The 116376-nt window shown below is 46.3% G+C and overlaps 2 protein-coding genes and 1 long non-coding RNA gene across 5 annotated transcripts; 2 read left to right on the top strand and 1 right to left on the bottom strand.

The window, feature by feature from the left end:
* Positions 1 to 825: 825 nt before the first annotated feature.
* LOC149470500 (uncharacterized) lies at positions 826 to 35180 on the bottom strand. Its single transcript, XR_016308596.1, has 2 exons — positions 35043 to 35180; positions 826 to 1090 (listed from the first exon to the last, which is right to left on the bottom strand). It is a non-coding gene; the product is annotated as an uncharacterized LOC149470500 (long non-coding RNA).
* Positions 35181 to 36921: 1741 nt separating this feature from the next.
* LOC149470498 (uncharacterized) lies at positions 36922 to 100143 on the top strand. Of its 3 annotated transcripts, XM_089663210.1 has the most exons (7): positions 91869 to 93316; positions 95595 to 95684; positions 96061 to 96136; positions 96549 to 96707; positions 97056 to 97147; positions 97960 to 98012; positions 99719 to 100143. In XM_089663210.1, exons 4-7 carry the CDS (start codon positions 96681 to 96683, stop codon positions 99802 to 99804), a joined length of 258 nt encoding a protein of 85 aa, XP_089519336.1. In that variant the 5' UTR covers positions 91869 to 93316; positions 95595 to 95684; positions 96061 to 96136; positions 96549 to 96680; the 3' UTR covers positions 99805 to 100143. The 3 variants fall into 3 exon arrangements, with proteins under 3 accessions (XP_089519328.1, XP_089519336.1, XP_089519319.1); XM_089663193.1 differs by lacking the exon at positions 99719 to 100143 and having other exon boundaries at positions 93060 to 93316; positions 97960 to 99110; XM_089663202.1 differs by lacking the exons at positions 91869 to 93316; positions 95595 to 95684; positions 99719 to 100143 and adding an exon at positions 36922 to 37037 and having other exon boundaries at positions 97960 to 99110.
* LOC149470499 (uncharacterized) lies at positions 67769 to 69136 on the top strand. The gene has a single exon (XM_089663184.1). It carries the CDS (start codon positions 68073 to 68075, stop codon positions 68709 to 68711), a length of 639 nt encoding a protein of 212 aa, XP_089519310.1. The 5' UTR covers positions 67769 to 68072; the 3' UTR covers positions 68712 to 69136.
* Positions 100144 to 116376: the final 16233 nt, after the last annotated feature.

Here is a 116376-nt window from a genome sequence, read left to right as displayed (position 1 = left end):
CCAAATGGCGACGCTGCATATGCTGACGCAACGCTGTAGTCCCAACATGGGCCCCCTGGCCACGCTTGACTTTCTGGCCACATAGTCGACATACGGCTACGTTTACTTCCTCGGGCGGCTTGAGGAAAAATTGCCACACCGCCGAGTAGGAAACTTTGCCCCCGCTACTCCTCACTGGCTGACTGCTACTTCCTCCGTGCGCACCGGCACCACTACTGGCCATGGTGGTAGGCTGCAGTGGAGCTGGTGCTCTACTCCGTGGCCGTTTGGCTCCACTGACACTGCTGTGACCCTGCTGCCTCCTGGGCAACCCACCGACTGTTTTGCTCGCTGGCAAGCTGGCACCCTCTTCTCCTGATGATGCGGAAGCAATAGCCTGATGACGACGAGGCTGCCAAGTGCGATCAGCCTCATCATCATCAATTAGGGTCTCCGCATCACTACTAGCCCCCTCGGCTGCGTGTGGGTCAGGAGACAGACCTGTCTCTAGACCGGCTACCGAGCCACTCTCCTCGCCAGTACTTCTTCGCCTGGCTGCTGAAGAGGCGGATGTCTCCCCCCATTCCTGACCGCCCTCTGTTAGCTCTTCCTCACTGTACAGTGGGGCTGACTTATCTGTAAAAGCTTTATCACATTCAGAACTCTGATATGGCATCTCTCCAGTGTGAATCCTCTGGTGTGGGATAATATGTGATTTATCTGTAAAAGCTTTATCACATTCATAACAATGATATGGCTTCTCTCCATTGTGAACCTTCTGGTGTGTGATATATTTTCTCTCCATTGTAAAATCTCCAAATAAGAAGTAGTTTGAAATGACTCCTCTTATGTATATTTGGGTTGGACTTTATTGTAAAGCCATTGTCACTTCCAGAACACTGAAATTACTTTTCTCCTGCTGGATCAATGTGGAAGAGGATCCAAACCATGACTTTTAGAACACAGATAGGACTTGTATCCCGTGTGAATCCTCCAGTGAACTGCAATAAAGACTTTCAGTCAATTAAGACATCCATATGTCTTGTTTTCCATGTGACTCAGCTATATTCTTGAAAACCAACATGACCGAATACTTGGTTCATCAATCCACCTGTACAAAAAAAATAATAATAATTTTATATAAAGGGCTACATAAAGTCGCTTTCTATTTTTAATGTTCATTACTAAATATATCTTATAAATAGAAAGAATATGTACAGCATTATCTACAGTATTTTTTTTAATCAAATAGATTGTATTAAGAATGTTTCTAAGTGCGCACAGTATTCCCAACATTCAGCCCAGACAATGGAGTCATACATTCTCACGTATAGGCAGTTGTGGCACTGTTACAGATCATACAGAACAATAACTTGCTTTGTCTATGGTGTCACTTTTACCTTTTATAAACAAATGAACAGAGAAAAGAAGAAACAACCTAGAACAATTCAGCTGTACACGGCAAGTAACTCCCCCCAGTACATACAGTTGTGTTCAAAATAATAGCAGTGTGTTGAAAAAAGTGAATAAAGCTGAAAATCCTTCTAATAGCTTTTACTTCCATCCACACAAATGCATTGGGAACACGACACATTCTATTCCAAATCACAACATGAAGAAAATACATCAAATTTGTGTTGTTCCTCTAAAAAAATGGAAGAAAAGTGAATATTAGACGGTTCAAAAAAAAATGGCCGTGTTTGTATTTCTTTACAAACTCAAACATTCACTATATAAACTGAGAAATGTTTGAAGATTTTGCTTTCCTTTGAATTCCATGAATATTTGGTTGTAGTCGCACTGTTTCTGAGAACTGCTGGACATCTGTGTTGCATGGAGTCACCCAACTTCTGGCCCCTGTGATCAGGTATTCCAGCCCAGGATGATTGGACCACATTCCACAGTTCTTCTCTATTTCTTGGTTTGGCCTCAGAAACTGCATTTTTGATGTCACCCCACAAGTTTTCTATTGGATTAAGATCCGGGGATTGGGCTGGCCACTCCATAACGTCCATCTTGTTGGTCTGGAACCAAGATGTTGCACGTTTACTGGTGTGTTTGGGGTCGTTGTCTTGTTGGAACACCCATTTCAAGGGCATTTCCTCTTCAGCATAAGGCAGCATGACCTCTTCAAGTATTCTGATGGATTCAAACTGATCCATGATCCCTGGTATGCGATGAATAGGCCCAACACCGTAGTATGAGCAACATCCCCATATCATGATGCTTGCACCACCATGCTTCACGGTCTTCACAGTGTACTGTGGCTTGAATTCAGTGTTTGGGGGTCGTCTGACAAACTGTCTCCAGCCACTAGACCCAAAAAGAACAATCTTACTTTCATCAGTCCACAAAATGTTGCGCCATTTCTCTTTAGGCCAGTCAATGTGCTCTTTGGCAGATTGTAACCTCTTCAGCACACATCTTTTTCCCAACAGTGGGACTTTGCGGGGACTTCTTGCAGATAGCTTGGCATCACATAGGCGTCTTCTAATTGTAACAGTCCTCACAGGGAACGTCACACCTTCTTTCATCTTCCTGGAGCTGATTGTTGGCTGAGTCCGCCCCATTTTGGCTATTCTTCTATCCATTCCAATGGTAGTTTTTCGCTTTCTTCCGCGTCTTTCAGGTTTTGGTTGCCATTTTAAAGCATTTGCAATCATTTTAGTTGAGCAGCCGATCATTTTCTGCACTTCTTTATATGTTTTCCCTTCTCCAATCAACTTTTTAATTAAGGTACGCCGTTCTTCTGAACAATGTCTGGAACGACCCATTTTCCTCAGAATTTCAGAGAAAAATGCACTGTAACCAGCATGTCCAACATTTGCTGCCTTCCTTCCTTAAATAAGGGCAATCATTGCCACCTGTTTATCAAAGAATGAATGACCTCACTAATAGAACTCCACACTGCTATTATTTTGAACACGCCCCTTTCAATGAGTGATTCAATGACACAGAATCAGCAGCATGCATGTCATGACTGTTGGGTCTGTTGGATTTCTATGACTCTACTACACCTGCTAGGAAATTATTTGCAATGTAGAAATATAATTTCTACCAAAAACAGTGATTGATCCGGTTAGTGATGTCTGACTGCTATTATTTTGAACACAACTGTACATAGATAGCTGACACCGATCAATGAGGCCTGTGTCTACAGGATCATACCCCAAGTATGGGTCTCCAATGTAGTTACCATTCAGTAGGATACAACTGGCCATTCTCCTTCTATGGGGCTAAAAGAGCTAAGATTTTAAAAGCCTATGAAGAACTAACTGAGAGAGAGCAAGGAGTATCCAGCCAGTTCTGCTAGAGAGACATACATTTCTTGGGGGAATAACAATGTTGATACGTTCGTTTTTTCACATGTTAATGTGGAGATCACCTGCTCAATCCACTGTTGTCTGCTGGGAGTTTGAGATGATAGCCAAGATCGGGATATTTTTTATGGTCAAGCAGCCTCACTATTGCTATATGACTTGTAATAGGAGGAGGTGTAAATAATTCCTCCTCTATTGAGACCAAGAGGCACACCCGAGGAATATTGAACACCAACATTACAATACTGGTCATATCGTTCCACTTTTTTAATAATTTTGGACATCTCCAAAACGTGTATCAAATCCTCGACATCACCACATTTGGGGTCATAAGGGGAAATCCCTCCTATCCTAGCTGAACAACTGAGCTGGGGTCCTGAAAGCTCTATGCAAAAGAAATGACTGAGTTTCTGTGAAGAGGACAGAGAGATGAGAGGTATGGAGGTCACAATCACCTCCCACCACTCTCTCTTTTTTTCTCTGTTTCCCATTTCTTTCTATAATTCTTCAGTAAGAGTCAAAAGACTGGAATAAATATATGAGATATCATGCCTTTCCCACTGGTGCCATCTGAAGTCCATTAACAAGTGTGAGAGTGATGTGAGATCTGTATCTGATGGAAGTAGCAATCGATGGATGGGATCTAATGTGTCTACTAAGTCCCACCTGGTAAGATGTTGAAGTTGGGCAGCTATAATATAAAGTCTAACATTTGGTATTGCTAGGCCTCCTTGGTCTTCACCATACTGTAGAGTAGTGAGTTTGATTCTAGCTCATGGCTTCTTCTAAATGAGCTCCCCAAACTGGAAGCCACTTACAGAAGTGGGAGCGGGTACCTGTCAATTTTGGTTACCCCCCCAAAAAGGTGCCAGTGGGGTCCTTAACCACTTGCCTACCAGGCACTTATACCCCCTTCCTTACCAGGCCAATTTTCAGCTTTCAGCGTTGCCACACTAAATGACAGTTGCGCGGTCATGCAACATTGTACTCATGTGAAATTTTTATCATTTTTGTCACACAAATAGAGCTTTCTTTTGGTGGTCTTTACTCCCCGATGGCTGTTTTATTTTTAGCGCTATAAACAAAAAAATAGCAAAACATTTGAAAAAAAAAGTTCTTTGTTTCTATTATAAAATTTTGCAAATTGAAGGTAATTTTTCTCCTTCACTGATGTGCGTTGATGAGGCGGCACTGATGGGCACTGATAGGCAGCACTGATGGGCACTGATAGGCGGCACTGATTACACAAATTAGAGACTAACCGTTTTTATATTTCACGTATGCACTTTGAAACGCCAACTTGGGACGTTTATCACATCTATACTCCACCATACGCCTCAGTGCGTGTATTTATTTATGTCACTATAATTGATATGGAGATCATAGTTGGTCACTTTTATATTATCCATTGTATCTAGATACATTTCATTCATGATATTTATGATTTTACATTTTTTCATACCTTTAGCGCTGCATGTGTTTTATTTATTATTGATTAGAGGGTTTTGAGGTTCTTACCTTTCATGCCAGCTGCTCTATTTCTATGTTTATCCAGCGCTCATTTTATCTTGTTGGATGAGGCAGCACTGATGAGTTGGCACTGTTAGGCGGCACTGATGATGGGTACTGATAGTCACTGATTGGCAGCACTGCTGGGCACTGACTGGTGACACTGTTGGGCAAAGTTGGGTGGCACTGCTGGGCACTTGTGGGTGGAACTGGTGGGTGGCGCTGATGGGCACCGATCCTCAGGGCACTGATGATCCCTCCTCTGACAACTGCCGGCAGTACTTTCCTCATGCTCTGACAGGGTGAGGAAAGTGCAGTCTAGAACCGACAATTGCATTTCCCGATGACCAGCGTGTCATAGAACACAACAATCACGGAGATCACGGGGGGCACGCAGGAGAGCGCGTTCTGGGAGGACGTCATATGACAGCCTCCCAGAACTCGCCGGCCGCAGTGCAGTAGTCATTTGGCTACCTGCGGTCAGCAACTAGTTGAAGCAGGACTTCCCCTTTTGGGTGGAGCTCTGCTTTAACTTAAGCAAGAGATAACAGTGCTATAGTATCAAGGGAGGAGTGAATGTAGAGACTGGCACATGTTATATACTCTATAATATCATTTCTGGTACTCTCACAGTGGGAATATAGATTTAGTACTTCAACCTGTATGCAGATATCAGTGGCAGATGAGTGGGTGACCTGTCCGCCTCACTGAAAATTCAAACTGATAGTGTAGGTTCCCCAATTGGGAAAACCCCCATAAGGGATAGAGAGCTAATGAGAGGAAAGGTGAAAAGGAAGAGAGCAATGGAGAGATAAGAGCAAGAGTAGTGCAGAAAGGGGTACAGATAAGGGGGGAGGAGAGGAGGTCCCCAGGGGGGAGGGTGTGTGCCTGTATAGAGTAGCAACTGAGTAGTGGGTTACCTAATGGACTCAGGACTACAAAGAGAGTAAGGTTTCATCAGAGTTTGAGGGTAGGAAATGGTCAACCCATGGTTGCCATAGTTGTTCATTTTTATGCACTCTGTCTAATAGGACGGCTTCTACTTTGACATGTATCGTGGCTCGAGTGACACTATTCTTAGTTTCAGTGGTATTGAGGTGGGGGGATTGCCAGGCCTTCGCTATGGTTTGCTAAGCCGTGGTGGTGACCTACAGGAGTAGTTTGAATTGCCAGTGTGTCACTTCTTGGGCCTTATGCAAGTAAAGGAATGGACGCTGGTCAACCGACCCCAGTCCAGTGTTGAGGAATGGCCTCAGCTGCCATTCTAGCCACGCCCTCTGATGCATTTCACCCCACCCACTAGGGCTTGGTCACACTGCATCCATCCCGTTACTTGCATTGGCTGACACTGGAATTGCTCTGACTCATGCTCCCCTCTTCTCACTTGCCGGTGGGGTGATCCCTTTCCTTCCATCCATAACTTGGAGCCACATCATAAGGTATACTTCTTGGGGCTTGTTATTAAATGAGGCAGTGGCCGGATGGATATATATACTGTAACTTCTTCATAAAGAACTGTAGGCATATGGAATATTTTGCACCAATACGTTTGAACAACTGGGCAGGTCCACCAAATGTGGATACCTGCTTCAGAGCAGCCACATAAACAAGTCAGGGATTAGGGATGGATTTAGTGATCCGGGCAGGGACCAGGTACCAGTGCATGAGAGTGCTGTGGTTAGTCTCCATAGCAACTATATTTTGGGAGGAGGATTTTGCAGCAGACCATATGTCTGCCCAATTGCTTTCAAATGAAGATTTAAATCCCATTCCCACTTGGATGTATATGGTAAGGAAGTGTAAGGTGGTGGAGCTGGTAACTGTGCATATAAGGTGGAAATCAAAAGTCTGGCATGGGGGTCACATTTACATATGTGTCCAAACCTAGTCATGTCTAGGACAGAGGTGTTCATGTGTAAGTGGGAGCAATACAAGTGTTTGATCTGAAGATATCTAAAAATTTCAGATGTAGAGATTTTGTTGGAGTCACATAGGGTTTGGAAGGGTATAAAGGAGTCTGGTGTTGAACTAGACTAGCTCTAGGACAAGCATGAAAAGAAGATGGAGGCATCCATGCCGGATAAAAGCCTGGATTGAGGAGGTATGCCATGAGTGGGTTATGGGGTGACTGTAAGGTGTATCAGAACTTTAGACTGTCCCAGATAGATGGGTAGTGTTTAGTAATTGGGTGTTGGAGTGAGTGACGGTCTCTTGGGTGTAGCCATAGTAAAAATTGGCAACTCATGAGGGGTTACAATCTACTGACTCTATAGTGACCCATAGGAGGGGGTCACTTTTACTGCGTGATATTTAGGGAGTTGAGCAAGATGTGCAGCTTGGAAATATTTAGCAAAGTTAGGAAGCCCCAGACCACTCTAAGTTTCAGTAAGGTATGGATGGACTGGGGTAGATGCAGTTTAACAGTGCCCCATGCATAAGTGGTGGCATGACACTGTAATATGCAGAGGAAACAGGAAGGTATATTGTGACGGAGGGTAGGCAGGACAGAACACGCAAGGCAGATGGCAAACACACAAACCTTTATTATTACAAATGGTAGTCACTCAATGGGGGATTGCAAGGGGGTGGCAGTGCCCAGTATGGGAAATAGCAAGGAGAGGACCCAAAATAATTGTAGTCCAGCCCCAGGGGCAAAGTTAAAATCTCTACAGCAGTTTGTAATCCAAACAGGGAGGAGGAGAGGGAGTACAAGAACAGTTCAGGGAAAACAGGGGAGCATTCACTCACAGATCAGACAGGGGTGCCCGGGTCCACAGGGGAGCAAGGCAGTATGACATCAAGTACTTGCCCTGAAACCGGAGTATGCGTGGCATAGTCCGTGGTAATAATCCCCCCGAGTCCTAGATGCCTGCAGAAGGCAGCTGGTGTAGTTCTCCCCCTATCCTTGGGGCTTGCAGAGTGGCAGCTTGTGGAGGTCTCCCCCTTCTCTGGGGCTTGCAGTGGGCAGCTGGCATGGTTCTCCCTCTTAGCTTTGGGGTGTGCAGAGCGGCAGCTCCCCTTATCCGTTGGGGGGGGGTCTATGCAGAGTGGCCACAAGAGTCCCGTCTCATCTGGGATCCCTCGGTGGCTTGGCAGCGAAATGGATGACCGGGAAGAGCCTGTCATCGGTCTCTTAAACCGATGCAGGACGCTTCCTGGTCGTCCTGGCAATGGTGGGCGGGCCGTGGGCAGTGAGCCTCGTTGCTCAGCAAAGAGGCACGCCCCCCTGGACACGGAGCGCAGCCTTTGTCCGGTGGCATCCGCAAGAGCGGGAACTCCCTGTGCATGCAGTGCAGATGTCGGGACCGTGTGGCGTCATTCTGACACCGCGGTCCAGAACCTCTCCGCAGGAGGTTCGTACCTCTCCACAGAGAGGTGTGAACCTCACTATCTTTTCCCCTAATGCCTCGCAGGATGGGAAGAAGATAGTGGCAGAGGTGAGAGGAGCCACACCTCTTGTCCTGCGTGGCTCGGCTTCAAAAAGCCGCTGCAGGACGAGAGGCAGCAAGGGAGGAAGGTCATCCTGACAGGGAGGAAACAACTACTGAAATGGGAGCTGAGCTTTATTAATTAAATTACAATGTGCTAAGTGAACTGGGGGAAACTGGCTAATGAAATTGGGACTGGAATGCACTTTATTTGAGGGGCTGAAATGTACTATATTTGGGAGGGAGATATAACAGATTTGGGCACCCTGGCAGCACCTATATTGTGACATTATACAGTTGCAAGAAAAAGTATGTGAACCCCTTGGGAATACGTGGAGTTTTGCATGAATTGGGCATAAAATGTGCTCTGAACGTCATCTAAATCACAACAATAGAAGAACACAGTCTGATGAACATAATACTACACAAACATTAGATGTTGCCATGGTTTGATTGCACATAACATGTAAACATTCACAGTGCAGGGAGGAAAAAGTATGTGTACCTTTGGACTTAATAACTGGTTGACCCTCCTTTGGCAGCAATACCCTCAACCAAACGTTTCCTGTAGTTGCAGATCAGACCTGCACAACGATCTGGAGTCATTTTGGACCACTCCTCTTCACAAAACTGTTTCAGTGTAGCAATATTCTTGGGATGTCTGGTGTGAATCACTCTCTTAAGGTCATGCCACAGCATTTCAATGGGGTTGAGGTCAGGACTCTGACTGGGCCACTCCAGAAGGCGTATTCTGTGCTGTTGCAGCCATTATTTTGTTGAATTACTTGTATGCTTTGGGTCATTGTCCTGTTGCATCACCCATCCTCTGCGAAGCTTCAGTTGGCGGACAGATGGTCGTACGTTTTCCTACAAAATGTCTTGATAAACTCTAATTCATTTTCCCATCAATGACAACAATCCATCCAGGCCCTGAGGCAGCAAAGTAGCCCCAAACCATGATGCTCCCTCCGCCATGTTTCACAGTGGGGATGAGGTTTTGATGTTGGTGTGCTGTGCCTTTTTTTCTCCACACATAATGTTGTGTGTTCTTCCCAAACAACTCAATCTTGGTTTCATCTGTCCACAGTATATTTTGCCAGTAGTGCTGTGGAACATCCAGGTGCTCTTTTGCAAACTAAAAATTGTGCTGCAATATTCTTTTTGGACAGCAATGGCTTCCTCCGTGGTGTCCTCCCATGTACTCCATTCTTGTTTAATGTTTTCCTTATTGTAGATGTGTCAACAAAAATGTTAGCATGTGCCAGAGATTTCTGTAGGTCTTTAGCTGACACTCTGGGATTCTTCTTTACCTCATGCAGCATTCTGCGCTGTGCTCTTGCAGTCATTTTTACAGGACGACCACGCCTAGGGAGAGTAGCAACAGTGCTAAACTTTCTCCATTTGTAGACAGTCTGTCTTACCGTGGACAGATGAACATCAAGGCTTTTGGAGATACTTTTCTAACCCTTTCCAGCTTCATGCAAGTCAACAATTCTTGATGGTAGGTCTTCTGAGAGCTCTTTTCTGCGAGGCATGGTTCACATCAGACAGTGCTTCTTGAAACCAGTAAACCCAAAACAGGTGTGTGTTTTTTAAGGGCAGGACAGCTGTCAGCAACACATCCAATATCATCACACTGATTGGAGTCCAGGTTGGCTCACTCCTGGCTCCAATTACCTCTGGGAGAAGTCATTAAGCTAGGGCCTCACATACTTTTTCCTCCCCGCACTGTGAATGTTTACATGTTATGTGCAATTAAACCATGGCAACATCTAATGTTTGTGTAGTATTATGTTCAGCAGACTGTGTTCTTCTATTGTTGTGACTTAGATGACGTTCAGAGCACATTTTATGCCCAATTCATGCAAAACTCCACGTAATCCCAAGGGGTTCACATACTTTTTCTTGCAAATATACATGGGTAGGACCCAAAAAAGGTATAATATTTTGGGCAGAATTGTCATTTTTTACAACCGTGATACAACCCATCCATGAGAGGGGTAGTTTGGACCAGGATGTCATAAGATTGGAAAGGTGTGTTAACATAGGAGGGTAGTTAGCAGAATATAGAATAATAAGGTCTGCCATCAGCTTGGGTCCTAAATCAGGAATATATTGAATGGACCAAGAGAAGGGTGGAGGACGTTGTAGTTGTGACACAGTTATGGAGGGTAGAGAGATATTAAGATCTGTAGACTTTTTGGGATTCACAACCAGGTCCAAAATCACTGCAAATTGATCCAGGCATTGGAGAAGGTTGGGTGCTGAGATCAAAGGAGAAGACATGAAGAGGAGATTGTCATCAGAGAAAAAGCATAACTTATGATGATGACCGCCAAGTTCTAATCCTTTAATATTTGTGTTAGTTCTTATCAGCTGTGCTAAAGGTTCATTCGCTAGAAAAGGGGGGGGGGGGGGCAAGGGGCAGCCTTGCCTCATTCCCCTTTGTATGGAAAAAAAGGTCTGACTTGTAACCCACGTACCTCAAGTAAGCCCTTGGGGAGGTGTAAAGGGGTGATATCCATTGGAGTCAAAGGCTTTTTTTATGTCTAAGGAAAGGAAACAGCCGGGTATGCGGCGTATGCAAGCTGCATGTTCTAGCAAAATCACTCTGTGGTCTCGGCTTGGCAGAGGGGGGTTAAAACCCATCTGATCCTTGTGTATCAAGGTGCCTATGATGGAGTTCAGCCATGCAGATAGGATTTTAACATCCAAGTTAAGAAGGGAGATTGGTGTGTAATGAAGCCATGTGGTGTGATCTGATTGGGGTTCAGGTAGCATAGAAATGACTGCTGTTAGGGAGTCTGAGCAGAAAGAATAACCTTTGAGTAAGGCATTAAATGCATTAACCAGACTTCCGGTTCCGGCGCCGGATGCTGTAGCTAGCGGGACCCGCGGCTCCCGGGAACCCGCCCTTATAAGACCTGCTATCTGCCTCGGGGACCCCCGCATCTTAGCTTTGGGGTGCCCCCTCACATTCCGCGGCGGCCCCAGCATGGAGCGGTACCTTCTGCCGGTGCAGTCCGGCCACGAGTCGGCTGCTAGAGCGGAGGGGTGCGGCTCTCCCCCTCCTGCAGCCAAGATGGCCGCCGAAGCTGCCTGTCACAGCATGGACACAGGCACAGAGGGAGATCGCAACGTGGGAGCAGGTATGTCTGCACCTCTCCCCACCATCCTCACTGCCTCTCCACTCACTTCAGGCACTGATAGCTCTTCTGAGCAGTATATTAAAATAGCCCAGGCAGTTTCTTCTATTCTGCTCCCAAATATCACACAGGCTGTGGATAAGGCTGTAAGCCTGGGCATTGAACAGCTGCGAATAGATTTGAGCGAACATTCTAAATGGTTAACTGTGGCTGAGCAGCGCTTATCTGACTTAGAAGATGAAGTCCATTCCATACAAGCAGTTACATCACAATCCAATCGTATACAGCAAAATATTTTGGATAAAATCGACGATCTGGAAAATCGATCACGTAGAAATAACTTACGCATCGTGGGTCTCCCAGAATCATTTAATACAGGTTCTCTTCCCGATCTCTGCTCAGCACGAATCCCTGCAGCTTTGGGTCTATCCTCCTCCTGTCAGGTAGAGAGAGCTCATCGCCTGGGGCCCCCATCTAACGAACGCCGGGTGCCACGTTCGGTGATTGTACGCTATCTCAACTATGCTGATCGCATGGCGATCCTCACCTCTTTTCGGAATTCCCGTTCTCTACAAATTGAGGGTCACAAATTATTAATATTTGCGGACTACTCACAGGAAGTATCACGTAAACGGAAAGCGTTTCAGCAAGTCTGCGCCACTCTTCACCAGAAAGGAATAAAATTCACATTAGCGTATCCGGCTACGTTACGTTTCAATGCATCATCCGGGGAATCCAAATCTTTCGTCCACCCTGAAGAAGCCCACCAATACCTCCAAGATCATCTAAATGACGGGGATCCGTCGACGCGTATTGCGGGCAGGAATTCTGGCCCTAGAGATCAACGTAGTCCTCGCAAAGACCCACCTAAGCGTCAACGCACAAACCCAGCGTCTTCCAAATCTCGCCCGCCTTGAAGGTTTAAGAGGCCATTGGTCTCTACATATTAGCTTTAAGCTTATCTCCTGGCCCGATTGGTTCAGAGGTGACTGTTTTTCATTTTTTGCTTGGTTTCTATTGCTTTCTATTGCAATGAACATACTTTCCAAAGTCTGAGTTTTATTGGCTGTTCAACTTGTAATGTTTTATATATTATCTGATGGTGCGGCGTTCTCTCACGCTCACCTGCTTCAACATTATTGTGTAAATCATATATATGCCTGAATTTGTACTTCCCTACTCCTGCATGTGCCTGGTTCCCTATTTCAGCGATGCTGGGGGGGGGGGGAGATGCTGGAGCCGTTGATGGGAATAAATTTGAGGGAAGCCCTCTCCCATCCCAACAATCATACACTGGCCCCTGGGGCAGGCTCTTCTCCCAGATACTCCCGGTCACGCTGGTATTGGTGGAAACAGCATGCGGAATGACAAGAAGTCCTGTATACTGTATTGGTATATTGTATGTTTTGACTTTTTGTTGGGCTCTATTAGGGCCCTTGATCTTGTTCTCGCCTTTCTCTCTCGCTTTTCTCTTCCTCTCCAACTTTATTTCTTGGGAGAACTCCTCCGTCCTCTGAGACCGGTTTCTAATCACCCCCAATTGTCTAGCGACGCAGTGTTCATTGTGCGTACATCTCTAATGGGTAAAATGCTTATCCTATCATATCAAGCACATCAGTTAAGATGACACGTATTTTCTCTTGGAATGTCAAGGGTCTCAGGTCCCCTCACAAACGCATGGCGGTTCTAAGACATCTACGGCGCTTGCGTGCGGATATAGCTTTGCTCCAAGAAACTCACCTTACCCAATCTGACTTTATCCGCATGCGTAAACTATGGGTGGGTCATGTTTTCGGCTCCTCCTCCCTAAACAATAAAGCAGGGGTACTTATTCTCATTCACAAACGGCTTAATCCGGAATTAGTCGCTATGGATGCTGACACTGAAGGCCGTTTCATAGCAGCACATATCAAACTCGGAACCCAAGAATTGGTTCTTACTAGTTTCTACGCACCCAACTCCCCGACGAGGCAGGTTTTCCAGGCCCTCTCTTCACGGCTGGCGGCATATGTTCACAAGCCACTCGTCGTGGGAGGGGACTTTAATTCTGTTATGCAAGAGCAGGAGGATAAATCGCAGAATGTAGACCGTGGCCCTCGCTCCCCTCAGTTTCCCCGTCTCACACCTACTTTGCTATGTAGCTTCGCTGAAGCAATGCAAATTACCGATATATGGCGCTTAACCCATCCGGACGGCAAAGATTACACTTTCTATTCCCCTGTTCATCATTCTTTATCTAGAATAGATTATACTTTTTGTAACTCCGTTCTACTGCAACATGTTGTATCATCTACCATACATGACATAGCCATATCAGATCACTCTCCAATCTCTATTACTATAAACTTTTTAGACCCTACGCCACATCCTAGGATATGGCGTTTCCCCTCGTTTCTGGCGAATAATCAGGAGCTCTCCAAACTATTACAAGATACCTGGGCAGACTTTCAAATTACGAATGCTGTTCATGTCTCTAATCCAAATTTGTTTTGGGATGCAGGGAAGGCTGTGTTACGCGGCAAAATCATCGCTTTTACGTCCGCTTATAAAAAAAGAATTTCACGTAATTTCACTGAAGCTAGTAACCTTCTTAGACTGACTCAAAGAAAAATGGCGGACTCTAATACGCAGGACAACAGGAAAGCTTGGGCGGACGCTAAAAACCAATTTGATACCTGGGCGGCAGCTCAGGAAGCATTACATCACTCACACCTTGACTTACAATATCACAGGTTTGGTAATAAACCAGGCAAACTGCTGGCGCGCATGTGTAGGAAGCCTTTCACCCCCACGCAATTCACCTCTCTTAAAGACTCCCAGGGGGCACTTAAACAATCTCAGGAAGAGATTATATCTATTTTGGAAAGCTTTTATGCAGACTTGTACGGGCCGGATCCTATTGACCAGGCACGAGCACAGTCCTTTCTGGAAAGTGTAAATTTGCCCCAAATAGATCCAATAGCACTGCAATCTCTAAATGCCCCTATTTCACAGGCGGATATTTGTCTAGCTATTAGATCTCTAGCTAATGGTAAAGCTCCAGGTCCAGATGGGTACACCTCTGAATTTTTTAAACTGATGGACAAAACTCTGTCTCCTACTCTCCAGCTAGTTTATCAGTCCATCCAGGAGAGCGGGGTATATCTCCCATCGGCTTCGCAAGCCCACATTAAACTAATAGCAAAAAAAGGTAAAGACCCTTCTGATCCTGGATCGTATCGTCCCATTTCCCTCCTTAACCTAGATGCAAAGATCCTTTCTAAGATCATAGCAAACCGTTTGGCCATTGTTTTACCCTCTCTCATTCACCCTTCTCAAGCAGGTTTTATAAAGGGTCGATCGGCCACGTCTAATATCCGCAAAGTGCTTACAGTTCTGCATCAGGCTAAAAATAACCCTCTTCAGGATTTAGCGATTATTTCTCTCGATGCTGAAAAAGCCTTTGATAACGTTAGTTTTCAATGGCTCCAACTAGTACTCTCTAAATTCGGCTTTTCCGGTTCGTTTATACAGTTAATTCAGGCTATGTATTCTGCCCCAACGGCTCAGATAGTAGCGGCGGGAAAAATATCTAACTCTTTTCTACTACATAAAGGAACAAAGCAAGGCTGTCCACTATCTCCCTTGCTTTTCAATTTAGCATTGGAACCCCTAGCCCGCTTCCTGCTTTTTCAGTCACAACTTCATGGCGTTCAAGTTGCTCAACAAGATCTTCGCCTAGCTTTATTTGCGGACGACATACTAATATTCACTTCCAACCCGTCACTAGATCTGCCATATATTCAGAAAGTTTTTGCAGACTTTCGGTGTTGCTCGGGTCTTCGTATTAATTTTGCAAAAAGTGAGGTCCTTCCCCTCTACCACGCTCGACTTCCTGATTGGGCCTGCGACTCCCTCTTTAAAATCAATACACGTTACATTACCTATCTGGGTATCAAAATTGGGAAATTAGCTTCGTCCCTTTATTCTCTCAACTTTTCGCCAGTTATTCAAAACATTTTAGCGGAATTGGAAGTGTGGAAAGACCTGCCGTTATCCCTCATGGGTAGAGCCCATCTCTTCAAGATGACAAGCTTTCCGAAGCTTTTATACCCTCTCCAAACTATCCCTCTTCTGCTCAAACGCACGGATATAGTCAAGTTAAACAAGGGGATTTCCAGCTTCCTATGGAGGGGGCGTCGCCCGCGTATAGCTATACACAAGCTGTTTCTCCCTAGATGTGAGGGCGGCCTGGGCCTCCCCAACATTAGGCTCTATAATTTATCTTGTATTTTACGGGTGTGTATAGATTGGCTATCCCAAGCGTCCATGTTCTCCAATTACCTACTTGAATCAGCCATGGTGAGTCCGTTCGACCTGTCGGCCCTATTACATTCTAACTCCAACTCAATACCGGTTCATCTTAAACATAATCCACTCATACGGGATACACTCTTCACTTGGAGGGAGGTCAGACGTAGACTAGGAGTTTCTCCCTGGATATCTCGCTTTCTTCCCATACATCACAATCCTTCCTTCTCTGTCTCTCAACAACATGCAGCCTACGATTTGTGGTATAACCAGGGTCTTAGACTTGTGAACCAATTGTATGACGGTGCATCAGGTTCTCCCCTTCCGTTTCAACAAATTCTTGGCTCGTTTGAATTACCTTCCCATCATTTTTTGTATATTTTACAAGTCAGGAATTTTGTGAAATCCATAGCTCAGAATAAGTCCACGCGTTTTTGCACGACTATGATAGAAGTTCTTGTGAGGAACCAGAAGTATAACATATCTAACATATATAGTCAATTGTCCTTGCAATATGCTACACCGTTGGACTCCTCTACCTCCATCAAAACATGGTTACGGGATTTCGACAATGTTTTCACTGCGGAACAAATACTCGCAGGCTTTAACACTACCTGTGCGTTCAACACAAACAAATTTTGGCGGGAGCAGCAATTTAAAATTATGCATCATGCCTATATGCCTTGTTTGTACTCAAGATCGGACCCAACGATCTCTGCGTGTCCGCTTTGTGGCTCATATAAGCCATCCCTCCACCACAGGTTTTGGAGTTGTCCCTCGATCTCTAATTTCTGGTCCCAACTCTTGAACTTTATGCTCTTCGTTACTGCTCTCCCGCTACCTAGAGACCCACTGCTCCTTCTTTTTGGAAACCTGGATGTTCCCGTGACTGCTGCTTCACATCAGCACATTGCTCTGCTCAGAACTGCCAAACCGTGGCTCTCCACCTGCCTGATGGCAGCGAGAAGGTCAATTTTAAAAAAATGGGTCTCCAACTGCCCGCCAACCATTTCGGATGTCAAATTGGACTTACACTCTCTACTTCGTTTGGAGAGGCTCAGCATTCATAACTCCCCATCTACTCCAGGAGAGGAAAAGTTCAACCGCAAGTGGGGACAATATGTTTCAAGAATACTCCCTTCCTCGGAGTCTCAGCACCCCTCCAACGGATTTCTAGCCTGGTCCTAATTTAGCCTCTGGGATATTCCTGATGCATTATGTATTGCTCGTATTAGGGGTAATCTGACTGTTTAAATTACACTTTCTGGGCCTTCTTGGACCTTTACTTCACCTCGCTATTTTGACAATCTACCCTCCTTCCACTTTGGATTCAGTTTTCTTCTATTCTCTCTCACAACCTCGCCTCTTTGTTGACTCTTAGTGAAATGTCCCCATACTAGCCCATCTACACCCCCACACACTGCCGAGCTGTTTCTTGTTACTGACATGTTCTTCCGGTCATCTGGCCTCTGAACCTAGGCAATACATTCCTAAGTCTTCTACTTCTCCCTCCTTTCTCTCTCTCTTTTTTTTTTTTTTCTTTCTGTCTTTCATGATGGTCTATTCCTTTCTAGACTTGTTTTCTCAATTTTCTTTCTCCTTCTTTCCCTATGGTCTAATCTCTATTCTATGTTTTCTTATTTTGCTCCCACTTCCTATCCATATGCACGTTGACCCTCCTCCTGGTCATTTGACTATTGGCTAACATGGAATATATCTGCTTATCTCTCTAGACTTATACCTACGCATGTTTTGACTCGTATCTTCTCAAAAACCTGGATACATTACTCCTAAGCCCTTACATTTCGACACTTCGTGCGATGTCTCCCTTTTCTATAAGTAAATCTTTTATTCCTACACATCTTTGTTTTTCTCTTTGTCTCTCTTGGGGCTTTTGCATATTCTTTATGAGAACAATTGGTATTTCTGGATTTTGTTACCTGCTTTGACATGTTGCTACGCTACGTATACTGTATAACTTTTATCGTTGGTTCATGTGTGTATAAGATAAAACCTAATAAAGTCTCTTTTAAAAAAAAAAAAATGCATTAACCAATAAAGGTGGAAGGAGGTTAGTAAATATTTTGGAATATAGGGCTGTAAGCTGTCTGGGCCAGGCCGCTTATTAGACTTTAGGGACTTGATGGAGTTCGGGACCTCAAGTTCTGTAATAGGTGTTTCCAGGGAAGAACATTGAGAAGCTGAGAGTGTTGGTAGAGATAGGATTGAGAAAAGTTCAGTGGCCTGCGATTCATCATAGGAGCCGGTCTCAGAGTATAATTCTGCTAGATGTTTGTGGAAGACCTGTAATATTTTATTAGGATGGCTGGTGTGTGAAGTGTTTGTAATCTTTAAATGGACAAGTCTGTGTGTGTGGTCTGAGGTTCACAGTCCCAGGGCTAGAAAAGTGTCAGGTTTGTTTGTGTTCATATAATGTTCATGCCTGGATTGGCGTAGAACTTTTTCATCTGATTCTGTCAAGAAAACATCTATTTCTAGTCTGGTCTTGTCCAGGACAATCTATGAGAAGGTGAGGGGTCTGATTGGAAGGCTTTGTTGGCCTGATGAAATGAGGTTTCTAAGCGGTGATGGATTGCTCACTGTCCTTTCTTGAGATGTGAGGCTTGGCTGATACAGGCTCCTCTAATTACAGACTTATGGGCTTCCCAAAAGGTCAGGAGAGAGATGTCATCAGTTGTGTTATGTGTCAGGTATTCTTTGATGGCTAGTTCAATGTCCAGTCTGTGGGATGGGTGGGCCATTTAGACTCCATGTAGTGCTAGTTTGTTGGGGTACTAAGGAGGAGAGGGTCAAGAGGACAGCTTTGTGACCAGTCCAGGGGGGAGGTATGATGGTTCAGGATAAGAGGGCTGGGGACATACCTCTAGTCAGAAATATATGGTCAATGTGGGAGAAAGATTTATGTGGATTTGAGTAGTATGTATAGTGTCTTCTAGCTGGTTTACCTCCTTGCCATAAGTCTATGAGAGAGCGTTGTTGGAGTTGTTGCTGGAAGGAGGATGTGGATGGATAAGAGGTTATGGGGGATTTGTCTAAAAAGGGATAAACTAGCTGGCTGGAATTGCCACATAGTAAAAGTGTACCTAATTTATGGGAATCTATTACTTGTAGCAAATGGGAGTTAGGACTGCAATTGGGGCATAGTATGAAGCTATAGTGACCTCTGAGTCAAGGAGGTGACCCACTAGAAAATATAACGGCTCTCTGGGTCCCAGATCCCTGCCTTGGGTGTAAAGGGAGTAGAGCAGTGGAAAGCTTTGAGTACACCTGTGCGTTTAGTAGCGGCAGAAGCCATATAAACCTGTGGGTAGGAAGAGCTGAGATATTTCGGCATATGGCTAGCAGTAAAATGAGTCTCCTGCAGGCACACCACATGTGCTTTGGCATGGGCAAAGGAGTTGAAGGCCTTAACTTTTTTTATTCAGGGTAAGTATATTTATTGGTGCCATGATAAAGGAAAGATGCAAAGCAGATTGTAGGTGTTGCATCATGGTGACATCATCACTCCTGGGACAGGAATAAGAGAAAGAAAGAAGAGAAAAGTGGGGGAAGCAAGGTTAGTAAAGAGAGAGAAATGTCTGACAAAACAGGTCAGGAGGCCAAAAGGCCACGATGTGAAAACAGATAGGTTGTCCATCTGTCTATGTCACTGGGATATAAATGGATGGAAATAAAGAGTCCTGGGCAGTCTCAACTCGGGGCTACCAAGGAAAATGTGGGGGAGCAGTGAACATCTTCAGAAGCCACAGAGGCCAAAAACAGGATATTAAATATCTGTTTTATAGGAGTCAGGCCAAGGATAGACTATTGGGAATAAGATGTCAGCCTGCAGATATAAGCAGTTGGTAAGTGTATGCATTGTTCAAAGAGGCTATGCTTGTCTGGGTATCATGGGCATTAAACAGCATTAGACCACAGCTGGATGAAAGGGCGATCCGTTTGTTATTTTGTTGTCCAGCTATTAGTAGAAGGTTTAGCTAACAGCATTGAGCTGTTAGTTGCAAAAATTGTAGAATTATACTAAATATATATTTTTTTGTTTACAAACTATTTTTATTTTTTAAGAAATAGACTTCAAAATGGCATTACAGCTTCAAATAGAATATACAAGAGAAACAAGGAACAACTGCAGTATTCATTTCAAAGGTGAAATTATGTAGAATAAAGGGAAAAAGAGAAAAGAAATGAAGTACATGAGCAATATAGGTAGAGAGGTAGGCAGAGTTATAAAACGACCAACAAAGTAACTCAATCAATCAAAGCATAAATGGTCCTTATTGATCTAGTAAATGCCTGTGAGTTCTCCAAAGTTCCCATTTTCTGTCAAATAAATGCATCTTATCCAATAGAGTATAATGAATTCTCTCCATGAGCATCACCGCATCAACTCTGCAGAACTGTGGTCAATGGTACTGTGAGGGATTTCCAATGTAGGGCAATAGCCCATAGGGTGGATATACAAATGCTATGGATTAGCCTCATAACCTCAGTCTGAACTCCCGAGATAGGGGCTCCCAGTAGGCAGGACTGCATAGACAGATGCACCGGAGCACCTGCCACTGCAGAGGCAACTTCAGAACCTTTGTGCCACACCAATGAGAGGCTTGGGAAGGCCCACAATATATGCACTAGAGTACCAGCAAGGCCACAGCCCCGGAAACAAAGGTGGGACGTCCCTGGGTACACGGCGTGTAGTCTAGATGGGGTATGATACCATCTGGTTATTACTTTGAGGGTCGTCTCACAGACAGAAAGATCTAGAGCTCTTACACACATTATCCACCATGGAATCCCAATCCTCATCAGAAAAAGTGACATCACTATCAGCCTCCCATTTCTGTCTATAAAGAGGGGGTGAGGGAAAGAAAGTAACCAAAAATTGGTGATACAAATCTGAAATAAGACCCCTGCCCCTAGGAGAGTCACGGCTAATAGGTTCAAAAAGTGAAATCGGAGATGAAGGCGTAAGACCAAAATGTGATTTAAAAAAATGTCTAATCTGACGATAATGATAATATTCACGAAGCGGAATATCAAAAAGTATGCATAGCATCTCAAAAGTGATACAAGATCCTCCTCTCTGAAAGTCAGATGACCTAATAAAGGACCTATCATACCACCAACGGAATACCTGTGAAGATGAGAATGCTGTAATAAAATTTGGGTCACCAAAAAATGATGAACCTGGTGAGACAGAGGAGACAAGATTCAATTTAAGTTTATAACGGGACCAAAACATCAATGATTGGGCAACAATGGAATTATAGAGCAATAACGGGGGGGGGGGGATTTTGGACCATAATGCACCTGGTAAATAGAATGGATGTATAGACTGAGATTCAAATCTGATCCATGGGACCTGGGAAGTAATAGTCACCCATTGTGATAGCTGTGCGAAATGGGCTGACAGGTAGTAAAGCCAGAAATTGGGGAGACCTAGGCCTCCCGCCCATTGTGACCGGTAGAGGACCGATGAAGTAAAACGAGGGCGTTTGTTACGCCAAATAAAATTATTAATAATCCATTGAAAGCGATCTAAGAACGTTTTTGAGACAGGGATTGGGAGTGATCTAAATAAAGTAATCTAGGCAAGACATTCATTGTTACTGCCGTGACTCTGCCAAGAATGAGATAGGGGATCCATGCCAGATCTTCAATAGAGGTGAGAGGCGTGACACACATGGTGGCCAATTAGCAGCAAATAATTTTGAGTATCTGGGGGTGAGGTTTATACCTAGGTATGAAATCTGATCTGTGGTCCAACGAAATGGAAAAGAATTGCGGAGAGATGCACCCAGGGAATCAGGAACATTAATAGGCAGAACTACTGATTTAGTAAAATTTACAGTAAGACCTGATACTGTTACAAAGTCATTCAATAATGAGCAGAAGTCAGGCAATGACACCAACAGTTTAGTAAGGAAAAGCATAACATCATCTGCATACATACAAATTGTGAAATGTGAACCAATAATGGGGAACCAGAAATGTCTGAGTGTGATTATTGCAATTGCCAAGGGTTCCAAAACAAGCCCCAATAATAAGGGTGAAAGAGGACAACCCTGACGGGTACCTCCGCCTAGTGTACAAAATACAGAATTGCAGCCTGGAAGTCTTATTCTTGTTTTGGGGGGAGTCATACAAAGCATGTACACCAGACAGAAATTCATCACTAATGCCCATCTTCTGCAGTAATGAAAACAAGTATGGCCAGAGGACACCATCAAAGGCCTTGTTAATGTCCCGGCTCAGCAACAAAACTTCTTTAGAATGCAAATTGACGTCCTGAATAACATTTAATGTGAGAGGAATATTGTCTGTGATAAGTCTGCCTGGGATAAATCCCGATTGCTCCGGTGAGACCAAAGAGGAGATAATAGGGGCCAACCTATCTGCCAGAATGCGGCTAAATATTTTCAGATCATTGTTCATCACTGAGATTGGTCTATAGTTTTGAGGTAAATGATGGTCTTTCAGGGGTTTAGGTAATAGAGACAGGTTAGCCAAGAGTATCTCCTCAGGAAACCTACCGCCTTGCAAAACATCATTGAATAATGACATCAAAGAGGGAACCAATGTAGGAGCAAAATGTTTATAATAACTGGCCGTGAACCCATCAGGGCCGGTGCTGTGGAAGTTCTGAGTGCGCTAATCACACAGGATATTTCCTTCAAAGTGCATGGGGCATTGAGAGAGGATATCTGAGAGGGTGTGAGAGCAGGGGGGGGGGGGGGTATAGAATATAGAATCAAGCCATGAGCCGTTTGAGGAAGCAGAAGTTGGTTGCGGGAGAGCTAATAGGGTGGATTAAAAATTTTCAAAAATACCCAGGACTTCACGAGGAAGAGAGGAGATACTGCCAGATTTAGTACATAACTTGTAGATATGTGGGGGTCGTATAGAATGGTTTAATTTCCGTGCGAACATAGTAGATGCTGAGTTATTATGTAATAAAAAGGAGGCCTTTGACCAGCGTAGAGCTTTTTCAGTTTTCTGGGATAGTAAAGTATTCAGTTCTAGACGCTTTTGCGATATCATGGTTTGTTACGGAGAGATGGATTGCCATCATGAGCCCTATAATGTGATTCTAATTCTCGGGTAAGTTTCTGAATTTGTTTCCACCGCTCTCTATTTCTAGAAGAAGCCATAGAAATAAGGTGAAAATAAAAACCCGACTAGAGTAAAACCTTTTCTTACTCTCTGGGAATGTCCTCTTGTTATGGGCTGTACATTCCAGAGCCTCCTCGAGACCTGGACCAAAAAGATTATCGGCAATAAAGGGTAAGGCACAGTTTGAATGCTGAGTTCCCTGCCCAGGTTTTTAACCAAAATGCCCTTTTAGCTGAATTCACTAGGGCAGAGGTTCAAGCCGCTAGCTTAAAGGATTTGGCCGAGGCATCCACAAGGAAACCAACGGCTTTAAACAGCAAAGGAAATTATTTATTTATTTCAGGTACTTATATAGCGCTGTCAGTTTACGCAGCGCTTTACATATATATTGTACATTCACATCAGTCCCTAACCCTCAAGGGGCGTACAAACTAATATCCCTAACTCACATTCATACATACACATACTAGGGACAATTTTGACAGGAGCCAATTCACCTCCCAACATGTCTTTGGAGTGTAGGAGGAAACCAGAGTACCCAGAGGAAACCTATGCAGGCACAAGGAGAACATGCAAACTCCAAGCAGGTGGTGCCGTGGCTGGGATTCGAACCAACAACCCGAGTATTGCCAGGTGGAAGTGCTAACCATTTAGCCACTGTGCTGCCCTATATTTCAGGATTTGCTGCCTGGAGGTCCCTGCTGAGAGATGCGACTGGGTAAGCCAGCATTCCAGATTTCTGGTGACAAGGTAGCCGATAAAGCTGGCCTAAAGCTGATGGAAGTGGAATCCCAGGCCCTGCGGAGTAAGACTTCATCCCTTTTATACATAGGGTCTTTCAGAGCCCCCATATCTTCAAATGCTAAGTCTATCCTTTGTGGGGTTAGCTCAGGTGGGGGATCTCCTTCCCTGGGACAAAGGTAGACCGCACAGCAGGCTTTCGTCAAAATCTGACTGGATGTCAGTTTTATTAAAAAGGTTTGCAAGAAATATCAAAGTAAACAAAACATCAAAATAAACCCTCGCCATCCAGGCACTAACTAAACAGCAGATGATTCCTCTCTCAGAGGTGAAGGGCTTCTCCCTGTCACCAAAACAAAATAACAGCAAACCTTTTCTTGCAGGTATAGTCCATACACACAGCTCTCTCAGAATACCTCTCTGAGTCCCAGGCCACGAGCGACTCCTTGCTCCAGCCCTGCCCTTTTTATATCACCTGTTGGTGGACCTCAGTGGAGCCCAAACTCTGGTCCGGAACCACCTCTGCCATTGTGGCCCCGAAAACCCGGAGTGGACTCCACCTTACACCTCACAATATGACCTCATGCGAGGTGACACATATCGTCCATCCATCACTTTGCCGTTCATACTGTCACATATCCCCCCCCTCTGCTCAAGCCCCTGCGGCTGAGCAACTGTCCCAACCAGGCAATGGACCCGGGAAAGGGCATCTACATTACTTTGCAGTTTCCCCGCTCTGTGTTCCACTGTGAATTTGAACACTTGTAGCGCGAGAAACCACCTTGTCACTCGACTGTTTTTCTCCTTATTATCACACATCCATTTGAGCGGGGCATGATCAGTAACCAACTTGAACGGTCTTCCTAACAGGTAATATTTCAGGGCCTCCAAGGCCCATTTGATGGCCAAACATTCCTTCTCCACAATGGCATAGTTTCTCTCATGTTTGTTGAGTTTTCTACTTAGGTAGACCACAGGGTGCTCCTCCCCATCTCTGATTTGGGACAGGACAGCACCTAGTCCCACGTCAGAGGCATCAGTCTGTACCACAAACTCTGTTGTGAAATCTGGAGTCACAAGCACAGGTTGGGCACAGAGATCTTGTTTCAGCCTTTGAAATGCGGTCTCCGCCTCGGGATTCCACTTGATCATGACCGACCCCCTACCTTTCGTCAGATCTGTCAGTGGGGCTGCAATGGTGGCAAAATTGGGGATAAACCGCCTGTAGTATCCTGTGATCCCAAGAAATGCCCAGACTTGCTTTTTATTTACAGGTTGGGGCCACTTTTGAATCGCCTCAATTTTATTGATCTGAGGCCTAATGAGACCTCGACCAATGATGTAGCCAAGATATTTGGCCTCCTCTAAGCCTATGGCACACTTTCTGGGGTTGGCAGTAAGACCTGCTTCCCGCAGTGAATCTACGACCGCTTGCAAGTGGAACAAATGAGATTCCCAGTCTGGACTGTGGATGATGACATCGTCCAAATAGGCAGCTGCATATTGGCGATGTGGTCTCAACGTTTTGTCCATCATCCTTTGGAATGATGCAGGAGCCCCATGCAAACCAAACGGCATCCGCTTATACTGAAAGGACCCCTCGGGGGTGGAGAATGCCGTCTTTTCTTTTGCAGCTTCCGTTAAAGGAATCTGCCAATAGCCTTTGGTTAAATCTAAGGTGGTTATGTACCGAGCCGTTCCCAACCTGTCAATGAGCTCATCCACCCGAGGCATCGGGTACGCATCAAATTTCGACACACTGTTCAGTTTTCTGAAATCATTACAGAAACGAATTGTTCCATCTGGTTTTGGGACCAACACTATGGGACTCGACCACTCACTGTGAGATTCCTCAATCACTCCCAACTCTAACATGTCCTTTATTTCCTTTGCCACCGCCTCCCGCCTGGCCTCGGGTATTCTATAGGGCTTGACATTTACGCGGACCCCGGGCTGGGTAACTATGTCATGCTGTATGACCGTCGTCAGTCCAGGTAGGTGCGAGAAGAAATCTCCATTTTTCCTCAAACTCCTTAACATCATTTTGTTGGGCTACTGACAAGGTTTCCGTTATAGGTACCTGAGGGGCCACGGGAACCACGTCCTTTTGGGGGCTTGGTACTGCCAACAAACTTTCCCTGTCTTTCCAAGGTTTTAAGAGATTAACATTATAGATTTGTTCGGGTTTCCTTTTTCCTGGCTGGTAAACTTTATAATTTACTTCCCCCACTTTCTCCCTAATTTCAAAGGGACCTTGCCACTTTGCGAGGAATTTACTTTCCACGGTGGGGACTAGCACCAGCACTCTATCCCCAGGGTTGAAGGTACGGATCCTGGCACCCCGGTTATAAACCCTTCTCTGGACCTCCTGGGCTTGCTCCATGTGTTCCCGAACAAGTGGCATGACAGCTGCGATTCTATCCTGCATCTGTGAGATATGCTCGATGACACTTCTATAGGGCGTGGACTCTGTCTCCCAGGTTTCTTTTGCAACATCTAGCAATCCCCTGGGATGTCTACCATACAGTAATTCAAAAGGTGAATATCCTGTAGATGCCTGAGGTACTTCCCGTATAGCAAACATGAGATATGGTAGCAAAAAATCCCAATTTCTCCCATCTTTGTCCACCACCTTTTTTAACATATTCTTAAGGGTCTTGTTAAACCTTTCCACAAGCCCATCGGTTTGGGGGTGGTAGACTGAGGTACGGAGATGGGAGATTTTGAACAATTTGCATAACTCTTTCATAACTCTAGACATAAATGGCGTGCCCTGATCCGTTAATATCTCCTTTGGAATACCTACACGACTAAACACCCGGACAAGCTCTTTGGCGATATTTTTAGCAGAGGTATTACGCAAGGGGATGGCTTCAGGATACCGGGTGGCATAGTCAAGTATAACCAGTATGTGCTGATGGCCCTGGGCAGACTTTACTACCGGACCCACTAGGTCCATGCCCACTCTTTCAAACGGTACTTCAATTATGGGTAGAGGTACTAGCGGACTGCGAAAATGGGGTGAGGGCGCAGAATATTGACATTCCGGACATGACTCACAATGCGCTTTGACGTCTCCATGTAAGCCTGGCCAGAAGAATCTCTGGGTTATTCTCTCCTTTGTTTTCTCTACACCCAGGTGTCCACCCATTATATGCCCATGGGCTAAATCCAGTACCATCCGGTGAAAGGGTTTGGGGACCACTAACTGTTCTACCTCCTCCTCCCCTTGCTTTACCACTTGATACAGCAAGTTATTGTTAAGAGCCATGTAGGGAAAAGACACCCCTACATCATTTTCCACTGGTTCCCCATCAATCATTTTAATGTTTTCACGGGCTCTATTAAGTGTGGAATCTTTCAGTTGTTCTGTACAAAAATCCTCTTTTCTGACCTCTAGGTCAGGCACCACATTCTGTCCACTCTCACTAGAGCCAGCGATCATCTCTTGCTCTATATCCTCAATGTCTGGGGTTGGATCCAACTCCTCCTGCTCCCCAGCCATTACAGAGAAAGGGAAAAGATCTACGCCTTCCTCGGACACACCCACAGTTTCCACTTCCACTCGGCAGTCAAAGGGGTCAGGAGTGAGTTCAGGAGTGTCCGGCGTTTCCCCAGCAGGGGGAGCTTGGTCCTCCTGACACCTCTCCTTGTCCCATAACCTCCAGAAATGGGGAAAATCTCTCCCCACTATGGCTTCATGAAGCAGAGAGGGCACCACTCCCACAGAATGGGTCACAGGGCCCCAGGGAGTATCAATCTCCACCAAAGCAGTCTGGTAATTACGTGTATCACCATGAATACAGATAACCCCAATCGTGCTAGGGTGTAAGCTTGCAGGGTTTACCAAATCACTTTTAACCAAGGTCACAACACTACCCGAGTCTAGCAGCGCAGTTACTGGCTTTTCATCAATGGCAATCACACACATTTGCTTTTCCATGCGTTTCTGACATGCTGCAGTACATACCACCTGTGCAAAAAGAGACATGCCTTTTCCTAAATAAGCATTTTCACATTGCATAGGTTCATCATTTAAAGGACAGTTTGCAGCAATATGACCTAACGCATGACACCGATAACATTTGATATGTTCAGTACCTAAACCTCTAAACGGCTTTGGGGACCTTCCTGACCTATTTGGCCAGTCTCTAGGTCCTAAGCCCACAGTCTCATTATCTGACACAATAGTCTTATCGTTTTTTCCTGAGCCTTTGGCCCATGGAACAGTCTTACCGGATCCTCCGGATAGTTTTCCACCCCTAGTGACATTGGGGTACGGCCCAGGTGCATGAAAAAAGTCCTCAGCGGCTGCATATCTCTCCACCAGGTCCACCAGCTCGTTTGCAGATTTAGGGTCTCCACGGCCGACCCACTTCCTCAAAGTGGCAGGGAGTGCACGCAAATATTGGTCCATGACCACACGCTCCACAATCTGAGGGCCTGACAATACCTCTGGCTGGAGCCACTGTTTGGAGAGATGTATCAAATCGAACATCTGAGATCTGGGTGGTTTGTCAGCCCTGAAATGCCACTGATGCACCCGCTGAGCCCGGACTGCAATGGTGACACCCAGGCGTGCAAGGACCTCAGCCTTCAGTTTCTCATAGTCCTGGGCATCCCCTGGTTCCAGGTCATAATAGGCTTTTTGGGATTCACCTGTCAAAAATGGTGCAAGCAGTCCTGCCCATTGCTCCTTTTTCCATCCTTCCCGAACAGCAACCCTTTCAAAAGTGGTGAGGTAGGCCTCCACATCATCCGCAGGTGTCATCTTCTGCAAAACATAGCTGGCCCGCGCCATTTTCTGCTCCACTGGCAGCGGATCTGCAGATTCCTTCTTTAATTCTAATAGGTGTTGGGCCACCTGCTTAAGGAGCTCTCTGTCTGCTTGTTGGGCTTCATGTTGCGCCTGTTGGGCTTCATGTTGCGCCTGTTGGGCTTCCGCCAACTGGCGATTCGTCTCCCGTTGTGCTGCGTTGGCCTGCAGCAAGGCTCTTATAACTTCCTCCATCTTCCCACTTGCTCAGGAAGTTGCCCGCATCCTCCACCATATGTGGGGTTAGCTCAGGTGGGGGATCTCCTTCCCTGGGACAAAGGTAGACCGCACAGCAGGCTTTCGTCAAAATCTGACTGGATGTCAGTTTTATTAAAAAGGTTTGCAAGAAATATCAAAGTAAACAAAACATCAAAATAAACCCTTGCCATCCAGGCACTAACTAAACAGCAGATGATTCCTCTCTCAGAGGTGAAGGGCTTCTCCCTGTCACCAAAACAAAATAACAGCAAACCTTTTCTTGCAGGTATAGTCCATACACACAGCTCTCTCAGAATACCTCTCTGAGTCCCAGGCCACGAGCGACTCCTTGCTCCAGCCCTGCCCTTTTTATATCACCTGTTGGTGGACCTCAGTGGAGCCCAAACTCTGGTCCGGAACCACCTCTGCCATTGTGGCCCCGAAAACCCGGAGTGGACTCCACCTTACACCTCACAATATGACCTCATGCGAGGTGACACATATCGTCCATCCATCACTTTGCCGTTCATACTGCCACACCTTTTAGAGACTTTAGATAAGGGGGTGTCTAATTTCTGAACCTTGTTCCATTGCTGGGACCTGTTATCCTAAAAAGGAAACCTCCTTTCAAGGTAACTTGAGAAAAAGGGTTTCCTCTCAGGGCTTTCCCATTCCTGCCTAATGGTATCAACCAGGGAACTATGGACTGGAAAGACACTAGTCTTTCTAGCATACAAACCTTGATACATGAGGTCATGCTTAGATAGGCAAACATCCTCCTCCTCGATTTCTAAGGTTTTGTAGATAACTTTAACCACCTTCCGTCCGGCCATTTCATATAAACGGCCGGACGGTGGCACTGCAGGGTCGGGTGGCCGTTTATGAATGGCCTCCCCTCACCCTGCTTGTGCGCGCTCCCTGGGAGCACGCAGCACCGCGATCCGGTGCCCGCTGTGTCCTCCGGACACAGTGAAAATCCGATCATCGGACGGGACCTCTGTACGAGGTCCCGATCATGTGATCACTGATTGGCCAATCAGTGATCACATGCAAAGTAGTAAGCAAGATGTCACTTGTGACATCATTGCTTACTATGTGTGAAATCTGTGAATGATCACAGAGGTCACATGGTACAGGGCTATTCACAACAGCCTTGTACCATGTGACAAGCTGTGATCAATCACAGCTCACTCAGTACTTCTCAATGAGAAAGAGAAATGATTGCTTTTACATCCTATAAAAGCAATCAGTGTAAAAAAAAAAAAAAAAAAATCTTCATCACCCCCCACAAGTAGTACAGTGTCACCATGGTGACACTGTACTGCTAGGGTGACAGTATGTAAAAAAATTAATAAAAAATAATAATATAAAAAAATAAAATAAAAATGTAAAAAAAAGTTTAAAAATTATAATTTTTGGTTATAAACTAATTTGTTTTTTGTTTTTTTACTAAAAAGATAGCGGAATAAATTTTGGCAAAGATTTATGATGAAATATAATTTATTTGCAAAATGTTATAAAAAAAACACTTTTGTTCAAAATGTTTTAGACTTTTTCATTTACATAGCAAAAAAAATAAAAATCCCAGCGGTGAATAAATACCACTAAAATAAAGCTTTATCTGTCTCAAAAAAATGGTAAAAATTTAATTTGGGTACAGTGTTGCATGACCGCGCAATTGTCATTCAAAGTGTGATAGCGCTGAAAGCTGAAAATTGCCCTGGTCAGGAAGGGGGTAAAAGTGTCCGGTCTGGAAGTGGTTAAGGAGGTCGTCCACATCTTCCAGGGGCAATTTGTTCCTGGAACCTCTGGAAGAGCAAACTTCACCATCCTCATCTTATGAGCCTGAATCTACCTTTGAGGAAGCAAGAGACCTAGGATCCTCAGGGTCCTCCTCCCCTTTTAATGTATCTGCTACCGACAAACCCACCGATTGGGTCCAAGGACCCAGTGGCGACTGCATTTTTCCAATAGGGATCTAAAGGATACACTACTACCTCCCCCCCACTCCCCCTCTCTGTTGGGGTCCCTCAAGGCTCTGTCCTTGGGCCCCTTCTCTTCTCCATGTACACCTCCTCCCTTGGCCAACTGATACACTCCCACGGCTTCAACTACCACCTCTATGCCGACGACGCGCAAATCTATCTCTCGACCCCTTCAGTCTCCGCCCGAATCACCAGCCTACTGAACGACATATCAGATTGGATGTCACTCCACTTCCTTAAACTGAACCTCTCCAAAACCGAGCTCCTAGTCTTCCCCCCAGCCCGCACACCACCCCCCACTGACTTCTCCATCACGCCCAACCATGCCACCATCAAGCCCACCCCGTAAGCCAGAGTACTTGGTGTCATTCTGGACTCTAACTTATCCTTCCAGCCCCAAGTCCAATCTTTAACAAACTCGTGCAGACTCCACCTCCGCAACATGCAGACTCCACCTCTGCAACATCGCCAAAATCCGCACGTTCCTAACCCCAGAAACCACTAAACAGCTCATCCACTCCCTCATCATATCATGACTCGATTACTGCAACTCCCTCCTCACTGGCCTGCCTCGCTGCTGGCTATCCCCTCTTCAGTCCATCCTGAATACGGCGGCCAGACTCATCCACCTCACCAACCGCTCAGCTTCTGCCACACCCCTCTGCCAATCCCTCCACTGGCCTCCACCCCCCTCTGCCAATCCCTCCACTGGCTTCCGATTGCCCAACGGATCAAATTCAGAATGCTAACACTGACGTACAAAGCTGTCCACCATACTGCCCCGTACTACATCACTGACCTAATATCCATCTACCACCCAAAAGATATGTTTCGCTCCTCACAAAACCTCCTTCTCTCTAGTTCCCTGATCTCCTCCTCCCATGCTCGCCTCCAGGACTTCTCCAGGGCATCACCCATCCTCTTGAACTCCCTACCCCAATCCATCAGACTATCACCCACTCTCCTCTCCTTTAGGCGCACCCTAAAAACCCACCTCTTCAGGGAAGCCTAGCCCACCCTCTGCTAACTGCCGATCTCCTCCACTCCAACCCACAGCTTTTCCTCCCATACCACTATCCCCTCCCTCCTAGATTGAAAGCTCCAAGGAGCAGGGCCCTCGAACCCCTCATGTATCACATTGTATTGGTTTTGTACTGTCTCATGTATTGTCTCCCATTGTAATGTACAGCACTGAGCGAACTGTTGGCGCTTTATAAATACGGTATAATAATAATATTAATAGTAATAAAAGGATTGAAATGTAGACAACATGTCATCCTTAATGGAGGTGAGCACTTTATGGCACGCTGTAAATGACTTATCCTTAAGTAGGCTAGCCACACAATTGCGGCATAAGGGTTTTTCCCAAGCTGAACCCAATTTAGCTGCACAAACTGCACACTTCTTCTTGGGGGTCTGACTCTGCACCTTGTCCTGGGCTTTAACCTACAATGAGCAAGAAAAGACACAATACAGAAAATAATCAGCCCAGGGCCCCTCATACAAAACCACTGTGCTGGGGGAGCAAGAAAAGGAAGTGTGCCCACCAGGGTCAGCAAGAGGGATCAGAGTCCCCAAGCTTAACTTAGAGGAGCCAGTGCTTGAAGGACCAGAGTATGCCTGAGAAGTGCCAGCGCCTTCCATATGTCCCTCTTGGTGTGGAGCCACAGGCTCTGCTGGGTCTGTACTCCATACTGGCTGCCTGTGCTAATATGGAGACTGGAACCACGAGTCTCCGGCGCCTGTCAATGACCTCACCACGACCGGAACTTCCGGTTCCTGGACAGCACCCAGAAGTTGCGGCTACTTGCACGCCTGCTTGGCAGTCAATCTGCCACATTGTGCATCGGATGCTGGAGCCCCCCCCGCACGAGAAGGACAACGACAGGCATCAAAGGTCCTGGACCCCCCAGGACACCCCCGATGATGGTTATCATCCACTGAGGCATGGAAGGACATCAGGAGCGCAGCCCCACTCCCCCTGAAGTGATTGCGTCGGGCAGGAGGAAGTAATCCAGACCAGAATCCACCAGCAACCTCTAGGGCCCAGGACTTCGACAATCAGTTCCTTGATGACTGCACCCATCCTTGCAGAGGAAACACTAAAAACTCAGGAGGGAGGCCTGGTGGTCCGCCTTTTATAGAACTGTGCTTACGTGTTTCCTGTCCCAGAGGGAGGAGCTCTGTCTCAGGAAGGCTGTCCTGGAGGACGTTTGGAGAAATGAACATTAGAGTGTCTGAGAGACAAAAGCCAGAAATAGATCAGTGGCTGCATGCACACCTCATTGTTAGGCTACAGGTAGAGAGGCAGAGATGAGGCAGGATTTATCATGAAATACAAATTAAAGTGTATTATTTTCAAAACAGCCAAGAATATTTCACAAGGTCTGAAAAGTATGTAAGTCAGCGAGTAATTCCACAATTTAAGAAGAAGAGCATAACTGCAGGTAGTACATGTAAGAGAGGAGTTGCAGATGATACGATGGTGGGTAGTACGTACAGGAGAGGAGTACGGAGGTGTGACAGTAATGGGTATGTACAGGAGAGGAGTACGGAGGTATAACAGTGATCGGTATGTACAGGAGAGGAGTACGGAGGTATGACAGTGATGGGTACGTACAGGAGAGGAGTACGGAGGTATGACAGTGATGGGTATGTACAGGAGAGGAGTACGGAGGTGTGACAGTGATCGGTATGTATAGGAGAGGAGTACGGAGGTATGACAGTGATCGGTATGTACAGGAGAGGAGTACGGAGGTATGACAGTGATCGGTATGTACAGGAGAGGAGTGTGGAGGTATGACAGTGATGGGTATGTACAGGAGAGGAGTACGGAGGTATGACAGTGATCGGTATGTACAGGAGAGGAGTACGGAGGTATGACAGTGATCGGTATGTACAGGAGAGGAGTACGGAGGTATGACAGTGATCGGTACGTACAGGAGAGGAGTACGGAGGTATGACAGTGATGGGTATGTACAGGAGAGGAGTACGGAGGTATGACAGTGATGGGTATGTACAGGAGAGGAGTACGGAGGTGTGACAGTAATGGGTATGTACAGGAGAGGAGTACGGAGGTATAACAGTGATCGGTATGTATAGGAGAGGAGTACGGAGGTATGACAGTGATCGGTATGCACAGGAGAGGAGTACGGAGGTATGACAGTGATCGGTATGTACAGGAGAGGAGTACGGAGGTATGACAGTGATCGGTATGTACAGGAGAGGAGTACGGAGGTATGACAGTGATCGGTACGTACAGGAGAGGAGTACGGAGGTATGACAGTGATCGGTACGTACAGGAGAGGAGTACGGAGGTATGACAGTGATGGGTACGTACAGGAGAGGAGTACGGAGGTATGACAGTGATGGGTATGTACAGGAGAGGAGTACGGAGGTATGACAGTGATGGGTATGTACAGGAGAGGAGTACGGAGGTATGACAGTGATGGGTATGTACAGGAGAGGAGTACGGAGGTATGACAGTGATGGGTATGTACAGGAGAGGAGTACGGAGGTATGACAGTGATGGGTATGTACAGGAGAGGAGTGTGGAGGTATGACAGTGATGGGTATGTACAGGAGAGGAGTCTGGAGGTATGACAGTGATGGGTATGTACAGGAGAGGAGTACGGAGGTATGACAGTGATGGGTATGTACAGGAGAGGAGTACGGAGGTATGACAGTGATGGGTATGTACAGGAGAGGAGTACAGAGGTATGACAGTGATGGGTATGTACAGGAGAGGAGTACGGAGGCATGACAGTGATGGGTATGTACAGGAGAGGAGTACGGAGGTATGACCGTTCCCAGGGAGGAGTATCTCAGGAAGGGTCTATACTCCACCATAACTCTGGTTCTCGGAGTGTCAGGTCCCAGCGGGTTCTCCTGGTGTCTCTCCTGTTATTCTGTCTCGGACACATCAGAGGAACATGGTGGGAGATCGGCCTGAATGTCCTTCCTAGGAGGGAATACCGGAGCCATTCTGAGGCCCATTTAATGGCCGGCAATGAGGAGGAAACCAACACTGAGAAGTACATGCTGAGATATATACAGCACGGGGCAGCACAGTGGCTGAGTGGTTAGCACTTCCTCCTGGCAGTACTCGGGTTGTTGGTTCAAATCCCAACCATGGCACCACCTGCCTGGAGTTTGCATGTTCTCCCTGTGCCTGTGTGGGTTTCCTCCAGGAACTCAGGTTTCCTTCTACACTACAAAGACATGCTGGGAGGTGAATTGTCTCCGTTCTAAGTTGTCCCTAGTATGTGTATGTATGAATGTGAGTTAGGGCCCTTAGATTGTACGCTCCTTGGGGGCGGGGACTGATGGGAATGTACAATATAGATGTAAACTGACGGCGCTATATAAGTACCTGGAATAAATAATAATAATACACCCAGATCATCGATGACGAGGAGGAAGGTTCGGTCACAGATGATTGGTCCGTCTATAGCAGGGACAGGAGCCGGGACCAGGAATAGGAGATCCACCTGACTTACCCGTGTGCTCTGACATGGAGAAGATCCCATGCTGGCCCTATGGTGGCCGTGTGTTCAGGATGGAGACCGATTCTGTTGGATCCTCTGGAAGCAGATCTAAAATGGCTGAAAGGAGAAAGATTTCCCGGTACAGGAAGTGACACAGAGAGGAAGTGCCACCAGACAGGAAGTGACACAAAACAGGAAGTGACTGGGGACAGATTTATACAGAGGCTGCAGTATGGAGAGCAGACACTAGATGGTGCTGGTCCAACAAAATCTGAATATTATAAAACAACAGGGAAAAAACCTGAAAAGCAAAAGATGATGGCGGCTCGTAAACTTCTATTATCACAGTTATCACATTACAGTGCAGTGGAGTAGATATTCGTCCTCCATTTTATTGTAGCCCACCTGTCCCTCCTCCAGTAGCCATTTTTCTTTGGTATATTATCAACGTTTGTACAGTTATCACATTACAGTGCAGTGTATTAGATCTTTGTCCTCCATTTTGTTGTAGCCCGCCTATCCCTCCTCCAGCGGCCATTTTCCCTTAGTCTGATATGGAGGCTGGCACATTTTGTCCCCTGATATTAAACATTAGCTGGGTGATTGTATACACACAGCGGGCAGATCTCAATCAATGTCACCCACTAGTCTATACTGTCACGGGGTTGGCCAGCCAATCATGTGGCTCCTATTCTGTCCTTCCAATGACCATTCCTAGTACATAGGACTCATCTTCCATACTACATTCATGATACAACAAAATGGAAACTCCCAATATACAGAGAAAATCTCCCATAAAATACATAGAAATCACATCTGCCCTAAAGGGCCATAAACATAAGAAGATTGCCCCCGACGCCCCCAGATTCATCTACAATACTAGCCAAGGTGTCATTGGTCCCCCTAATACATGGACAGTACCTGTTTCATGTACAGGAATGAAGACAACACAAGCTGCTGGTGTGAGGAATCATGTTGTACAACAGAACTGCATCCAGGTCAGCATAGAACAGGAAGCAGGAAGTAGAAGGCCATGAAATATTCCCGGATACAAGTCGGGTCACAGGATTTGTACAATGACTCTATAACAGATTCCATCTTGTTGTATCATGAATGTAGTATAGAAGATGAGTCCTATGTACTAGGAATGGTCATTGGAAGGACAGAATAGGAGCCACATGATTGGCTGGCCAACCCCGTCACAGTATAGACTAGTGGGTGACATTGATTGAGATCTGCCCGCTGTGTGTATACAATCACCCGGCTAATGTCTAATATCAGGGGACACAATGTGCCAGCATTCATATCAGACTAAGGGAAAATGGCCGCCGGAGGAGGGACAGGTGGGCTACAACAAAATGGAGGAGGGAGATCTAATCCACTGTAATGTAATGTGATAACTGTGTTTCATTGATAATAGACCAGGAAAATATGGCCACCAAAGGAAGTACAGGTGGTCTACAAGAAAATGGAGGAGGGAGATCTAATCCACTGTGCTGTAATGTGATAAATGAGATATAATTGAAATTAGACCAAGGAAAAATGGCGGCCAAATAAGGGACAGACAGGCTACAACATAATGGTGCCCGATTAGTCTATTAAGGAATATAATGGTATATATAAGCAGCTGTACATCCGATGGCCAACTCCCGAGGAAGTCACGTGATGTGATGTAACATGTAGAGTGGGACAATGACGTCAAGCTGCTAAATAAGAAGTTTACGAGCCGCCATCATCTTTTGCTTTTCAGGTTTTTTCTCTGTTGTTTTATACTATTCAGCTTTTTTTGGACCAGCACCATCTAGTGTCTGCTCTCCATACTGCAGCCTCTGTATAAGTCTTTCAGGAGTCACTTCCTGTCTGGTGTCACTTCCTGTCCCGGGAACACTTTCTTTCTCTCAGCCATTTTAGATCGGCTTCAAGCAGGTCCAACAGAATCGGTCTCCATCCTGAACACACGGCCACCATAGGGCCAGCATGGGATCTTCTCCATGTCAGAGCAAACGGGTAAGTCAGGTGGATCTCCTATTCCTGGTCCCGGCTCCTGTCCCTGCTATAGATGGACCAATCATCTGTGACCGAACCTTCCTCCTCGTCATCGATGATCTGGGGGTATTATTATTATTTATTCCAGGTACTTATATAGCGCCGTCAGTTTACATCTATATTGTACATTCCCATCAGTCCCCGCCCCCGAGGAGCATACAATCTAAAGGCCCTAACTCACATTCATACATACACATACTAGGGACAACTTAGGAGACAATTCACCTCCCAGCATGTCTTTGTAGTGTGGGAGGAAACTATAGTACTTGGAGAAAACCCACAAAGGCGCAGGGAGAACATGCAAACTCCAGGCAGGTGGTGCCATGGTTGAGTTTTGAACCAACAACCAGAGTACTGCCAGGTGGAAGTGCTAACCACTCAGCCATTGTGCTGCCCCGTGCTGTATATATCTCAGCATCTACTTCTCAGTGTTGGTTTCCTCCTCATTGCCGGCCATTAAATGGGCCTCAGAATGGCTCCGGTATTCCCTCCTAGGAAGGACATTCAGGCCGATCTCCCACCATGTTCTTGTGATGTGTCCGAGACAGAATAACAGGAGAGACACCAGGAGAACCCGCTGGGACCTGACACTCCGAGAACCAGAGTTATGGTGGAGTATAGACCCTTCCTGAGATACTCTTCCCTGGGAACGGTCATACCTCCGTACTCCTCTCCTGTACATACCCATCACTGTCATACCTCTGTACTCCTCTCCTGTACATACCCATCACTGTCATACCTCTGTACTCCTCTCCTGTACATACCCATCACTGTCATACCTCTGTACTCCTCTCCTGTACATACCCATCACTGTCATACCTCCGTACTCCTCTCCTGTACATACCCATCACTGTCATACCTCCGTACTCCTCTCCTGTACATACCCATCACTGTCATACCTCCGTACTCCTCTCCTGTACATACCCATCACTGTCATACCTCCATACTCTTCTCCTGTACATACCCATCACTGTCATACCTCCACACTCCTCTCCTGTACATACCGATCACTGTCGTACCCCCCACACTCCTCTCCTGTACATACCCATCACTGTCATACCTCCGCACTCCTCTCCTGTACGTACCGATCGCTTTCACACACCCCACACTCCTCTCCTGTACATACCCATCACTGTCATACCCCCCACACTCCTCTCCTGTACATACTACCCACCATCGTATCATCTGCAACTTCTCTCTTACATTTACTACCTGCAGTTATGCTCTTCTTCTTAAATTGTGGAATAACTCGATGACTTACATACTTTTCAGACCTTGTGAAATATTCTTGGCTGTTTTGATAATAATACACTTTAATTTGTATTTCATGATAAATCCTGCCTCATCTCTGCCTCTCTACCTGCAGCCTAACAATGAGGTGTGCATGCAGCCACTGATCTATTTCTGGCTTTTGTCTCTCAGTCATTCTAATGTTCATTTCTCCAAACGTCCTCCAGGACATCCTTCCTGAGACAGAGCTCCTCCCTCTGGGACAGGAAACACGTAAGCACAGTTCTATAAATGGCGGACCACCAGGCCTCCCTCCTGAGTTTTTAGTGTTGCCTCTGCAAGGATGGGTGCAGTCATCATGGAGCTGATTGTCGAAGCCCTGGGCCCTAGAGGTTGCTGGTGGCTCCTGGTCTGTCTTACTTCCTCCTGCCCGACGCAATCCCTTCAGGGGAAGTGGGGCTGCGCTCCTGATATTTTTCCATGCCTCAGTGGATGATGACCATCGGGGGTGTCCTGGGGGGTCCAGGGCATTTGATGCCTGTCATTCTCCTTCCCGTGCGGGGGGGGGCTCCAGCAGCCGTTGCACAGTGGGGCAGAGTGACTGCCAAGCAGGCATGCGAGTAGCCACAACTTCTGGGTGCTGTCCAGGTACTGGAAGTTCCAGCTGCGGTGATGTCGTCAACGGGTGCCTGAGACTCGTGGTTCCAGTCTCCATAACAGCACTAGCATCTTGTCAGGCAGCCAGTCTGGTGTGCAAACCCAGCAGAGCCTGAAGCGCCACCACAAGAGGGATGGATGGAAGGCACTGGCACTACTCAGGCATATCCTGGTGGTTTCAGGCACTGGCTCCTCTAAGGTAAGCTTGGGGACTCTGATCCCTCTTGCTGACCCTGGTGGGCACACTTCCCTTTCTTGCTCCCCCAGCACAGTTGTTTTTGTATGAGGGGCCCTGGGCTGATTATTTTCTGTATTGTTTTTTTTTCTTGCTTATTGTAGGTTAAAGCCCAGGACAAGGTGCAGAGTCAGACCTCCAAGAAGAAGTGTGCAGTTTGTGCAGCTAAATTGGGTTCAGCTTGGGAAAAACCCTTATGCCGCAATTGTGTGGCTAGCCTAATTAAGGATAAGTCATTTACAGCCTGCCATAAAGTGCTCACCTCCATTAAGGATGACATGTTGTCTACATTTCAATCCTTTAGATCTCTATTGGAAAAATGCAGTCGCCACTGGGTCCTTGGACCCAATCGGCGGGTTTGTAGGTAGCAGATGTATTAAGAGGGTAGGAGGACCCGAGGATCCTAGGTCCCGGGTAGATTCAGGCTCATAAGAGGAGGACGGTGAAGTTTGCTACTCTAGAGGTTCCAGGAACAAATTGCCCCTGGAAGATGTGGACGACCTCCTTAAAGCTATCTACGAAACCTTAGAGATCGAGCAGGAGGATGTTTGCCTATCTAAGCATGACCTCATGTATCAAGGTTTGTATGCTAGAAAGACTAGTGTCTTTCCAGTCCATAGTTCCCTGGTTGATACCATTAAGCAGGAATGGGAAAGCCCTGAGAGGAAACCCTTTTTCTCAAGTAATCTTAAAAGGAGGTTTCCTTTTGAGGATAACAGGGCTCAGCAATGGAACAAGGTTCAGAAATTAGACACCCCCTTATCTAAAGTCTCTAAAAGGACAGACTTAACATTTGAAGATGTGGGGGCTCTGAAAGACCCTATGGATAAGAGGGATGAAGTCTTACTCCGCAGGGCCTGGTATTCCACTTCCATCAGCTTTAGGCCACCTTTATCAGCTACCTGTGTCACCAGAAATCTGGAATGCTGGCTTACACAGTCACATCTCTTGGCAGGGACCTCCAGACAGCAAATCCTGAAATAATTTCCTTTGCTGTTTAAAGCAGTTGGTTTCCTTGTGGATGCCTCGGCCAAATCAGTTAAGCTAGCGACTTGAACCTCTGCCCTAGTGAATTCAGCTAAAAGGGCATTTTGGTTAAAAACCTGGGCAGGGAACTCCGCATTCAAACTGCACCTTTGTGCCTTACCCTTTACTGGTGATAATCTTTTTGGTCCAGGTCTCGAGGAGGTTCTGGAATGTACAGCCCATTAAAAGAGGACATTCCCAGAGAGTAAGGAAAGGTTTTACTCTAGTTGGGTTTTTTGTCGAAAAACACAGGCCCAGCAGGTTAAGGAGGTTCAGCCTAAGAAACATTGGACAGGGCACAAGAATAGGGGAAGAGGAGGAATCTTATTCAATCCTCCTCAAGGCCCACCAAGTCTCATCTCAATGACTTGAACGTCCCAATGGAAAGAAGACTGGGGACCTTTCTCCCTCAGTAGGCTTCAATCTTCTCAAATCTGTACATCTGGACTTGATCAAGAAGGGGTACAGGTTGGAGTTCAACTTCAGTCCCCCTTCCAGATTTCTGGTAACCTACCTTCCCAAGGATCGGGAAAGGGTGCAGGCACTGCGTGTCCTAATTGGGGATCTGGTAGATCAGCAGGTCCTTACCAGAGTTCCCCGGGACGAGCAGGGCAGGGCATGTTATTTCCATGTGTTTGTAGTAAAAAAACCCTCGGGCACGTGACCCTGAGGGCAGATTTGACATTATTAAAGGCACCCTCTCGGGTCGTGAACTCACGATCACTAATGTCTATGCACCAAATTCGGCGCAAGCATCCTTCTTTTCCCATTTTTTTTCAAAATTCTTGATAGGTTTCTATTCCCTCGTTTATTGGTGGGAGGTGATTTTATTTGGTAGCTAACCCCCTTTTAGACCAAAGCTCATCCTCACCATCCTCCCAAGCCTTCCCAAAATCCCTTACCAAAAAATTAGACACACTTCAACTGGTAGACTCCAGGAGGGCACATAATGTAGGAGCTAGAGATTATTCATTTTACTCCCACCCACATGACTCTTATGCTAGACTAGATTATATCTATTGCTCCCCCATTCTGCTGGCTAACTCTAGGAAAGCTTGCATTCATTTAAGCCCCTGGTCAGATCATAATATTATCGCGCTGTCTATCACTTTTATAGGTCTAGCCCCTACTCCCTATTCCTGGAGACTTCACGACTCTATGCTTACGGATACTAACACCCGCCATGAAGTAGTTACTTCCATTCAAGAATACTTTCAGTCAAACACAACTCCTGATATCTCCCCGGCCATCTTGTGGGTAGCCCATAAGGCGGTCCTGCGAGGCCACCTTATTTCCATGGCTTCTTCTAGAAATAGAGAGCGGTGGAAACAAATTCAGAAACTTACCCGAGAATTAGAATCACATTATAGGGCTCATGATGGCAATCCATCTCTCCGTAACAAACCTTGATATCGCAAAAGCGTCTAGAACTGAATACTTTACTTTCCCAAAAAAACTGAAAAAGCTCTACTTTGGTCAAAGGCCTCCTTTTTATTACATAGTAATTCAGCTTCTACTATGCTGACACAGAAATTAAACCTCTCAATACGACCCCCACATATCTACAAGTTACGTACTAAATCCGGCAGTATCTCCTCTCTTCCTCGTGAAGTCCTGGGTATTTTTTAACCACTTCAAGTCCGGACACTTTTACCCCCTTCCTGCCCAGGCCAATTTTCAGCTTTCAGCGCTATCACACTTTGAATGACAATTGCGCGGTCATGCAACACTGTACCCATATGAATTTTTAAGGATTTTTTTGAGACAGATCAAGCTTTAATTTGGTGGTATTTATTCACCACTCGGATTTTTATTTTGTTTGCTATGTAAATGAAAAAGTCCAAATGTTTTGAAAAAGAGTGTTTTTCTTACAAAATTTTGCAAATAAATAATATTTCATCACAAGTCTTGGCCAAAATGTATTCTGTTATCTTTTTAGTAAAAAAAATAACCCATATTAGTTTATAACCAACAATTATAATTTTTAAACATTTTTTTTTTACATTTTTATATTATTTTTTTTTTAACATACTGTCACCCTAGCAGTACAGTGTCACCATGTACTACTTGTGAGGGGTGATAAAGGTTTTTTTTTTTTTTTACACTGATTGCTTTTACACCCATAAAGGCTGTAAAAGTAATAATTTCTCCTCCTCTCTGGCTGCATTCATGCAGCCATTGAGAACTACTGTGTGAGCTGTGATTGGTCACAGCTTGTCACATGGTACAAGGCTGTTGTGAATTTCACACGTAGTAAGCAATGATGTCATAAGTGACATCTTGCTTACTACTCTGCATGTGATCACTGATTGGCCAATCAGTGATCACATGATCAGGACCTCACACAGAGGTCCTGTACAGCGATCGGTGTTCCACTGTGTCTGGAGAACACAGCGGGCACCGGATTGCGGTGCTGTGCGCTCCCAGGGAGCACGCACTAACAGGGGGCGGGGAGGCCGTTTATAAATGGCCACCCGACCCTGCACTGCCACCATCCGGCCGTTTATATACAACGGCCAGACAGGAAGTGGTTAAAATTTTTATTCCACCCTGTTAGCTCCTCCGCAACCAACTTCCGCTTCCTTCTTAAATGGCTCATGGCTTAATTCTATACCCCCCCCCCCGCTCTCACACCCTCTCAGATATCCTCTCCCAATGCTCCCTGCACTTTGAAAGAAACATCCTGTGTGATTAGCGCACTAAGAACTTCCACAGCTCCGGCCCTGATGGGTTCACGGCCAGTTATTATAAACATTTTGCTCCTACATTGGCTCCCTCTTTGATGTCATTATTCAATGATGTTTTGCAGGGCGGTAGGTTTCCTGAGGAGATACTCTTGGCTAACCTGTCTCTGTTACCTAAACCCCTGAAAGACCATCATTTACCTCAAAACTATAGACCAATCTCAGTGATGAACAATGATCTGAAAATATTTAGCCGCATTCTGGCAGATAGGTTGGCCCCTATTATCTCCTCTTTGGTCTCACCGGACCAATCGGGATTTATCCCAGGCAGACTTATCACGGACAATATTCCTCTCACATTAAATGTTATTCAGGACGCCAATTTGCATTCTAAAGAAGTTATGTTATCGATAGTGTCCTCTGGCCCAGGGGCAGACTGACCATTTGAGCACTCGGGCATTGCCCGAGTGCCCAGGGTCAGTAGGGGACCCCATGAAATGCCCCTAGTACCTTTTTTATAGGCTTTTTTGGGTGTGCTTTGAGTGTGGGCAAGGACACAGGCCCCATGATCCTATATTGCCCTGGGACCCCATGAGTTGTCAGTCCGCTCCTGCTCTGGCCATACTTGTTTTCATTACTGCAGAAGATGGGCTTTAGTGATGAATTTCTGTCTGGTGTACATGCTTTGTATGACTCCCCCCAAAACAAGAATAAGACTTCCAGGCTGCAATTCTGTATTTTGTACACTAGGCGGAGGTACCCGTCAGGGTTGTCCTCTTTCACCCTTATTATTGGGGCTTGTTTTGGAACCCTTGGCAATTGCAATAATCACACTCAGACATTTCTGGTTCCCCATTATTGGTTCACATTTCACAATTTGTATGTATGCAGATGATGTTATGCTTTTCCTTACTAAACTGTTGGTGTCATTGCCTGACTTATGCTCATTATTGAATGACTTTGTAACAGTATCTGGTCTTGTTCAAACATTTTTATTAACAAAAGAGAAAACTTTAACAACACAATCAAGGAGACATTGTTGATATACAATGGACATTGAAGAGGCAGTAGGACATTGAAGAAAAATGACTGAGGATCACATTACAGATGTCTATACAGTACAAGCAAAAGCAGGAACATACGAGTCGGCAATAGATGACATTATCGTCCCAGCCAATCCAAGTAACGTCTCCTAAGTGCATTTAAGAAGTAGGGGGAAGTTTGGAGGGGGATCAGACGGGGGAGGAAGGGAGGGTATGGGAAAAAGAACAATAATGATGACTCCATGAGCAATCAACTAGTTCACAGCAGACTCCACGAGTTGCCCACGTAGGACTAATGACAGTATCCTGGGCGCACAGTATAGAAATCAAGGGAGAAGAAGTGATTCATCAAAGTTAGGCGGGAGGAAGCGCTCTACCCAGGGGTTCCATATGTGTAAAAATTTAGGGATTGTGTCAAGAATTGTGGCTTCCACCTTTGCATGTATCATGGCCTGTGTTATTCTGGTTTTGACGGCAGCAACACTAAGGGTGGGGGATTTCCAGGATTTCGCTATAACCTGCTTAGCCGCTGTTGTAACTTGCATAAGGAGCTTGAATTGCGAGTTTGAGACACCAGGGGGGCACTGATTGAGTAGGGCTGTTGTTGGATCAGGTCTTAGAGTGATAGTGCTAAGTGTAGATATCATGGTGAAAATTTCATCCCAAAAGACCCGGGCCACTGGGCAATCCCACCACATATGGTAGTGTGTCCCTATGTCTGTACAGCCTCTAAAACAGTTGGGCTCGTAATTAGGGGTAAATTTTGCGATTCTCGCTGGGACCAAGTACCAGCAGGTTAAAACGTTATAATTTGTTTCCAAAGCTACAATGTTCTGCGAGGATGATTTTGTGTTAGCCCAAATGTGATCCCAGTCAGATGGGTCAAGTTTCTTGCCCAGATCCACTTCCCACTTATGGGTATACAGAGGGGGGGTCATGGTAATCGAAGTAGTGAAGAGTGAATATAAGCAGGAAATAAGCCCACGTCTATGGGGGTCTTTGTAGCACGCTCGTTCAAAGAAAGACTGTCAGGAATGGACTGGCCAGCAATGGTGGGACTCACCTGCCTTTTGATCTGCAGTACCAGGGCTGGCCAGCGGATGCTCCCAGCAATCAGAGACTCAACTTTGCAGCTAGCTAACACCTGGAACTGATTATGCTGGGGTATTTAAGGGATGGCCAGACCCACAGACTCTGCCTTGGTGTTGTGTTTGTCCTGGGCCCTGTATCTGTCCTGCATCCTGTTTCTGTTCCTTTGCTGACCCTGCCTGATCTGAACTGCTGCTGACTTCTCCTGCTCTGATCCTGGCTTGTGACCCTGACCATCCCTCTGCCTGACCCTCTGTACTACGCTGCTTGCTACCTGTTCTGATCCCTGGCTTGTGACCCTGACCATCCCTCTGCCTGACCCTCTGTACTACGCTGCTTGCTACCTGCTGAACCTGGCCTGTGACCCCGACCATTCTCCGCTTGCTCCCCCTGTACCTACCTGCCCAATTGATATTGACCCGGCCTGCCTGACGACGCTTGCTTGTATGTACTGTTATCTGTGGGTGGTTGGTTGGGTTTGTTTGCACTGTATTATGTTTAGTATTGCACTGCGTTTATGTTTGTATTGTTAGTGTTAATAAATTACATTGTTTATAACTTATCTGAAGTCTGCGTTTCCCTGCTTCAGTCACACACCTCTGGTCATACCTGGGAGCCCTGACAAAGACATAGCATCTGGCCGATTTGTTGTTGTAGCGTAGGGAGCATAAAAGTGTTGAAGCTGTAAGTATCGGAATATCTTGGAAGCTGGGAGGCCATGTGTTTCCCGCAGCGAGGCAAAGGATTTAAACTTATTCCTCTGCAGGAAATGATGCGTGCGGAGCAAATTAGAAGAGGACCAGGCTTTGAATAAAAGGGGTGTCTGCCAGGCCGGGGGAAAAGCTGGGTTTCGTAAAAACAAGAGCAGAGGATTATGTAGCGATTGGAGGGGATATCGGGTTTTCAGTTTATCCCATAGGGATAAAAAGTGAGAGGTGACGGGGTTGGTTATAGAGCGGCGGTCTATAGGCCTCAACCAGAGTAAGTTAGCTGTAGATAAGGGGTCACATTCTATCGATTCAAGTGCAACCCATTGAGGGATTTCAAAGGTTGCATGGTACTTAGGTAATTGGGCTAAATGCGCTGCTTGATAGTATTTGCTGATGTCAGGTAGGCCTAGACCACCTTTGAGCTTAGGACGGTATAGGGTGGAGCGAGGTATACGAGGACGAGTATTACCCCATACATAGGAAAAAATGCGACGCTGTAGTGTGCGGAGGTAGTGAGGGGGGACTGGGACTGGAAGGACTCTAAATAGATATAGAATTTTTGGGAGGATTGACATCTTGATAACTGCTATTCTGCCTAGCCATGCGAGGGGTAAGGAAGACCATTTGGTCAAAAGGGCAGAAATATGGTTTAGCATCAGAAGATAGTTAGCTGCGTAAAGGTCTGATAACTTAGGGGTCAATTTAATACCCAAGAACGGGATATGACAGCGCGACCAAGGGAATGGTAGAATCTGCTTTAGGTGCGTCAACTCTAAAGGGGGGAGAGAGATGTTAAGTGCTGTTGATTTATTAGGATTTATTAGCAAACCAGAGAGCGAGCCAAATGCCTCGAGAAGCCGGAGTAGAGGAGGAGTGGAAGTCAATGGGGATGAGAGAGAGCAAGACGTCATCCGCGAAGAGACATAATTTATGATGCGTGCCCCCTATCTCAAGTCCCCTGATATCCGGGTTAGCTCTAATTAAGAGGGCCAGAGGCTCTATAGCCAGGGCAAAGAGCAAAGGGGACAGTGGGCAGCCTTGTCTCGTGCCTCTGAGATCGGGAACTGAGCCGACCTGTGTCCCAGATACCTAATTCTGGCCGAGGGCTCTCGATATAACGAGAAGATCCAGGTTAAGAAATGTGGGCCAAAACCCCAATGACGCAATATATAGTTGAGATATGGCCATGAGACTGTATCAAATGCTTTCCGGATATCTAGGGACAGGAAACAGGCGGGAATATTGCGAGACCTAGCTAAGTTAGCCAAAAGAGATGCACGTCTGATGTTATCTCCCGCTTGCCTAGTTGGGATAAAGCCCACTTGGTCGTTATGAATTAGAGAGCCAATACAAAGGTTAAGACGTGAGGAGAGGATTTTAACTAACAGTTTAACGTCAATGTTGAGGAGAGAGATTGGCCTATAATTGGACCACTGCGTATCGTCAGAATTCGGCTTTGGGATCATTGAAATGTTCGCTTGTACTGTATCATGATTAAAAATGTGGCCAGACAATAGAGCGTTAAAGGCATTAGTGAGGATAGGTGTAAGGAGGTGAGCAAATTTTTTGTAATACGTGGCTGAGAAGCCATCTGGTCCTGGGCGCTTACGTAGTTTTAAATTTTTAATAGCATCTAAGGTTTCGGCTAGGGAGATGGGTCGCTCAAGTGCCTCCAACTGGCACTCTGAAAGTTTTGGGAAGGAAATGGGGGTTAGAAGGGTATCTGCTTGCGTGGGGTCAAAAGGTGTAGAAGAGGAATAAAGCTGTGACAGGTGTTTATGGAAAATCTGTAGAATGTGTTCTGGGTTACTAGTGAGGTTGCCAGAAGAGGTGCGTATCCGGATAGGTCTAGTGAGTTGGTCAAGCCTACGAAGTGAGAGGGCCAGTAATGTATTGGGTTTATTCGCCTTGGTGTAATATTTGTGTCTAGATCTACGGAGCAAGAGTTCTGCTTGATCTGTGAGAAAAAGATCTAGAGCCAATCTAGAACGCTCCAGGGTTTCACGATTGGCAGGCGTAGGAGCCGCCTGGAAGGCTTGATGGGAATGATCATAGGTTTGCTGTAGTGTGAGACGTTGCTGCCTTTTGCTTTTATTTAAGAAGGACGCTTTGCTAATGCAAAACCCTTGCAGAACCGGTTTATGCGCTTCCCATAACAGGAGAGGAGAAATATCAGGCGATTGGTTAAGAAAAAAGTAGTCTTTAAGGGCTGCTTCGATTTCTAGACAGTGAGCTGGGTTTGCAAGCAGGTTATCGTTAATAATCCAAGAGGGTTCAGTGGGGGATGGGGCCAAGGAGGTCATAGCTGTGAATACAGCGCAATGATCAGACCAAGGTATTGGAATTATTTCAGAAGTCAGGAGCCGGGGGGAAGAGGCGGTGGTAAGGAAAATATGATCTATCCTGGAGAATGACTGGTGGGGTTGAGAATAAAAGGTGTATTGGCGTTTCGCCGGGTTGAGTTCTCGCCATGTATCTATCAAGGAGTAACGGTGTAGGATGGCTTGGAAAGTTTGTTTAGAGGCAGGGGCAGGAGATGGTTGAGGGGATTTATTGAGGAAGGGATATACTACACTATTAGAGTCTCCGCTAACAATTAAAGTTCCGCGCTTATGGTGGTCTATAATCGAGAGTATGTGGGAAAGGAATGGTAAAGGGTCTTGGTTTGGGGCATAGTATGCAGCAATGGTGACTTCTATGTCCAAGAGTTGTCCAACTAACAGGAGGTAGCGACCCTCTGGGTCTTTAATTTCGGTGCCTAGCGTGAAGGGTGTTGTGCAATGAAAGGCTATCAGTACCCCCCTGCGTTTGGTGGCGGCAGAGGCTGTATAGACCTGAGGATATCGGGGGCCAAAAAACTTAGGAGTGGAGTTGGGAGTGAAGTGTGTTTCCTGTAGACAGACCACGTGAGCTTTAAGTGTAGCAAAGGTTCGGAAGGCCTTAGTACGTTTCTGTGGGATACTGAGGCCCTGTACATTCAGGGTAAGGATATTTAACGAACCCATGAGGAAAGCGCATAATGGTTAGGATAGCCTGTCACTACTTCCCAAGGAGGAGCCTGACGGGGGATGGGGGCATTGTGGAGTGCATTGTGCAGAGTCTTGAAGCCATGTTGGAGGGAGGGAGGAGGGGTACGATACGGGAGAGGAAACGGGAAAGAAGGGGTGTAAGACCATTTAAGGCCTACAAGATGGGTTCCCAAGGACACCCTAAGTCAGGGTGGGCTAGGGAACAATAGTAGCCCAAGCGTTATTAAATAGCCAATAACACAGGGGCTAGGTTGGAGTGTGCAGGTACACGGTCCGTGAGGATGACAGCAACTTGATTGATAGAAGGTGGCAAGGTCCCGGTAGAAAAAAAAAACCAGGTACATAAAGAAAATACATTCATGAAAATCACGCTATCCCAAACTCAGACGGCATAAGCAGTATCAGTGAGATATCCTAGGGGTAGGGGTGTGGCGTCGCATGCCGTCAGAGCCTAGGCTCCCAAACAAACTAACCTAAAGTGGGGCCCTGAGGGGGGGGGAGCCGAACAATTCCCAGGTAATGGGGCAACCAAAATTTAACAGGTAGAGGGAGAGAGGATATCTACGGTATTAACCTCAATGACAGAAATGACAGTCAAGGGAGTACACCGTTTGGTGTATGTGGCCAAAATAATGTGGAAAGGTGAAGGATAAACATGAGACACAGTCCAGTCCATGGTATCTTGTGTAGATAGACCCGGAGATGAAAAGCGGCCTCGTTTGTGGAGGTTGAGTGGGCCTTCAGTGGCACGTATGGGGAGGGACTTCCGCGGCGAGCAGGATGTGGACCTCCGCTTGGCGCTTTCTGAAGGTGTCGCTGAGGAATGCAGTTGTAAGATCCGCAGGGTGTCTAGTAGGTCTTCTGGAGTCTTACAGGTGTAATCCCGGGATTGGTATCGGAATCGCACTGCAAAGGGGAAGCTCCACCTATATGGTATAGCGTGTTGTTGAAGTGCTTGTAGCTGGGGTTTCATAGCCCTGCATTTGGTGATTGTTGTGGGGCTCAGATCTTGAAATAACTGGTATGAATGACCTTGGAACTGTAGAGATTCTGCATTACAAGCGGCTTGTAGGAGTTGCTCCTTGGTGCGGAAAAAGTGGAGCTTGGCTATAATGTCACGTGGTGGACCATCCGTGCGTCGTAGTGCTAACGCCCTGTGTACTCTATCCAATTCTAATCTTTCGATTGGGATAGCTGGGGCAAGCTCTTGGAACAGAGCTGTTACTGTTGATTGGAGATCTATGATTGTTTCCGGGAGGCCACGAATACGCAGATTGGAGCGTCGTGCCCTGTTTTCAAAGTCCTCCAGTCGTGTCAATAGTGTTGCGTTTTCGTCGCGCAGAAGGTCAAGGTCATCCATATGTGTCTGAAGCGTGGCATCAAGACCATCTACCCTCTGCTCTAGGTCCGCAGTGCGTTGCCCCAGTTCACAGATTTCCCTAGATAGCGTGGCAGTGATGCGGTCTGAGGTTTGCTTCAAAGCCTTGTGCAGCATTATTTCAAAGCGGGTCAACAGGTCAGGGGTTGTAAGGTCAGGAGTCAGGGCTCGTGCATGGACATCAGTTTCAGTATCAGACTCACCCTCAGATGTGCAGGAATGGCTGGGCTGCGGATCCTTTAGGGCTGCATATGTACTTGTCACCTTCTTGCTTCCGTGTGCTGGGGCGGTGGCCATCTTTGTGGAGGCCTTTGCCAGGGCCTCCTTGATTGACTTGGTAGAAGGGGGAACCTGGTGCCGGGGTGTCCCCTTAACCATTCTGCTGCTCGTCAGTCAGGGGGGGGGCTGTTATGATGTTCTCAGCCCCCCTTTTCTCTCTCTCCTCTGCCCAGATTCAGTGTGGTGGGCGGGCCTGTGCGGAGCTTGCTGCAGGGACACGTGTCCCGTCGGATATCTCCGACCCGCTGCAGGGGATCCGCCACAGACCAGGGCGGATCGGACCCTGGGATGGTTGCCGCTGTACTCGGGTCCCCCTGGGGTATGTTGCGGGCCGGGACCCACTGCTTGGTGGCGCTGTCACCCGACGGGGAGACGGAGCCTCAACGGGACATGTCCGTCCCGCCGGCCACGCATGCGCACTCCACAGTATCAGGTCTTACTGTAAATTTTACTAAATCAGTAGTTATGCCTATTAATGTTCCTGATTCCCTGGGTGCATCTCTCCGCAATTCTTTTCCATTTCGTTGGGCCACAGATCAGATTTCATACTTCGGTATAAACCTCACCCCCAGATACTCAAAATTATTTGCTGCTAATTGGCCACCATGTGTGTCACGCCTCTCACCTCTATTGAAGATCTGGCATGGATCCCCTATCTCATTCTTGGCAGAGTCACGGCAGTAACAATGAATGTCTTGCCTAAATTACTTTATTTAGATCACTCCCAATCCCTGTCTCAATAACGTTCTTAGATCGCTTTCAATGGATTATTAATAATTTTATTTGGCGTAACAAACGCCCTCGTTTTACTTCATCGGTCCTCTACCGGTCACAATGGGCGGGAGGCCTAGGTCTCCCCAATTTCTGGCTTATTACCTGTCAGCCCGTTTCGCACAGCTATCACAATGGGTGACTATTACTTCCCAGGTCCCATGGATCAGATTTGAATCTCAGTCTACACATCCGTTCTATTTACCAGGTGTATCATGGTCCAAAATTTCCACCCCCCCGCTCGTTATTGCTCTATAACTCCATTGTTGCCCAATCATTGATGTTTTGGTCCCGTTACAAACTTAAATTGAATCTTGTCTCCTCTGTCTCACCAGGTTAATCATTTTTTGGTGACCCAAATTTTATTACAGCATTCTCATCTTCACAGGTATTCTGTTGGTGGTATGATAGGTTGTAACGGACATGTAAAATTTATTGTAACGGACATGCAAGATTTGAGTGGAAATATGGAATCATTGCCATAACAGGTTGAGTAGATTAGATTATGTCAGGCCCTTTCATTGTAAAGGTGTGTGCAGGAACAGTCTGGAAATTAAGGATGTGTATTGAGCCCCTGGGCAGTAGGGAAATGAATAGATGGTACAAACAAGGGGTCATCAATTGATCTGGGATACAGATGTGAATGCATACACATCTACTCAATAGGCCTTACAGACTCAATCATCATTTAGCATCAATTAGCATAAATTAGTCTAAAGCCAGGTTCCTGGAGGTGACACCTTTTGTGTGTCAATCAGGTTATCACTTTCTGGGAAAACAGGTTTGGATGAAGGACAACAGACAGACTGTCTGCCTTATGTGGAAAGCTCTTTAAGTACATCATACATCATAGAAGGATGTTTCATCTCTCATAAAAGCTAAAATATTAGTTGAAGAGAGGTGAACATACTCCCTTCTTGTAGGCCATTCTGTACGCTGCATTTGCATATGAAAATCATATTTGTGGCTTGGGGAGAAAGCCAGGAAAATGCATGGAATGATTAGATGACGCGGGGGTGCGACAGTTTGATGGTGTTTGGTACTGTTGCGATCGGGCTGACGCGCTGGTGTCAGAAATCCAATCCCCGACTTGGTGTTCATGGCAGTCTTGGCCCAATTGAACTTGGGCAGGTCCTTACACAGTACCTCTTGTGGGCAGGTCAGGACCACCTCCCCCAGGGTCAATTGGCCGAAGACTAATGTCCCGCCCATGTCCTAATCCCAATAAATTGGATACACGGACATTTGGACATTTGTGATCCGTACGGAGCTGGTTCGATCGACCAATGGATTGCTAAGTTTCTGGCTTGCTCCAGCCACAGGGTAAAGTGTTATTTTGTCTTTTTATTCCCTTTTTATTTTATAGTAATTAGTCATTTGTGTGTCTTCTTATATCTTTTGTATTTTCTGTAACTTGTTATATTTTGTACATATTTTATGCACTGCCCACTTTTGGGAAATGAAATTTTAAAATTAATTAGTGAACTTCTGTGTATTTAAGCGCGTGCTCATATCTTCTGAGAGACTAGATTGGAGAGACTAGATCGGAGAGACTAGATTGTATTGTATTTTAGTGCCTTTAAAACGCTCGGTTAAGCTCATTGCCAATCTGTATGCAACTTCAGTGTGAGTGGGCAGATTGCACGCAGATTGCAAAGGTAACAGATCGGCCAGACGGAGATCTGTGTGTGTGTGGTGTCTCAACAGACCGTTCTGCGGATAAACTGTTGGGTGGTGGCAGGCTACCTTCGTGGTGCGTCTGGTGTGGGGGGGTGTGGACAGTGGAAGGGTTATCAACACCGGGGTTCAAGCTAGGATAGCTGAAGGGACCTTAGAAGGGTGTGTGATTACTAAGCTGGTCCTCAACTCTAATCAGGGCACCAGGTTGTATGTAAGATGGTATCTGCCAGTGTGTGGTCGACCAGCTGGAGTGGAGTCTCCATCTGGTGGTGGCCAGAGGTAGTGCGGGCTGTGAAAAGGTATCACGGCTGATCTTATATACGGTTTTAGATATTTAAGTGTAAATCCCCTTTATTATCCCCTCTTTACCACCCTGTCACGCGCGTCTCGGTTAGCTAGTTGCTGTGGGTGCGGCGTGTGGGGGACACGTGACAGGGTGATCGTTGACAAATCCTTGATATAGGTCCTTTATTAGGTTATCTGACTTTCAGAGAGGAGGATCTTGTATCATTTTTGAGATGCTACGCATACTTTTTGATATTCCGCTTCGTGAATATTATCATTATCGACAGATTAGATGTTAAATCTAAATTATGATTCGGCACTTATATTGATGGCAAGCTTGCAAAATATTTGGTTTTTATGATTAGTCATAATTAATATTAATATATGTAAGTGGTCTGTGACAAATGGTAGTATTTACTATTCTTCAATTATAGCTGAGACCAAAAGATATACAAGTTAAGCTGAAATAGTATATACCAGTTGAAAGTTGAGTATACTATATTTAGAGATAGTTGGTTAAAAGTATTTGGTAGTTATGTCAAGGTTATTAGAAGTGACTTACTATTACATTACGTATTTTCTGTGTATATTTAGTATACGTCTCTAACATTGATACATATATAGTTTAGTGATTATACATTGATATGTTCTTAAGCTATACTATCTTTTAAATATATAGCTAAGGGTTACATCATTGGTACATCAGCATACATATGTTCCTGTCCATCAAACATCATATGTATAGCATCTTTCCCTTTTATGAATTGGCTTTGCTAAGCAGTAATACTTTCCATAGAAGGTATTATGATCACTAACTATGACGTACATTTGCCTCATAAAAGACCATCGGAACGGACAAGGGACACACACACACTCACGCTCACACACTCTCTCTGATACACACAAGCAACATGACTCTTGCAAACACACGTCTGAGAAGCTGCAACAGGTGCTGCAAGACAAGAGATCATCATTAACGTCACTTCCGTCTTCTCTCTCGGACTTTGAGTTGGACAAGGACATGAGAATCGCACATGGCAAGAACAGCCATGACAGATAATGGTGACTTTTTCTTTGAACTTTTGCTTGTCAGTTTTACAGTAGTTTCATCTAGATGGAACTGTTCATAATACGCTTTACATTGTTTATTTGACACCATTGTGTGATAGAATACAATCACACTTCATTTTTTATTACAATGGCTCTTTCATTCATAATCGCCTCAAGACACTAGAAGAAGTATTATATGTGTCTAAAAATCCAACATTAGACTTTTTTTTAATTCACATTTTGGTCTTTCACCTTCATCTCCGATTTCATTTTTTGAACGTTTTAGCCGTGACTCTCCTAGGGGCAGGGGTCTTATTTCAGATTTGTATCGCCAATTTTTGGTTACTTTCTTTCCCTCACCCCCTCTTTATAGACAAAAATGGGAGGCTGATAGTGATGTCACTTTTTCTGATGAGGATTGAGATTCCATGGTGGATAATGTGTGTAAGAGCTCTAGATCTTTCTGTCCGTGAGACGGCCCTCAAAGTAAAAACCAGATGGTATCATACCCCATCTAGACTACACGCCATGTATCCAGGGACGTCCCACCTTTGTTTCTGGGGCTGTGGCCTTGCTGGTACTCTAGTGCATATATTGTGGGCCTGCCCAAGCCTCTCATTGGTGTGGCACAAAATTTCTGAAGTTGCCTCTGCAGTGGCAGGTGCTCCGGTGCATCTGTCTATGCAGTCCTGCCTACTGGGAGCCCCTATCTCGGGAGTTCAGACTGAGGTTATGAGGCTAATCCATAGCATTTGTATATCCACCCTATGGGCTATTGCCCTACATTGGAAATCCCTCACAGTACCATTGACCACAGTTCTGCAGAGTTGATGCGGTGATGCTCATGGAGAGAATTCATTATACTCTATTGGATAAGATGCATTTATTTGACAGAAAATGGGAACTTTGGAGAACTCACAGGCATTTACTAGATCAATAAGGACCATTTATGCTTTGATTGATTGAGTTACTTTGTTTTATAACTCTGCCTCCCTCTCTACCTATATTGCTCATGTACTTAATTTCTTTTCTCTTTTTTTTCCCTTTATTCTACATAATTTCACCTTTGAAATGAATACTGCAGTTGTTCCTTGTTTCTCTTGTATATTCTATTTGAAGCTGTAATGCCATTTTGAAGTCTATTTCTTAAAAAATAAAAAAAGTTTGTAAACAAAAAAATATATATTTAGTATAATTCTACAATTTTTGCAACTAACAGCTCAATGCTGTTAGCTAAACCTTCTACTAATAGCTGGACAACAAAATAACAAACGGATCACCCTTTCATCCAGCTGTGGTCTAATGCTGTTTAATGCCCATGATACCCAGCCAAGCATAGCCTCTTTGAACAATGCATACACTTACCAACTGCTTATATCTGCAGGCTGACATCTTATTCCCAATAGTCTATCCTTGGCCTGACTCCTCTATACAACAGATGTTTAATATCCTGTTTTTGGCCTCTGTGGCTTCTGAAGATGTTCACTGCTTCCCCACATTTTCCTTGGTAGCCCCGAGTTGGGCCTGCCCAGGACTGTTTATTTCCATCCATTTATATCCCAGTGACATAGACAGATGGACAACCTACCTGTTTTCACATCATGGCCTTTTGGCCTCCTGACCTGTTTTGTCAGACATTTCTCTCTTTACTAACCTTGCTTCCCCCACTTCTCTCCTTTCTTTCTCTTATTCCTGTCCCAGGAGTGATGATGCGACACCTACAATCAGCTTTGCATCTTTCCTTTATCATGGCTCCAATAAATATACTTACCCTGAATAAAAAAGTTAAGGCCTTCAACTCCTTTGCCCATGCCAAAGCACATGTGGTGTGCCTGCAGGAGACTCAGTTTACTTCCAGCCATATGCCGAAATATCTCAGCTCTTCCTACCCACAGGTTTATATGGCTTCTGCCGCAACTAAACGCACAGATGTACTCAAAGCTTTCCACTGCTCTACTCCCTTTACACCCCAGGCAGGGATCTGGGACCCAGAGGGCCGTTATATTTTCTTGTGGGTCACCTGCTCAACTCGGAGGTCACTATAGCTTCATACTATGCCCCAATCCCAATCCTAACTCCCATTTGCTACAAGTAATAGATTCCCTATGTGGCAATTCCAGCCAGCTAGTTTATCCCTTTTTAGACAAATCCCCCATAACCTCTTATCCATCCACATCCTCCTTCCAGCAACAACTCCAACAACGCTCTCTCATAGACACATGGCAAGAAGCTAACCCAGCTAGAAGACACTATACATACTACTCAAATCCACATAAATCTTTCTCCCACATTGACCATATATTTCTGACTAGAGGTATGTCCCCAGCCCTCCTATCCTGAACCATCATACCTCACCCCTGGACTGGTCACAAAGCTGTCCTCTTGACCCTCTCCTCCTTAGTTCCCCAACAAACTAGCACTACATGGAGTCTAAATGGCCCACCCATCCCACAGACTGGACATTGAACTAGCCATCAAAGAATACCTGACACATAACACAACTGATGACATCTCTCTCCTGACCTTTTGGGAAGCCCATAAGTCTGTAATTAGAGGAGCCTGTATCAGCCAAGCCTCACATCTCAAGAAAGGACTGCAAACAATCCATCACCGCTTAGAAACCTCATTTCATCAGGCCAACAAAGCCTTCCTATCAGACCCCTCACCTTCTCATAGATTGTCCTGGACAAGACCAGGCTAGAAATAGATGTTTTCTTGACAGAATCAGATGAAAAAGTTCTACGTCAATCCAGGGATGAACATTATATGAACGCAAACAAACCTGACACTTTTCTAGCCCTGGCACTGTGAACCTCAGACCACACACACAGACTTGTCCATTTAAAGATTACAAATAATTCACACACCAGCCATCCTAATAAAATATTACAGGTCTTCCACAAACATCTAGCAGAATTATACTCTGAGACCGGCTCCTATGATGAATCGCAGGCCACTGGACTTTTCTCAAGCCTATCTCTACCAACACTCTCAGCTTCTCAATGTTCTTCCCTGGAAACACCTATTACAGAACTTGAGGTCCCAAACTCCATCAAGTCCCTAAAGTCTAATAAGCGGCCTGGCCCAGACAGCTTACAGCCCTATATTCCAAATATTTACTAACCTCCTTCCACCTTTATTGGTTAATGCATTTAATGCCTTACTCAAAGGTTATTCTTTCTGCTCAGACTCCCTAACAGCAGTCATTTCTATGCTACCTGAACCCCAATCAGATCACACCACATGGCTTCATTACACACCAATCTCCCTTCTTAACTTGGATGTTAAAATCCTAGAAAAATCCTATCTGCATGGCTGAACTCCATCATAGGCACCTTGGTACACAAGGATCAGATGGGTTTTAACCCCCCTCTGCCAAGCCGAGACCACACAGTGATTTTGCTAGAACATGCAGCTTGCATACGCCGCATACCCGGCTGTTTCCTTTCCTTAGACATAAAAAAAAGCCTTTGACTCCAATGGATATCACCCCTTTACACCTCCCCAAGGGCTTACTTGAGGTACGTGGGTTACAAGTCAGACCTTTTTTTCCATACAAAGGGGAATGAGGCAAGGCTGCCCCTCCCCCCCCCCCTCCTTTTCTAGCGAATGAACCTTTAGCACAGCTGATAAGAACTAACACAAATATTAAAGGATTAGAACTTGGCGGTCATCATTAGAGATGAGCGAATCGAACATGACGAAGTGGAATTCTTTCCGAAGATTTGGAAAAATTCTATTTGCGACGAATCCGAAGATTAGCAAACTTCGGATGCACGAATCAAATTTTCCCAAAAATGGCAGCGACATGTGTGGCGACGGAGAAAATGGACAGAGAAGATGGGGCGGGGATCTCTGGGAAGGCGCGCAGACAAGGCGCGCTGACCCATAATGCATTCATGACATGTGATTGCATTAGCCAATCAGCAGCCAGCCAGCACTGTGTAATGGTGGAGCTATAAATCGCGGCCATCTTAGAATTCTCCATTAGCCTCCGGTCATTCAAGAGAGACAGACCTGTGTCCATACTGATTCATGGCCCCCTGTACCGGCTCCTCATGAACGTGGTTCAGCGGGTTTGCATCACTTAACGGCAAATCGTTGACAAATGCTGGGACGTTCAGTGTTGTGCGCATTAAGCCAGACACCAAAGGGCAGCACAGACCTGTTATTACTCGCTCAAGCATGGCTGAACAAAACCAGTCTCTACCACAAATTGGACCCAGACCTGCCCAGGGTCTCGTAACTAGATTGCACGGAGGAGTAGAGTCCGTTATCGGAATTAAATAGACAAAACGCCACACCAAAAAGAGTGGCCATTTCCAACACTTATTCCAGAAAGAGGAACAACCCGTTTCATATACGGCCCGTAGACGTTTCACGTCTGCCACATTTAGTCGATTTAAGACGCAAGCTCCACTTCCTGTGGTCTCTGACCGTCGATATACCTTTAAGTGTCAGCTTTGAAGCTATATTCCCTCCGGAGCACTGACACTGGTGCCCTTCCGTCAACATGCCTTTAAGTTTCAGTTTTCAACCATATTCCCCACAGAAGCCAAACTCTTGGGTATCCCAGAAGCTGCTCAGCGGGTCAGGGCAATAAAGCTCCCGGTTCGCAGGTTGTTCCGTCTTATGGATGGAAGTACAACGGTATATGATCTTCTTCGCACCCACGGCATTACCTCATAAAATTTCTGCATTGCATCTGCAATCACAACGCTGACTTCCCGGATCGCCACTCAGCCATTGGACTCTTGATAGTCGTCTCCCCACGCTGCTGCTGGGGGGACTTTTTAACATAGGCCTCTGTATGGCCTTTAATTGAAGCTGCTTACGCTCCGCCACTCTGCCATGGGCCTCTTGGGTATCCCAGAAGCTGCTCAGCGGGTCAGGGCAATAAAGCTCCCGGTTCGCAGGTTGTTCCGTCTTATGGATGGAAGTACGACGGTATATGATCTTCTTCGCACCCACGGCATTACTTCGTAGAATTTCTGCATTGCATCTGCAATCACAACGCTGACTTCCCGGATCGCCACTCAGCCATTGGACTCTTGATAGTCGTCTCCCCACACTGCTGCTGGGGGGACTTTTTAACCTAGGCCTGTGTATGGCCTTCAATTGAAGCTGCTTCCGCTCCGCCACTCTGCCATTGGACTCTTGATAGTCGTCTCCCCACGCTGCTGCTGGGGGGACTTTTTAACCTAGGCCTGTGTATGGCCTTCAATTTAAGCTGCTTACGCTTCGCCACTCTGCCATGGGCCCCTGTACCGCCTCCTCTTGCTGCTGCCAGGTCCAGAGTGTGTCATGGGTCCCTCTACGGCCTCCCATTGCTGCTGACTTCATCGCCAGACTCTGCCATGTGCCACTTTCAGGTCTCCTTACACTGTTGGTGGGTTCCATTTTGTGATAGGGTGCTATATGGCCTTCCATTGCTGCTGCCTCCACCGCCACACTGTGGCTCCACACTCTGGTTTTGGCCCCGTGACTGCCCAAATGAGTGAAGTGTGCGGTGATTCTAAGATCGACGGCACTCATCTGCATGTTATACTGACTGACAGTATTATTTCTCTTCCCCAGCAGACTCCAAGGGCATTTAAATTAAAGGTACAGTGTTCTGCACTAATATAAAGGCTCTCTGAAGCCTAGAAACACCCTTTTTATAAGTTAAATTCGCAGCGAATATATTCGGCTCAAAGCGAATTTATTCGGCGAATTCGGCGAATCAGCCGAACCGAATTTTTGAATAATTCGCTCATCTCTAGTCATCATCATAAGTTATGCTTTTTTCACTGATGGCAATCTTCTCTTCATGTCTTCTCCTTTTGATCTCAGTACCCAACCTTCTCCAATGCCTGGACCAATTTGCAGTGATTTTGGACCTGGTTGTGAATCCCAAAAAGTCTACAGCTCTTAATATCTCTCTACCCTCCTTAACTGTGTCACAACTACAACGTCCTCCACCCTTCTCTTGGTCCTGTCAATATATTCCTTATTTAGGACCCAAGCTGATGGCAGACCTCAGTACTCTATATTCTGCTAACTACCCTCCTATGTTAACACACCTTACTAATCTTATGACATCCTGGTCCAAACTACCCCTCATGGATGGGTTGTATCACGGTTGTAAAAAATGACAATTCTGCCCAAAATACTATTACCTTTTTTGGGTCCTACCCATATATATTTGCAAGAAAAAGTATGTGAACCCCTTGGGATTACGTGGAGTTTTGCATGAATTGGGCATAAAATGTGCTCTGAACGTCATCTAAGCCACAACAATAGAGGAACACAGTCTGCTGAACATAATACTACACAAACATTAGATGTTGCCATGGTTTAATTGCACATAACATGTAAACATTCACAGTGCAGGGAGGAAAAAGTATGTGAGGCCCTAGCTTAATGACTTCTCCCAGAGCTAATTGGAGCCAGGAGTGAGCCAACCTTGACTCCAGTGTGATGATATTGGATGTGTTGCTGACAGCTGTCCTGCCCTTAAAAAACACCCACCTGTTTTGGGTTTACTGGTTTCAAGAAGCACTGTTTGATGTGAACCATGCCTCGCAGAAAAAGAGCTCTCAGAAGACCTACGATCAAGAATTTTTGACTTGCATGAAGCTGGAAAGGGTTAGAAAAGTATCTCCAAAAGCCTTGATGTTCATGTGTCCACGGTAAGACAGACTGTCTACAAATGGAGAAAGTTTAGCACTGTTGCTACTCTCCCTAGGCGTGGTCGTCCTGTAAAAATGACTGGAAGAGCACAGCGCAGAATGCTGCATGAGGTAAAGAAGAATCCCAGAGTGTCAGCTAAAGACCTACAGAAATCTCTGGCACATGCTAACATTTTTGTTGACACATCTACAATAAGGAAAACATTAAACAAGAATGGAGTACATGGGAGGACACCACGGAGGAAGCCATTGCTGTCCAAAAAGAAGATTGCAGCACGTTTGAAGTTTGCAAAAGAGCACCTGATGTTCCACAGCACTACTGGCAAAATATACTATGGACAGATGAAACCAAGATTGAGTTGTTTGGGAAGAACACACAACACTATGTGTGGAGAAAAAAAGGCACAGCACACCAACATCAAAACCTCATCCCCACTGTAAAACATGGCGGAGGGAGCATCATGGTTTGGGGCTGCTTTGCTGCCTCAGGGCCTGGATGAATTGTTGTCATTGATTGGAAAATGAATTCCAGAGTTTATCAAGACATTTTGCAGGAAAACGTACGACCATCTGTCCGCCAACTGAAGCTCCGCAGAGGATGGGTGATGCAACAGGACAATGACCCAAAGCATACAAGTAATTCAACAAAACAATGGCTGCAACAGCACAGAATACGCCTTCTGGAGTGGCCCAGTCAGAGTCCTGACCTCAACCTCATTGAAATTCTGTGGCATGACCTTAAGAGAGCGATTCACACCAGACATCCCAAGAATATTGCTACACTAAAAGTTTTGTGAAGAGGAGTGGTCCAAAATGACTCCAGATCATTGTGCAGGTCTGATCTGCAACTACAGGAAATGTTTGGTTGAGGTTATTGCTACCAAAGGAGGGTCAACCAGTTATTAAGTCCAAAGGTTCACATACTTTTTCCTCCCTTCACTGTGAATGTTTACATGTTATGTGCAATTAAACCATGGCAACATCTAATGTTTGTGTAGTATTATGTTCAGCAGACTGTGTTCTTCTATTGTTGTGATTTAGATGACGTTCAGAGCACATTTTATGCCCAATTCATGCAAAACTCCACGGAATCCCAAGGGGTTCACATACTTTTCTTGCAACTGTATAATGTCACAATATAGGTGCTGCCAGGGTGCCCAAATCTGTTATATCTCCCTCCCAAATATAGTACATTCCAGTCCCAATTTCATTAGCCAGTTTCCCCCAATTCCCTTAGCACATTGTAATTTAATTAATAAAGCTCAGCTTCCATTTCAGTAGTTGTTTCCCCCCTGTCAGGATGACCTTCCCCCCCTGCTGCCTCTCGTCCTGCCGCGGCTTTTTGAAGTCCAGCCGTGCAGGACAAGAGGTGCGGCTCCTCTTTCCTCCGCCACTATCTTCTCCCCATCCTGCGAGGCCTTAGGGGAAAAGATAGTGAGGTTCACACCTCTCTGCGGAGAGGTACGAACCTCCTGCGGAGAGGTTCTGGACCGCGGTGTCAGAATGACGCCGCACAGTCCCAACATCTGCACTGCATGCACAGGGAGTTCCCGCTCTTGCGGATGCCACCGGAAAAAGGCCGCGCTCCATGTCCAGGGGGGCGTGCCTCTTTGCCGAGCAACGAGGCTCACTGCCCACGGCCCGCCCACCATTGCCAGGACGACCAGGAAGCTTCCTGCATCGGTTTAAGAGACCGATGACGGGCTCTTCCCGGTCATCCATTTCGCTGCCAAGCCACCGAGGGATCCCAGATGAGACGGGACTCTTGTGGCCACTCTGCATAGACTCCCCCAAGGATAAGGGGAGCCTCCGCAAGCTGCCGCTCTTCACACCCCAAAGCTAAGGGGGAGAACCATGCCAGCTGCCCACCGCAAGCCCCAGAGAAGGGGGAGACCTCCACAAGCTGCCACTCTGCAAGCCCCAAGGATAGGGGGAGAACTACACCAGCTGACCCCTGCAGGCATCTAGGACTCGGGGGGATTATTACCATGGACTACGCCATCTATACTCCGGTTTCAGGGCAAGTACTTGATGTCATACTGCCTTGCTCCCCTGTGGACCCGGGCGCCCCTGTCGGATCTGTGAGTGAATGCTCCCCTGTTTTCCCTGAACTGTTCTTGTGCTCCCTCTCCACCTCCCTGTTTGGATTACAAACTGCTGTAGAGATTTTAACTTTGCCCCTGGGGCTGGACTACAATTATTTTGGGTCCTCTCCTTGCTATTTCCCATACTGGGCACTGCCACCCCCTTGCAATCCCCCATTGAGTGACTGTCATTTGTATTAATAAAGCTTTGTGTGTTTGCCATCTGCCTTGCATGTTCTGTCCTGCCTACCCTCCATCACAATATACCTTCCTGTTTCCTCTGCATATTACAGTGTCATGCCACCACTTATGTATGGGGCACTGTTAAACTGCATCTACCCCAGTCCATCCGTACCTCACCGAAACTTAGAGTGGTCTGGGGCTTCCTAACTTTGCTAAATATTTCCAAGCTGCACATCTTGCTCAACTCCCTAAATATCACGCAGTAAAAGTGACCCCCTCCTATGGGTCACTATAGAGTCAGTAGATTGTAAGCCCTTATCAGTTGCAAATTTACTATGGCTATGACTTCAACAAAATCTCTACCTCTGAAATTTTTAGATATCTTCAGATCAAACACTTGTATTGCTCCCACTTACACATGAACACCTCTGTCCTAGACATGACTAGGTTTGGACACATATGTAAATGTGACCCCCATGCCAGACTTTTGATTTCCACCTTATATGCACAGTTACCAGCTCCACCACCTTACACTTCCATACCATATACATCCAAGTGGTAATGGGATTTAAATCTTCATTTGAAAGCGATTGGGCAGACATATGGTCTGCTGCAAAATCCTCCTCCCAAAATATAGTTGCTATGGAGACTAACCACAGCACTCTCATGCACTGGTACCTGGTCCCTGCCCGGATCACTGAATTCATCCCTAATCCCTGACTTGTTTATGTGGCTGCTCTGAAGCAGGTATCCACATTTGGTGGACCTGCCCAGTTGTTCAAATGTATTGGTGCAAAATATTCCATATGCCTACAGTTCTTTATGAAGAAGTTACAGTATATATATCCATCCGGCCACTGCCTCATTTAATAACAAGCCCCAAGAAGTATACCTTATGGCATGTCTCCAAGCTATGGATGGAAGGAAAGGGATCACCCCACCAGCAAGTGAGAAAAGGGGAGCATGAGTCAGAGCAATTCCAGTGTCAGCCAATACAAGTAACGGGATGGATGCAGTGTGACCAAGCCCTAGTGGGCGGGGTGAAAGGCATCAGAGGGCGTGGCTAGAATGGCAGCTGAGGCCATTCCTCAACACTGGACTGGGGTCAGTTGACCAGCGTCCATTCCTTTACTTGCATAAGGCCCAAGAAGTGACACACTGGCAATTCAAACTACTCCTGTAGGTCACCACCACGGCTTAGCAAACCATAGTGAAGGCCTGGAAATCCCCCCACCTCAATACCACTGAAACTAAGAATAGTGTCACTCGAGCCACGATACATGTCAAAGTAGAAGCCGTCCTATTAGACAGAGTGCATAAAAATGAACAACTATGGCAACCATGGGTTGACCATTTCCTACCCTCAAACTCTGATGAAACCTTACTCTCTTTGTAGTCCTGAGTCCATTAGGTAACCCACTACTCAGTTGCTACTCTATACAGGCACACACCCTCCCCCCTGGGGACCTCCTCTCCTCCCCCCTTATCTGTACCCCTTTCTTCACTACTCTTGCTCTTATCTCTCCATTGCTCTCTTCCTTTTCACCTTTCCTCTCATTAGCTCTTTATCCCTTATGGGGGTTTTCCCAATTGGGGAACCTACACTATCAGTTTGAATTTTCAGTGAGGCGGACAGGTCACCCACTCGTCTGCCACTGGTATCTGCATACAGGTTGAAGTACTAAATCTATACTCCCACTGTGAGAGTACCAGAAATGATATTATAGAGTATATAACATGTGCCAGTCTCTACATTCACTCCTCCCTTGATACTATAGCACTGTTATCTCTTGCTGAAGTTAAAGCAGAGCTCCACCCAAAAGGGGAAGTGCTGCTTTAATTAGTTGCCGACCGCAGGTAGCCAAATGACGGCTGCACTGCGGCCGGCGAGTTCTGGGAGGTTATCATATGACGTCCTCCCATAACACGCTCTCCTGCATGCCCCTGGGGGCCCGCACCTGGCGATCTCCGTGATTGTTGTGTCCTATGACACGCTGGTCATCGGGAAATGCAATTGCCGGTTCTAGACTGCACTTTCCTCATGCTGTCGGAGCATGAGGAAAGTACTGCCGGCAGTTGTCAGAGGAGCGATCATCAGTGCCCTGAGGATCGGTGCCCATCAGCGCCACCCACCAGTTCCACCCACAAGTGCCCAGCAGTGCCACCCACCTTTGCCCAGCAGTGTCACCAGTCAGTGCCCAGCAGTGCTGCCTATCAGTGACTATCAGTACCCATCATCAGTGCCTCCTAACAGTGCCAGCTCATCAGTGCTGCCTCATCCAATAAGATAAAATGAGCGCTGGATAAACATAGAAATGGAGTAGTTGGCATGAAAGGTAAGAACCTCAAAACCCTCTAATCAATAATAAATAAAACACATGCAGCGCTAAAGGTATGAAAAAATGTAAAATCATAAATATCATGAATGAAATGTATGTAGATACAATGGATAATATAAAAGTGACCAACTATGATCTCCATATCAATTATAGTGACATAAATAAATACACGCACTGAGGCGTATGGTGGAGTATAGATGTGATAAACATCCCAAGTTGGCGCTTCAAAGTGCATATGTGAAATATAAAAACGGTTAGTCTCTAATCCGTGTAATCAGTGTTGCCTATCAGTGCCCATCAGTGCTGCCTATCAGTGCCCATCAGTGCCGGCTCATCAACGCACATCAGTGAAGGAGAAAAATTACCTTCAATTTGCAAAATTTTATAATAGAAACAAAACTTTTTTTTTTCAAATGTTTTGCTATTTTTTTGTTTATAGCGCTAAAAATAAAACAGCCAATGGGGAGTAAATACCACCAAAAGAAAGCTCTATTTGTGTGACAAAAATGATAAAAAGTTTATATGAGTACAATGTTGCATGACCGCGCAATTGTCATTTAGTGTGGCAACGCTGAAAGCTGAAAATTGGCCTGGTAAGGAAGGGGGTATAAGTGCTTGGTAGGCAAGTGATTAAGGACCCCACTGGCACCTTTTTTGGGGGGGTAACCAAAATTGACAGGTACCCACTCCCACTTCTGCTGCAATCACCTAGGTGATCAGAAGTAGAAGTTGTCCTCCCCCCTCCCTCCCTGTAGTCTTCTGGGACACATGAAAGGTCCTAGAAGATTAGAGGACCATTCACAAAGCACAGAGATACTCGCACATGCTCAGTGGGCACCCGGATGTGAAGCCGCAAGCTGTCACAGTTGGGTGCCCACACTGAAGATGCCGGCACTGGAAACACAGGGCGGCCAGTGAAATGGGCTGCGGGGAGGACACCACGAGATCGAGGGACAGGTAAGTGCTCATCTTTTAAAAGTCAGCAGCTACTGTTTTTGCAGCTGATGACTTTTATTTTTTTTTTTATTTTCACTGGAACTCCACTTTAATGTATGAAGATATTATTTGTACTGTACAAATTACAACCTGTACGTTACCTCTAAGGGTTGTACCCCTTCTGACTTACTGTTGTTGAGTCCTGCAATCACATTGTTATGAGCTCCTTGTAAAACTATTATCTCTTTCCAATAAAATCTATGAACAAGAGAAGATATGGACCCCACAATTCCTCTATATACTCCACAATTCTCCCATGTGGACACCTCGTAAGTGGTTCTCCAGTATAGACTTCCAGTTTGGGGAGCTCATTTAGAAGAAGCCGTCAGCTAGAATCAAACTCACTACTCTACAGTATGGTGAAGACCAAGGAGGCCTAGCAATACCAAATGTTAGACTTTATATTATAGCTGCCCAACTTCAACATCTTACCAGGTGGGACTTAGTAGACACATTAGATCCCATCCATTGATTGCTACTTCCATCAGATACAGATTTCACATCACTCTCACACTTGTTAATGGGCTTCAGATGGCACCAGTGGGAAAGGCATGATCTCTCATATATTTATTCCAGTCTTTTGACTCTTACCGAAGACTTATAGAAAGAAATGGGAAACAGAGAAAAAAAGAGAGAGTGGTGGGAGGTGATTGTGACCTCCATACCTCTCATCTCTCTGTCCTCTTCACAGAAACTCAGTCATTTATTTTGCATAGAGCTTTCAGGACTCCAGCTCAATTGTTCAGCTAGGACAGGAGGGATTTCCCCTTATGACCCCAATTGTAGCGGTGTTGTCGAGGATTTGATACACGTTTTGGAGATGTCCAAAATTATTCAAAAAGTGGAACGATATGACCAGTATTGTAATGTAGGTGTTCAATATTCCTCGGGTGTGCCTCTTGGTCTCAATAGAGGAGGAATTATTTACACCTCCTCCTATTACAAGTCATATAGCAATAGTGAGGCTGCTTGACCATAAAAAATATCCCGATCTTGGCTATCATCTCAAACTCCCAGCAGACACCAGTGGATTGAGCAGGTGATCTCCACATCAACATGTGAAAAAACGAACGTATCAACATTGTTATTCCCCCAAGAAATGTATGTCTCTCTAGCAGAACTGGCTGGATACTCCTTGCTCTCTCTTAGTTAGTTCTTCATAGGCTTTTAAAATCTTAGCTCTTTTAGCTCCATAGAAGGAGAAAGGCCATTTGTATCCTACTGAATGGTGACTACATTGGAGACTGATTTTTCTTTTTTTTTTTGTACAGGTAGATTGATGAACCAAGTTTTGGGTCATGTTGGTCTTCATAAATATGGCTGAGTCACATGGAAAACAAGACATATGGTTGTCTTAATTGACTGAAAGTCTTTATTGCAGCTCACTGGAGGATTCACACGGGATACAAGTCATATCTGTGTTCTAAAAGTCATGGTTTGGATCCTCTTCCACATTGATCCAGCAGGAGAAAAGTAATTTCAATGTTCTGGAAGTGACAATGGCTTTACAATAAAGTCCAACCCAAGTATACATAAGAGGAGTCATTTCAAACTACTTCTTATTTGGAGATTTTACAATGGAGAGAAAATATATCAGACACCAGAAGGTTCACAAGGGAGAGAAGTCATATCAGTGTTCTGAATGTGATAAAGCTTTTATAAAGAAGTCAAATTTTTTCAGACACCAGAGGATTCACACTGGAGAGAAGTCATATCAGTGTTCTGAATGTGATAAAGCTTTTACACAGAAGTCATGTCTTATCACACACCAGAGGATTCACACTGGAGAGAAGTCATATCAGTGTTCTGAATGTGATAAAGCTTTTACTGTGAAGACAAATCTTATCACACACCAGAGAAGTCACACTGGAGAGAAGCCATATCAGTGTTCTGAATGTGATAAAGCTTTTACTCAGAAGTCAAATCTTATCCCACACCAGAGGATTCACACTGGAGAGAAGCCACATCAGTGTTCTGAATGTGGCAAAGCTTTTATACATAAGTCATATCTTATCAAACACCAGAGGATTCACACTGGAGAGAAGCCATATCAGTGTTCTGAATGTGATAAAACTTTTACAGTGAAGTCACATCTTATCACACACCAGATGATTCACACTGGAGAGAAGCCATATCAGTGTTCTGAATGTGATAAAGCTTTTACACAGAAGTCAAGTCTTATCACACACCAGATGATTCACACTGGAGAGAAGTAATTTTAATGCTCTCAATGTGACAAAACTTTTACAGTTAATGTCGGTCTAATCGATCATCGGAGGATTCATACATTTCTGCATAGATTAAATTTTGGAAGAAAAGGGATATTAAAGCAGTTTCAGGTGTCACAAGTTTGTTTCACATCCCCAATGTCATCCCACAAGCTAGAGAAGAAGGGAGAAGATAAAATGTTACTTTTAAAGAAACAAACTTAAACAAACTGGAATGTAATGATCGGATGAACTGAGTTTAGTGTTTATGTCCATCAATACACAACTAGAAGGGATTTGAATATTTTACCTTTTGACAATTGTTTTTAAGATAAGCATCAATAACTGAACAGCTTCCCTCATGATTCTCATCTTTATCTTTTTTATGGAGCTTTGACTGAACATGCAATGCATTTTCATGATTCACCAACTGAGTTGTGTTTCCAAGCATTTTCTTCATTTCTGGATCCTGAGGTAATACATGGCCAGCACTGCCTCAGTACCAGAGACTAGGATGGGGTCTATTGTCATCTTACCAAGTCTCTGAAGCCTCATTGGGAGAGCCCATTACAGGTTCTTCCGACTAGTAATACATCATCAGCCAGGCTTGAGGTCTCCAGCTAAGCCCACCTTGTCCACTCCTCCCAATACATGTTCCATCACCTCTCCCATTATCAATGCCTCCTTTCCACATTTCATCTCTCATTAATATTATTATACAGGATTTATGGCGCCAACAGTTTGCTCAGCGGTTTACAATATAATGGGAGACAATACAGCAACAATACAAGAGGGATAGGAGGGCCCTGCTCTTTGGAGCTTACATTCTAGGAGGGAGGGGCTAGTGGTACAAAAGGTAGTAACTGTGGGGGATGGACTGGTAGGAAGAGTAGAAGATTCCATTATTAGCTGAGGGCAAGATAGGCTTCCCTGAAGAGAGAGGTTTTCACAGATCGCCTAAAAGTGAGCAGAGTAGGCAATAGTCTGATAAATTTGGGTAGAGAGTTCCAGAGGATGGGGGGAGCTCTGGAGACAAGCATGAGAGGAGACAAGGGAGCTAGAGAGCAAGAGGTTGTGAGAGGAGCGGAGAGTACGTTTTGGGTGATATTTGGAGACAAGATCGGTGATGTAATTTGGGGCAGAGTTATAAATGGCTTTATATGTTATTGTTAATGTTTTTGAATTTTATCCGTTGGGCAATGGGAAGGCAGTGGAGGGATTGGCAGAGAGGGGTGGAGGACACTGAGTAGAGGCCAGTGGAGGGATTGGCAGAGAGGGGTGGAGGACACTGAGTGGAGGGATTGGCAGAGAGGGGTGGCTGATACAGAATAGTTAGTAAGGTGGATGAGTCTGGCAGCAGCGTTCATGATAGACTGGAGCGGGGATAGCCTGCGATGAGGTCGGCCAATGAGAAGGGAGTTACAATAGTCAAGAAGGGATATAACAAGGGAGTAAATAAGTTCCTTAGTGGTTTCCGAGGTTAAGAACGGATGAATATTGGAGATATTGTGGAGGTGAAGTCTACAAGATTTGGACAGTGATTGGATTTGGGACTGAAAGGACAGATGGGAGTCTAGGATTACACCTAGTACCCTGGCATGAGGGGAGGGACTGATGATTGTGTTATTGATCTTGATGGAGAAGTCGGGGAGGGGGCACAGGCTGGGGGGAATACTAAGAGCTCAGTTTTGGAAAGATTGAGTTTGAGGAAGTGGAGGGACATCCATTCCGATATGTCGCTTAGTAAGTTAGTAATGCGAGAGGAGACTGAAGAGGTGAGGAGTAGAAAGATAGATGTGTGTGTCATCAGCATAGAGATGGTACTTAAAACCATGGCAGAAGGGAGAGGAGGTGTAGATGTAGAAGAGTAGGGGTCCAAGGATGAAACCTTGAGGTACCCCTATGGAAAAAGGGAGTGGAGAGGAGGAGGCAGAGTTATAGTTAACGATGAACAAGCTCTGCAATAGGTAGGAGAACCAGGAGAGAGCAGAGTCTTGGAGGCCAACTGAGTGGAGTTTTTTGAGGAGGACCATATCGACCATATCAAAAGCTGCAGAGAGGTCAAGTAGTAAGAGTATGGAGTAGTGGCCATTGGTTGGGATGAGTATGGAGTAGTGGCCATTGGTTGGGATGAGTACGGAGTAGTGGCCATTGGTTGGGATTAGTACGGAGTAGTGGCCATTGGTTGGGATTAGTACGGAGTAGTGGCCATTGGTTGGGATTAGTACGGAGTAGTGGCCATTGGTTGGGATTAGTACGGAGTAGTGGCCATTGGTTGGGAGGAGTACGGAGTAGTGGCCATTGGTTGGGATTAGTATGGAGTAGCGGCCATTGGTTGGAATGAGTACAGAGTAGTGGCCATTGGTTTTAGCAGTTATATTATTAGTGGGTTTTAGTAGGGCAGTTTCAGTGGAGTGTAGTGAGCAAAAGCCAGACTGTAAAGGGTCAAAAAGGTTTTTGTTGGTGAGTTAGGAGCTCAGGTGATTGTAGACTAAGCGTTCTAAGAGTTTAAAAGTAAACAAGAGCAGGGAGATGGGTCTTAAGTTGTTCAGGTTGGTGGTGTCCAGCGAGAGCTTTTTAAGTATGGGAGTGATGTGCGCATGCTTTAGAGGGGAGGGGAAGGGCCCAGTAGAGAGGGAGAGATTGAAGATGTGAGTGAGGGAGCATAGGATGGAAGAAGAGGGTGACCGTAGTAGTTGTGAGGGGACAGGATCCAGGGGGCAGGTAGTGAGACGGGCTTCTGAGAAACCTTAGTGACCTCTTCGGTAGTAGGAAGGTCAGAAGAGTAAAGTGTGGAGGGAGGTTTAGTATAAGTTATGCTAAGTGGTATGTGTTCCGTTCTCAAAACACTGACAATGTGTGGCTCTAAATGGACAGCTAAACCCTTGTCAGAATCTCCAGCAAACAGAAGCCCGCTGCTTGTGTTGTCTACCAAAGAATCCAACTTTATTTTATAGGTGAAACTGAAACACAATACAATGACAGCATATCAGTATACATAGAATAACTAGTGTAACATAAATGACAGATGACACAGCAGAAAGGCACTTACAGGTGATGATGTCTCAAGCCCCTTGGGAGAGAAGCAAGCACACTGCATCCACAGTTAATAGAAGTCTAAAATGGCTGACGAACTTCATAAACCAAGAGTCACTTCCTGTCTGAGAGCTTAAATATCCAGAGGAGAACTGCCATACATGTTTGCCACTAGATGGCCGTGGTACACTACATGTCCCATATAAGTAACTTTAATTCAATTAGCCTGTGAAGGCAACACAGTATGGATGTCTGTGCAGTGGCAATGCCCCTACGAATTGCATCAATCTTGTTTTTTAAATGATTTTTTAATCTCGTGAGCAGTGAGTGAGGTACTGGGTGGAGGTGGAGAAAGTTGAGAGTTAGAAGTAGAGAAGAGACGACGAGGACTGGATGACATGCTATTGATGAGAGTGACAAAGTTGACTTGTCTGGCAGCATGGAGGGAGGAATTGTATGTTAAGAAAGCAGATTTATATCGGGTGAATGCTTGGTGAGATTTGGTTTTACGCCACATTCGCTCCAGCACACGACTATGTCGTTTAAGATCTCTGGTGTTGTCAGTCTGCCAAGGTTGTAATGGTCGGGGCCTGATGCTTCATGTTAGAGGAGCAAGTGAGTCTAATGTGGATGAAAGTGAACTGTTGTAGACAGCAGTGGCCAGGTCAGGGCAGGACAGGGGAGAGATTCTGTCATAGAGTTGGTCAGTTGCAGAGTGGAAAGGAGAAGGGTTCAAGTTGTGAAGGTTTCTGCAGGTGATTGGAGGGATAAGTGTTTGAAGATGAGGAGACTGTGAAGGTGATGAGATTGTGATCATAGAGAGGAAAGGGGGTGTTTGTGAGGTTGTAGGATATCATCTCATGGGTGACAACCTTTCAGGCAGGTCTGCGGCTGTGACACCAGCTAGAAAGAAGTCTCTGTTCAGTGAGAAAACAACATCCCAAGCTGATGCAGGCCTTCCAATACTGAGTTACTGCTGATTTAGGGGATGTATTCAGCAGTAAAACGTAAGCCCAGCTGGCCACTTGTGTTCCATGTGGTTCTGCCAAATGGGATTCCATCAGGTGAAGATCAGAAATCCTTGTTCCATGTTTTCTCTTTCCAGCTATTACTCCTCTCCATAGACTAATCACACAATACAACTGCCAGAGATCTGAACTTACAAAGTGCTGAGTGTGCGGTCATATTCCTACCACTTCTTCCGGGGGACTGACATTCCTCTGATTGGGGTTCACAATAATCACTCTGAGTGCACACATCTCTTTTTGGTGGAAAGTTTGTAAAGAAAACTTCTTCTCCCTGGAAATATTACAACGTTGGCACCAAAGTGTAACTATGGGCAAAATCAATAATGACATTAATAATGAAATCTGTCATTAGCAGAGCAGGTTTTGTTTTTCCGAGTCTCCTATTGTTTTATGTTTTGTTGTCACTCCCAGTAGATATTTTTTGTCTACTTCCTGTAGAAGGCCAAGTCTTTTGGGAAAAATGGCAGTTGGAGGGGTTGGGGCAAATCCTATAACACTGCTGGTGGTGCTCACAACTGTCAGTTGTCATTCATATGGGGGGTTGGACCTTATAGAGAACCTGTTGCTGTAACTGCTGTAGAAGCGTTAGCTGAAGTTGGGCTTTACTTGTTGTGTGTCTTACTTATAACACAGGTCTGCGAATAAAAAGCTGTTTGATTATTTTCAGCTAATTTCCATGTATTTTGGTGTGCTGAAAACAAATAAAATATTGAAAAAACTCCTAGACGTCATGATTTGCCACAAAATGCAAAATTGTCTTCAAATTTATAAAAAAAAAAAAATTGTTTTTTTTTTTTTTATATTATGGGTTTTTAACCAAATTTAAAGTCCAAATTACTATTAATTAATTCACATAAGTGCATTTAAGGTATAAAATGCCAAAAAAACATTAAAGGGGTTGTCCGAATTATGTAAAAAAAAAATAGCACTGTAAATCTGATGGTCAGCAATATATACATAAGCTAAGCAAGTTTTAGGGAAACAAATTCTATTTCCTCATTTCCCTAGTTCTCTTCTGGCCCTTTGTTGTTATTTGCAGGTAAACAATCTCTGCCCCTCCCTCCCTGCAAAGGGGGTGAATACATATGCTGCTCTGAGTGACATGTCTGACTACTGAGGGTAAGCCTCAGCCCTGAGTCTGTGCTTCTAATGGTAGAAAGGGTCAATCTTTTCCTGAACAATCCAGTGGGTGGGATACCAAATACCCTTGTTTTCTGTGTCTATGGGACAGTCGAGACAGACAAAATCACTGGACCAAGAAGAGGTGACAGCCGAGGGTAACTTTGGTACCTTCCCATAAAGTTCTTCTACCACCTCTCCACAAAAAATTGGGTTTGATGAAGCAATTTGTAAAATCACTTCCAAGAGACGGAGAATGCTTCAAATTCAAATGGTCACCAACTTTCCAGGCCTGTCGGGTAAAATTGAAGGAAGGTGTGTTCGTCGGACCAGACATTAGAAGGCTTAGAGTTGATCAAGAGTTTGTCAATACCATGACGGATCCTCACAAAGAAGGGTGGATTGCATTTAAAGAAGTCGTACAGAAATTTTTAGGCAATACCAAAGATCCTCACTACAAAAAGATTGTCAGACAAATGCTGAAAGCATTTCAAGCTTTAGGTTGCCTGATGAGTTTGAAAGTGCATTTCCTCCAGTCCCACCTTGACTGCTTTCCTGAAAATTTGGGAGCTGTGAGTGAGGAACAAGGTGAACGAGTCCACCAAGACATTAAAGAGATGGAAAGGAGATACCAGGGAAAATGGTGCATTACAATGAGTAGTAGTAGTAGTTTTGAGGGGACAGGATCCAGGGGGCAGGTAGTGAAACAGGCTTCTGAGAAGACCTTGAAGACCTCTTCAGTGGTAGTGAGGTCAAAGGAGAAGAGTGTTGAGGGAGGTATGGTATGAGGAATGCTAAGTGGGGTGGGTGTCTGTATAGTGGCGATGTCCCTAGGAATTGTGTCAATCTTGTTTTGGAAGTGGTTTGCAATCTCGTGGGCAGTGAGTGAGGCACTAGGTGGGGGTGGAGAAAATAGGGAGTTAAAGGTAGAGAAGAGCCGGTGAGGACTTGAAGAGAAGGTATTGATGAGAGTGACAAAGTAGGCTTGTTTGGCAGCATAAAAGGAGGAAGTGTATGTTAGGAAGGCAGATTTATAACGGGTGAACGCTTGGTGGGATTTGGTTTTACGCCATATTCACTCCAGCGCACGACTGTGTCATTTGAGATTCCGGGTCTGGTCAGTCTGCCAAGGTCGTAGAGGTCAGGGCCTGATGCTTCGTGTTGTTAGAGGAACAAGTGAGTCTAATGTGGATGATATTTACTGTCCTGCTGTAAAAGGTGTAAATGATCGCCCGCATGTTTCCTGTAGTAGCAGGGACTACAAACTCCTATCAGGAATATTAGGATGGGTACCTACCCAAGGGGGTCAACTTTTTGGATTTGGAGGAAACATTTCACATGGTTTCTTTCATTAATGACACCAATAAGGGGAGTCTCACTTCATTAACAATAGGAGAGCCAATCACAGGCCAGTAACATTTCATCCCCATTGGTCCAATGGATTCCTAGTCCTTCCAGATACATTGCTTCTTGTGTGGAAGGAGCACCCTAAAATGGCTTCCCTTCAATTCCACCCATAGCTGTACTTTAGGTGATGTTGCCCCTCCCCCATATCTGTAAGGGAAAGCCTCAATTTCTCCCAATACTCCCCTGACATAGTGCAAACAAAACCAACCCAAACCTACAACAAATAACAATAGAAACAATACTAAGCGTAGTTGGGCGGGCCGGGTTGGTAGCAAACGGGCAGGCAGGGCACAAGGAGCAGGCGGAAGAGTAGTTAGGAATAGCCAAAGTCAGGACAGGCGGAGTTCATTCAGAATCAGGGATCGAAGCAGAATCTGGATCAGGCAGAAAGTAGACAGGATGCAGGTACAGGGGCCCATGGGAAACATACACCAAGGCCCTGATCACAGGCCTGGCCATTCCTTAAATACACCTGCTGTAATCAGCCTCAGGTAATGGCTCATTGCAGGAGTGGTTGCTGAGAGCACCCGCTGGCCAGCCCTGGTACTGCAGCCTACAAGGCAGGTGAGTCCCACCACCACTGGCAAGTCCATTCCTGACAGGAAGTCGGGGTACACTTGGCTTCTCAGTGGTTTCCCGGTTCCTGGAGATGGCGTGGAATGAAGGGGTCCATGGAGTCCTGGGGACATTTTTTTATTTCTTGTTCACAACTTTTAAAAATCATTTTATTCCTGAAGATCACTAAACCCCAAATCTGATATATTCTTTGATAGCAGACACCCTATATAATACAATGTTGGGAGTTGTCATTTTCTATGTTACATGATATTAGCACAACAGTTTATGAAAGGCAACATTTCAGGAACAATATAGTAACGTTTATTTCTGAGCACATAAATGCAATTCATGACCTATTTTCTGGTGAAATATAAAAGATGAGGTTGTGCCGAGGAAATGGGATTCCCAACATGTCAAGCCGTAACACTGTGTGCACTTGGAACGCTTTAATAGCCCCTCCAGGTCATCAGTATAGAGTTACACAGGAGCACTGGTGCTCCAATCATTGCTCTCCCTCCGGCGTGTGCGCTGATATGTAACGTGTGTGGGGATCACTGTGTTCCTATGTAGGCACCCCAATGTACATGTCACATCCTGGTCTGTGTATAGGAGGTCCGCTGAGCTCCCTCTGTCCTTCCCAGTGACAGCCACCATGACAGCACCGGGCTCTGCTGTCCCACATGGTGTCAGGGGGAGGGACACATCTCAGTGGTGGGAATGATAGGCGGCTTCACAGCCACTTGTATCACTTCCACATGACAGCCAACATTTGGATTTACTAAAGTCCTCACACTCCCGGCTGTATAGCGGTGGGGAGTGTTGTAAAAAAACATGTCTGCAGCATTGTTAAATATCCAAATCCCCAGCAAGTGGCTGCAGGTTCATATTTTATCACCCCCCTATCCTGGCACCCCAAGATGGTTGCCTAAGCTGCCTTAAGATAGTCATTGGATTTTGGGACCTGTATGTGGCAAGGCTGCCAGAAAGTCTGTCACTTGTGGTGTCCTCATACTGGGGAGAAGTAGCAGAATGTGTTTTGGGGTGTAATTCCACATCTCCCCATGGCGTGTGCCAGAAATAGCTCATTAAATGACAACTTGGTGTAAATAGATTTTGTTTTTCATTTTCCAATAACTTATGGCAAAAACTGTAAATGTTCCATGGACACAACATGCCTCTCAGCACATACCTTGGGATGTATCCTTCCCATAAAGGGGACATTTGGGGATGTTTGTAAGGTCCGGGCATTTTACTGCCTCAAGAAATGTGATCGGCAGTCAGAAAGTAACAGCGACGTAAAAGCTGCATAAATTCCATTCTATATCCCATAGTTTGTAGACGCCATAACTTCACACAGACCAATCAATATCCACGGATTCAGCTATGCTTCTACCAAAGACACGGAGCAGAATACACGTTGTACTACATGTATGAAGAAATCTGATTTTATGGGATATGTTTTATAACAAAGTAGAAGATATCACAGGCAGGAAGCTCCATGTGGGAGGAATTATAGAGGAGACGTTGCTGGAAGTGTGAGCAGAGGAGGTAATGAGATTGTATTTGATCATATCTCCCATCACTCTCCTGGTCAGGCTCCGGTCACACCAGGAATTGTATGTTTCTCATGACTCCCCACAGTCAGTTTCCTCCTGCTCATGGGCCAATCGCACTGCACTTTGTGAATGGGCCGCATTGAAACACTGAGGACTTCATAATCCTTCCCATGGACCCCTCCCCCTTTATATTTCCCCTCTTCCCATACAAACTGCTTTGGCAATGCTACAATGTCATTTGTTCCTGCCAATAAAGCTCATTGAATTGAGAGGGAAAGAGAAAGAAGGAAAGATGGTGTCACTAATCATCGTGGGACGCCTCATTTGCGGAGTTCCCGGTTTTGTCCTCTAACCCCCCCGGTCACATCCAGCTTACAGTGAAGTCGTACGATTTCCAAGTCGGGGGAAATGCCGATTTCAGGAGTGAAACCGATGTCTATGCCAATCCCACTAATAGTAGTGCAGGGACGACTTTAGAAATCGCTGCGACTCCCACCAAGTCACACCCACCGATATGACCCGTCATTGTGGGCAGTAGGGGGCGACTTGTGATCTGCAAGAAGCATAGCATGGAAATGGCATGCCGAGTGACACCCCATGTGACCGGGGACTAAACACTGAAAGAAGCGGAGTTCTCTCTCAGCCAACCTCTCTCTGTATTTGTTTCTTCCATAGAGAAAACCCAGAGAGTCCTGGATGGGAATGATTGGTTTCCACAAAGAGACAATTAGCAGAAAGAAATGTCCTGTGTTGGTGGTGTCACTGGAAGGAAAGAAATGTCCTGTGTTGTTGGTGTCACTGAAAGGAAATAAATGTCCAGTGTTGGAGGTGACTTCTCTGTAAAAGCTTTGCCACATTCAGAACACTGATATGGCTTCTCTCCAGTGTGAACAATCTGGTGTGCAATAAGATATGACTTCTTTGCAAAAGCTTTATCACATTCAGAACACTGATATGGCTTCTCTCCAGTGTGATTCCTCTGGTGTCTGATAAGCTTTGACATTGATGTAAAAGCTTTGCCACAATTAGAACACTGATATGGCTTCTCTACAGTGATATGTTTTGCCTCCATTGTCACATCCAGAACACTGAAATGACTTCTCTCTTGTCCTCTGAGGCTGGATCAATATGGAAGAGGATCCAAAACTTTTATGACTTTTAGAACGTGGATCTGACTTGTATCCTGTGTGAATCCTCCAGTGAACTGCAATTAAGACTTTCAGTCAATTAGGACACCCATATGTCTTGTTTCCATGTGACTTAGTTGTATTTAGGAAGACCAACATGACCGAAAACTTGGTTCACCCATCCACCTGCATAAAAAATAAATATCAGAATTCTATATAAAGGACTAAATAAAGGTTCTGTTCATTATTAAAATGTATCTTATGCATAGAAAGAATATGTACAGCATTATATAAATGTTTAATCAAATAGATTTTTATTAATAAAGTTTCTAAGTGCGCACAGTATTCCCAACATTCAGCCCAGACAATGGAGTCATACATTCTCACGTATAGGCGGTTGTGGCACTGTTACAGATCATACAGAACAATAACTTGCTTTGTCTATGGTGTCACTTTTACCTTTTATAAACAAATGAACAGAGAAAAGAAGAAACAACCTAGAACAATTCAGCTGTACACGGCAAGTAACCCCCCCCCCCCCATACATAGATAGCTGACACCGATCAATGGGGCCCGTGTCTACCCCAAGTATTGGTCTGTAAAGTAGTTACCATTTAGTAGGATGGAACTGGATCAGTCCTTTTTTTGTGGCTAAAAAAGTTAAACCTGTAAAGTGTCTGAAGACGTACCTGGGGGGGAGAAACACCCAGAATATCCAGCCAGTTCTGCCAGAGAGACATACAGTATCTGATTCTCTTTTCATGTGACAACACTGAAGAAATGACACTTTGTTACAATGTGACGTAGTCAGTGTACAGCTTGTATAACATGGAAATTTGCTGTCCCCTCAAAATAACTCAACACACCGCCATTAATGTCTAAACCGAAGGCAACAAAAGTGAGTCCCCCCCCTAAGTGACAAGGTCCAAATTAGCCATTTTCCCTCCCCAGTGTCATGTGACTTGTTTGTGTTACAAGGTCTCCCCAGCTTCTCACCCCTCCCCTATACACATCCCTCCCAGCTTCTCACCCCTCCCCTATACACATCCCTCCCCAGCTTCTCACCCCTCCCCCATACACATCCCTCCTCAGCTTCTCACCCCTCCCCCATACACATCCCTCCTCAGCTTCTCACCCCTCCCCTATACACATCCTTCCCAGCTTCTCACCCCTCCCCCATACACATACCTCCCAGCTTCTCACCCCTCCCCCATACACATCCCTCCCATCTTCTCACCTCTCCCCTATACACACCCCTCCCAGCTTCTCACCCCTCCCCCATACACATCCCTCCCAGCTTCTCAAACCTCCCTCATACGTATCCTCTACCAGCTTTTAACCCCTCCCCCATACACATCCCTCCCAGCTTCTCACCACCTCCCCCATACACATCCCTCCCTAACTTCTCACCCCTCCCCAGTTTCTCACCCATCCCCCATACATATCTTCTTTAGCTTCTCGCCCCTCCCCCATACACAACTGTAATGGAACTGACCCCAGACTGTGCTTGAGTACTTCCATTAGAATACCACTTCCCCCTCCGAACACCAACCACAGACACCACAGCTGACCATACAAGACTAGACACCAGTCCTGAAGTAAACCAGGAGGTAGATTACTTTATTTGAACACAGATACAAGATATATACATTCAGGGGACAATCCCCCCTCCCTGTATTACATCACAGGGCGGGGCAGTCTACATTTAGTAACAAGAGACACACAGGTAATCAAACTTCACACCAGCAGACAGTCCCATCAGGAGGGAGGGCCGCTGGAGACACCCCCCACCAACCAATAAACACAAACACATACATCCCATAATAGTTTGCTCCCAAGCCAGACAAACAATAGAATAATAGGATGCAATCACATGGCATTAAACAATGAACAACCCCCCACCCCACCTATACATGTCTACACAATATCAGGACATCTCACCCTGCACCCCTAACAGGCACAGGGTGACTTACACATAAGAGGGATATGGGGAGCTGAAACAGGGGTCTCCCCACCCTTCCAAAAGGGGCTGTGTTTCATGGACCCAGCACCCAAAGTGACTCCCATCACAAAAGCCCTCCCCAACATCTCACCCCTCCCCCATACACATCCCTCCCAGCTTCTCACTCCTCCCCCATACATATTTTTCCCCCAACTTCTCACCCCTCCACCATTCACATCCCTCCCCAACTTCTCACCCCTTCCCCATACACATGCCTCCCAGCTTCTCACCCCTCCCCCAAATATATCCCCTCCTAGCTTCTACCCCCTCCCCAGCTTTTCACCCCTGCCCCATACACATCTCTCCCAGCTTCTCACCCATCCCCCATACACATTCCCCCCCCCCCCAACTTCTCACCCCTACTAAGCTTCTCACCCCTCCCTCATACACATCAATCCCCATCTTCTCACCCCTCCCCCATACACATCAATCCCCATCTTCTCACCCCTCCCTCCCAGCTTCTCACCCCTCCCCCATACATATCCCCTCCCAGCTTCGCACCTCTCCCCCATACACAGCCCTCTCAGCTTCTCCCCCCTCACCCATACACAGCCCTCCCAGCTTCTCACCCCTCCCCCATACATATCCCCTCCCAGCTTCTCACCCCTCCCCCATACATATCCCCTCCCAGCTTCTCACCCCTTCCCCATACATATCCCCTCACAGCTTCTCACCCCTTCCCCATACATATCCCCTCACAGCTTCTCACCCCTTCCCCATACATATCCCCTCACAGCTTCTCACCCCTCCCCCATACACATCCTCTTTCTACACGTGAGGGGGGTCTGTGAGGGGTGGTCACTTTGGGTGGAGGGTCCATGGAACCCAGCTCACTTTGGAGAGGTGGGGATACCCCTGTCTCCGTTCCCCATATCCCTCTTATGTGTAAGTCACCCTGTGCCTGTTAGGGGTACAGGGGGATCTGTCCTAATATTGTGTGGGGGTTGTTATTGAATGCCATGTGGTTGCATCCCATTGTTCTATTGTCTGTCTGGCTTGGGAGCAAACTATTATGGGATGTATGTGTTTGTGTATTAGCTTAGTGGGGAGGGGGTGTCTCTAGAATCCCTCCCCCCTGATGGGACTGTCTGCTGGTGTGAAGTTTGATTACCTGTGTGTCTCTTGTTACTAAATGTAGACTGCCCCGCCCTGTGATGTAATACAGGGAGGGGGGACTGTCCCCTGAGTGTATATATCTTGTATCTGTGTTCAAATAATGTAGTCTACCTCCTGGTTTACTTCAGGACTGGTGTCTGGTCTTGTATGGTCGGCTGTGGTGTCTGTGGTCGGTGTTCGGAGGGGGAAGCGGTATTCTAACGGAAGTAGTCAAGCGCAGTCTGGGGTCGTTTCCATGACATCCCCAAAAAGACTTGCAGCTGGAATTGCAGCCAAAGGGGGTCCTACAAAGTACTGACTCTGGGGGGCCAAATACAAATGCTGCCACACTTTTCACAGGTTTATTGGTCACAAATGTTGGAAACCATTTCTCATTTTCCTTCCACTTCACAATTATGTGCCACTTTGTGTCGGTCTATCACATCCAATCCCAATAAATACATTGTAACATGACAACATGGGGGGGCATTTCAAGGCACTGTAATGTGTATTGCTATCATGTAGGGGACCAATTGCCTCCTATATGATGGCATATAGGTGACAGGTTCTCTTTATGGAGACCCCCGGGGTCTATTAGACTCTGGATGTCTCCTGTCTGCTCCACTGCAGATGATGGAACACAGACCGCCTTCCATCAGCTACTTCCCCCGGCACTGATCCTGGTCTGTGTACAGGAGGTCCACTGAGCTCCTGCCGCCCTTCCCAGTGACACCAACCATGACAGCACAGGGCTCTGCTGTCCCACATGGTGTCAGGGGGAGGGGCACATCTCAGTGATGGGAATGATAGGCGGCTTCACAGCCAATTGTATCACTTCCACATGACAGCCGACATTCGGATTCACTAAAGTCCACACACTCCCGGCTGTATAGCGGTGGGCACTGTGGGGGAAATAACACATCTGCAGCATTGTTAACAATCCGAATCTCCAGCAAGTGACTGGAGATTCAAATTTAACCGCCCCCCATCCTGACACCCTAGGATGGTTGCCTGAGCTGCCTTATGCTGGGCATGGAGCCAGGTGCGCAGTCATTGGTAATTGAGTAATATCTGGGTGGAGCCAGGTGTACAGTCATTAATATTAAAGTGGTATGTGGGTGGAGCCAGGTGCACAGTCATTAATAAGTTGGTATATGGGTGGGGCCAGGTGCACAGTCATTGATGATAAAGCGGTATGTGAGTGGAGCCAGGTGCAGTCATTGATAATAAGGCGGTATGTGGGTGGAGCCAGGTATACGGTCATTGGTAGTTGAGCGGTATGTGGGTGGCGCTAGGCGCATGGCCAATAGTAGTTGAGCGGTATGTGCAGGGGTGGACTGACAACTCAAGGGGCCCCCGGGCAATAGGGGATCATGGGGCCTCTGTGTCCTTTGCCAAACTCAAAAAAGCCTATGAAAAAGGTACCAGGGGCATCTCATGTGGCCCCCTACTGACCCCGGGCCCTCGGGCAGTGCCTTAGTTTCCAAATGGTCAGTCCACCCCTGGGTATGTGGGTGGAGCCAGGTGCACAGTCATTTTAAACGGCAAGTTGTGTCAGTTGCTTTTTTAAAAGTTATTGGAGCCCCAAAAACATTATTTGATAGCCCTCCTCCCCCAACCAATACTAATAAACATTTACCCCCCCCACCTTGTGACACCAGATATACTCACCCAAGTCCCCCATACAGGTCCCTCACCTCTGGGTCCTGGTGGGGGAACTGCTGATCCAGCTCTGCGATTCACCCCCTGAGATCATCTCTCCTCTGCCATCCCCCCGTGATGACATCATTCTCTTCTCTATTCTGAGAGGACCCCACTGGAGCCCATCCAATAGGGAGTGTCCGTGTCAGGCAGGCACTAATGTGGTCACCCAATGAAGGACCCAAAGCAGACTTGGGGTAGTCATGTGATCACAGATACAGGAAAGTATAAAAGGACTTTTACATTGGAGGGGTATTGTTTTCTTTAATAGACTGGTCAGATAGAGGGGGAGGAGTTTATCATGGGGGAGGAGTTTATCCAGGGGAGGGGCTGTAAAAGATTACTTTACTTGGAAGATGATGTTTATTAACCACTTCCTGACCGCGCTCTAAATGAAAGATGGCTGCAGTGCGGCTCTCTCATTCTGGGAGGATATCCGTGGACGTCCCCCAAGAACAACGCCCCCCACATGGCCCCCTGGGGTCCTTCTGACACAGCTGATCACAGATTGTGGGGAAAAGCCAATCACAGCTCATCACTTGCCAGTTATTGACATTCCTTTCCTTCTGTGCTGGCACAGCTGCCTATCAGTGACACCTCATCAATGCTCATCAGTGACACCGAGAAATGACCTATTTGCAACATTTCATGACACAAACTAAGAAAACCTTTTTTCCCAACATTTTCAGATTTCTTTCATTTATTTAACAAACAATAAACCCCTCAGAGGTGATTAAATACCACCAAAGGAAAGCTCCATCTGTGTGAAACAAATGATACAAATGTCAAACGGGTGCAGTGTTCCGTGACGGAGTCATTGTCATCCAAAGTGCAACAGCGCTGAAATGAGTAATTCCACATCATTTCTGGGGCCTTTGCCTGGTGGAGAGAGACCCAGCCTAGAGATACTGTTTGCCCCGACTGATGACCAGAGACTGCGGACATGGTGCAGGAGACGACAGGAGACTGCGGACACAGTACAGGAGATGACCAGAGACTGCGGACACAGTACAGGAGGTGACCAGAGACTGCGGACACAGTACAGGAGATGACCAGAGACTGTGGACACAGTACAGGAGATGACCAGAGACTGCGGACACAGTACAGGGGATGACCAGAGACTGCAGACACAGTACAGGAGATGACCAGAGACTGCGGACACAGTACAGGAGATGACCAGAGACTGCAGACACAGTACAGGAGATGACCAGAGACTGCGGACATAGAACGGGAGATGACCAGAGACTGCAGACACAGTACAGGAGATGACCAGAGACTGCAGACACAGTACAGGAGATGACCAGAGACTGCGGACACAGTACAGGAGATGACCAGGGACTGCGGACATAGTACAGGAGATGACCAGAGACTGCGGACATAGTACAGGAGATGACCAGAGACTGCGGACACAGTACAGGAGATGACCAGAGACTGCGGACATTGTACAGGAGATGACCAGAGACTGCGGACACAGTACAGGAGATGACCAGAGACTGCAGACACAGTACAGGAGATGACCAGAGACTGCGAACACAGTACGGGAGATGACCAGAGACTGCGGACACAGTACAGGAGATGACCAGAGACTGCAGACACAGTACAGGAGATGACCAGAGACTGCGGACACAGTACAGGAGATGACCAGAGACTGCGGACACAGTACAGGAGATGACCAGAGACTGCAGACAGTACAGGAGATGAGCAGAGACTGCGGACATAGTACAGGAGATGACCGGAGACTGCGGACACAGTACAGGAGATGACCAGAGACTGCAGACACAGTACAGGAGATGACCAGAGACTGCGGACATAGTACAGGAGATGACCAGAGACTGCGGACACAGTACAGGAGATGACCAGAGACTGCGGACATAGTACAGGAGATGACCAGAGACTGCAGACACAGTACAGGAGATGACCATAGACTGCGGACACAGTATAGGAGATGACCAGAGACTGCGGACATAGTACAGGAGATGACCAGAGACTGCAGACAGTACAGGAGATGACCAAAGACTGCAGACAGTACAGGAGATGACCAGAGACTGCAGACAGTACAGGAGATGACCAGAGACTGCGGACACAGTACAGGAGATGACCAGAGACTGCGGACATAATACAGGAGATGACCAGAGACTGCGGACATAATACAGGAGATGACCAGAGACTGCAGACAGTACAGGAGATGACCAGAGACTGCAGACAGTACAGGAGATGACCAGAGACTGCAGACAGTACAGGAGATGACCAGAGACTGCAGACCTTTGAAGTGGGGGGGGGGGTTGTGGAGCGGGTGCCCGAGTTTGGCAGGTACCAGCTTTCACTTCCGTTGTAATTGCTTAGGCGATTGGAAGCAGAGGTTGTCCTCCCCTCCTCCCCCCCCAGTAGTGGACACGTGACAGGTCCCAGAAGACTACGGGGCAATTCACAAAGAGCAGCGCTTCTCGCACATGTGCAGTGGGCAGCCGGCATGTACAGGAGAGCACACGGGGAGACTTCTGAGGGAAAGGGTCGTGGCCTCTGCGTTTCATGCACCATTGGCCTTGAAGGATTGCCCAGGCCATATTTTGTGGGAGGGGCTACGTTTGTTAAATATGGAAAGGATTCCCTTGAAGTTTAGGGACCAGTCCTGGCTTGCGTTCCACGGCAGGCTCTATGTGAGGGGAAACCTGAAGTGCCGTTCTCTGGATGACCGTGGTTGTCCGAGGACGGAGTGGGGGGGCGAGGTGGAATCTATGGACCACTTCTTGCTTCAGTGTCCCTTCAACATAGAGGTGTATAAAGAGGTGGGGAGGGCTCTGGACATCCCCTTCCTGCACTGCATGTCTTATGCAGAGTGGGTATATGGGGCATTGGAAAGTCATGCTGGTTTTCATTTGAACACTCTTTTTTCTAGTTTGTCTAGTGACCCGTTACTACACATGGAATGCACGGTGTCAGGTTTCCATTCGGCAGAAGGTCCTTCTTGTTCAGGTGGTGGTGTGGAGGAGTGTTGAGGTATGACAGTGATGGGTATGTACAGGAGAGGAGTGTGGGGGTATGACAGTGATGGGTATGTACAGGAGAGGAGTACGGAGGTATGGCAGTGATGGGTATGTACAGGAGAGGAGTACGGAGGTATGACAGTGATTGGTATGTACAGAAGAGGAGTGTGGGGGGTATGACAGTGATGGGTATGTACAGGAGAGGAGTACGGAGGTATGACAGTGATGGGTATGTACAGGAGAGGAGTACGGAGGTATGACAGTGATGGGTATGTACAGGAGAGGAGTACGGAGGTATGATAGTGATCAGTATGTACAGGAGAGGAGTGTGGAGTTATGACAGTGATCGGTATGTACAGGAGAGGAGTACGGAGGTATGACAGTGATGGGTATGTACAGGAGAGGAGTACGGAGGTATGACAGTGATCGGTATGTACAGGAGAGGAGTGTGGAGTTATGACAGTGATCGGTATGTACAGGAGAGGAGTACGGAGGTATGACAGTGATGGGTGTGTACAGGAGAGGAGTACGGAGGTATGACAGTGATGGGTATGTACAGGAGAGGAGTACGGAGGTATGACAGTGATGGGTATGTACAGGAGAGGAGTACGGAGGTATGACAGTGATGGGTATGTACAGGAGAGGAGTACGGAGGTATGACAGTGATTGGTATGTACAGGAGAGGAGTAGGGAGGTATGACAGTGATTGGTACTTACAGAAGAGGAGTACGAAGGTATGACTGTGATGGATATGTACAGGAGAGGAGTGTGGAGGTATGACAGTGATGGGTATGTACAGGAGAGGAGTGTGGAGGTATGACAGTGATCGTTATGTAAAGGAGAGGAGTACGGAAGTATGACAGTGATGGGTATGTACAGGGGAGGAGTGTTGGGGGGTATGACAGTGATCGGTATGTACAGGAGAGGAGTACAGAGGTATGACAGTGATGGGTATGTACAGGGGAGGAGTACGGAGGTATGACAGTGATGGGTATGTACAGGAGAGGAGTACGGAGGTATGACAGTGATCGGTATGTACAGGAGAGGAGTATGGGGGGTATGACAGTGATGGGTATGTACAGGAGAGGAGTACGGAGGTATGACAGTGATCGGTATGTACAGGAGAGGAGTATGGGGGGTATGACAGTGATGGGTATGTACAGGAGAGGAGTACGGAGGTATGACAGTGATCGGTATGTACAGGAGAGGAGTACGGAGGTATGACAGTGATGGGTATGTACAGGAGAGGAGTACGGAGGTATGACAGTGATCGGTATGTACAGGAGAGGAGTACGGAGGTATGACAGTGATCGGTATGTACAGGAGAGGAGTACGGAGGTATGACAGTAATCGGTATGTACAGGAGAGGAGTACGGAGGTATGACAGTGATGGGTATGTACAGGAGAGGAGTACGGAGGTATGACAGTGATGGGTATGTACAGGAGAGGAGTACGGAGGTATGACAGTGATGGGTATGTAAAGGAGAGGAGTACGGAGGTATGACAGTGATGGGTATGTACAGGAGAGAAGTACGGAGGTGTGACAGTGATGGGTACGTACAGGAGAGGAGTACGGAGGTATGACAGTGATGGGTATGAACAGGAGAGGAGTAGGGAGGTATGACAGTGATGGGTATGTACAGGAGAGGAGTACGGAGGTATGACAGTGATGGGTATGTACAGGAGAGGAGTACGGAGGTGTGACAGTGATGGGTACGTACAGGAGAGGAGTACGGAGGTATGACAGTGATGGGTATGTACAGGAGAGGAGTACGGAGGTATGACAGTGATGGGTATGTACAGGAGAGGAGTACGGAGGTATGACAGTGATCGGTATGTACAGGAGAGGAGTACGGAGGTATGACAGTGATGGGTATGTACAGGAGAGGAGTGTGGGAGGTATGACAGTGATCGGTATGTACAGGAGAGGAGTACGGAGGTATGACAGTGATGGGTATGTACAGGAGAGGAGTACGGAAGTATGACAGTGATGGGTATGTACAGAGGAGGAGTGTTGGGGGGTATGACAGTGATGGGTATGTACAGGAGAGGAGTATGGAGGTATGACAGTGATGGGTATGTACAGAAGAGGAGTACGGAGGTATGACAGTGATCGGTATGTACAGGAGAGGAGTATGGAGGTATGACAGTGATGGGTATGTACAGGAGAGGAGTGTGGAGGTATGACAGTGATCGGTATGTACAGGAGAGGAGTACGGAGGTATGACAGTGATGGGTATGTACAGGAGAGGAGTACGGAGGTATGACAGTGATGGGTATGTACAGGAGAGGAGTACGGAGGTATGACCGCTCCTAGGGAGGAGTATCTCAGGAAGGGTCTATACTCCACCATAACTCTGGTTCTCGGAGTGTCAGGTCCCAGCGGGTTCTCCTGGTGTCTCTCCTGTTATTCTGTCTCGGACACATCAGAGGAACATGGTGGGAGATCGGCCTGAATGTCCTTCCTAGGAGGGAATACCGGAGCCATTCTGAGGCCCATTTAATGGCCGGCAATGAGGAGGAAACCAACACTGAGAAGTAGATGCTGAGATATATACAGCATGGGGCAGCACAGTGGCTGAGTGGTTAGCACTTCCACCTGACAGTACTCGGGTTGTTGGTTCAAATCCCAACCATGGCACCACCTGCCTGGAGTTTGCATGTTCTCCCTGTGCCTGCGTGGGTTTTCTCCAAGTACTGTTGTTTCCTCCTACACTACAAAGACATGCTGGAAGGTGAATTGGCCCCGGTCTAAGTTGTCCTTAGTATGTATGAATGTGAGTTAGGGCCCTTAGATTGTACGCTCCTCGGGGGCGGGGACTGATGGGAATGTACAATATAGATGTAAACTGACGGCGCTATATAAGTACCTGGAATAAATAATAATAATACACCCAGATCATCGATGACGAGGAGGAAGGTTCGGTCACAGATGATTGGTCCGTCTATAGCAGGGACAGGAGCCGGGACCAGGAATAGGAGATCCACCTGACTTACCCGTGTGCTCTGACATGGAGAAGATCCCATGCTGGCCCTATGGTGGCCGTGTGTTCAGGATGGAGACCGACAATCACAGGACCTTCTAGAAGCAGATCTAAAATGGCTTAAAGGAGGAAAGTGTTCCTGGGAAAGGAAGTGACACCAGACAGGAAGTGATAGACAGGAAGTGATACAGGACAGGAAGTGACTGCGGACAGATTTATACAGAGGCTTTGGGAAACCCAGGTTTGTGAACTACAGCCTGAGACTGAGGATTGTCTGAGATTTGATAGCTCAGAGGCTTCCTGACAATATGGCTGCCATGAATGGCATACCTCCCCCAGAGGGGATGACAATGAGTGGGGATTGGAGCAGCAATTGGGAATCTTTCAGAGCTGAATGTGAAGATTATTGTCTGGCTACAGGCTGGAATGAGAAATGTGCAGGAGTGCCGGCAGCAACTCTGAGAAGAGTCATGGGCAGTGAATGCAGGCATGTGTATAAACACCATGTGACCCTCACAGCAGATCAGCAACACAATGTTACAGCCATTGTAAATGTACTGGAAGATGATCTCATACCTGCTACAAATGTCATTTATGAAAGGGATGTGTTTGGATGCTGCAAACAAGAAGAGGGACAATCTTTGGATCACTTTGTTACACACTGGAGAGAAAAGGCAGCAACTTGTGAATATGGCACTCAGAGACCAATTGATAAGGGACACAATTGTTGTTGGTATAGCTAGCGAGAGAGCACACGCAGGCGCCTCCTAAGAGAACATGACTTCACTCTACACACAGCCATTGAGACGTGCCGTACAGCAGAGCTCACTGACAGACGTCTGAAAGTTATGGAACAGGACAGACAGCAGACCGACAGCATAAACATTGCAATGCAGCATGGCAACAGGAACAAACTGCAGCAACGCCGCCTGCTGAGCACAAATACTGCCAACCCTACAGCTTGCAAATACTGTGGGACTGTGCATGAAAGAATTAAAGAGCCGTGTCCAGCTTATGGGAAGTCTTGGAAGTCTTGTGGAAGAACAAACCATTTTACTAACGTTTGTTTGTCAAGTAAACGACGGCCATCAATAGGCAAATGACACAACGTGGAGAACACATCCGCATATGAGGAAGAGACACACCACTGAAGTTATAGACAGCAGTGATGGGCCTACCTCCCCCCACACAGATCACCTACCTCCCCCCACACAGATCACCTACCTCCCCACACACAGATCACCTACCTCCCCCCACACAGATCACCTACCTCCCCCCACACAGATCACCTACCTCCCCCCACACAGATCACCTACCTCCCCCACACAGATCACCTACCTCCCCACACACAGATCACCTACCTCCCCCCACACAGATCACCTACCTCCCCCCACACAGATCACCTACCTCCACCACACAGATCACCTACCTCCCCACACAGATCACCTACCTCCCCACACAGATCACCTACCTCCCCCCACACAGATCACCTACCTCCCCCCACACAGATCACCTACCTCCCCCCACACAGATCACCTACCTCCACCACACAATCACCTACCTCCCCCCACACAGATCACCTACCTCCCCCCACACAGATCACCTACCTCCCCCCACACAGATCACCTACCTCCACCACATAGATCACCTACCTCCCCCCACACAGATCACCTACCTCCCCCCACACAGATCACCTACCTCCCCCACACAGATCACCTACCTCCCCCCACACAGATCACCTACCTCCCCCCACACACACTACTGAAGTTATAGACAGCAGTGAATTGATGGGCCTACCTCTCCCCACACAGATCACCTACCTCCCCCACACAGATCACCTACCTCCCCCACACAGATCACCTACCTCCCCCTACACAGATCACCTACCTCCCCCCACACAGGTCACCTACCTCCACCCACACAGATCACCTACCTCCCCCACACAGATCACCTACCTCCCCCACACAGATCACCTACCTCCCCCCACACAGATCACCTACCTCCCCCATACAGGTCACCTACCTCCCCCCACACAGATCACTTACCTCCACCACACAGATCACCTACCTCCCCCCACACAGATCACCTACCTCCCCCCACACAGATCACCTATCTCCACCACACACAGATCTCCTACCTCCCCCACACAGATCACCTACCTCCCCCCACACAGATCACCTACCTCCCCCCACACAGATCACCTACCTCCCCCCACACAGATCACCTACCTCCCCCCACACAGATCACCTACCTCCACCACATAGATCACCTACCTCCCCCCACACAGATCACCTACCTCCCCCCACACAGATCACCTACCTCCCCACACAGATCACCTACCTCCCCCCACACACACTACTGAAGTTATAGACAGCAGTGAATTGATGGGCCTACCTCTCCCTACACACACTGTAAAATCCAATAGCTTTCCCAACTTAGATATATTTGTTAATTTTACTCATATATCAAAAATATGCCTTCTTACTAGTGTTTATTAAGTTAGAGATAATTGCAAGGTAATGAAACCATTTTACTTATTTTTTTGAGTGAAACCAACTTAAAATAATCAAGTTGCAACAAAGGACGCAGTGGCAATACTACACCAGTAGGAGGCAGCAATGCATTAACTGTCCTTAAAGCCCAACTCTGGGCAAAAAGAAAGAAATTCCTATGCAGAGGAGCTTTGCTTGCACTGCAAGGGTTAACTGTTTTTGCAGGGGAGAAAAAAAGCTTAAACTCAGTTGATCCTCCAATACTGCAAATGGCACTCCCCCACGATCCAACAGTGGACTATTCCTGACATCCTCATATCCTGCAGGTCTATGGGCTTGCTGACATCAGGACCAGTTCACTACTCAAGAATGCTAGATCATGGGGGGTGGAGTTGCATGAGCTGCAGGGATCAGTTTTGTACAGGGAGAATTGAAAGATCAGGTAAGTATATCTCCTTTCTCTCACCACTAGACAAAAATGGGTAGTTAACCCTTGCAGTCCCACTGCAAGGTAATATTTGTTTTGCCTGGAGTTGGGCTTTAAGTGATTGTAAAGTCTAAACAATTTTTCCTGCATTAAGGTGATAAATGTTTTGGTAATATTATTGCCCCCTCACTCCCCTTATTCACTTGATCCAGCGCTATGTCTGTCTGTATAGCGGCTTTCTCTTCAGATTTCCAGGTCTAACAGGCTTTTCTGAGGCAGTTGCTCCTTCTGTCATCAATCAAAGCCAGTGAAGAGAGATTGAGGGATTAGGTGGAGCCAGAGTCTGTCAGTTGACACAGACAGCAGCTCAGGATTGCGCCTGCAGGTGTACCACCATAGGAAGCACACTTAGAACATGAGGAGCCATGAGCGCCAAAAAAGGACAACTGGGGGAATTGCACACAGCAGAAAAGTATAAACCTTTATTTTTTTAAATTGTGTTTACAATCACTTTAGTCCAGTGTTTCAGTACTGCTGCAAATGTATTATAAATGCCCTAACAGGCAGCCAGTTACAGTACATTTTCTCCTGCTGGCTCTTTTTTTCACAGTGCTGCCTTTCTGGTTCTTTTTGGTCCTTTAAGGAGGAGAAAGGGTTAATTAGGCCTCTTGCACATGGGAGTGAAAAACACCTTGTGTTTTACTGATCTCTAATCAGATGTACTGATGTCTATGACACATTGCACACTACTGACTAAAGATTAATAAAGCAGCACCAAGCGTGCAAGAAAAAAAAACAAAGTACACTTATTTTCTGTCTATACTCTGTATATACTCATTTACATGCACACTGGAATACAAGTGTTTATCCATACACAGCCTCAATCATTATTTGTCCTATCTCCAGCCACCTACATTTTCCTCCTCCCTACTTCCAATAGGACATGGGCTTATTAGTGACAGACAGTTGTCTGCACCAATGAGAAGCAGAGGTCCCAGCTAAGCTACAACAGTATGCAGGCAGAAAGCACGTGGACATCAGACTGGAAGGACGTCCAGGAGAAAGAAGAGCTGCTGAAGAGGGTGTGAGAGGCACGGAGTGAGTACAGTGGGAAATATGGGCAATTGGACTTGAAGACAGATCTGAGATGTAGAGGAGGTGCCTGAGCAGTGTGAGCTGCAGAGAGGAAGCGCATGGGAAAGTCCATGTGCTGTAATATGCCACTCCTCCTTGGTGTTCAGTGTCTGCTTCCCCAGAGAGCTGTGTGTGATCAGGAAGGTGGGGGCTGTGGTCTGTGTGTGATCAGGAAGGTGGGGGCTGTGTGAGTTGGAGAGAGGAAGAGTGGGGGAAAAGCTGAGTTCTGAGACTGCCATTCCCTCTTGGGATTTAGTATCATTTCTGGAGGTGAGTGTGTGTTGCACTGTGATCTGGAGAGAGGAAGTGCATGGGAAAAGCTAAGTTCTGTTCAATGTGTGCTTCCATATCTGTGTCCCTCTGCAGTCTGGGGGGGTGCAATGTGCAGCAGTCTCAGTGTGTGTTTTTTCTCTCTCATGCCCCAGTTTGGTAGATTTTTTTTCCTCTCCTTTTACTGCTATCACCAAGAGTAGAAGAATCTAAAACAGAAATAAAGGCAAAATTTTAGAATTGGAGACATAATTTCTTGTAATCCTGGTGGCTACCATGGATTTCCCCTCACTTTCAGTGTTGGCTATGAAACAGAAATTAACCTGTTTGGGACCACCCCACACACATATACGGCAACGGGGCGGCACGTGCAGGCTAAATCCCGTAACTGTATGTCGAGGGCGCAGGTGGGCAGGGGAGGTGCTCACACGCTCCCCCAGCGACGCTGTCACTGTCTCCTCACACAGCAGGAGACAGCGCAGGTATCCGGCAGGCTTGATTGCCACCAGCTACCCAACAATCTTCACTATGAGAGGAGAACGGTGAGCTGCCTATGTAAACAAGGCAGCTTGCGGTTCTTTTGGTAAGGAGCGGAATGATCCCCACCTTCCTGTCATCAGGAGACAGATCACTCTGCTCCATTTGGACAGCCCAGCTCCCCTCACAGTTAGAACATGCCCAGGGAACACACCTAACCCCTCCCTATCTCACTAGTGTTAGCACCTTCCCTCCCAGTGACACCAATACAGAAAAAGTGCTTTTTGTTTATTACTGATCTCTGTATTGGTGTCACTGGTTCCCAAAATGGTTCACAAGTATGCGATGTGTCCACCCCAATGTCACAGTACTGCTAAAAATTGCTGATAGCCACTATTACTAGTAAAAATAAAATAAAAATAAAAACCATAAATCTTTCCCGTAGTCTGTAGACACTATAACTTTTGCGCAAACCGATCGATATATGTCTATTGGGATATTTTTTACTAAAAACATGTAGCAGAATACATATCGGCCAAAATTGATGAAGAAAATTGACTTTTTTAAAAAAAAAAAATTCATTGGCTATGTATTATAGCAGAAAGTAAAAAATATTTATATTTTTTTCAAAATTGTCGCTCTGTTTTTGTTTATAGCGTAAAAAGTAAAAACCGCACAGGTGATCAAATACCACCAAAAGAAAGCTCTATTTGTGGAAAAAAAAGGACATAGTTTCTGTTTGGGTACCATGTCACACGACCGTGCAATTGTCAGTTAAAGTAACGCAGTGCCGTATCACAAAAAATGGCCTGGTGAGGAAGGGGGCAAATCCTTTTAGGGCTAAAGTAGTTAATAGGAAATCTCTTGAGTTTGACAGGGATGACAGAAAACTAATGGGTTTTAATAACTGCCCTTACTTTATCAAAAATGTTTTTGCCTTCAGATTTTCTCACATTGCTAATTATATATTGTACTTAATTGTAACTTAAATACTGAAATTTGCACTTACAACTGTAATTGTCAAAATGGCAGTAAAAACATGTCTGTGTCATTAAATTGTGGGTGTCTTATCAGTAAATTTATTTTGGTAGGTTGGCAACACTGTAGATAGAGTGTGGGCACTGATCATCTGGGGCCTGGGGGGCGCAGATGCTGACTACCAACAAGGAGGATATGGGGGTGTGGCCACCAACCAGCAAGGGGAGGGGTGCATGTGGCCATGGACTGGCAAGAAAAGGATGCAGTCAACAAGCACTATTTGAATGGGGGAGCAGCCACTGATCGCCAGGGGCTTGGCGTCTGACCACCAGGAGCACATTGTGCTGTCTCTCTACAATCACTTTGCTCTATGAATGCTTGTATGGTGGCAATCTTCAAACCTATTGTGGGGGGGGGCACTGGATGAAAAGACACTTGACCACAAATGACAAAGGGCACAGACACAGCTTTTATTACGGTTATGTATGACCATTTTTCCTGTACTCTACTCTTTCAGTCAACAACGATCCATTCTACAGAGGAAGATTTTTCCTTGTGTAATGGTAATCCTTGATCCATAATTACTGACTGGACAGTCTCTGCCATTGTGAGTATTTTCTGGGGTACACAAACACTGACCACATGGGGGAGTGGATACAGATACTGCCCACCACGAAGGGGGGTGCTACAGGGCACAAAAGCCTGTGTTCAGGATGGAGGCGGTAAATATAAACTCTACATTACAAACCACTGAACTCTGGATGTTGCCTTAAACCATTAAACTTATCCTAACCACTTAAAATGTTAAATGAAACATTCAATTTTAAGTTATTGTAATAATTTTTTTTTCAATGCTTGCTGTAGTTTCCTATGCTTATAAAGAATGTACATACGGTATCAAAGACGGTGTCTATCTGTAATCTACTAACCACTAGGTTGTAAGGGGGAACTTATTTTTAAGTAAGGAATTTTGTCCTTTTCAGAAGAATTGCTCACAGCAGCTGCCTGAGATCTCTTCCTTGAACAGACTTTGTCAAAGTGGGCTTCAGTACACTGGAGGTAAGAAGCCAATAGCTAGTAATATTTTAATGGATTTTCCTGCAGTAGGTCTACTTAGAACTCTGCCTTTCAAACTTCTGAGCTCTGGTTCACAAAATTACTGAACTATACATGCAGAATTCTGTAGTTTGTAAGGCAGAGTTCAGTAGTTGGTAAGTAAATTTAGGAGTTAAGCAGTTTTGTGTTGGCTTACAAACCAATGATCTCTGAATGCAGACTTTAGTAGTTTGTAAGGAAGAAAAGTTTACCTTACTAACCACTGAACTTCACAGGTAAAGGTGAGGGAAGAGCTGGGGGAACCACAGAGAGAGGGAGGACAAGGATCTGCCTGCTGGGGCACTGGAGAATTTGGGAGAAACATATTCAAATATTAGGGCAAAAGAGATTTTTTTTTTTTATTTGTGTGTTGTAGGTGTTTGCAGAGTTCAATAGAATAGCCACCACAAATCTGCAGAATAACGTTTTTGATGCCCTGGATCGATACACACCACGCTTTGTCACAATCTTCAAGTCCAAGAAAGGAAGTGTTGGAGAGACATTGTCAATGTTTGTGCAGCAAATTAATTCAGAGGTGAGTCTACTGCAACCCTCTTTTTGTTTGTTCTCAACTTACAAAACCTTTCATGATTCACTTTGTTGTAATATACAGAAATATGAAAGATACCATAAATGTACAACCGATAACCTCTGCTACTATCCCTTTTGGCCTATGTTGTTACCTGTATTGATTTCAATATTTTAAAGTGGTCTTGAGAAGTTGTGATCCAATGATGTTAAAACATCGAAGCTATGGGTGTAATTTAAATAACTTCAATCAGTAACTTTCCTGAACTGTCAAATATTGTGATATTTGTTTCAGAAACACGTCGGTTTACATTTTATGCAATATTAAACTGAACTTTTGATAATTTACTTCTAGAAACCTGATGTGACAGCAATGCACACCTTGTGCTCCGATGCCTCCCTGTTCTACTTGGTGATGACCCCAGTACATTCTACATCACCTGCTTCGTAAGTTATCATAGTTGCACCTTGGCAGTTGTGGGGGGATTTGCTTTATATTCCTTAGAAATACAGATTAATACTTATTATATCACTAGTACAGTGGTGGGCATGGCAGTTTGGCATGGCAGTTTATAAAATGTAATCCCTTAGTGAGGGAGGGTAAAACAAATGTTAATGCCTGAACACAATTTTGCAACTTAGACGTGTTAGTAGAACTGTATCATTACAACTACTTTGTGTATCCAGATGGATTATACCCTTTTTTGCGTGTGTGTATATAGCTATCTAATTTAAAGTGATATTAAAGTCCTTGTGTGTTTTTCTGTTTAAATATAACAAACGTGTTATACTCACCACCTTTTGTGCAGTTGGTTTTGCACAGAGCAGCCCAGACCCTCCTATTCTCGGGTCCCCTGCTAGCACTCCTGGCCCTTCCCTCCTGCTGAGTGCCCCTACAGCCAGCAGCTGTATGGGGCAATTGTGCCAAGGCTGTGTGTGTCTATTTAGACACAGAGCTGCGGATTGGCCCCACCTCTTCTCTCTCCTCATTGGCTCACTGACTTTGAATGCAATGGGAGGTAATGGTGCCCCACTGCTGTCTCAGTTAATGAGGACCTGCTGCACACAGAAGGTGCTTTATCCTAATGCATAGAATGCATTAAAATAAAAACCTGCCTTTAGAACCGCTTAAAAAAATGCTTTAAAGGAAGAAACCTTCCAAAAATAGATTGACTTTGACCCTTACCTTGACGCTAAAACTAACCATATACAACACAGTGACAAATGATCATGTTTGTTTTTGTATCACCTTCTGACAGCGATGAGGTCTGGGCACGTTTACCTGTTGGACTGATGACTGTCATTGATGAAAGTATGCCTGCTTCTCCAAATCATCTCCACCTTGACCCAGTGTTTATTGCCATCATAGCCAAGGGAGGTACTGTAATGGAGGATCTCCAGAACCTACCTCAAGCACTTTGCCTCTTCTTTGGACTTTTATATGCTTTACACCTGGAATACCCTAAAGCCATGAAAAACACTTTTAACTTCATTCAAAGAGTGACGCTTGGCATGTGGGAGAACAAACTCCCACCAAAACTACAAAGTCTGAAGAATCTCCTGTTGTGTTAGAATGTTTGTTTTTTGTTTTATTTTGTTTTGTTTTTCTGCATGCCTGTGACCTGTTTTCAGTAGACTAAAGTTAGCTAACGTCACAGAGCTCAGAAACCTTAGTGTGCTATTTTAAAATTTATTGTAATAGATGTTCAAGCTGGCCAACTGCATCAAAATGATCTGTCTCTGGTCCTTGCATACCAAATCACCATACCTCAGTGGTTGTACAGAACCAATACAGGCTAATGTAATTTCACATATTGCAATTGATGTTCAATTGCCTCAAAGTAATCTCTCTCTGATCATACAACAAACATACCTGAGTGGTTGTATATTACCAATGTGGGCTAAACTCATTTCATGTATCATAATTGATTTTAAAGCTGACCAACTGCCTCAAAGTGATCTGTGCTTACGTGGAATAAACTCATGGATGCAGTTGTCTAGTTTGTACATCTCTATAATATATGCACTGAGTTTATTCCATGTAAGTACAAATCACTTTGAGGCAGTTGGTCAGCTTTAATATCAATTGTGATATATGCAATGAGCTAGGCCTATATTTTCTATTTTTGTGATTTGGTATGCAAGGACCAGAGACAGATCATTTTGATACAGTTGGCCAGCTTGTACATCTCTTGTATATGCAAAGTGTTCACTAGTTCCTACTCATCCTGTAAAAGGTCCTTTACTTGCAGACAGAGTTAATTTAGTGGACCTATTGTGAGTAAGGTTAAAATGGCATGGTGGAAAACTACTATTAAAATGGTTGTAAACTTCAGACATGAAATATGAACAAAGTATATCCCCCTATAGTGTGTACTTGTCTCCATTAAAAGCAATGAGTATAATTTCATTTCTGCTGCTTCATTTCTCCATATCGGCATGAATCACTTCTGACAAGTTTTTTTTCCTGACACCAAGAGAAAAAAGGTGACTGGAGGGCCCTCTAGCAGATTGACAGCCTCAGCTCTGTTCCTGTGAAGGAGGTATCTCATCCCACCAAACAGTTCTTAGAGCTCTCCTCACTGAATTTCTGCAGAGTTTCATTTCAGCTCTCCACCCTCTGTTTTCTGAACTCTCGGACAAGCTTTATAAATACAGCACTGTAAATGGCTGTACTGAAGACTGCAGATTAACAGGTATAACTTGTGTAGCAGTATGTTTAATCTCTGTATCACCTAAGGCCAGTCACTTCACTAGGTATATATGAAGGGTTTACAACCACTTTAATTGTATGAAAAGATATATTTAAATAGGCAGTGATGGAAAACTCTGGATAGTTTGTCAGGTTTTAAACCGAGCATCAACGTTTGTTATTATGGCTGTTGCTTACTATAACAGTTTGTAGAAGTAATATGTAAATTCTCTACAAGGGCAATAAACAGCTCTGTATGTGCCCTGTTCTTTCCACAATGCTCATGTCACGTCCTTTCCTTTTTATTTTTTTTTTTCTTCACACAGAAAACTGCATGTATTGTTGCAGGTTCCTGCTCAGGCCAAATCCTGCTCAGGCAAAATCCGCACAAGATACCAGTTTTGTGGTATGAACATAGTGCAGAAGATGTTTTCATTCTCTTGCAGAAAAAGGTGCACAAAACCTCATGGTGTGAACGAGGCCTAAATGTTTTCAAAAGCGAGTTGTTATGTAACAAAGTTTTAAAGAACGATGTTATTTCTTATAACAGTAAGAAAAATTAAAAAAAATTGTATTTGAACTTTGGAACAGTCATTTATTTATATGTACCTGTGAGAATGGAACCACTTGCCCCACAGAAGCTTTTGCCCCTTCATGACCAGGTCATTTTTTTTCTATTCAGCACCATGCTACTTTAACTGACAATTGCACAGCCATGTAACGCTGTACCCAAATTAAATTTTATATACAATTTTTTTTTTCACTCAGAGCTTTATTTTGGTGGTATTTGACCTCCACTAGGTTTTTAATTAATAGATATAGATTTGTTACAAAACATCCAATAAAAAAAAAAATTGGTATTCTGAAAAAAATGATCGTGTTCTGGTTAAAACAAAATCCAAATAAGTGTATATTAATTGGTTTGTGTCTACACATATGGAATTTACACAGCTATAGATTCTATACTGTAATGACAGTACAGCAACATAACATAAATAGTGTGACTGTGATGGAGTGGTGGGCAATCTAGAGCTAACACACTGGCTGGGAGGGACACCAACTAACATCAATAGTGACACTAATACAGTGATCAGATAATAATGTACACTGTATTAATGACACTGACGGGGGGGGGGGGGTTCTGTGAAGTGTAATGTGTGTCATTTGTGCTGCTGTTAACAGATTTAGTTGTCAGGGAGAAGAAACATGACCTCTGTTCACAGCACAGTGATCTGGCTGTGTCTGTGTAAACGTGATTTGAAAGAGCCGGTTAGCAGGTTTCAGCCACAATCATTGGCTGAAACCTGTTGATTGATGTGTACTGCATCCAATCACAGCATGGGTAGGCAGGGGGTGCCAAACCCTGAAACAGACCCATGCCTTACAGTTAGATAGTCTGGCCTGCCTGCGCCGCTTGTCTGCAGTATTGGGCAGATGAGAGATGTTAATGTAAAATGGATGTTTGGATAAAACTAAAATAAAACAAGTAACACTTACTTGTTTTTTTTAAGGCAATCGGTTTGCATGGTTTTAACAAGTAAATCGGATTGCTGTGCAAGTAACCACAACTCAATATTCAGAGTTGCAGAAAATATCACATTAGTTACCCCAACCTAAATAAATGTGTCATTTGGAATACATTACACAGTAAACTTAACTTAATATGATTTTGTTATTTTAAATGACAAATCTGAGTATTCCATACTAAGTTAAGAGTTCACCTAACGTAAAATTTCCAAGTACTATTCACTATTTTTTGTTAGTTGTGTATACTAAAGTGTAAGTTCACCCCACTCAATAAGCATTTGTAAGAAGAAAATGCAATTCTTATTCTAGTTTACTTGGTTTTTTTGAGGCAATCGGTTTGCATGCTTTTTTTAAGTAAGGTTTACTAATTGGATTTTACAGTGCAGATCACCTACCTCCCCCACACAGATCACCTACCTCCCCCACACAGATCACCTACCTCCCCCACACAGATCACCTACCTCCCCCTACACAGATCACCTACCTCCCCCCACACAGGTCACCTACCTCCACCCACACAGATCACCTACCTCCCCCACACAGATCACCTACCTCCCCCACACAGATCACCTACCTCCCCCCACACAGATCACCTACCTCCCCCATACAGGTCACCTACCTCCCCCATACAGGTCACCTACCTCCCCCCACACAGATCACTTACCTCCACCACACAGATCACCTACCTCCCCCCACACAGATCACCTACCTCCCCCCACACAGATCACCTACCTCCCCCCACACAGATCACCTATCTCCACCACACACAGATCACCTACCTCCCCCCACACAGATCACCTACCTCCCCCCACACAGATCACCTACCTCCCCCCACACAGATCACCTACCTCCCCCCACACAGATCACCTACCTCCCCCCACACAGATCACCTACCTCCCCCCACACAGATCACCTACCTCCCCCACACAGATCACCTACCTCCCCCCACACACACTACTGAAGTTATAGACAGCAGTGAATTGATGGGCCTACCTCTCCCCACACAGATCACCTACCTCCCCCACACAGATCACCTACCTCCCCCACACAGATCACCTACCTCCCCCCACACAGATCACCTACCTCCCCCCACACAGATCACCTACCTCTCCCCACACAGATCACCTACCTCCCCCACACAGATCACCTACCTCCCCCACACAGATCACCTACCTCCCCCCACACAGGTCACCTACCTCCCCCCACACAGGTCACCTACCTCCACCCACACAGGTCACCTACCTCCACCCACACAGATCACCTACCTCCCCCACACAGATCACCTACCTCCCCCACACAGATCACCTACCTCCCCCCACACAGATCACCTACCTCCCCCATACAGGTCACCTACCTCCCCCCACACAGATCACTTACCTCCACCACACAGATCACCTACCTCCCCCCACACAGATCACCTACCTCCCCCCACACAGATCACCTATCTCCACCACACACAGATCTCCTACCTCCCCCACACAGATCACCTACCTCCCCACACAGATCACCTACCTCCCCCCACACAGATCACCTACCCCCCCCACACAGATCACCTACCTCCCCCACACAGCTCACCTACTTCCCCCTACACAGATCACCTACCTCCCCCCACACAGATCACCTACCTCCCCCCACACAGATCACCTACCTCCCCCCACACAATCACCTACCTCCCCCCACACAGATCACCTACCTCCCCCCACACAGATCACCTACCTCCCCCCACACAGATCACCTACCTCCCCCCGCTGTGCAATCCAGAGGAAAGAAATGGTTTGTCACTTTACATGTAAATAATAAGCCCCAATCCTGTCACCTCCATTCAGGAACAACGTGGGATGTAATGTGCTTAAGAGACAAAATGGTGTCAGCACCAGAAGCACGTCTACTGCCAAGTGACACCAGATTAAAGTTATACTCCGGTGCGATGATGAAATCTCTGGGACTCTTCAAGACAGAATGTGCCATACGTGGACTAACACACAAGCTGTACATACCCATCACTGTCATACCTCCGTAGTCCTCTCCTGTACATACCGATCACTGTCATACCTCTACACTCCTCTCCTGTACATACCGATCACTGTCATACCTCCGCACTCCTCTCCTGTACATACCCATCACTGTCATACCTCCGTACTCCTCTCCTGTACATACCCATCACTGTCATACCTCCGCACTCCTCTCCTGTACATACCCATCACTGTCATACCTCCGCACTCCTCTCCTGTACATACCCATCACTGTCATACCTCCGTACTCCTCTCCTGTACATACCCATCACTGTCATACCTCCGTACTCCTCTCCTGTACGTACCCATCACTGTCATACCTCCGTACTCCTCTCCTGTACATACCGATCACTGTCATACCTCCGTACTTCTCTCCTGTACGTACCCATCACTGTCATACCTCCGTACTCCTCTCCTGTACGTACCCATCACTGTCATACCGCCGTACTCCTCTCCTGTACGTACCCATCACTGTCATACCTCCGTACTCCTCTCCTGTACGTACCCATCACTGTCATACCTCCGTACTCCTCTCCTGTACGTACCCATCACTGTCATACCTCCGTACTCCTGTACGTACCGATCACTGTCACACCTCCGTACTCCTCTCCTGTACATACCGATCACTGTCACACCTCCACACTCCTCTCCTGTACACACCGATCACTGTCACACCTCCGTACTCCTCTCCTGTATGTACCGATCACTGTCATACTTCCGTACTCCTCTCCTGTACATACTCATCACTGTCATACCTCCACACTCCTCTCCTGTACATGCTGATCACTGTCATACCCCCCACACTCCTCTCCTGTACATACCCATCACTGTCATACCTCCACACTCCTCTCCTGTACATACCCATCACTGTCATATCTCTGTACTCCTCTCCTGTACATACCGATCACTGTCATAGCTCCGTACTCCTCTCCTGTACATACCGATCACTGTCATACCTCCCACACTCCTCTCCTTTACATACCGATCACTGTCATACCTCCGTACTCCTCTCCTGTACATACCCATCACTGTCATACCTCCACACTCCTCTCCTGTACATGCTGATCACTGTCATACCCCCCACACTCCTCTCCTGTACATACCCATCACTGTCATACCTCCACACTCCTCTCCTGTACATGCTGATCACTGTCATACCCTTTTTATCACCTCTGCCTGTGACAGCATGGCTATTGAGAGCCAAGTTCTGAAGGACATAGAGTTGTCTAGCTCTGTGATTCCTATGATGTTGCAGCTGGAAAGCATATCTAGTGTCTCCGATCACCCCACACCAGTTACAGGGTCCCCGATCACCTCCACATCGGTTCCAGTGTCCCCGATCACCCCACACCGGTTCCGGTGTCCCCGATCACCTCCACAGCGGTTACAGTGTCCCCGATCACCCCCACACCGGTTACAGTGTCACCGATCACCCCCACACCAGTTACAGTGTCACCGATCACCTCCACACCAGTTACAGTGTCACCGATCACCCCCACACCAGTTACAGTGTCCCCGATCACCCCACACCGGTTCCGGTGTCCCCGATCACCTCCACAGCGGTTACAGTGTCCCCAATCACCCCCACACCAGTTACAGTGTCACCGATCACCCCCACACCAGTTACAGTGTCACCGATCACCTCCACACCAGTTACAGTGTCACCGATCACCCCCACACCGGGTTACATAAAACGTAAGATGACATAAAAAATGAATGAAGGTCACAGTGCAAATGTCTATACATTTCAGACAGAAACAGGTAGTTAAGAGTTGATAGCAAATGACGGTATTGTTTTGGCCAATCAGAGTAGTGTCTTGCAAGAGCATTAAAGAAATAGGGGGAAGTTTGGAGGGGGGTCAGGCAGGGGTGTAAGGGGGGGAAGAGGAACAACAACGATGACTCTATGAGCATTCATCAAGTTTACAACAGCCCATATGTGCTGCGTACGAAGGGCTATTGACAATACCCATGGCGCACAATACACAAATCAAGGGAGAAGGAGTGATTCGTCAAAGTTAGGCGGGAGGAAACGCTCTACCCAGGGGCTCCATATGCACAAGAATTTAGGGATCGTGTCAAGAATTGTGGCTTCCACCTTTGCATGTATCATGGCTTGTGTTATTCTGGTTTTGGCGGCCGCGATACTTAGGGTGGGGGATTTCCAGGATTTCGCTATAACCTGCTTAGCTGCCGTCATAACTTGCATAAGGAGCTTGAATTGCGAATTGGAGATGCCAGGGGGGCATTGATTGAGTAGGGCTGTTGTTGGGTCGGGTCGTAGAGTGATAGTGCTAAGTGTAGATATCATGGTGAAAATTTCATCCCAAAACATTCGGGCTACTGGGCAGTCCCACCACATATGGTAGTATGTTCCTGGGTCCGTACAGCCTCTAAAACAGTTGGGAGAGTAATTAGGGGTAAATTTTGCGATTCTCGCTGGGACCAAGTACCAGCGGGTTAAAACTTTATAATTTGTTTCCAATGCTACAATGTTCTGTGAGGATGATTTTGTGTTAGCCCAAATGTGATCCCAATCAGATGAGTCGAATCTCTTACCTAAATCCATTTCCCACCTATGGGTATACAGAGGGGGGGACGTGGTAATCGAAGTAGTGAAGAGTGAGTATAAGCAGGAGATAAGCCCACGTCTATGAGGGTCTTTGCAACACGCTCGTTCAAAGAGAGACATGGCATCTGGCCGATTGGTTATTGTAGCGTAGGGGGCGTAAAAGTGTTGTAGCTGCAAGTATCTGAATATCTCGGAAGCTGGGAGGCTATGTGTTTCCCGCAGTGAGGCAAAGGATTTAAACTTATTCCTCTGTAGGAAATTATGTGTACGGAGCAAATTAGCAGAGGACCAGGCTTTGAATAATAGGGGTGTCTGCCAGGCCGGGGGAAAAGCTGGGTTTCGTAGAAACGAGAGCATAGGATTATGTGGTGATTGGAGGAGAAAACAAGTTTTCAGTTTATCCCATAAGCATAAAAAAGTGAGAAGTGATGGGGTTGGTTATAGAACGGCGGTCTATTGGCCTCAACCAGAGTAAGTTAGCTGTAGATAAGGGGTCACATTCTATCGATTCAAGGGCAACCCATTGAGGGTTTATAAAGGTTGCATGATATTTAGGTAACTGGGCTAAATGCGCTGCTTGATAATATTTGCTGATGTCGGGTAAGCCTAGACCTCCATTGAGCTTAGGGCGATAGAGGGTGGAGCAAGGTATACGAGGACGAGTATTGCCCCATACATAGGAAAAGATGCGACACTGCAGTGTGCGGAGGTAGTGGGGGGGGGGGGGGGACTGGGACTGGGAGGACTCTAAATAGATATAGGATTTTTGGGAGGATTGACATCTTGATAACTGCTATTCTGCCTAGCCATACGAGGGGAAGGGAAGACCATTTGGTCAGAAGGGCAGAAAGATGGTTTAGCATCGGAAGATAGTTAGCTGCGTAAAGGTCTGATAACTTAGGAGTCAGTTTGATTCCTAAGAAGGGGATATGACACTGTGACCAAGGGAATGGTAAAATCTGCTTCAGATGCATCAGTTCTATAGGGGGGAGAGAAATGTTGAGTGCTGTTGATTTATTGTGATTTATTATTAAACCAGAGAGCGAGCCAAATGCCTCGAGAAGCCGGAGTAGGGAAGGAGAGGAAGTCAATGGAGATGTGAGAAAGAGCAAGACGTCATCCGCAAAGAGACATAACTTATGATGCATGCCTCCTATCTCGAGTCCCCTAACATCCGGGTTAGCTCTGATTAAGAGGGCCAGAGGCTCTCTAGCCAGGGCAAAGAGCAAGGGGGACAGAGGACAGCCCTGTCTCGTGCCTCTAGAGATCGGAAACTGAGCTGACCTGTGCCCCAGATACCTAATTCTGGCCGAGGGCTCTCAATACAGTGAGAATATCAAGGTTAAAAAGTGTGGGCCAAAACCCAAACGGTGCAAAATATAGTTGAGGTATGGCCATGAGACTGTATCGAATGCTTTCCGGATATCTAAGGACAGGAAACAGGCGGGAATATTGCGAGACCTGGCTAAATTTGCCAAAAGGGATGCACGCCTGATGTTATCTCCCGCTTGTCTAGTTGGGATAAAGCCCACTTGGTCGTTATGAATTAGAGAGCCAATACACAGGTTAAGACGTGAAGAGAGGATTTTTGCTAACAGTTTGATGTCAATGTCGAGGAGAGAGATTGGCCTATAATTGGACCACTGCGTATCGTCAGAATTCGGCTTTGGGATCATTGATAAGTTCGCTTGCACTGTTTCATGGTTGAAGGTTTGGCCAGATAGTAAAGTGTTAAAAGCATTAGTGAGGATAGGTGTGAGGAGATGAGCAAATTTTTTATAATAAGTGGCTGAGAAGCCATCTGGTCCTGGGCGTTTACGTAGTTTTAGACTTTTAATAGCATCTAAGGTTTCGGCTGGGGAAATGGGTCGCTCAAGTGTCGCTAATTGGCACTCTGAGAGTTTCGGGAAAGAAATGGAAGTTAGAAGGGTATCAGCTTGTGCGGGGTTAAAAGGTGTGGAAGAAGAATAAAGCTGTGACAAGTGTTTATGGAAAGTCTGTAGAATGTGTTCTGGGTTACTAGTGAGGTTGCCAGAAGAGGTGCGTATCCGGATAGGTCTAGTAAGCTGGTCGAGCCTGCAAAGTGAGAGGGCCAGGAATGTATTGGGTTTATTTGCCCTAGTATAATATTTGTGCCTAGATCTACGGAGTGAGAGTTCCGCTTGATCTGTGAGAAAGAGATCTAGAGCCAATCTAGATCGCTCCAGGGCCTCACGGTTGGTAGGCGTAGGAGCCGCCTGGAAGGCTTGATGGTAACGATCATATGTTTGCTCCAGTGAGAGACGTTGTTGTCTTTTGGTTTTATTTAAGAAGGATGCTTTGCTAATGCAAAACCCTCGCAATATCGGTTTATGCGCTTCCCATAACAGGAGAGGGGAAATATCAGGCAATTGGTTAAAAGAAAAATAGTCTTTAAGGGCTGCTTCGATTTCTAGACAGTGAGCTGGATTTGCAAGCAGGTTATCGTTAATGATCCAAGAGGATTCAGCGGGGGATGGGGCTAACGAGGTCATAGTCGTGAATACGGCGCAATGGTCAGACCAAGGGATTGGAATTATTTCAGAAGTCAGGAGCCGGGGGGAAGAGGCGGTGGTAATGAAAATTGATCTATCCTGGAGAATGACTGGTGGGGGTGAGAATAGAAGGTGTATTGGCGTTTAGTCGGGTTGAGTTCCCGCCATGTATCTATCAAAGAATAACGTTGTAGTATGGCTTGGAAGGTTTGTTTAGAGGCAGGGACAGGGGATGGTTGAGGAGATTTGTCGCGAAAGGGATATATTACTCTGTTAGAGTCTCCGTTAACAATTAGAGTTCCGCGTTTATGGTGGTCTATAACCGAGAGTATGTGGGAAAGGAATGGTAAAGGGTCTTGGTTTGGGGCGTAGTATGCAACAATGGTAACATCTACGTCAAGGAGTTGCCCTACTAACAGGAGGTAACAACCCTCCGGTCTTTGATTTCAGTGCATAGCGTGAAAGGTGTTGTGCAATGGAAGGCAATCAGTACCCCCCTGCGTTTGGTGGTGGCAGAGGCTGTATAGACCTGAGGATATTGAGGGCCAAAAAACTTAGGGGTGGAGTTGGGAGTGAAGTGTGTTTCCTGTAGACAGACCACGTGAGCTTTAAGTGTAGCAAAGGTTCGGAAAGCCTTATTACGTTTCTGTGGAACATTAAGGCCCTGTACATTCAGGGTAAGAATATTTAACGAGTCCATGGGGAAAGTGCATAGTGGTTTGGAGAGCATGGCACTACTGCCCGGGATGGAGCCTGACGATTACTGTGGGGGATAAGAACGTTGCGGAGTATGTTGTGCAAAGTCATGGAGTCATGTTGGGGGGAGGGGGGAGGGGTAAGGTATGAGAGAGGTAACATGAAAGAAGGGGTGTAGGAGGCCATTTGAGGCCTAAAAGGTGGGTTCCCAAGGACACCCTGGATCAGGGTGGTCTAGGGAGCAATAGTAGTCCAAGTGTTATTAAATAACTAATAACACAGGGGCTAGGGTGGAGTGTGCAGGTACGCGGACCGTGAAGATGACAGCAATGTGATTAATAAATGGTGGCGAGGTCCCGGTAGAAAAAACAGGTGTATATATAAAAAAAAAAAAAAAAAATCTGAGAAAATCAGGGTGTCCCAGACTCAGATGGCACTAGCAGTACTAGTGAGACATCTTGGGTGTAGGGGTGTGGCATTGCATGCCGCCAAAGCCTAGGCTCCCAAATATAAGCTAAAATGGAGCCCAGGAGGGGGGGTGCAGAACAATCCCCAGGTTGCGGGGCAACCAAAATTTAACAGGTAGAGGGAGAAAAGATATCAATGGTGTTAACCGCAATGATAGTCAAAAAAGTACACCGTTTGGTGTGTGTGGCAAAAAAAGGAAAAAAAAAGATAAGAGTTCAGTCCATGGTATCTTGTAAAGATAGGCCCGGAGACGAAAGACGCCCTCTTTTGTGGAGGCTGAGTTGACCTTCAGTTGTACGTGCGGGGAAGGACTTCCGTGGCGAGCAGGATGTGGACCTCCGCTTGGCGCTTTCTGAAGGCGTCGCTGGGGGATGTAGTTGTAGGATCTGCAAGGTGTCTAAAAGGTCCTCTGGAGTCTTGCAGGTGTAATCTCGGGTCTGGTATCGGAATCGCACTGCAAAGGGGAAGCTCCACCTATATGGTATAGCGTGTTGTTGAAGTACTTGTAGGTGAGGTTTCATAGCCCTGCGCTTGGAGATAGTTGTGGGGCATAGATCTTGGAATAATTGGTAGGTATGACCCTGGAACTGTAGAGATTCTGCGTTACGGGCAGCTTGTAGGAGTTGCTCCTTGGTACTTAAAAGTGGAGCTTGGCTATAACGTCACGTGGCAGACCGTCAGTGCGTCGTGATGCTAACGCCCTGTGAACTCTATCCAATTCTAATCTTTCGATTGGGATAGCTGGGGCAAGCTCTTGGAACAGAGCTGTTACCATTGATTGGACATCGATGATCATTTCCGGAAGGCCACGGATACGTAGGTTTGAGCGCCGTGCTCGGTTTTCAAAGTCCTCCAGTCGTGTTAATAATGTTGCGTTTTCGTCACGCAGGAGATCAAGGTCATCCGTATGTGTCTGAAGCGAGGCGTCAAGACCGTCTACTCTCTGTTCTAGAGTGCGTTGTCCTAGTTCACGGATTTCCCTAGATAGCGTGGCAGTGATGCGGTCCGAGGTTTGCTTCAAAGCTTTGTGTAGCATTTTTTCAAAGCATGACAATAGGTCATGGGGTGTAAGGTCAGGTGTCAGGGCTTGTTCAGGGACATCTGTCTCAGTGTCAGACTCACCCTCAGACATGCAGGGATTGCTGGGCTGTGGATCCTGCAGGGCTGCATATGCCCCTGCCGCCTGCTTGCTTCCACGAGCTGGGGGATGGCCATCTTTGTGGAGGCCTTTGCCAGGGCCTCTTTGATTGTTTTGGTTGAAGGGGGGACCTGGTGCCGGGGTGCCCCCTTAACCATTTTGCTGCTTGTCAGGGGGGGGCTGTTATGCTGATCTCAGCCCCCCTGCTCTCTCTCCTCAGCCTCGGTGCTGTGTAGACAACGGTGGGCGGGCCTGTGTATGGCTCATAATGGGGACAGAGTCCCCTGTTGGATTTCTCCGACCTGCTGTGGAGGATCCGCCGTAGACCAGGGTGGATCAGACTCTGGGAGGGTTGCTTCGGGGCTGTATTGCGGGCCAGGACCCGCTGCTCCTCGGCACTGTCACCCGACGGGGAGACGGAGCCTCATCGGGACAGGTCCGTCCCACCGGCCGCGCATGCGCACTCTCCCCGGCACCGGCATCCTTAGTGTGGACACCCGGATGTGACATCATGTGGCTTCACAGTCGGATGCCCACTGCGCTTTGTGAATGGCCCCGTAGTCTTCTCGGACCTGTCACGTGATCATTTTTCAGAGATCGCCTAAAAGTGAGCAGAGTAGGCGATAGTCTGATAAATTGGTGTGGAGAGTTCCAGAGGATAGGAGAAGCTCTGGAGAAGTCCTGGAGACGAGCATGGGAGGAGGAGACAAGGGAGCTGGAGAGCAGGAGGTCATGAGAGGAGTGGAGAGTACGGTTTGGGTGATATTTAGAGACAAGATTGGTGATGTAATTTGGGGTGGAGTTATAAATGGCTTTATATGTTATTGTTAATGTTTTGAATTTTATCCGTTGGGCAATGGGAAGCCAGTGGAGGGATTGGCAGAGAGGGGTGGAGGACACTGAATGGAGGCCAGTGGAGGGATTGGCAGAGAAGGGTGGAGGACACTGAGTGGAGGCCAGTGGAGGGATTGGCAGAGAGGGGTGGCAGATACAGAATGGTTAGTAAGGTGGATAAGTCTGGTAGCTGCATTCATGATAGACTGAAGAGGGGATAGCCTGCAATGAGGTCGGTCAATGAGGAGGGAGTTACAATAGTCAAGGCGAGATATAACAAGGGAGTGAATAAGTTGCTTAGTGGTTTCCGTGGTTAGGAACGGCCATATCTTGGAGATGTTGTGGAGATGAAGTCTACAAGATTTGGACAGTGATTGGATTTGGGACTGAAAGGACAGATGGGTGTCTAGGATTACACCTAGTAATCCTGTTATTGATCTTGATGGAGAAGTCAGGGGAGGGGGCACGGGCTGGGGTGAATACTAAAAGCTCAGTTTTGGAAAGATTGAGTTTGAGGAAGTGGAGTGACATCCATGCCGATATGTCACTTATTAGGTTAGTAATGCGAGAGGAGACTGAAGGGGTGAGGTGAGGAGGAGACTGAAGGGGTGAGGTGAGGAGGAGACTGCAGGAGTGAGGTGAGGGGTAGAAAGATAGATTTGTGTGTCATCAGCATAGAGATAGTACTTAAAGCCTTGGGAGTTTATCAAGTGACCAAGGGAGGTGGTGTAGATGGAGAAGAGAAGGGGTCCAAGGACAGAACCTTGAAGGACCCCTACAGAGAGAAGGAGTGGAGAGGAGGAGGAAGCATTATAGGTAATGCTGAAGGAGCGCTGCGATAGGTAGGAGGAGAACCAGGAGAGAGCAGAGTCTCGGAGGCCAAGAGAGTGGAGTTTTTTTGAGGAGGAGGGGATGGTCAACCATATCAGAAGCCGCAGAGAGGTCAAGTAGTAAGAGTACGGAGTAGTGGCCATTGGTTGGGATGAGTACGGAGTAGTGGCCATTGGTTGGGATGAGTATGGAGTAGTGGCCATTGGTTGGGATGAGTACGGAGTAGTGGCCATTGGTTGGGATGAGTACGGAGTAGTGGCCATTGGTTGGGATGAGTACGGAGTAGTGGCCATTGGTTGGGATGAGTACGGAGTAGTGGCCATTGGTTGGGATGAGTACGGAGTAGTGGCCATTGCTTGGGATGAGTACGGAGTAGTGACCATTGGTTGGGATGAGTATGGAGTAGTGGCTATTGGTTTTAGCAGTTAGTAGATCATTAGTGAGGTTTAGTAAGGTAGTTTCAGTGGAGTGGAGTGAGCGAAAGCCAGACTGTAAAGGGTCAAGAAGGTTGTTGTCGGTGAGGTGGGAGCTCAGGCGATTGTAGACTAAGCGTTCTAAGAGTATAGATGTAAATGAGAGCAGGGAGATGGGTCTTAAGTTGTTCAGGTTGGTGGGGTCCAGGGAGGGCTATTTAAGTATGGGAGTGATGTGTGCATGCTTTAGAGGGGAGGGGAAGGCACCAGTAGAGAGGGAGAGATTGAAGATGTGAGTGAGGGAGCATAGGATGGAAAAAGAGGGTGACCGTAGTAGTTGTGAGGGGACAGGATCCAGGGGGCAGGTAGTGAGACGGGCTTCTGAGAGAACCTTAGTGACCTCTTCGGTAGTAGCAAGGTCAGAAGAGGAAAGTGTTGAGGGAGGTTTAGTATAAGGTATGCTAAGTGGGATGGATGTCTGTGCAGTGAAGATGTCCCTACAAATTGTGTAAATCTTGTTTTTGAAATGATTTGCAATCGCGTGAGCAGTGAGTGAGGTACTGGGTGGAGGTGGAGAAAGTAGAGGGTTAGAAGTAGAGAAGAAACGATGAGGACTGGATGACAAGGTATTGATGAGAGTGACAAAGTAGGCTTGTCTGGCAGCATGGAGGGAGGAATTGTATGTTAAGAAAGCAGATTTATATTGGGTGAATGCTTGCTGGGATTTGGTTTTATGCCACATTCGCTCCAGCACACGACTATGTAGTTTAAGATTTCTGGTGTCAGTCTGCCAAGGTTGTAATGGGCGGGGCCTGATGCTTCGTGTGGTTAGGGGAGCAAGTGAGTCCAGTGTGGATGAAAGTGAACTGTTGTAGACAGCAGTGGCCAGGTCAGGGCAGGACAGGGGAGAGATTCTGTCACAGAGGCGGTCAGTTGCAGAGTGGAAAGGAGCCGGGTTCAAGTTGTGAAGGTTTCTGTGGGTAATTGTTTGCTGCTTGGAGGGATAAGTGTTTGAAGATGAGGAAACTGTGAAGGTGATGAGATTGTGATCAGAGAGAGGAAAGGGGGCGTTTGTGAGGTTGTAGGGAGTGCAAAGATGGGAGAAAACAAGGTCCAATGTATTCCCATCAGAGTGAGTGGAGGACCGTATACATTGTGCTAATGAAAAAGATGAGGTTAGGTTGAAGAGTTGGGATGTAGCCGGGTTGTTCACATTAATGGGGATGTTAAAATCTCCGAGAATGACAGTGGGTATTTCAGAGGAGAGAAAGTAGGGGAGCCAGGTGGAGAAATCATCAAGAAAGTGGGACACGGGTCCAGGAGGCCAATAGATCACTGCAATCCTCAGAGAAATGGGAGAAAACAGCCGGATGCAGTGGGACTCGAAAGAAGAGAATGATAGAAAGGGAGGGTTAGAGAGGACTTGAAAGGTGCTCAGTGGGGATAGAAACAAACCAACTCCACCACCTTTCCAACCACTGGGTCTGGGTGAGTGGGTCCAGAAGAGGCCTCCATAGGAAAGTGCTGCGGGGGAAGTAGAATCTGCTGCTTGAAGCCAGTTTTCTGTAATTGCTAGTAGGTTAAGGGAGCGGGAGACAAAAAGGTCATGGACAGAGGTGAGCTTATTACAGACAGAGCGGGCATTCCAGAGCGCACATGAAAAATGGAGTGTGGTTTTGGGAGCACGGGGACCAATATTAAATTGGGGGGATTGCAGCTATTCCTGGAGGAAAAAGGACACCTGGTGTGGGGGTGAGATACTGGAGGACAAGGGTTTGAGGAGATATCCACAGAGGTTAGGAGAAGGATGGTGCCTGGTGTGGGGGTGAAATAGTGGAGGACAAGGGTTTGGGGAGATATCCCCAGAGGTTAGGAGAAGGAGGGTGCCTGGTGTGGGGGTGAGATACTGGAGGACAAGGGTTTGAGGAGATATCCCCAGAGGTTAGGAGAAGGATGGTGCCTGGTGTGGGGGTGAGATACTGGAGGACCAGGGTTTGGGGAGATATCCCCAGAGGTTAGGAGAAGGAGGGTGCCTGGTGTGGGGGTGAAATAGTGGAGGACCAGGGTTTGAGGAGATATCCCCAGAGGTTAGGAGAAGGAGGGTGCCTGGTGTGGGGGTGAAATAGTGGAGGACCAGGGTTTGAGGAGATATCCCCAGAGGTTAGGAGAAGGAGGGTGCCTGGTGCGGGGGTGAGATAGTGGAGGACCAGGGTTTGGGGAGATATCCCCAGAGGTTAGGAGAAGGAGGGTGCCTGGTGCGGGGGTGAAGTAGTGGAGGACCAGGGTTTGGGGAGATATCCCCAGAGGTTAGGAGAAGGAGGATGCCTGGTGTGGGGGTGAAGTAGTGGAGGACCAGGGTTTGAGGAGATATCCCCAGAGGTTAGGAGAAGGAGGGTGCCTGGTGCGGGGGTGAAGTAGTGGAGGACCAGGGTTTGGGGAGATATCCCCAGAGGTGAAGAGAAGAAGGGTGAGGAAAGTAAGATGGGAGCGGGATGTACATGAGCGCACATGCCTTCCAGTCCTGGTGTTTGGGTCAGCAGGAGAGTGAAGTATCAGCAGGAGGTGATGAGAGCAGTAGTAGGGAGATGGTAGCAGTGAGGGGGAGATGTACAAGTTTTGGGGTGGAGCAGAGGGGTAAAGAAGTGAGATTTTGGGAACGCAGGATAGTAATATGAAGAGGAGGAGTAGAGGGGACATATTACAAAGGTACATGGAGTGGGACTTAGACTGAAAATGTTGGGAAAAAAGGTTTTCTTAGTTTGTGTCATGAAATGTTGCAAATAGGTCATTTCTCGGTGTCACTGATGAGCATTGATGAGGTGTCACTGATAGGCAGCTGTGCCAGCACAGAAGGAAAGGAATGTCAATAACTGGCAAGTGATGAGCTGTGATTGGCTTTTACCCACAATGTGTGATCAGCTGTGTCAGAAGGACCCCAGGGGGCCATGTGGGGGGCGTTGTTCTGGGGGGACGTCCACGGATATCCTCCCAGAATGAGAGACCCGCACTGCAGCCATCTTTCATTTAGAGTGCGGTCAGGAAGTGGTTAATAAACATCATCTTCCAAGTAAAGTCATATTTTACAGCCCCTCCCCTGAATAAACTCCTCCCCCATGATAAACTCCTCCCCCTCTATCTGACCAGTCTATTAAAGAAAACAATACCTCTCTAATGTAAAAGTCCTTTTATACTTTCCTGTATCTGTGATCACATGACCACCCCAAGTCTGCTATTGTTTACTTCCTGGTTTGGGTCCTTCTTTGGGTGACCACATTGGTGCCTGCCTGACACAGACACTTCCTATTGGATGGGCTCCAGTGGGGTTCTCTCAGAATAGAGAAGAGGATGATGTCATCACGGGGGGACGGCAGAGGAGAGGTGATCTCAGGGGGGGAATTGCAGAGCTGGATCAGCAGTTCCCCCACCAGGACCCGGAGGTGAGGGACCTGTATGGGGGACGTGGGTGGCTCCACCCACATACCGCTCAACTACCAATGACCGTGTACCTGGCTCCACCCACATACTGCTCTACCAATGACCAATCACCTGGCTCCACCCACATACCACTTAATGACTGTGCACCTGGCTCCACCCACACATTACTTAATTACCAATAACTGTGAACCTGGCTCTATCCACATACCACTTTATTATCAATGACTGTGCGCCTGGCTCCACCCACACATTACTTAATTACCAATGACTGTGCACCTGGCTCCACCCACACACCACTCTATTATCAATGACTGTGCGCCTAGCTCCACCCACATACCACTTTATCAATGACTGTGCACCTGGCTCCACCCACATACTAAATTACCAATGACTGTGCACCTGGCTCCACCCACATACCACTCTATTATCAATGACTGTGCGCCTGGCTCCATCCACATACCACTTTATCAATGACTGTGCACCTGGCTCCACCCACATACCACTTTATTATCAATGACTGTGCACCTGGCTCCACCCACATACCA

This window comes from Staurois parvus, unplaced genomic scaffold (assembly GCF_062004578.1).
Source record: "Staurois parvus isolate SC_StPar_1 unplaced genomic scaffold, SC_StPar_1.0 ptg000041l, whole genome shotgun sequence".
Classification (NCBI taxonomy): Eukaryota; Metazoa; Chordata; class Amphibia; order Anura; family Ranidae; genus Staurois; species Staurois parvus.
This window is presented reverse-complemented; position numbering and strand designations above follow the sequence as displayed.

Bases quoted from the DNA above. Each gene is read 5' to 3' on its own strand.
- LOC149470499 (XM_089663184.1), top strand. From the start codon at position 68,073: ATGGAGAGAAAATATATCAGACACCAGAAGGTTCACAAGGGAGAGAAG.
- LOC149470498 (XM_089663202.1), top strand. From the start codon at position 96,681: ATGTTTGTGCAGCAAATTAATTCAGAG. The intron at 96,708-97,055 runs GTGAGTCTACTG...ATTTACTTCTAG, and splicing joins TGCAGCAAATTAATTCAGAG to AAACCTGATGTGACAGCAAT. The intron at 97,148-97,959 runs GTAAGTTATCAT...ACCTTCTGACAG, and splicing joins CATTCTACATCACCTGCTTC to CGATGAGGTCTGGGCACGTT.